Raw genomic sequence first — 103091 nt, forward strand, 5'->3', positions numbered from 1 at the left:
GCAAGGTTAAATAAATAGTTTTTGAGCTGGCGTCTAAGATCTGAGTCTGCATCCCTTATAGTTTTAGGTATTGAGTTCCACAGTTTAGGAGCGCAGTTCAGAAAGGCTGACTTTTGAGGGAGATTGTTTAAATTTAAGAGTCCGGCGGAAGAAGACCTGAGAACCCGAGCAGGATTGTGAAACGAAAACGATTCTGTGATGTACTCCGGTCCAAACCTTTGAGAGCTTGAAAATGAGTAAGAGAACTTTAAAATCAATTCTCAAAGATACATGAAGCGAATGCAGAGTAGTTAGGACGAGAGTTATGTTCTCCCTCATCCTGGTTTGAGTTAAAAAACACCCGCCAGTGGCGTTCTAAATGGTTTGAAGTTTTTCAATGGATTGCTTTGGAAGGCCAGTAGAAAGTGTACTCCAGTAATGTAGTCTATTCGATATAAAGGCGTGAAGCAGTTCACGCCTTTATAAAGGGTAGTCTAAGAGCATTTCGTTTTCTAGAAAGTGTCAGGTCGAATTTAATTTAAAACTCCTGAGAATAACCTTTTGTGGTGAACACAATTGCGAGGTTTCCTGCATTCCCAAACGCTGCGTAAAGACTGCGCCCATTCTCACAGGTACTGTATACTAAACTGCCGTGCGCCGCTTCGGGTTAGTGAGGTGAATGTAAAGAGATCGTGCGAGGATTAAGATTTAGGAGTAAGTGGTGTATAAAGTCTAAAGGCGACATTGGGAGGGTTCAGCGAGGTTAAAGTTACAAAGTGATAACATTTCATGGGAGTGCTGATGTCATATATAACGTATAGGCGCGGCGGTCGTCCCCCGTCTCAATTCTGCCTTTGGAAATATCAATCCCGTTAATCGAGTTTGCAGAACTTAAAAGTAGTTAAAATCGGCATCAAGTTTGCTTCTGTTCCCCCACGTCAGTCACCGTATTGCTTGTCGAGGTACAGTATAATGAAATACTGCGGGCTGCATTCTCCCAATTTGCAACTGGGTTCGCCCATTTCCCAACACGTCCTTTAAGTAAAGTAGATAATTCAAAACGGATCCTTGACAACACCTCAAGTCTAGTTTACAAAGGGGTTGAAGAGGATTGGGCAGTTCAGGCAGCATCCGCGGAAAGGGAAATAAAGTTAATGCTTCAAAGTCGTCAAAAGGGTTATTAGACCTTAAACGTTAACTTCCTACACTTGCTGCCTGGCTTACCAAATAGTTCCAATATTTTCTGGGGGTTTTTTTCATTTCAGATTCCAGTCAGTTTGAGTTTGTGTTTTATTTTTACTTAGAGGGGGGTGTCTGGAAACGACAGTCATACTGGAACGTTGTCCGCGTCTGCTCAGGTAGATAAAATATTCACGAACCAATATAATTATTATTTAATTGAAGCCTCCGATTTCAGAGAAAAGAATACAATAAATGTTTAAGGGAAATTGTGCTTACAGCAAGTACAACATGAAGATAATATTGAACGTAAAGAATATATTCCTGTTTGGCATCTATCCGTACACAAAACGTTGGATGCTGACAAATGCATTATTTTCTTAGAGCTGAAATGCTTTGATTGGGATTATACTAGGATCGGGTTTACTGTAAACTACAGTTATAATCTTCCAGTTCAAAGCTCGGCGGAGTAAATTTGTGCTATTATACATTCAGTGATTCAAACTGAAACCAAAAAAAAAGAGGCCAAATACCAAATGCAGAGCTTAGTTTACATAGAGGAATGCCAGTTGAAAAAAGCTAACTGCTCTTGATCAGACGGCGTCGGGGGTGCAGGGGGCAAGTTGTGGTTGTAGCCAGTGAGCGTGCGATTGGGGAACATTTATCTTTGGATATGTGTCTGCTGTTATGAGCTATGTCCGGATTAAATCCTATGGATCAAGAATTGACTGGAACTGGGTATTGCAGATTAGGGATACACATCTGGATCAGAAACAGCCCTGAGGAAGGGTCTCGGCCCGAAAACGTCGACTGTTTATTCATTTCCATCGATGCTGCCTGGCCTGCTGAGTTCCTCCATCATTGTGTGTGTGTGTGTGTGTGTGTGTGTGTGTGTGTGTGTGTTGTTCTGGATTTTTCAGCCTCTGTAGAATCTCTTTTTGTCTGTGATTGGATTTGCCTTTTCTCCCTTTTGGACCGGGCATGGAAAGCGGAGAATGACATATCCTCACAGAACCGGTACGAAGAGATTTTAGCCAACCTCTATAAAATAAATAAATGTGGTCATATTGTAAATGTCACTGCACTGTTTACACGTTATCTCACGTGCCTGTTACCGTAAGCGTCAGAGACGGACAAATCCCGCGAGTCAGATCCTTCAAACTGGGAACTAATCTACTGATATAATATACATTTTACACAAAATCTGTTAAGAATGCCACATAATCACCGCGACTCCAATAATTACAACTATATCTGTTATAACTACAAAAGAAAAGAATATTTGCGTGACCCTTATAAATCCCAGACTTCCTACTAAGCAATTAATTTAAAGACAGCGATATACACCCGCTGGATATACTCGATGTAAGGCAGCTTTTGCAGATCTGTATCTACGACCTTGCTCAGTTAACGTAATTGTTGTTAAGACTCGCTCTCAAATAAACGCTGTTTTACAGCCACTGGTCTCACTTTAAAAGTCTAGGAATTTCGGCAATTTTCCGACTCGTTCCTTTTTCTTCCCCCTCTCTGAAATGGTGATCATGCAAGGTGCCCAGTTCACGCGGAGAAATAAACGCTGCCAGGCGCCGCGAGCGCGCCTCAGACTTAATTTACTGCGGAAAGCACATTCCCAAAATAAAAGCAAGCGCGGGTTATACGTTCTTTAGAAATGTAATTATTGTAAGCTGGGAGGGCCCATATCACTGCCATCATTTAATATGACACTTATCGTCACCTTACAGGTCTTAGTTTGCGAATGTCTCCCGTGTAAAGAATTAGCCTTATGGTCCAATATCTGGGGTACCAGATATCGATCCTGCTTTAAGAAGCTCGATTGCCCCATTCCTAACTTATCACGCTGGAATGCCTTCTTCGTAGTGCCAACATATTTGTGTTAATGGAAGTCAACGTTCGTGTAGCTAGTTTCCAAATCAGTATCGTGATACAGCGCTTTGTGTTACCGGTCTTTAAGGCGACTGAAAGGTAGCGGTGGGGGTGGGGGTGGGGGTGGGGGGGGGACAACACTGTATCCATTGCAAACACATCACACAAGAAAGGACGCACGTGACTGGGCAGAGAGCGTGATCCTAACCTTTCCTCCCCCTGTCAAGCTCCCGAGCCGGCGCGCCGACTGGCCAGTCCATCGCGCCTTTGCCGAGTGCTTCGGTCTTGCGGCGCCCATGAACGAAAAACCCAGCCGGGTGCGCGTTTACTATTAACATTCAAAAAGGGAGGTGGCCAGTTACTTGATGAGGGAAAGTGTTCAGGGCCATGGGAAAGGGGCGAGCGAAGCGGCCCCTGAAAGGAAGCGTTTGGCCCTCTTTGCGTGCGCTGTGATTTCAAGTGGAAGAGGTTCTCAGTTGCCGTGCAGGGCAAGACTGAACCCGGATATTACAATGCCCCTCCACGCATCCGATTTTAAAATCAAGGTGAACCTAATTGTTTGAACTGTCAGTGCGGCTGCAGTGCGAAACAGCGGGCCTGTGGATTTTCCCGCAGGTGTAAATTGTAGAGAAGTGTGAGGTCCGAGCCTGTTTACGAATTTAAGACATTACTAAGCACTAACTCCACCGTTAATGAATGAGTGCCTCACAGTAGCACCTGGAAGCACCGGTGCTGAGGCATTGGTGAGTTCCGAGAAACAAAACCTTGCAACTGTGAACCATGAGTCGGCAAAAACTAATGTTCTCATAAAGGATTTTTGTTTTTGTCTTTTGGTTAATTTTCCACCTCCATTGCAAACGGCTGGAGGAACGAATAGGTCGTTTCTTAGTCCGAGATTCCAGATTGTTTCATGTCACTTCCAGTACACAAGTGTAAAGGAGAACGAGATGCTTGTTACGCTGGATCCGATGCAGCACCAAAATAACACAATAAGAAAAAAAAAGACAATAATAAAAAAGCACAATGAATATAAATACATAAGAGAGTTTATATACATAGATTGTTTATATGTCCATAAAGTGACGTTAAGCGCAGGAGTGTCTGTACATCAGGGGACTGACAGGGAGGTGGTGGGTGGGGTAGCGGTGTAGTTAGTGGGTTGGGGTTTCAAAGTTCAAAGTAAATGTATTATCAACGTACATATTTCTAAAGCAGAGGTTGACACATTCTTGATTACTCAAGACGTCAAAGATGACGGGGCAAGGCAAAAGAATGGGGCTGAGAGAGCTGATAAATCAGCCAGGATAGAACGCTGGAGCATACTCGATGGGCCGAATGGCTTAATCTTGCTCCAATGTCTTTTGGTCTTATATATGTCACCATATACTATCCCGAGATTCATTTTCCTGCGGTCAACTCAATAAATACAAAGAAACACGTTAGAATAACTACACACAAACAACAAACAACAAACATCCAATTTGCAAAAGACATCGAGTTGCGCAAATAATAGCAATTTATAACCAAGTAATAAACGATATTGAGAGCAGGAGCCGCAGAGTCCTTGGAAGTGAGCCAATGGTTTGTGGGATCAGATGGGTGTTGGCGTGAGTGAACCACGTCGGTTCAGGAGCGTGATGGTTGTCGGTAGTAACTGTGCCTGAATTTGGTGGTACGGGGCCTAAGGCTCCTGTTCTTCCTCCCTGGTGCCAGCAGCGAGAAGGGAGCATGGCTTGAATGGTTTTAAATCTGATACGTCATGTTGCAAAGGGAATTTCAGTATCCCTTTCAGGAGTGCAAATGTCCTTATCACTTACGTTCCCCCAAATATTTGGATTAAAGGCGAAGGGGGGTGGTAAGGGGAGGAGTAGAGGGGGTGGGGGAAGCAGGATATCGGAGGCTGGCGTTGTCTGAAATTCCAGGCGTTAATTACCAGGGCACGGGCGCCGTCTTCTGTCTCCGCTCCGAGACCGTAAATTCCTGTAAAATGTAAACAGTTTCTTTCCACGCACTGACACATCAGACGGCATTTCTGCGCGGGTGGATCTGCTGCTTTTAAATTGCACCTCCTCATAGTCAAAGGGCTTCATTAAAAATCTGTTAGTCAAAATGGAAACAGCCATGGATATGAGTGCGTCTGATTTGCAAAGATGATGTATTTTACAATAAATAAATTAATGTTGTCTATATTAAACATTCAAAATGTTGGGGGAAAATATTTGCAGGTTTCTGATATCAGATTTCTGAATGGATAATGAACATGACCTCACTTATTTTTCTTTTTACTCTTTTTTCCCCACTACATATTTGTATATATTACATATATTATAATATAATTATAATATATTATAATGTGTATATGTGTATATATATCTCGTACGGCCAGATTTGGGAACAGCTTCTTTCCAACTGTGATAAGACTGCTGAACGGATCCTGACCCAGATCTGGGCCGTACCCTCCAAATATCCGGACCTGCCTCTCGGTTTTTTTTCACTATCTTACTTTCCCCTATTTTCTAATTATGATTTATAATTTAATTTTTTAATATTTACTATCGATTTGTACTCCAGGGAGCACGAAGAGCAGAATCAAATATCGCTGTGATGATTGTACGCTCTAGGATCAATTGTTTGGCGACAATAAAGTATAAGGTATATATATACACATACACACACACAAACACATGTATAGTCTATTTCTTAATATAATTCATAGTTTTTTTGTTATTATGTATTGCAATGTACTGCTGCCGCAAAAAAATATACTTCACGACATATGCCAAGTGATGATTAAACTTGGTTCTGATTCAGTTCGATCACATACACCCCAAACACTCAGTACGTCTCAAAGGAATTACCCATGTAATGAAAAGCACGAACAATTATACAGGGACACGGGGAACATGATTGGAAAACATTCCAGGTAGTGTGTCAAGTTATAATGAGTCTTTTTTTTAACTTTACAATATCCCTGTTAAATATCGTTGACTTATGATCAATTTGTTGCCATTATCTACAGTACTCAGCCGTCAGAAAGCCTCGAAGGGCGACTCCGAATAATTCAAAATACACACAGAGGAGTTTCATCAAAATTTCCCGCCAAATGTGTGAACAGAGCCTGAGAATTTTTTTTTGCATTTGATAGGGAACTGAGTATACGGGATGACATATCCCCGATTTTATTTTTTGTTTAATAGTAACGTTTTTGAACTCATCAATGTCTAATTTTAAATGTCTAATACCAGGGTGCGTGCATTTAAGGTGAGAAGGGGCAATTTCAAAGGAGATGTGAGGGGCAAGTTTTTTTCCCCACACAGTGTGGTGAGTGTCTGAAATGTGCCGCTGGGGCTGGTGGTAGGGGCAGATACATTCAGGACGCTTAAGATATGCTTAGATCGGCACAAGAATGAGAAGGATATGGACATTATGTAGGTATAAAGGATTAGTTGAGTTGGCCTTTTGATTGCTAATTCAATTGGTTCAGCACAACATTGTGGGCCGTGGGGCCTGTTCCTGAGCTGTGCTTCTATGCTCTATCAAGAAACTGACGTAAAATACTGTGCGTGCACAGAAGTTCCATGTCGACTGTAAAGCTGATCTAAGTACGTTTAAATATCCCGCCATTGTCCACTCAAAGTGAGATAAGACATGCTTTAAAAAGAAAGTATACTATGTGTTTAAAGTTCCAGTAATAAATAGATGCCTCAAAGCGAAATGTGATGGTTCTTAAAGCAATATAGATGGTGTCCGTCGCAAATGAACCAAAGAAAAGGCAGAAAGGATAAGAATCGAACTTGACTGGGTTTTAGAAAATCAGCACAACTGTTTTCGAAGTTGTCCGCGAACTGAATAGAAGAGTAAAGACGCAGCGCGCACAACACCGCCACCTATCGGAGAGCGGTAGCATTTATTACCCAAGGCTCCAATAAAATACCACCGGCAGCGTAAGTGGGGTCAACTGCCTGGGATTCCGCGCGATATAAAGTTAAAAAGAAAATTAACTACGCGACTATGTTTATTAAGGGTCCATTCCCCTTATCACTGATTTAACTGGTCTCATTCCAGAACATGACGAATTGAGTGGCTGGCTGACGGAGTCATTGAACAGTATCGGTCTTCAATTCAGTTGCAAGCTTAAATTAATCTGTATGAGCCAAACAATGAGTGAATTTTCCGACGGGGTCTGCTAGAATTACGGTTCACTTTCAACACAATCTTTGGTTGTCAGAACCGGGAATGGTTGCAACATATAAAATGGAGATCTGGCGCAATGCTTACAGCATTAATCAAACTTCAGGTAGTTGAAACGCGTTTAACATTTCATCTTAAGGGAATGCCTTAATGTTGGATCATTAACCATGTTCCTTTTGTCCTGCCCTTAAATTTGTTACGTATTTCCCAATTATACTCTGCAACTCTATAAACTCCTGTCGCTATACGAGGTACTTAAAAGGTAAATAGATCAAAATAACTGGTAAACCTAATGAGCTGAATTCAATCGTCCATATGGGACGTTTATTCATAACTAAGTGTTTTATGCTTTCCGTTCCTTTAAGAATTCTGAATGAAATGTGCTACAAATATAACTGTTTTCAAAATGTTTAAGAACAATTGTATATAAGTTGTTATAGTAAATGCATATAAATATTTATCATTTTTTCAATTTCACTTTCCATTTGTGTAACTTCTCAGTTTGTAAAAAAATAGATTTTATGCAAAAACCGCTGAAGCCATTAATTATAAGAGAAATATGACTTCTCGCAGAGTCGAAAAAACTAAGTACTGTATAGAAACCACTAGGAATCTGTCAATAATATTTTATAATTGGTTTGATGCACCCGTTAGCTTCGACGCCTGATCTCTTAATATCTATCTTTTTTAAAAAGCGAGATGTATCGGATTCGCTCTGCAAAGTAAATTTGATTTCTATAAGCTGGACCAATTTTTATGCTCTCTCTCTAACACTCTCTCTCTCTCTCTCTCTCTCTCTCTCTTCCCCTCTGTCTGTCTGTCTCACACACGCACACACGCACTCTGTCTCCCCCTCTGTCTCTCTCTCTCCCCTGCTAAACGCCTCTTTTCAGCCGTCACAATTTTAGTGTACTAATGACCACTGAAAAAATCATTTTCCTCTGCGGTGATTCCGTATAATGAGTATGTATTAATTTAATTAAAGAACGATTAGGCAGTTCACTACAAGGTGACTTGGAATCATTGAACACGTTTTATTAGTGGAATTGTGAGTTTTAAACAACGAAACTTTTGCATCTTCCAAACGGGAAGGTAACATGCTTTATCCTTATTAGATAATAAGTTCTAATCGATATTAAAATCTCTAAATCTATATTATTTTATTTTCTTGATGCAAAATCGAATACACTAAGGTATATCTTGTCTGTACATCTCTCTAAATTATGACTCATCTGACAGTCCAAATACTAGAATATAAAGTAAAACTAATCATTTTCTGATTTCATCAGCGCTTTGTACCAAGTATATATTTCTATCCAATAGCCTATTTGGGGAGTTAAAGATTTTGGAATTAAAAAACATCTTGGCTTTATAAGAAGGAAAGTATTGAAATTAAAAACTAACTTACATTTCTCAAAACGACTTTTATCGTCCCGAACAACAGGAATTCTGCAGATGCTGGAAATTCAAGCAACACACATAAAAGTTGCTGGTGAACGCAGCAGGCCAGGCAGCATCTGTAGGAAGAGGTACAGTCAACGTTTCAGGCCGAGAACTTTCGTCAGGACTAACTGAAAGAAGTTAGTCCTGACGAAGGGTCTCGGCCTGAAACGTCGACTGCACCTCTTCCTAGAGATGCTGCCTGGCCTGCTGCGTTCACCAGCAACTTTTATGTGTGTTGCTTTTATCGTCCCGAAATGTCTGCAGCACTTCCAAAGTAAGAAATTTTGTTAGAAGTTTGTTGATTTGAATATCTTACCGATCCCTCTAACAAAAGATGTCATAAGATGCAATATTTGAGGAAAATTTGCACTGCAGTAATCCTCATTCACTTTACAATTTTAATATAATTATGCAGAAGCTGCAGTCGGTTTACTTCTTAAAATGCAAGGTCTGTGTTTCTTCGATTTTAGTGTTTTGTGATAGTAAGGATTATTGTCCGCAGAACGTCCTACTGATATTTCAGAAAAACATATTCCTTTAACAATTGAGATGCGACTCTTCTTTTTAACCAGCTTCGAATCGCCTCGTCATTGTAAAATATCCAACATATTCATAATTATGAAACTGCAAACACAGCGAAAACTAACAGGCGCAATCTGATCTGGTTAATTATATGGGAAGAATATTTAATTAGGAAAATCACGGCGCGTACAGGATCCTGCCTTCAAATTCAAACACCAAGGCAAAAGGTTCACGGGTCAAACACAGGCCATTTGGCCCGCTAGGATGACATCGGTGATAAATTTCTCCCACCCCCCCCCCCAATAAATCGTTATTCGCTCTATGATTGTCATGGACCACAGCCTCTCTCATATTTCCTGGCGAGTAAATTTGCATGGTTTACTCTCAAGCTACTGCTGTACCTTGACGGATGCCTAGAAAATGGTGACAAGGTGACAGTCTATTTTGAGCATCGACACAAATTGTCTGCACGGAACCCTGCTGGACTGGCGGGGACAGAGGCACTTCACTGTGTGTTCCGATGCACATGTGATAAATAAATCTGAATCTGTAGCTGGATTTGGAACTCGGTTACGATGCCTTCAAACTCCCTGGATCCGCAAGAAACGACCGCAAAGTGAATTTCTGCAATATTTCAATACAATATTTCGATATAAATTTCGCAGGATACATCCATCAACTTGATCTAGGATTTTCGCCGTCTATACTTAGCACTGATGTAAATTACTGTCGGATAAAGATTGAAAGGTTAACTTTAGTCATCATGTCTACATCGAAGCATGCAGTGAAACGCTTCCTTTGCGTTAGCAACCAGAATAATCCAAGGATTTGTGGGGGCAGCCCGCAAGCGTCATCACACTTCCGGCGCCAAAATAGCATGTCCACAACTTACTAACCCTAACCAGTATGTCTTTGGGATGTGGTGGGGGGGATACCCACATGGGAAGAAGATACAGGCAGAGGAGGAAACTGAACCCCAGTCACTGGCGCCACGCTACCGTGCCATCCCAAATTCCGCGTAATATACGTGTAAAGTTCCGCGCGGATTTTGAGTCCATAGAAGCTTAATTTCCCATCAGGGAATTAATTCTCTATAGCGGGGGGGGGGGAGGTTATAAGTCTGATTGGAATGTGAGAAATCAGTATGCAACTTGTAAACTGGGTGTACTGTGCAGGTGAGAGGTAGAGTCTGGGAGTAGTTCAAGGGAAAGTGGGGAGAAGAGAAAGTGTAAGATGAGTATAAATGATGAACAGCAGAAATTCGGTGGGTCGAGGGGTCTGGTTCTATATTGTACGACTCACTGATCCGATTAATGAGATGATTTGATTGATTTCAAGCATGTGAGCCTGCCTCTTTCCGGATCTCAACCTAACCCGGTTTCAGGGTTCACGTCTCATTCTGTCCAGTACACCGTACCTCCCATTAAACGCTTTTTGCTGCAATGTGTGCACATTAAAACAGACGAAAGTCTATATTAAGAGAACGCAATGCATTCGGAGAAGCGATTGTGGTTTTCGGCATTGGGTACTTCGCGAACGCAGTCCCACAAAAATAAAGCCCTCCCACTAACGGGAAAAGCAACGGAATATCTCCGACTTTTACGGCAACGTGGAGTTTTTTTTCAGCAACAGGAACAGATTTTTTTCAGAAAATCTTCACCATCAGAATTCTTTTTTTCCATATCAACCCTCTTTTCTGTGTAAATTTCTAAAAATATCCGCGTGAAATACCCCAATCAGGCCAAGGGACCAAATTAGGACTTGGAAACAGGAAAGAAAACCTGATTACAATATTGGGAATTGCTATAGAACAACAGGATCTTTGTTCACCTTTTAGCTTATTCTAAGATCAATCCTCCTGCGTAATCCTCCGTTTTTCTTCATCCACGTGCCTATCCAAGATTCTTATTTTTCCCTAATATATCATCCTCTTCCACCACCCCCGGCATTTACATCTGACAACCCCCCCCCCCCAATACTTTCCTCCAATCAACTTAAATACCTCTTGTATTAGACATTTCCACCCTGAGAAAACGTTTCTGGCTGTTCACACTTATCAATGCTTCTTATCATCTTCCTTCAGTCCACAGAGGAAAGCCCTAGCTCATTCGCTCAACCTTTTCTTGCAGGGTCTGCTCTCTAATTCAGGCAGCATCCTGGTAAATCTCCTCTGCAGTCTATCTAAAGCTACCACATCCAACCAGAAATGATCACCATATTCCACATGTGCTCTCAACAGAGTCTTATAGAGCTGCAACTTTACTTCATGGCTATTGAACCCAATCCCATGGCTAATGAAGACCAGCACATTGTATGCCTTCGTAACCACCCCATCAACCTTTGGAGCAACTTTGTGGGATCTATGAACATGGACCCCAAGATCCCTATGTTCCTCCACACTGCTAAGAATCCTCCCATTAAACTTGTAATCTGCCTTCAAGTTTGACCCTCCGAAGTGAATCACTTCACACTTTTCCTGATTGGATCCAAAGTTCTGGATTCTGTTATGTGCGGATTATGGTATGGTCAGTCCAACCAGTGTGAAGAATTGATCCTATACTTACGGACACTGTTGTACTTTGTTGGTTCTGTTTGGTTCCTGTGGCCAACTAATAGCAGAGTGGTTTATTGCCAGCAGCAGACAGAGAAAAGACAGCACAGGCAATTGCCGAACCCCTGCAGTTAGACTGAGTCCAGGTTGAGGAGCTGGATGAAGTGAAACAATTCTCCCAATCTGGCATGATTCACACAGATATAGTGAAAGCTAATATTTTCTGCAGTTTTTTTTTTCCTATCTGGTTCCCTTTTTTGCTTCTGTCTCCTCATTGTTTTTCCTGAAGGAACAAACTTCCTTCATAGACTCCAGTCCCTTGGATAATTGGACCCTCCTCCTTTCGTTTCCATGGAGACTAAGAGGTGATAGCTGGGGGAGGTAAAGAGATGAGGAGGACAGCGAACCATGGAGGACAGGGAAGGATGAGGGGCACCAGGGAGAGGTGATAAGCATGTGAACAGAAGGGAAGGGATGAGAGGTTAACCAGAATGGGGAATGAAAAAAGAGAGAAGGAGGAAGGGGGCAGAAATTACTAGAAGTTGGAGAAATTATTGTTCATGTCATCTGGTTGGCCTGTTTTATGTTTCTTGGCCCAATATATCAACCGTTTATTCCCCTCCATAGATGCTACCTGGCTTGTTCAGTATTCTGTGTGTGTTACCTTAGTCATTTCAATGGGTTCGCACACCCTCATAAAAGAAGGTAAATATAAACTGTTCCATGGTTTATTTTTTGATTTATATGTTAATAAATGTACTTAACATTGTTTATCTTTTTCACTGATTTAACCTGCAAATATCTCTGAAAGCCAGCTGGAAGGTGCTGTCTGGCTGGACAAGGTAGAGTAGGGGTGGGTTGCACTTCATGCTCTGACACCTATGTCCGGCTTGCTGTTTGGATCAAATTCAGTCATGTCTATTGTCATGTGTAAGTAAGGTGAGGTAAAGGTAGAGTGAAAACTTGTTTATGGCCGCATCATAGGTTCATAGGTACAGACAACACACAGGACACAAATAGTACATAAATTATACAAGACAGTGAATAAAACACCATGTAAAACACAACATTAGTGAAAAAGAAAACACAATGTGAAACAAGTCTGTAGTAGCATTTTAAGGTGATTGGAGGAAAGGAGGAGTATGTCAGATGTAAATTTTCAATACAGAGATTGGTAGGTGCATGGGACATGCTGCCCGGGTGGTGGTAGAGGCAGGCACATTAGGCAAATTTAAGACACTCTTAGACAGGCACATGATGAAACAAAAATGGAGGGCTATGACAGATTAACATTAAAAGGTTAGCACCACATTGTGGGCTGAAGAGCCTGTAGTGTTCTGTAGTTTATGTTTTATGTACGTCAACAGTATCTCCTTCCCAGAATGACAAGGGAAGCAGGCATCTGAGAATCTCTGTACTAGTGAGTTCCCCTCCAAGTCACACTGACTTGTAAATATTAGTTTCTACCCAAAGACATTGTGTAATGATCATCACCAGACACACTGTAGCGGAGGCAAAAGTGACTTAACACCAGCTTCCCAGCAAACAATCTAGTGACAGCCACATCCTGTATATAAATAAGAGTCCGCTGTGGATTCAGAATGAACAGGTTAAAATATGACTGCTTTTGGAACAGGGTATCACTATTATTCAAAGTCATCTTAATTTTTATTGCTCCCTTCCCTCCTGCTCAAATAGAGCGAATTAACTAACATACTCATGAAGGACCCCCCAAGAAAGATTCAACTTGTTTGTTTTTAAATGCAGTTTTTGAGAATGCATGGTTTGATTTGTAGTTAATTCTATTCAAATTGTTCTGAAAAACAATGGTTTACTTATTTTCAAGTTTTTTTAAAATTATTTTCAATTTCTTTTTATTTAATTTAGAGATACAGAGGGGAACAGGCCATTCCAGCCCAAAAAGCCACAACACTTAGCAACCCAACCATTTAACCCTAGCCCAATCACAGGACAATTTACAATGACCAATTAACCTACTAACCAGTACACCTTTGCATTGTGGGAGGAAAGCAAAGCACCGGAGGAAACCGGCTAGATATTTAAGTAAAGATATTTAAGACAGATATAGATATTTTTTGAAAGAATTGGGGAATTGGAGATCATTGGGATTTGGCACGGAAGAGGAGTTGTGGGGAACAGAAGCTGTCTTTGCGTATGTTTTAGTTGTAGGATGGGATGGCCAATAGACACCAGCTACTAATCAAGTGTGACAGCATGAAATCCAGTGGCAAGAGGGACCTCGCAATGGAAAATCAGGTTCTGCTGCATGTGATTAGTTGCATGCCATCTTGGACAATGTCTCCCATCCACTACATACTGTACTGGTTGGGCACAGGAGTACATTCAGCCAGAGACTCATTCCACCGAGATGCAACACAGAACGTCATAGGAAGTCATTCCTGCCTGTGGCCATCAAACTTTACAACTCCTCCCTTGGAGGGTCAGACACCCTGAGCCAATAGGCTGGTCCTGGACTTATTTCCTGGCATAATTTACATATTACTATTTAACTATTTATGGTTTTATTACTATTAATTATTTATGGTGCAACTGTAACAAAAACCAATTTCCCCCAGGATCAATAAAGTATGACTATGACTATGACTATACACAGTGGGTCATGAATACACACACACACACACACACACAGAGTACTGTGCAAAAGTCCTAGGCATTTATATATAGAGGGTGCCTTAGAGTTTTGCACAGTACTATATTTGTCAACATGGAGTGGAGAGTAAGTTTGTAAATCTGGCGAGAGCAAAGGAGGTTGGGAATGGTGAGGGTAGATACCACAACAGGCATGTGGGACAAGAGGCAGAGAAGGTACAGATACACCCAGGCCCTGAGACACCAGGTAGAGTCATTTCATTCCAAACAATTGGTTTATTAATCATTTCTGGGTGTATCTCTAGTACTTCCTGCTCCTTCCCCTCTCCCTTCCCCATTTCACAACCATGATTCTCCTCTCCCTGCCCCCTTCCCATTCTCGGCCCACAATAGGGACCCATATCAGAATCAGGTTTATCATCACTCACACGTGCCATGAAATTTGGATTTTTTGGGCAGCAGTACAGTGCAATACATAAAATCGTTTCAAAGGTCTACTGTGCAAAAGTCTAGACATGCTAGCTGTATATATCTGACTAATACTTTTGCACGGTACTGCACACACACACACACACACACACACGCACACAAACACAAACGCAATTGACACAAACACACACACACACACTTGAAGCACACAGCAAATACAGTCTGACTACATCCTGCCTCTCAATTCTCCTCTCAACACCCAACCCTTTCTTGACCCACTCGATGTCCCTTTCCCTCCCTCTGTTTCACCTCTCCCAAACCCCTTCCCCCTCAGTCCCCTCACGCCTCATTTCCTTCTCTTTGAGCTCTCAGTTCCCTCCCCTCTACTCCCTACTCCTTGCCTTCCATTCCTCCTTAATTGCCAATACACACTTTGTATTGCTCCTCCCTGCTCAAAGCCAAATTCCCCCTCCAGCATCTCTCCACTCCCCCCACTAAACCTGCCTACCTCTTCTGTTTCCCAATCGCAGCTTATCCCCACCCTAAGTGTTGACACCTCTCATTTCCTCACAGATCGGCTCCCCCAAACCTACCCTTCTCCATTCTCATCCAACCCAACCCTCCACCCATTTCCACATGTCCACAGCCTCCCTCTACTTTTTCCATCCAACCATCTCCCCACCACACCAGTTTAAACCCTCAACTGACCCACATAATCCGGATATGTAAGGAAAATATCGAAATATTGGACACAGGGCCATGGAGGCCAAGTCTTTACGAATATTTAAGACGGAGGCTGAAAGATTCCTGATTGGTCAGGGCGTGAAGGGATATGGGTAGAAGGCAGGAGATTGGGGCTGAGAGGGAAAATGGATCCACCATGATGAAATGGTGGAGCCTGCTCGATGGGCCAAATGGCCTTATTCTTCTTCTGTATCTTATGGGCTTAAACCGTCAATGAGACAATTTAAAATGGCTGATAGTTGCACACACGCGCGCTTTTTTGACAATCTCCCAAAATGGTTCCCTCTTCTACTTTATCTTATTCACTTCCTTAAGGATTTAGAAATCGATTATACCTGGTTCATATCACGCAATTCTCCGCTGAATGCTCCGTTATTTATTAAACCTCGTAGTGAATTATTTCAGGGAACAGATTCATTAAGAGGCTGTCAGTAAACTTTTAATGTGCCCCATTATGATTGCTCGGACTTTAGTGAAATCACTGTGCCCATTAATCAGAACTAGCAATATAATTAACACTTCTGGAGTGTACCTGGGATGGATGTAACCGCAAATTAAATTCATATTTACTCCGCGACTTACGACTAAGACGCAGGGGTGAAGACTTAAATTGTAAACACATGAATATGAATCGATTTTTTACTTATTCCGTGTGGTAATCTAAAACACATTCACTCCGGCCATTAGTCCCGCGGTCTACTTTCAACTGATATCCCCCTGCCATGGTCAAAAGTCGCTCCTGGGTGAGATTTTTAAAGTGTGTATCAAAGACGTTGCTTGTGGTTTTGGGATATTTAAGTCCAGCTCTGTAAATTACACACATAAAGAAAATACAGGGAGAAATTACAGCTAATCTCTTAAAATATCCCTCAAGAGTTGAATCATTTCCCGTAACGAGGCCATTCTTGAATAGGTCGGCTCCAGAGGTTGGGATTTAGACCCAAGAACGCATCGAAAGTTCAGCGTTCCAATGTTGTCACATACGAGTTCCCGGTGTAGCCACAAAACCAAGAATGGCCATTTTCAGGGAAGGGACAATTGCGTCCTTTACAACACACAGTGCCGGTATGAGGTCAGTGGAACAAGATAGGGTATTTGTCGATGGAATAAGATGATGTAAAAGGTTTCACTTTCAAGATTAAGTGAAGGCAAGTCAAGTCCTTAAACGCGTACATCTTGAAAAGCGACGCATAAGGATGCTATTGAACAGGCGAATGGAAGGAATTAAAAAGCAAAGCTATTGAGACAGATTGGCTTTCTATTTGCAACACGCAGGCTTGTGCGTTTGTAAAGAGAAAAAAAAAGAAAGAAAACAGTTCTAATCCGGACTCTTGCTGGGTTACGGTTCCGCGGGCGCTACAGAGTGTTCCGGCACCTTGTCCAATTGTTCATTCTCCCGTGTGCGCGAACGCAGTGAGTTTCCATGTCGTTCTGTTCTTAATTGAAGGCGTTCTTTGACGGCAGGGGTCACCGAGCAGTAATTGGAGGATGGCGAATTCAGTGGAGCAAATGAGTTGGAGGGCAAAATAAAAACAGCGTGGCTTCTCTTTATGGAAAGCCCGCGCCGCTCTTTGTCAACAGGAATGGGGGCCCCTCTCCCCAGCAAAGAGTTTGGACAACGCTGCCCGAGACGCCCGCTCCTTACCTCTGCCAAACCCTGTCTCTCCTTCGACACTTAGACACTCGTCCGCGCGGTATCCTTCGACACTTAGACACTCGTCCGCGCGGTATAGCAAAGCATCATCGACGAAATCAGAAATCGGTTTACATAATATCATTGGCATATGTCGTGAAATTTGTTGTTTTGCGGCAGCAACACATTTTTAAAATAATTTTTAAAACATTTAGATATCTGAAAGTGGGCAGAAAGAAGCTGTTCCCGAACTGTATGTGTATCTTCGGGCTCCTATATCTCCGCCTGCCCTGGGTGATGTGGGTCCTTAATGATGGATGCCGCCTTTTTGAGACATCATGTTTTGAAGGTGTCCTCGATGCAGTTCTCTGTGTGTGCAAATGAGTTGAGAGTGCGATGATTGTAAGCTTGTTATTTTGTCCCTTTGCTGGTAAAATTCTGAAAGACGAGGACAGACACTGTGATAAAGAAATGCAAGCTGTATTTTCTCGTCACAATGTAACCGGGGAAATTACAAGTTCACACGTTGCAACTTGTATTCCGACTCACTCACATTTATGGCTTAGAGTATGAACTCTTTAGAGTATGAACAAGTGGTTTTAACTCCAAGAGAAACACCAAGGGACTAAATCGTGCAAAATTAACTTCGTTGTAGCGGATCGCAAACAGGAGAAAATCTGCAGATGCTGGAAATTCAAGCAGAAAACAAAATGCTGGAGGAACTCAGCAGGCCAGACAGCATCTATGGAAAAAAGTGCAATCGACCTTTAGATCCTGCCGAAGGGTCTCGGCCTGTGACGGCGATTGTACTTTTTTTCCACAGATGCTGCCTGGCCTGCTGAGTTGCTCCAGTATTTTGTGTGTGTTGTAACAGATGGTCTAACTTTTTTTTAATCTTAAAATTAATTCACGATCTCCGTCTTAGGCTCGATAAGTCAGCACCGCTGCGAGACTTGTCAACATCCGCTGCAAAACACCCACCCAAAAATCATTAAAATTAGGCAGAGAAATTCATCGCAAATTTCCAGGAACTGGCGCTAGTTCCGTATAAGATGCGCATGCACACACATATTTATATATTATTTCATCTTGGAGTAGTAGAATAACACAACACGGAAACGTGCCTGACCAAATGTCTTACTATTTTTACTGCCTCAACTACTTTCTCTGGCAGCTCGTTCCGATCATACACACCACCCTCTGTGTAACGAAATTGACCCCAGGGTCCCTGTTAATCTTACCCCTCTCGCCCTTAAACTTATGCTGTCCAGCTTTTGATTCCCTTTCGCCAGGAGAAATTCTGAGTATTCGCCATATCTACGCCTTTCGTGATTTTATACTCCTCGATAAGATCATCCCTCACTCTACTGTGCTTCAAGTTACAAAGTCATCACCCACCCAACCTCTCCCTCTAACTCAGGCAATATTGTCGAAAATCATTGCACCGTTTCCAGCTTAATGAAGTCTTTCCTGTACCAAGGTAACCAAAACTGTACGCTCTTCTCCAAGTGTAGCATCACCAACGTCTTCCACAACTCAGAATCAGAATCAGGTTTAATATTGCTGGTATAAGTTGTGAAATTTGTTGTTTTGTGGAAGCAGTACAATGTAGTGCATAATACTAAAAACAAAATTACAATAAGGAGACCTTATTAGAATTATGCGTATATATTATCAGTAGTGCAAAACGAAAGGGATTAATGATGAAGATGAAGCCACACTCAGGTTGGAGGAACAACACCTTATATTCCGTCTGAGTAGCCTCCAACCTGATGGCATGAACATCGACTTCTCTAACTTCCGCTAATGCCCCACTTCCCCCTCATATCCCATCCGTTATTTATTTATATACACACATTCTTTCTCTCTCTCTCTCTCCTTTTTCTCCCTCTGTCCCTCTGACTATACCTCTTGCCCATCCTCTGGGTTCCCCCCCCTTGTCTTTCTCCCTGGGCCTCCTGTCCCATGATCCTCTCGTATCCCTTTTGCCAATCAACTGTCCAGCTCTTGGCTCCATCCCTCCCCCTCCTGTCTTGTCCTATCATTTTGGATCTCCCCCTCCCCCTCCCACTTTTAAATCTCTTACTAGCTCTTTCTTCAGTTAGTCCTGACGAAGGGTCTCAGCCCGAAACGTCGACTGTACCCCTTCCTAGAGATACTGCCGGGCCTGCTGAGTTCACCAGCAACTTTCATGTGTGTTGCTTGAATTTCCAGCATCTGCAGAATTCTTCAAGTTTACGGATTAATACTGAGGTAGTGTTCTGGGGTTCAATGTCCGTGCAGAAATCTGATGGTGGAGGGGAAGACACTGTTGAGTGTGTGCCTTCAGGCTCCTTTACCTCTTCCTTGATGGTAGCAATGTGAAGAAGATATTTCCTGGGTGGTGGGGGTTTCTTAATGATGGATGAGGCATCACTTTTGAAGATGTTCTCCATGCTGCGATATCTCATGCACAGGATGGAGCTGGCAGATTTTGCAACTTTCTGCAGCTTTTTCTGATCCTGTGCAGTGAACACCCCCGCCCCACCCCCACCACCCCCATACCAGATGGTGATACAACCAGTTAGAATGCTCGCTGCAGTACATCTGCAGAAATTTGATAGAGTCTATACTTAATACCCCAACTAATGAAGGCCAGAATTCCATCTTAGAAGACCAAAGACATAGGGGCAGAATTAGGCCATTCAGCCCATCAAGTCTTCTCTACCATTCCATCAAAGCTGATCATTATCCCTGTTGATCCCCTTCTCCCTTTCACACCTTTCACACCCTTGCTAATCAAGAACCTCCCCTTTAAATATACACAATGACGTAGCCTCCACAGCCAGCTGTGGCAATGGATTTCACAGATTGACCACTCTCTGACTAAAGAAACTGCTGCTCTTCGCTGTTCTAAAGGTTCAATAGGTACACTTAATGTCAGAGAAATGTATACAATATACATCCTGAAATTCTTTTTCTAGTTGCAAAAAGTTGGCTTGCAGGTACAACGGGTTATTAAGAAGGCAAACAGAATGTTGGCCTTCATTGCTAGAGGGATTGAATTCAAGAGCAGGGGGGTCATGCTGCAATTGTACAGGGTACTGGTGAGGCTGCACCTGGAGTACTGTGTGCAGTTCTGGTCTCCATACTTGAGGAAGGACATACTGGCTTTGGAGGGAATGCAGAAGAGGTTCACCAGGTTGATTCCAGGGATGAAGGAGAGATTAAGTTGCCTGGGACTATACTCTCTGGAATTCAGAAGAATGAGAGGGGATCTTATAGAAACATACAAAATTTTGAAAGGGATAGATAGGATAGAAGTAGGAAAGTTGTTTCCATTGATAGGTGAGACTAGAACTAGGGAACATTGCCTCAAGATTCAGGGGAGAAGATTTAGGACAGAGATGAGGAGAAACTGTTTTTCCCAGAGAGTGGTGAATCTGTGGAATTCTCTGCCCAGGGAAGCAGTTGAGGCTTCTTCACTAAGTATATTTAAGATATCGTTAGGTAGGTTTTTACATCATAAGGGAAATAAGGGTTATGGGGAAAAGGCAGGTAGATGGAGCTGAATTTAGGACAGATCAGCCATGATCTTATTGAATGGCGGGGCAGGCTTGATGAGCTGGATGGCCTACTCCTGCTCCTATTTCTTGTGTTCTTATGTTCTATTGTGAAGCTGTACTGTCTTGTCCTAGCTTTATATAAATTATATATTTATGTTAGACTGGTTGATTTCCTGACAGTAAGACCGTGTAACTCACAGCTTTTTTCAAGACCTTCAAAGACACCCAGCTTTACTGACAAAGGGTCTCGGCCCAAAACGTCGACTGTACCTCTTCCTATAGATGCTGCCTGGCCTGCTGCATTCACCAGCATTTTCTCTGTGTGTTGCTTGAATTTCCAGCATCTGCAGATTTCCTCGTGTTTGCGTTTTTATGTTTACTGGGTGTCTGTTATTTTCCATTAGTATGACTAGTATTTATATTATTATAATAAATTAGTATTTCTATGGTTCTGCTGTTATACTGTACAGATGAAGCATAAAAGTATAAATTTCACATCATATAAGACAGTGAAAATAATAAACTTAATTCTGATTGTAAATTTTTGGTGGCTATTAAGTTCAGGACCCACACAGAAAATTTAAGATGACTGTTAGGTGCTGCAATATCAGCATATTCCATCTTCTAATTGCGATCTCAAGCTAAATCTGACCACCCATGTTTGAAAAATCCCAGGTGAAAATGTCCCTTGAATAAACACAGGGGAATTCAACATGGTATCCTGGCCAGTATTTATCCCCAGACAACAACAGTGAACTGAATTATCTGCTCAAATTGTACAATACTGTGACCATAGATTGTAAGTACTTCATTGACTGTAAAGTGCTTTGTAACATTCTAAAGGCCAAATTGCCTAAAGGTCAATATCAGCCAAATCAACCGACCTGCCTTTATCAATTTTCTTAGTCTGGACAGGAATTCTGTAGCATAGATCAGGATCAGAATCAGGTTTATTATCACCGGCATGTGACATGAAATTTGTTAACTTAGCAGCAGCAGTTCAATGCAATACATAATGTGACAGAGAGAGAGAAAAAATAAATAAAATAAAACATAATAATAAATAAACAAGTAAATCATTTACATATATTGAATAGATTTTTTTGAATGTGCAAACACAGGAATATTATATATTTTAAGAAGTGAGGTAATGTCCAAAGCTTCAACGTCCATTTAGCAGTCGGATGGTAGAAGGGAAGAAGCTGTTCCTGAATTGCTGAGTGTGTGCCTTCAGGCTTCTGTACCTCCTACCTGATGGTAACGGTGAGAAAAGGGCAGGCCCTGGGTGCTGGAGGTTCTTAATAATGGACGCTGCCCTTCTGAGACACCGCTCCCTAAAGATATCCTGGGTAATTTGCAGGCTAGTACCCAAGATGGAGCTGACTAGATTTACAACCTTCTGCAGCTTCTTTCAGTCCTGTGCAGTAGCCCCTCCATACCAGACAGTGATGCAGCCTGTCAGAATGCTCTCCACGGTGCAACTATAGAAGTTTTTGAGTGTATTATGCTTCCTACATTATATCAGTGATTGCATTTTAGAAATGTTCATTGCTTGTAAAATACTGACTCTCTGAGGTTCTGAAAACTATTGTATAAGTGCAAGGATTTTTTGCATAACTATATTGTTTAATGGAATGTAGGTAAAACCCGAAAATGTCCAAAATCTGCAGCAGTAGTAAATAAAACTTGGGAAATTTCCAGTGTTTTTCCAATCAAAGCTCTTCCTTCATATTTAAAATGAATGAACAATATTTATCAGTAATGTGCTTTCACCATCTCATGTTATTACAGACAATTTTATAGCCAATAAAGTACTTTTACAAGTGCAGTAAATAATGTAGTGCAGACATTTGACAAAACATTCAGTAACATACAAGGTAGGCACAGGAATTTGCTCAGTCTGGGTATGGTCCAGGTGCAGGTGGATGGGGCTAGGCAGAATAAGCGTTTAGCATGGACTAGATGAGCCAAATGGCCTGTTTCTGTGCTGCAGTGCTTTATGACTTCATGACACCATTCACTAAATATAAGTTTGGTCATTAAGGACTCTCACCATCCAGGACATGCCCCCTTCTCATTGCTACCACCGGGGAGGAGGTGTAGGAGCCTGAAGACACACACTCAATGTTCCAGGAACAGCTGCTTCCCCCTTGTCATCAGATTTCTGAATGGTCCATGGACACCTTCTCACTATTCCTCTTTTCCACTGTTCGTTTATTTATTATTGCAGTATATAGTACTTTTATGTTCCACGCGCTGTACTGCTGCCGCAAAACAACATGTTCGGCAGCATATTTCAGTGATGACAGACCTGGTTCTGATTCATCTCCTCATTCTCATTTACCCACATGAACCTTTCACCTCCTTGCTTTACAGAAGTCGATCCACCTTCGAAACATCTCTTGCTTCCAGTGCCCTCTGAGGAAGAGAATTTGTATCATGGGCACCAGCCTGCCCACAGTTGAGGACACCTCAGAAAAGGCAGCATCCATCATTAAGGACCCTCATCGCTCAGGAAGTGCCTCTTATCATCAATACCATCAAGCCTGAAGACACACACTCAATGGTTCAGTTTCTTCCCCTCCGCCATCAGGTTTCTCAATGGACAGTAAACCCACGTACACTCCCGCACTACTTCTTCTCTCCTTTTGCACTATTTACTTAGTTTTTTTACTTATTTTGAGATACAACGTGGAACTGGCCCTTCCAGCCCAACACAGCCACGCAGCCCAGTAACCCACCTATTTAACCCTCACCTAATCACAAGACGATTTACAATGACCAATTAACCTACTAAATGATTCGTCTTTGGACTGTGGGAGGAAACCGTAGGGAACCCTCACACTCACAGGAAGGACGTACAAACTTCCTACAGACAGCGTTGGAATTCAACTCTGAACTCTGAACTCTGATGCCCCTAGCTTTACTTTATACTTTATTGTCGCCAAACAATTGGTACTAAAACGTACTATCATCACAGCGATATTTGATTCTGCGCTTCACATTCCCTAGATTACAAATATTAAATATTAAAGATATTAAAAATAGTTAAAATTAGTAAATATTAAAAATTTAAATTATAAATCATAAATAGAAAATAGAAAAATGGGAAGTAAGGTAGTGCAAAAAAACCGAGAGGCAGGTCCGGATATTTGGAGGGTACAGCCCAGATCCGGGTCAGGATCCGTTCAGCAATCTTATCACAGTTGGAAAGAAGCTGTTCCCAAATCTGGCTGTACGAGTCTTCAAGCTCCTGAACCTTCTCCCGGAGGGAAGAGGGACGAAAAGTGTGTTGGCTGGGTGGGTCGTGTCCTTGATTATCCTGGCAGCACTGCTCCGACAGCGTGCGGTGTAAAGTGAGTCCAAGGACAGAAGATTGGTTTGTGTGATGTGCTGCGCCGTGTTCACGATCTTCTACAGCTTCTTTCGGTCTTGGACAGGACAACTTCCATACCAGGTTGTGATGCACCCTAGAAGAATGCTTTCTACGGTGCATCTATAAAAATTAGTGAGGGTTTTAGGGGACAGGCCAAATTTCTTTAGTTTTCTCAGGAATTAAATGCACTGGTGGGCCTTCTTGGCAGTGAACTCTGCTTGGATGGACCATGTCAGGTCATTTGTTATATTGACCCCGAGGAACTTAAAGCTTTTGACCTGTTCCACCTGTTCCACTTAGCATCATGCTAACTGCTACATTACTATGGCACCCCACTACTTAATAAATTTATTGTTTATATATATTTCTTAATGTAATTTATAGTTTTAAAAATCATTATGTATTGTAATGTACTGCTGCTGCTAAACAACAAATTTCATGACATATGCCAATAATATTAACCCTGTTTCTGACTTTGCTTCTGAAAAACCCAATAACTCCCTGAAAAAGAATTAAAGGTCTTCTCAGTACTTCAAACAACGACCTTCTGATGATTCTGCTGATTATACACTCCCTGTATTGATTATCTTACCAACTTGCATTGCTTGTTCTGCATAATAAACTTTTTAATTGGGCAGGACATTATAAAATTAATAACTTCTGAGTATGACTGTGTACATTTTCAGATTGAGCAACATTGTATGTTCTGTTCACGTAGATCCAATCTGATGGCGTAAACATCAACTTCTCTAACTTCTCGTAATTGTTCACTTTCTCCCTTCCCTCTCCTTCCATTCCCCACTCGGGCCACCCTCTTACCTCTTCTTTTCTCCTCACCTACCTATCACCGCCCTCTGATGCTCGTCCTCCTTCCCTTTCTCCCTTGGTCTACTGTCCTTTCCTATCAGATTCCTTCTCCTTCAACCTTTCACCTTTTCCACCTATCACCTTACAGCTTCTTACTTTGTCTCCCCTCCCCCGCCCATTTGGCTTCACCTGTTACCTTCTAGCTTGTTCTTCTTCCCCTAGAATCTAGAAGGCTTTAGGTGAAGCCTGGTGAGGGGGAAGATAGGTGGGAGGAGGAGGGGGGGATTGAGATGAGAAGCTGGGAGGTGATAGGTGGAAAAGATAAAGGGCTAAGAAGATGGAATCTGATACACATGGCTTCGCCTATGACCTTTTGGCTTGTAATCTTTCCCTCCCCCACCTTCCTATTCCAGCTTCTTCCCCCTTCCTTTCCAGTCCTGATGAAGGGTCTCCACCTGAAAGATTGGCTGTTTATTCCTCCCCGTAAGTGCTGCCTGACCTGCTGAGTTCTTACAGCATTTTGTACAGTGGTCCTAGAAAGTTTGTGAACCCTGTAGAATTTTCTCTATTTCTGCATAAATATGACCTAAAATGTAATCAGATCGTCATGCAAGTCTTAAAACTAGATAAAGAGAACCCATTTAAATAAACTCACTTGTTTATTGAGAGAAATCATCCAATATTACATTGTATTTGTAGGAAAAAGTATGTGAACCTTTGCTTTCAATAACTGGTATGACCCCCTTGTACAGCAATAACTTCAATCGAATGTTTCCGGTAACTGTTGATCAGTCCTGCACATCGGCTTGGAGAAATTTTAGGCTATTCCGCCGTACAAAACTCCTTCAACTCTGGGATGTTTTTGGATTTCCTCACATGACCTGCTTGCTTCAGGTCCTTCCACAACATTTCTATAGGATTAAAGTCAGGATTTTGACTTGGCCATTCCAAAACATGAATTTTCTTCTTTTTAAACCATTCTGTTGTTGATTTACTCTTGTCTTTCGGATCGTTGTCTTGTTGCAATATCCAATTTCTATTAAGCTTCAGGTGACGGACTGCTACCCTGACATTCTCCTGTAAAATGTTTTGATACAATTTTCACTTCATTGTTCCCTTAACAATTGCAGCTATGCAGGCCCTGGGGCACCGAGGCAGCTCCAAACCAGGATGCTCCTTCCACCATGCTTCACAGCTGGGATGAGGTTTCAGTGTTGGTGTGCAGTGCCCTTTTCCCTCCAAACATAGCGATGTGCATTTCTGCCAAAAAGTTCAACTTTAGTCTCACCTGTCTACAGAACGTTGCCCTAGAAGCACCGTGGAACATCCAGGCGGTCTTTTGCAAACTTGAGACGTGGAACAATGTGGTTTTTTTTTGGAGAGCAGTTGTTTCCTCCATGGAGTCCTTCCATGAACACCATTCTTGTTCAGTGTTTTCTTATCGTTGACACATGAATAGAGACTTCACCAAGTTCTAGAGATTTCTGCAGGTCTTTTCCTGTTACCATTGGGTTCTTTTTCACCTTGTTCAGCATTGCATGTTGTGCTCTTGGTGTGATCTTTGCAGGATGCCCGCTCCTAGAGAGAGTAGCAATGGTACTGAGATTCCTCCATTTGTAGACAATCTGTCTTATTGTGGGCTGATGAGCACTCAGGTCTTTAGAAATGCTTTTGTCGTCTTTTCCAACTTCATGCAACTACGATTCTTCTATGGTCCTGTGAAAGGTGTTTTGATCGAGGCATGGTGCATGTAAACACATCTTTCTTGAGAAGAGCAGGTTCTGTCAGTAACCTGACTTTGTGTGTCTTTTTTATAGGGCAGGGGACCTCTATAACCCACACCTCCAATCTCATCTCTTTGATTGAAACCCGACTCCAAATAGCTTTTGTAGAAGGCATTACCCCCAGACTTTTCCCAACAAATATATGTAATATTGGAAACAACAGGAATTCTGCAGATGCTGGAAATTCAAGCAACACACATGAAAGTTGCTGATGAACGCAGCAGGCTAGGCAGCATCTCTAGGAAGAGGTGCAGTCGACGTTTCAGGCCGAGACCCTTCGTCAGGACTAACTGAAGGAAGAGTGAGTAAGAGATTTGAAAGTTGGAGGGGGAGGGGGAGATCCAAAATGATAGGAGAAGACAGGAGGGGGAAGGATGGAGCCAAGAGCTGGGCAGGTGATTGGCAAAAGGGATACGAGAGGATCATGGGACAGGGGGTCCGGGAAGAAAGACGGGGGGGGGGGAGAACCAGAGGATGGGCAAGGGGTATATTCAGAGGGACAGAGGGAGAAAAAGGAGAGTGAGAGAAAGAATGTGTGTATAAAAATAAGTAACAGATGGGGTACAAGGGGGAGGTGGGGCATTAGCGGAAGTTAGAGAAGTCGATGTTCATGCCATCAGGTTGGAGGCTACCCAGACGGAATATAAGGTGTTGTTCCTCCAAGCTGACTGTGGCTTCATCTTTACAGTAGAGGAGGCCGTGGATAGACATGTCAGAATGGGAATGGGATGTGGAATTAAAATGTGTGGCCACTGGGAGATCCTGCTTTCTCTGGCGGACAGAGCATAGGTGTTCAGCAAAGCGGTCTCCCAGTCTGCGTTGGGTCTCGCCAATATATAAAAGGCCACATCGGGAGCACCGGACGCAGTATATCACCCCAGCCGACTCACAGGTGAAGTGTCGCCTCACCTGGAAGGACTGTTTGGGGCCCTGAATGGTGGTAAGGGAGGAAGTATAAGGGCATGTGTAGCACTTGTTCCGCTTACACGGATAAGTGCCAGGAGGGAGATCAGTGGGGAGGGATAGGGGGGACGAATGGACAAGGGAGTCGTGTAGGGAACGATCCCTGCGGAAAGCAGAGGGGGGGGAGGGAAAGATGTGCTTAGTGGTGGGTTCCCGTTGGAGGTGGCGGAAGTTACGGAGAATAATATGTTGGACCCGGAGGTTGGTGGGGTGGTAGGTGAGGACCAGGGGAACCCTATTCCTAGTCGGGTGGCGGGAGGATGGAGGGAGAGCAGATGTACGTGAAATGGGGGAGATGCGTTTAAGAGCAGAGTTGATAGTGGAGGAAGGGAAGCCCCTTTCTTTAAAAAAGGAGAACATCTCCCTCGTCCTAGAATGAAAAGCCTCATCCTGAGAGCAGATGCGGCGGAGACGGAGGAATTGCGAGAAGGGGATGGCGTTTTTGCAAGAGACAGGGTGAGAAGAGGAATAGTCCAGACAGCTGTAAGAGTCAGTAGGCTTATAGTAGACATCAGTGGATAAGCTGTCTTCAGAGACAGAGACAGAAAGATCTAGAAAGGGGAGGGAGGTGTCGGAAATGGACCAGGTAAACTTGAGGGCAGGGTGAAAGTTGGAGGCAAAGTTAATAAAGTCAACGAGCTCTGTACGCGTGCAGGAAGCAGCGCCAAAGCAGTCGTCGACGTAGCGAAGGAAAAGTGAGGGACAGATACCAGAATAGGCATGGAACATAGATTGTTCCACAAAGCCAACAAAAAGGCAGGCATAGCTAGGACCCATATGGGTGCCCATAGCTACACCTTTAGTTTGGAGGAAGTGGGAGGAGCCAAAGGAAAAATTATTAAGAGTAAGGACTAATTCCGCTAGATGGAGCAGAGTGGTGGTAGAGGGGCTAGACGGAGCAGAGTGGTGGTGGTAGTGGTAATATTGGATCATTTTTCTCAATAAATAAATGAACAAGTATATAATTTTTGAGTTATTTATTTAATTGGGTTATCTTTATCTAGTTTTAGGACTTACATAAAGATCTGATCACATTTTAGGTCATAGTTATGCAGAAACGGAGAAAATTCTAAAGGGTTCATAAACTTTGTAGCACCACCATATGTGTTACTGTAGTACATTTTATTTTTCTTGGGATCCTCTGTGCAGATATTATTTTATATGTTGTGATAATATCTCACATCAGCCACATATATTTTTAAGACCATGCCCAGCTCTCGGTTCCTGTGTTAAATCTTTGTTGGCTTTTACTATTCTTTATACTGCAGTTTGATTGTGACAATCAGCAGCTGCCGCTCTTGGAAAAACTAATTTAATTGTCTGGTGAATTCCTTGGAAAATTCTTTTGTTGCCACAATTCCAACACTCCGCCAGCAACTCGTAAACACAAGAAGTTCTGCAGATGCTGGAAATCCAGAGTAACACACATAAAATGCTGGAGGAACTCAGCAGGTCAGGCAGCATCTGTGGAGGGGAATGAGCAGTCGATTTTACAGGCCGAGACCCTTCTTCAGAACTGGATAGGAGGGGAGAAGAAGGCGGGATAAGAGGTTGTGGGGAGGGGAAGGAGTACAAGCTGCACAGTGATGGGTGAAGCCAGATGAGGAGGAAGGTAGGTGGGTGGGGGAGAGGGGATGAAGTGAGAAGCTGGGGGGTGGGGGGGGATGGGTGGAAGAGGTAAAGGGCTGAAGAAGAAGGAATCTGACCTGCCGAATTAATATTTTGTACTTGTTATTCAGCTAACAACCTTTCATTTCTATGTAATCAGTACAAATAAATTCCTATCTACTAATTTTCAAAGTGACATGTTTTTTTTCACACAAGGTGGCAGAGTGCATCTTAGAAAGGAAAGTTATGCTTTACTGTAATTATGAAACAAAGTACTTTGAGGGTTAGGCAGCATCTGTGGAAGTAAACGGAGAGCTGATGTTTTCGATATGAGGCCCTTCATCTAGACGGCTGCCTGCAACTAAAGTCCTCCAATTGAGGCAAATTCCTGGAGAAACTCCTCTGAACTCTCTCAAGTGCAGCAGCACCCTTCCTAGATGTGATCACCAGAACTGTGCACAGCTTCCATATGCTGCATAAGCAGTGTTTTCGAAAGTTGCTCCATAATATCCCAGCTTTAATGTTCTGTGCCCTGACTTGTGAAGGCAGAAGTACATTACGTGCCTCCTGACGAAGGGTCTCGGCCTGAAACGTCGACTGCGCCTCTTCCTATAGATGCTGCTTGGCCTGCTGCGTTCACCAGCAACTTTGATGTATGTTGCTTGAATTTCCAGCATCTGCAGAATTCCTGTTGTTTACGTGCCTCCGTTGTGATTCTGAATAAGCCACTCAGAGGCTGGAGCTGCAGATGCAAGAAGTTCAAATTTCAAAACTTCGAAGTTAATAATATTTCCACAATATATTACCTTGAGATTCATTTTCTTGCAGGTTTTCACAGTAGAACAGAGAAGTACAACAGAATCAATAAAAAACAATGCATAAGGACTGACAAACATCTAATGTGCAAAAGAAGACAAACGGTGCAAAATAACTAAATAAATACAGTATCATGCAGAAGTCTAAGGCACATGCTGTATACAGTATATACTCGGGTGCCTAAGACTTTTGCACAGTACTGTAGTAATTTTATGTATTACACTGTACTGTTGTCATGAAAAAGAACAAATTTCATGACATATGTGAGTGGTGATGAACCTGATTCTGATATGGGTCTCTATGTGTGCTGAGAGTGGGAAGGGGGCAGGGAGAGGGGAATCCTGGTTGGCAATAGGGGAAGGGAGAGGGGAAACATGGTTGGGAACGGGGGAAGGGAGAGGGGAATCATGGTTGGCAATAGGGGAAGGGAGAGGGGAAACATGGTTGGGAATAGAGGAAGGGAGAGGGGAAACATGGTTGGGAATGGGGGAAGGGAAAGGGGAATCATGGTTGGGAATAGAGGCAGGGAGAGAGGAATCATGGTTGGGAATAGAGGCAGGGAGAGGGGAATCATGGTTGGGAATAGGGGAAGGGAGAGGGGAATCATGGTTGGGAATAGAGGCAGGAAAGGGGAATCATGGTTGGGAATAGGGGAAGGGAGAGGGGAATCATGTTTGAGAATAGGGGAAGGGAGAGGGGAATCATGGTTGGGAATAAAGGCAGGGAGAGGGGAATCGTGGTTGGGAATAGGGGAAGGGAGAGGGGAATCATGGTTGGGAATAGAGGCAGGTAGAGGGGAATCATGGTTGGGAACAGGGGCAGGGAGAGGGGAATCATGGTTGGGAATAGGGGAAGGGAGAGGGGAATGATGGTTGGGGATAGGGGAAGGGATAGGGGAATCCTGGTTGGGAATAGGGGAAGGGAGAGGGGAATCCTGGTTGGGAATTGGGGAAGGGAGAGAAGCGGGAGTGCAAAGCACCAGAAGGACATTCTGTAATGATCAATAAAGCAATTCTTTGGAGTCAAATGCCATTGCCTGTTGTCTCAGGTCTGGGTGTGCCTGCAGCCACACCACCCCCACCCTGACACTCCCTCTCTGTCATCTGACCCATACCCCTCCCTTGACGCTCTACCCTTGCCATTCCCAACATCCTTTGCTCCTGCCAGCTTTACAAACTCGCTCTCTGCTCCAAATTGACAAATACAGTACTGTGTAAAAGCCTCTCTCTATGTATATGGCCTAAGACTTTTGCACAGTATATAAATATAGATATATACAAACAATTAAATAAGTTATGCACAAAGAGAACAAAAATGAAGAAAAAAAGTAGTGAGGTAGTGTACAGGGTTTATTGTCAATTCAGAAAGTTTAGAAAGATAAGAGTTTAGAGGCATGTTTAGAGGGTCGATGGGAGTAGGCAGTAAAATGGTTCAGCACAGACTAGATGGGCTGAAGGGCCTGTTTTTGTGCTGTACTTTTCTATGACTCTTTGACTATGGATATGAGCTATGTACTGGGAAACGGGATTAGCCTGTACATACATTTTGGTCAGCATGGACATATATGGGCTGAAGGGCCTTCTTCCTGTACCACATTAATTAACAGTATTGCAATGTTTGTACCTAAATAAGCAGCAGGACTCATCTTTTACCCTTTAGAAAGTCCATAATTATTGTTTCTAATTCATTAATCAACAATGATCTCTGCTCAACATTACCAGGGCATGGCACGCGAGAGAATTGTTCAGAAGATTATCATCAATTTGGGCACATGCTCTCAGAAAGGATTGCCACCCCTGTCTCTACGAGGACCTCTTCATCCAGCGGGAGGACTGTTGAGAGAGGGGTGCTCACAATGACCTTCTCTGTGTCAGACAGCATGAAGATCCATTTGTAATCACCACTCACTTGTTGTTGAAGACAGTCTCTGAGATTCCCCTGATTCTTTCTTTCTCCCAGTTGAGTTAGGTGAGGCCATGAGTTCACCATCTGCTCCGACCCATAGGGAGTGCTGACCCGTAACTAACCACATGGAGCAGGGCATCCTGGCCAGCACTGAGTACCCGAGTCCCTATACCGGGAGCATTTGCAGGCTTAGGGCATCTGAAGGAGCACACAAATTCTCAAAAGAACAGAAAAGCCTCTGAAATTGGGTGATGCAGTCTACTCCATCACAGGCAAAGCCTCCCCGCCTACAAGGAGCACTGCCAGGAGAAAGCATCATTCATTATCAAGGGCACGCACCATCCAGGCCATCCTCTCTTTTCACTACTGCCATCAGGAAGGAGGTACGGGCGCCTTAGGTACCACCCAGCCAGGTCCAGGAACAGTTATTACCCTCCAACTATCTGACTCCTGAACCCCAACACTGACCTGATTCCGCAATCTATAGACTCACTTTCAAGAACTGTACAGCTCACGTTCTCAATATTATTTAGTTACCTATTTATTTGTCTATTTACTGTTGTTATTATTGTAATATTTAGATGGTTGTCTTTTTTGCACATTGGCTATTTATCAGTCTTTGTGCATAGTTTTTCATTGATCCTATTGTATTTCTTTCTTCCACTGCATGACAACCCACCTCAGAGCACTGAAATGTTACGTTTATCCAGTTATGTTATATGGCTCAGAATGTTGGACAATATCTGGTAACGTGAGGAAATGAATTGTAGCAGCAGAGATGTGGTTTTTGAGGAGGATGCAAAGAATATCATGGATGAAATGAATATCTAATGAGGATGCCACGAACAGAGCAAATACAAAAAGAGAAATAATGTATGAGATCATGAAAAGGCAACGTAACTTCATTGGACATGTGATTAGGAAAGAGGAGTTAGAATGCACGGTAATTATGGGAAAGATTGAAGGGAAGAAAGCAAGAGGAAGACAAAGACAAATGATGATGGAGACAGCAGCCAGAGAACTGGAAATGAATACCAATGAATGGATCCACTTGACCCGAAACAGGAGTGTGTGGGCCATGGCAGTCAAAGCTCACCTGATGATGATGATGATGACTGTAAATGCCCAGGAAAAAAAGGGATCACAGGCTAGTGTATGATGTATGTCCTTCAGTGATATGTATGCCCTGCGATGGTAAATTAACTTTGGATTTTGTGCTTTAAACTAGCATCAGCAACAGCTGGCCTGAGAATCCTGTATAGGGATCTTCAGCCATCTCAGAGCCCGAGGAATGGAGGAGGCAGAGGTTTTCTGTGCCCTTGTGGGGGCTGCCTAGGAAGAGCTATTATCCTGGAACATTGAACCAGAGTCAAGCTCAAATCCCATCACAGCAACTGGGGAATTTACATTTAACTAATTAAATAAATCTGGAATGCAAAAAAACATATTGTCAATCATGGTGACCATAAAACATCTGGACTGCCTTAAAAGCTCACTTAGTGTGTTATTGCCCTTCAGGGAAGGGAATCTGTTGTCCTTCCCTGGTACAGACAACATGAGACACAAGCAGGTTCAGATTCAGATTTATTTATCGTAAGTACTTTGAAACATACAGTGAAATGCATCTCTAAGAAGAGGTACAGTCGACGTTTCGGGCCAAGACACTTCGTCAGGCCTGCTGCGTTCACCAGCAACTTTTATGTGTGTTGCTTGACATTCCAGCATCTGCAGATTTCCTCGTGAAATGCATCGTTTGCATTTACAACCAACTCACCCAAGGACATGCTGGGGGCAGCCCACAAGTGTCGCCGCACATTTCGGCGCCAACGTAGCGTGCACACACTGCTCGGCAAAACAACGCAGAACACAGCAAACAACAAAACAACAACAGCAGAACAAGCCCCTGCCCTCCTCCTCCCCCACCACCCACACATGTGGACTGTCCTGAGTCCCAGGCCCCCAGTCTCCGGTCTCTAGGCTTTGGCCAATGGGCTGGAAATATGGTTAACCCTTAAATGATCAAGAAAACCATTTGGTTCAAGGGGAATTAGAAATGGATATTAAATGCTGGCCTTGAAGGCAACATTTGAGTCCAGTGAATGAGGTGATATGCCAACCAATTGTTACTCAGCAAGATTCCACAAACAGCATGCAAAAAATATAATCAAAGTGGAGTTTCTTGTCATTTGCAGAAGTACATGTATGCACAGGTGTAATGAAAGACTTGCCTGCAGCAGCATTACAGGCAGATGGCATCATATAAGCTGCAGTCCCAAGAAAAGCATAAATTGCACATGAAGTATATAAAAGTTTCACAAAAAGGAACATAATTTAAGGAAAAAAGTCCATTCTAGTCAACATGATCTAAGTGGCCATAGGGTTAGAGTTGTGCCAGTTGGCTCAAAAGCAAAATGGTTGACGGGAAGTAGCTGTTCTTGACTTTAGTGGTGTGGGACATTGGGATTCCGTACCTCCTGTTCAATGGTAGCTGCAGAATCATGGCATGACCCGGATGGTGGGAATACTTGATGACAGATATTGTTTTCTTGGGGCAAAGGCTCCTGTGGATATTAGCAATGGTAGGGAGGGATGTGCCCGTGATGTATTGGGCTGAGTCCACCAGTCCAGGGGTCCCCAACCTTTTTTGCACCACGGACCGGTGTAATATTGACAATATTCTTGCGGACTGGCCGACCGGGGGTTGGGGGGGGAGTGTTCAAGTAGGGTTAAACTCACCTCAACATGTCTTTTACAGTTAGGGTTGCCAACTTTCTCACTCCCAAATAAGGGACAAAAGTAGCAGTCAAATCCCGGGACACTTTACCCCAGGAAAGACTACGATGACCATGAAGCCTTGCGCGGGCACCTGTGTGCGCATGCGTGTACGTGCCGATTTTTTTCTCCACAAATCGGTTTTGCCTTCATCTTCCCGACTATACATACATTATTTCTACTTTATATAGCCTGTGTGTTTATCATATCATTCATGATTTTACTATATGTTAGTGTTATTTATTTTGGGTTTTATGTGTTACTTGGTATGATTTGCTAGGTTATTTTCTGGGTCTGGGAACGCTCAAAAATTTATCCCATATAAATTAATGGTAATTGCTTCTTCACTTCACGCCATTTCTGCACGAAAGGTTTCATAGGAACGCTCTACCTTAGCGGGGGAAATACGGGGCAAGGGCGGTCCCATATGGGACAAATCAATTTTGGCCCAATATGCGGGATGTCCTGGCAAATACGAGATAGTTGGCAACCCTATGTTCAAGTTCAACAGTGCGTGAGAGGGAATGAGGAAAGGTGCAGCTGACTCATATCATTTCCTCACGGCCCGGTAGCACACGTTTTGCGGCCCAGTGGTTGGGGACCGCTGTACTAGCCTCTTCAGCTTCCTACATTCCTGTACGTTCGAACTTCTGTACCAGACCTTGATGCAACCAGTTTGACAGAGGTTTAGCTAGAGTGTTTGATGCCTAGCTGAATCTCCTTAAACCCCTAAGAATGTAAAGACGTTGGCACAACTTTGTTGTGACTGCAATCATGTGCTGAGACCCAGACAGTTTATGCAATGCATAAAACACCCAGGAATTTAAAGCTGCTGACACTCTCCACTGCAGGTCACCCAATACAAGCAACCCTAACAATGGCCAGCACATGTTCCTCTCCTTCCTCTTCATGAATCCAACAATCAGCACTTTAGTTTTACTGGCTCTGTTGAAATCTTTTTGGAAATCTTTATTTTCTACAATTTCTAAAGCTTTGAAAGTTAACTTACAACCTAATACATTGACTGTTCTATTTGGAATAGTTCCATATCGTATCCAGGGTATTCCATTTTCAAACCAACATGTAATTGCATTCGTTACATTGTTGGCAAGAAGAGCTATTTTATTGAAGTGGAAAGATACCTCTGCTCCTACACTAACTCAATGGTTTTCCCAAGTAATGTTATGTCTTAGTTTGGAAAAAATTAGAAGTAGAACTTTTGATCCCCGATTTGATTTTGAGAGAAGGTGGGGCTCTTTTGCTAAATATTATCATTTAATTTGAATCAATTTACATGGTTTCCTTCCAATTTTATGTTATATAAACGTGATTTGATGGTTGTTGTTTTCTTTTTCTTTTTATATATAAATAATTGTAAGAAGTATCGCTCCGGGAGTTGGTTCCTAATGGGTTTTTTTCTCTTTTTTTGTTTTATAGTTAGTGGGGTTTTTTTGGTTAGCTGAGGTTCTCTTTTTTCCTTCTTTTTCTTCTATAAAAATTCTTTTTTTCATTAGCATATATATGTTTTTTTCAGCTTTATTAATTGTATATATACTAATTTGTTGAATCTCTGTATTTTATAGCTGTAGAAGATTATATTAATAAAAAGATTTAAAAATGAAGTGAGAGGTTGTTAGTTTATTATCGCCAAATAAACTATTTTATTGATGTTGGTTGCTGGATACTGGCAAAATAATGGAAGAACCCTTCTTCAAAATGGAAATAGTATCTGAATTTAACATCTCCCTTGAAAATTAACAACCACCAACAATCTATTGCACTGGAAATATCAGGTTTGATTTTGATATAGAACATAGAAGAGTACAGCACTGTACAGACCCTTCAGTCCATAATGGTGTGCTCATTTTTTAACCTACTCCAAGATAATCTAACCCTTCTATCCCACATAGCCCTCCATTTTTCTTTCATCCATGTGGCTTTATAAGCGTCTCTTCAATGTCCCTAATCTACCTGCCTCTACTGACACATTTGGCAGCACATTCCACACATCCACCACTCTCTGCGTAAAAAAAGTACCTCTGATATCCTCTCTACACATTTCTACAAGCATCTTAAATTTAGCCATTTCCTCCCTGGGGAAGAAAAGTCTTCGGTTCTCCATTTGATCTCAAAGGTTCAAAGATTCCAAGGTTCATTCTATTATCAAAGTATGCATGCAGAATACAACTCTGGGATTTGTCTTCTCCAGATAGCCATAAAATACAGGGAAAAAAAGTAGAAGTAATTGAAAGAAAGACATCACATCCGACCCCCTGCGCGAAAAGGAAATTTAACAAAAACTCACAAGCCCCAAACCCCCACAACCCTTCCCTCAACAAAAACTAACAGGTCACCCACATGGAGAAACAACAAGAATATCTAAACCCCAAACCCCCACCTGCCAATCAGCAACCAGAAAAATTGGGTGAGAACACGTCTGCCTCTGGGTTAGAAGGTTGTAGGTTCAAGTCCTGCACCAGAAACATCAGCACAAAAATCCAGTGTGGCACTGAAGGAGGGGTGTAACGTTTGATTGCGTGTGGTGTCTCAGATATAAAAGTAAGCCATCTTCATTGGTGGAAATAAATGATTTCAGGTTACAGCTTGAAAACTTGGGTCAGACCACACTTTAGAATACTGTGTTCAATTCTGGTCACTTCATTACAGAAATGATGTGGAAGCTTTAGAGAAGGTGCAGAAGAGAACCACCAGGATACTGCCTGGATTAGAGAGGAAAGGTTGAACAAGCTAGGGCCTTTCTCTTTGGTGTAAAGGAGGATGAGAGATGACTTGATAAAGGTGTATTTTTTTAATCAAATAAACTTTATTCATAAAAAATACAAGAATAAACTGCACAATGCCTTTTCATTCTGTACATTCTAGTCAATGCTTTCAGCACTGTTCAATAACATCCCTACACATTCCTTGTAAGATTGTAAGAGGTATAGATTGAGTGGACAGTAAGCACCATTTCCCCAGAGCCAGAAAATATCTTTTTAAGGTAAGTGGAGGAAGTTTAATGAATACGTTGGTGGGGGGTGGGGAATGGTGGGGAATAGAGGAAGAGGGAAGGGGAAGGTGGAAAAATTACCAGAAATTGGAGAAATCTATGTTCATGACATTAGATTTTGTTACTGTTTTCAGCTTGTGAGAACTTGTTTGAAATACAGTCAGTGCAACAGAGGTCCAAGATCATTGTACGTTCAATGAATTTGTAGGATTGTTGGTGTTTTATCTGTCATATCATGAACAATGTTTGTCAGGACGAGGCAGTGTAGGGGCTGCAAAGCAAGCTGGGGAAGTTTCCAACAGGAATTCTGCAGATGCTGGAAATTCAAGCAACACACATAGAAGTGCTGGAAATTCAAGCAACACACATAAAAGTTGCTGGAAATTCAAGCAACACACATAAAAGTTGCTGGAAATTCAAGCAACACACATAAAAGTATTAGTTAGTCCTGACGAAGGGTCTCGGCCTGAAACGTCGACTGCACCTCTTCCTAGAGATGCTGCCTGGCCTGCTGCGTTCACCAGCAACTTTGATGTGTGTTGGGGAAGTTTCCAATCTAAATGCAATTCAAGAGATTAGCCACCAGGTGGCAGCCAGGAGCAATTTTTTTTGAAAAAAGACATTACTGACTCCATGGAAATAGGCTCTTCGGCCTATCATGTCCATTCCAACCATCATCTATCCATTTATACTAGTCCTACATTAACCCTCTTTTTATTCTCTCGACATCCTTTGAACCAGGGGTCCCCAACCTTTCTTGCACCGCGGACCGGTTTAATATTGATAATATTCTTGTGGACTGGCCGACAGGGTGGGGGCGGGGGGGGTGTTAATCACGACCGGAATATAGGTGATGAGTCAACTATATGTCACTTATCAGTGGTTAATACACTCAATTTTGTTTCTGAAAGGATTTAGCTAATGAATTTAATATTAAACACACAGCACATATTTTCCTTGCATGGATATAGTGATAAGTCAATTATAATTCATAAGGGGGTTCCTTATGTCCAGTCTCTTCCGCAATTTAGTTTTCGTTGCATTCACTGCAGAAAACTCCGCTTCGCAGAGATATGATGTTGGAAGTGGAAGCAACGTTTTCAGTGCTTTCGTGGCTGTCTCAGGATATTCAGCCCTGACTTTGGTCCAGAATGCCGGCAGAGATGTTATGTCAAACGTACTTTTCAGCCCACCGTCATTTGCAAGCTCGAGGAGTTGATCTTCCTCCCGTGCTGACATGGATGATTCACCGGGACATTCACAAATGGGTCACAGACCCATTCCTTTGCACGTCTTAGGTCATTTGCAGTTGGGAAGTAACGCTCGAATTCTGTCGACAGCGAAGATAGGTGTCCGCGCACCGGCTGTGAGCCTCAGTCTCTCCCAAATTCCCAGCTAATGTTGGGAACATGTCAAATATGCCCCTGTCCACTCGCCATCCCCACAGTTCCAGTTTGGCTGTGAAAACAGACACTTTACCCGCCAACTTGAAGACAGTTGTCATTCTCCCCTGAAGTGACAAATTGAGTTCATTGAGCAGGTTGAAGATGTCACACAGATAAGCAAGTTTTGCTCTCCACTCCTCGTCACTGAAGTGTGCTGCCAGTGGTGACTTTTTTCCTGAAAGAAATCTCTGTTGCTGCTCTCTTAACTCAAAAACCCTGGCCAGGGCTCTCCCCCTTGATAGCCACCTGACTTCAGAGTGTAAGAGAAGGCGTTTGTGCTCTGCATCCATTTCCTCGCAAAGCTGCTCAAACAGACGTGAGTTAAGGGCTTTTGCTTTGATGTGATTGATAACTTCAACAACGTCACTCAATGCGCTGTTAAGATCAGGTGACATTTTTCGGCTAGCCAGCATTTCCCTGTGTGTGACACAGTGTGTAGACTGGCTTTCAGGAGCAACCTCTTTAATTCGGGTAGTGAAACCAGACTCGTTAAGCCGTTCCAACAACTGTGCTTCGATGTTATCCGCTATGTCATCGATTCTCCTTGAAACTGTGGTAGCTGAAAGAGAAACCTGTGCCATCTTGTTAGCACCACGTATCAAAGTTGCTGGTGAACGCAGCAGGCCAGGCAGCATCTCTAGGAAGAGGTACAGTCGATGTTTCAGGCCGAGAGTGTTGCTTGAATTTCCAGCATCTGCAGAATTCCTCGTGTTTGCCATCTTGTTAGCTGCAGCTTCTCCCAACAGTATACAGCACATGTCCTTGGCAGCAGGCAGAATCAATTCTTCACCAACAGCGAAAGGCTTCTTAAGGCTGATTTATACCTGTGTGTCAAATGGACGCCGTAACCTACGCAAGTGGCCTACGCACGTTGTGAGCATTTATACTTGTGTGTTGGTGTGTCTGCGTCGTTCTGCAATTCGCGCACATCATGCATGCGCACACACCTGCCCGTGCAAGGCTTCATGATCATGGTAGTCTTTCTCGAGGTAAACAAGTTTAAAGCGAGTGTCTTTTTTCGTAAAAGTGAAATGTGTCCTCCATAATTTCGGAGGTCTGTAAAGCTTTATGGAAAGCATTGCAGCCAGAGTTCCTTCCCTGCCCTTCAGTCGCACAATGGGAAGCTATTGCAGCGCAGGAGGAAATGCGATGCTACCAAGCGGACCAATCACAGTTGTTGCAATCTGCGTTGCCGCGACAGGTAGTTACATTTTGGGAGAGGTGCACGCCAGGCTACAGCGTAGGGATCCGCGTAGGCTCTGCGTGGGGTTCGAGGTGACACCATACCTACAGCGTCGATTTGACGCAGAAGTAAAAATCAGCTTTTAGCCTTAGCAATACGGCTAGCCGCTAAGTACGATGCTCTCAGAGCAGCAGCGTTTGTGCAGATGGTGGCTCTCACACTTGCTTCTATCCCACTTGCTCACATCTTTTCTGCTCAGAAAACTCAACGGGTTTGTCTTTAAGTACAGGGTGCTTGGACTCAAGATGCCGAAGCAGTTTTGAGGGCTTCGTTGCCTCATTAGACAGCTTGTCTCCACATATCACACACAGGGGGCTTGGAGCGTGAGAGTCACCCGGTCTCAATAAAGCCATATTTTATGTACGACTCGTCGTATTTTCTGTTGAAGGAAGCTTTCTTTTTTTTTTGCAGTCTCGGCCTCAGCTATGTCTGCGTTATCATCATCGTTAGGCCTTTTATGTCCCCTACCATCTCTTCCAGAGAAACTCTCAAGGGATGTTTGTTTTTTACTCATCGAGTAGTTGTAGGTTAATGACCGACTGATGTCCTCGCGTGGGTAATGACCTCGCATGCATTCAAGTTCAATAGTGGGCGAGACAGGGAATGAGGAAGGGTGCAATTGACTCATATCATTTCCTCGCGGCCCGGTAGCACATGCTTTGCAGCCCGGTGGTTGGGGACCATGGCTTTGAACTACCCCACCCCCACCAGATTCTACCACTCACCTACACATCAGGGGCAATTTTACAGCGGCCAACTAACCTACTGACCCACATGTCTTTGGACTGTGGGAGGAAACCAGAGCACCCAGAGGAAAGCAAGTAAGTTTATTTGTATAGCACTTTTCAAACACAAGTCTTTACATAGAAGAAGATATGAAAATCAAACACCAAATTTCAGACAATATATAAGAGAATAAAATCACACAAAAAAATAGACATGATAGTTACAGTGCAGGAGATTTTAATTAAAAGTTATAACGAAAAGGAAAGTTTTAAGCCTCAATTTGAAAGAGCTTGAAGTTGGGGCAGATTTCTGATCCTCAGAAAAGATGAACAGATATGTGGAGCATAGTAACTAAAAGCAGCTTCACTATGTTTAAGTCTACTATAAGCCTACGGACTCTCACAGCTACCTGGACTATTTCTCTTCTCACCGTCTCTTGCAAAAATGCCATCCCCTTCTCGCAATTCCTCCGTCTCCACCGCATCTGCTCTCAGGATGAGGCTTTTCATTTCAGGACGAAGGAGATGTTCTCCTTTTTTAAAGAAAGGGGCTTCCCTTCCTCCACCATCAACTCTGTTCTCAAACGCATCTCCCCCATTTCACGTACATCTGCTCTCACCCCATCCTCCCACCACCCCACTAGGAATAGGGTTCCCCTGGTCCTCACCTACCACCCCACCAGCCTCCGGGTCCAACATATGATTCTCCGTAACTTCTGCCACCTCCAACGGGATCCCAACCCTAAGCACATCTTTCCCTCCCTCCTCCCGGCTTTCCGCAGGGATCGCTCCCTACGTAACTCCCTTGTCCATTCATCCCATCCATTCGTCCCACCCATCCCTTCCCACCGATCTCCCTCCCGGCACTTATCCATCCCTCCCCCTCCTGTTTTCTCCTATCATTTCAGATCTTCCCTTCTCCCTCCCATTTTCAAATCTCTTACTATCTCTTCCTTCAGTTAGTCCCGACGAAGGGTCTCGGCCTGAAACGTCGACTGTACCTTTTCCTATAGATGCTGTCTGGCCTGCTGTGTTCACCAGCAACTTTGATGTGTGTTGCTTGAATTTCCAGCATCTGCAGAATTCCTGTTGTTTGCTTCACCATGTTTAGTTTTGATCCTGGGGATGGTAAGCAAACCCACCCCAGATGGACTGAGAGGTTGGGAAGATTCGTAATGCAGCAAGCGATCGAAGATATATTTTGGTCCTAGACCATTCAGTTCTTTATAAACCAGTAGTAATATTTTAAAGTTAATCCTCTGATGGACAGGAAGCCAGGGTAGTGATCTGAGAACTGGAGTGATACATTCTATTTCCTTGGTCTCAGTGGGTAATGTTCTGAATGAGCTGCAGCTGAATGAGGGATTTTTTTACAGCGACCTGTGAAAATGCCATTACAGTAGTCCAGGCAACTAAAAATAAACGCATGGATGAGTTTTCTAGATCTTGCTGAGACATAAGACGTTTAAGATGGTAATAGGGTAACTTTCCAATTGTCTTAATGTGGCAGATAAAATTTAGGTCAAAGTCCATCACAACACCAACGTTTCTGACTTGGTTTGTGGTCTACAACAACAGAGGTTCTAAATGAGCACTGACTTTTAATTGTTCTTTTTTGGCACCAAAGACAATTATTTCAGTTTTCTCTATGTTTAACTGGAGGAAATTTTGGCTTGTATGGGACTGTAGTCACTTGATGACACTGTTATATAAATCTGAATGTTATCTACATGATTAAGGTAAGATATTTTGTTGCTTACCATGATTTGAGCTTGAGGGAACATGTATATGTAGGAACCTCTGAGGCACTCCGCATGTCATTTTTGTTCGGTCAGATATGTAGCCACCAATCGACACAAAATAGACCCCGTCCTGTGAATATGATTTAAACCACTTTAGGACTGTGCCGCACAGTCCCACCCAGAAAAACACATGATCACGCCAGGTGAACATGCAAACTCCACATAGTCAGTACCCGAGGTTGGACTTGAACCTGGGGTCTTCAGTGGCTCTATCACTCGTGCCACTGTGACATCACTGGCAGGTCCAACATCTCCCGTCAGTTCCTAGCATGCCCCTGAACAGAGTGACTTGCAAACCCATTGCAGGGGACAATTAATAAGCAACCACCCCAGAATGTTGCAATTATGTTCACTCAACATTTTAGGAACAGCTTTTTCCCCTCTACCATCAGATTTCTGAAGAACCAATGAACACAAAGTTTAAAGCTCAAAGTATTACACGGAGAGTGGTGAGGGCGTGGAATGGGTTGCCGGCGACGGTGGTGGAGGTGGATATAATAAGGTTTTTTAAGAGCCTCCTGGATAGGTACATGGAGCCTAGAAAAATAGAGGGCTATGGGTAACCCAAGGTAATCTCTGAAGTAAGTACATGTTCGGCACAGCATTGTGGGTCAAAGAGCCTGTACTGTACTGTAGGTTTTCTATGTTTCTATGTATATTTATTATCAAAATACAGATATATATTCATATACAACTCTGAGATTCATTTTCTTGTGGTCATACTCAATAAATCTATAGAATAGTAACCATAACGGAATCAATGAAAGACTGCCCAACTTGGGAGTTCATCTGGGGTGCAGAAGACAACAATCTCTGCAAATACAAAAGAGAAAGAAATTATAAGTTATAATAATAAACAAATAAGCAATAAATATCCAGAACATGAGATGAAGAGTCCATGAAACTGAATCCATTGGTTTGGGGACATTTCAATGATGGGGCAAGTGAAGTTGAGTGAAGTTATCCCCTTTGGTTCAAAAGCTTGGTGGTTGAGGGGTAATGGGCTGGCGGGTGGGGTACTGGCATCAGCACTGGACCTCAATGTTAGATTAGGTTAGATTATCAGATTATGAGGACACGCAGTCCTCTTTTATTGTCATTCAATAATGCATGCATTGAGAAATGATACAATGTTTTTCCAGAATGATATCACAGAAACACATGACAAACCGACTGAAAAACTGACAAAAATCACATAATTAGAACATATAGTTACAACAGTGCAAAGCAATACCATAATTTGATAAGAACAGACCATGGCACGGTAAAAAGTCTCAAAAGTCTCTCGAAAGTTCCATCATCTCACGCAGACGGTGAACCTCCAGCGCCGCAAACTTGCCAATGCAGCATCCTGGAAGCATCCAACCACAGTCCAACTCCGAGTCCGTCCAAAAACTCCGAGCCTCCGACCAGCTCTCCAACACCGAGCACCGAGCACCATCTCTACCGAGCGCTTCGACCCTGACCCCGGCAACAGGCAATAGGCAAAGCCAAGGATTTGGGGCCTTCCCCTCCGGAGATTCTCGATCGCACAGTAGCAACGGCAGCGAAGCGGGCATTTCAGAAGTTTCTCCAGGTGTTCGTCTTTGTTTATGTATAGTTTTTCTCATACTGTTGTATTTTTCCTGCAAATGCCTGCAAGAGAATGTACCTCAAGATAGTATATGGTGACGTATACATACTTCAGTAATAAATTCACTTTGATTTTAACGTTTAACAGCAGGAGTACTGGATCATTGATCGCAGAATTGTAGAGTTGGATAGCATGGTAATAGACTCACCGGCCCATCACCTCTACCCTGACCATCATGCCTACCTGTAATAAAGCCACCTGCCTGACTTAATTCCATCTCCCTCTATGCTCAGCTCATTCAAGCACCTGTCCGGAGGCCTTGTAATTGTTGTTACTGTTTCTGCATCCTCCAACTCTTCTGGCTGCTTATTCCACACACCGGATACTGTTCATGGGAATAATTTGCTCTCAGATCCCCTTGTAAACCCCCCCCCCACCCTCTCACCTTAAACCTGATCCAGTAAACGCGAGTTTGAATCCCACCAATGCACCTGGAATTAAAAGCAACACATTCTTGGCAGCGGGAATGCGCACAAAATTCCGGAGAAGCTGCAGCCATTCAGGGCAGCATCTACAGAGGGGAATAAGCAGCCTACATTTCGGGGTTGAGACCCTTCGTCGGGACTGGAAAGGAAGTGGGCAGAATCCAGAATAAGAAAGTCTGGAGGAGGGGGAGAAATACAATCTGGTAAATAATAGGTAAGACCAGGTGAGTGGGTGGGAGAGGGAATTGGAGTAAGAAGCTGGAAGGTAATAGGTGGAAGAATTAAATGGCCGGAGAAGAAGGACCCCACCCATCCTAGACATGCTGTCATTTCTCCTTCCATTGTACACCACCAAGATTAAGAACAGTATGTACCCTGCTGTTATAAATCTACTGAACAGATATCTTGTACAATAAGGTGGATGTTTCACCTTACAGTTCACCTTGCCATGGCCTTGCACCTCCTTGTCTGTCTGTGCTGCACTTTCTCTGCGACGGTAACACTGGATTCTGCATTCTTTGATTGTTTTCCCTTGTTCAATCTCAATGCACTGCTGTAACGAAATGAGCTGTATGGAGGGCATGCGAAACAATGTTTGACAATAATGAACCAGTTTAGCAATTTAAAAACATTGGAAAGTAGCAGAGAAAGGCCACAGCACTGCAGACCCAGATTCGGTCTCCTGGTGCTATCGATGGGGAGTCTGCACGTTCGCCCTTGGGTGTTACCTCCCGCATCCCAAAGGCATGTGGGCGGGTAAGTTAATTGGGTACGGTAAATTATCCCGAGTTCTGAGAGAAGTTGGTGGGAATAGAGGGGGATAACATGGGATTAGTGTAGGATTACAATAATTGGATGATTGATGGCTGGGATGAACTACTCTAAAACACCTCAGCGTCAAAGTCAGAATTCATTGTCACATGCACAGGCTCCTTACAACAGAATCACGGGCACAGAGCATCAGGTAAGTGGCATTCACAAGAAAAACATCAATTGTACACAGAGCATAACAGACATACATCCTGTCCTATGTTTTAAACAGTAGATAAAAAGTTTTTTTTACAATTAAGAGCACAATAAGGACAAAAATATATAGAGAGCTTAGAGTATAGAACATAGTACAGCACAGGAACGGGCCCTTCTGGCCCAGAGTGATTCTTTATCTATCTATCCATCTTTTCTTTTATCTTCTATCTTCTACCTTCTACCTACTATCTTCTATCTTTCACCTTTTATCTTTCCATTTATTCATTTATATCTTAATTCTTTTTTTCAGTTAATTATTTGTTTGTTTGTTTGTCTGGAGATACATGTCGAGCAGGCGTGTGCAGCCCACTGAGCCTCATCACCCAACAACCCACCCATTTAACCCGAGCCTAATCGCACGACAATTTACAGTGACCAATGAGTCTTCTAACTGGCACGCCTTCGGACTGCGGAAAGAAACCAGAGCACCCGGTGGAAACCCTTCACACATGGGAAGGACATATAAACTTCCTTCCAGAGGATGCCAGAATTGAATTCTGAACTCTGATGTGAAGTGTTACGCTACCGTGGCATCCCTAAATCAGTAATTTAATGTCTTTTTGCCTACACAATGACCATACCCTTCCATTTCCTGTCTGTCTGAGAGCAGTTGAACACCTCTGTTAGAGATGCCTACACCGTCACCCCAGGCAGCACGTTCCACACATCCACCACTCTGTATAAAAAAAACTGCCCCTAACATCTCCTTGGAACATCCCCCTCCCATTTTAAACACATGCCATCTGAACAAAGTCCATTTTAGTGCAAAGTGGTCAGAGAGTTTCTAAACTGTAGGATTAGGGTTCCCCTGGTTTATTCAAGAAAAGAATGGTTGAAAGGAAGTAGCTATTATTGAACCTTCAGTCTCTGTACCTCCTGCCCAATGCTAGCTGTGAGAGATGACATCAAACCAACTTAATAAGTATGTCTGGCTGTGCATTTCCAATCCCTCTGCTTATTCATTCACAGGACATGGGCACCAATGGTAAATGCCCTTGATCTAGTTACCATTTTCAGTTTGATCTGGTGATATTGATCGAGATGTCCTTTGGAAGCAAAGAATGAGGCATAAAACTTGGTGGTTACAGCGTTTTTTTAAGTGTTAAAAGAACAAAGTTTGGAATATATTTATTATCAAGGTATGTATATGATAGACAACCATGGGATTTGTCTCCTTATAGCCAGTCACAAAATGTTTTCCAGAAAAAGTGTGATTAATAGAGTAATTAGTAGTTTGTCTGCTGCCAGAAAGTCATCACTGTGTTTCACCAGGACCATCTTAAACTGGCGAAAATTGGGACAAAGAACAAACAAAGGAAAGAAAAAGAAGTTGTGGTCGTCTCATACTCAGACTAGAGATAAAGCAAATCCCACTGGTAAGATGTGATCTATGAAATAGCCAGATTCAATTGGTACGAGACCCGCTACAGAAAAACTGAGAAACATCTGGATAGTATAGAATCAGTTGTACTACAATTACCAGTACATTTACTGAACAATAACGTATATACATATGTTGGTGATTATATAAAATTTTAAGCAAGCATTGGAAAGTTAAACTACAAAAAAAAATAACAATTCTACACCCTAATCCAATAGTTCATTGTTAGCAATTATCATGCTTGAAATAATGGCAGGAAAGAGCTTTATTGCTTGGCAAAGTTATGCATTTCTCCATTCAAACTTCTGCTATGTAAATGCACAAGGATAATGTTAGATGAGCCAGTTATTATTACTTTGGCTTCAAAGATGATGCCTCAAGAAGGCAGCATCCATCATTCAGGAATCTCAACGTCTGGGACATGCCCTATTGTCATTACTACCATCAGATACAGGAGCCTGAAGACACACACTCAATATTTTAGGAACAGCTTCCTCCCCTCTGCCAAAGGATTTCTGAATGATCATGAATCCATGATCACTACCTCATTGTTTTGCTGTTTTTTAGTACAACTTATTTATTTTTTTATTTGCTATTTCATATTGTAACTTAGTTATTTTTATCTATTGCACTGTACTTCTGACACAAGACAACAAATATCATGACACATATCAATGGTCATAAGCCTAATTCTGAGAATGACTTTAGGAAGTTTTTTTTGAAAATAGGAAGTTGATGACAAAAGCAAACACACGGTGGCGCCAACTCTTAACTTCTCAATGAACAGAGAGCTGCAAGAACTGAAATCGGTAGAGCAGCATCCATGGGCTGTTACAAATTTCGACGTCAATATCACTGCCCTCAGTGAGACATGGCAGGCTGTAAGTGGGCAGCTCAGGAAACAAAGTTGTGGATACACTTTCTTCAATAAGTGAACAGTGGAGAGTATCGTGACTGGTTGAATCATGGCCTCAAACGGAAACACCAATGCCCAAGAACAGAAAAGTCTTCAAAACTTTGACAAACTTCTATAGATGCACAATAGAGAGTACCCTAGCTGGTATAGAAACACCAATGCCCAGTAACGAGGAAGATTGCCAGGAGTGGTGGATACAGCACAGTTCATCATGGGAAAAGCCCTCCACACCATTGAGCACGACTACAAAGAGCGCTGTCACAAGGTCTGTCATCAGGGACCTCCACCATCCACCTCCTTGCTGCTACGAGGCCGTTCAGCTCCCAAACCACCGGGTTTAAGAACCGTTACTACCCTTTGAACGGGGGTGGAGCAGTGATGACGGCGCTAAACGGCAACTCCTTCGCTTGCATCTTCAGAAACAGCTCTATTTCTATCTTTGATATCTCTTTTTTCCCTTTTAAAGGTTCTTTTGAAGACCCTGACCTGGAGTTACACTCTGACTTTGGCTCTTTGCGGGAATGGGACCCGCTCTCAGGGTCTCACAACCAGCCGTTTTTTAATATCCCAAGGACATGGCCTGGAAGACCAGCGCATATTCAGGGTGCCAGATTTTTGTGGCTCGGGAGTCGGGCTGATGCCCCCAACTGAGGTGTCGCGGGAGAACACAGAACATCAGGAGCAGCGGGTTAGCTGCCTTGGGTTGTGTGTCCAGAGAGCTGAGCCTTGGGGCCCACTCTCTGGGCACAGAGCTTGGAAAAAGTGACGCAACAGACTTTTAACATCATAAATCAGTGAATTGCTTGTTATGTCTCACCTCTCACTGTTATTAGGGAGAGAGAAAGAGAGCCTGTGGTATGTCGAATTACTAAGTGAACGAGTAGTCTTTGGGCTACTGCACGTCTGTGTCTTTATTGATGCTTTGCTGCACGGTTGAGTGTCCAATGGGGCACCAATGCTTTTTTGCTGGGGTGAGGGGAGAGGAGGGGGTTTGTTGCTTTGCTGCAGCTTGTGCGTGGGAGGGGGGAGCTGGTGGGGGGGCTTTGGGGTTCTAACATGTAACTGTCATTCATTCTTTGGGGCACTCCTCTGTTTTTGTGGATGTTTGTGAAGAAAAAGAAATTCAGGATGTATATTGTATACATTTTTCTGACATTAAATGTACCTTTGAAACCACCATCAGTCCCCTGAACCACTCTGGTTATATCCACTCACTTCAACAATGACTGATCACTGAACACAAACTATGGACTCACTTTCTAGGATCTACAACTTGTGTTCTAAATATTATTTTTATATTTGTTTGTTTATTTATTTATTACTTTCTTTTTGTTTTTTGCACAGTTTGACTTCACTTGCACATTGGTTGCTTATGAGTCATTGTATGTGTATAAATTTCCATTGATTCTATTGTATTTCATTGCTCTGCTATGAATGCCTGCAAGAAATTAATCTCAGGGGAGTACTTGCTGACGTAGGTGTACCTAGATAATAAATTTACTTTGAACCACCTTCTGGAAGGACACACACTATTCCTGAACCGAAACATTGTGAACTCCTAACAGTCGGTTAAACAGTTACAGTCCATAGGGAGGGAGGGAATGTCGACTCAGACCATGAGAGGCCTGCATCGGGCATTTTCATGCCTTACAAGGCGCAGATTGGAAGTCTGTGTGGGGCGCCACTCCTTGCACAGACTAGAGCAATGTGTGATTAAGTGCCTTGCTCAAGGGCACAAACACGTTGCCACAGCTGAGGCTCGAACTAGCGACCTTCAAATCACTAGACGAACGCCTTAACCACTTGGCCACGTGCCTAACACTTGAGATTCCATAAACCTCAACAGTCCATAAGATTCACATAATTTACCACAATTCATTGCTTCAATATTTTCTGCACTGATCACACGCTGTATGGATGTTCATTACTCTGATCACATTGATACCCACCTTCCGAATTCTCCTGTTCACTCAACTGCCTACCTCAATCCCACCACCAACTGAATCAAAGGATCCCTTAGGAAAAGAGGTTTGAAAAAATGAGTTATTTTTTCTGGGTGCTGGAAGTTGAGGGGAGATTTCACAGGAGGCTACAAAATTATGAGAGGCATAGGTAGAGTAGATAGAAAAAGTTTTCTTTTTCAAAGTTCAAAGTTCAAATTAATGATCGAAGTATGCATTCCATTACAAGCTTGAGATTCATCTTCTTGCTGGCAGCCACAAGAAGGTGAATCTCAAGGTGGTATATGGTATATATAATGGTGTGTGGCCTGCGATCATCGCAAGCAATTGTTTGTTGGTGGTTTGAAAAGAGCTTGGGTCCTTTCTGAACTTTTCCGCGGGCCGCAGTCATAACGATCTCCTACGGGCTTGACAGGAGTCAATAAAATGAAGTCAGGTGTAAGTGGAGCTGCCTTTGTTGGAGTGGCCAGACTTTGGCTTAACAGGCTTGGGTGAGAACAGGGGCAGGGTAGAACTTACACCTGAGAAGCTAGAGGTATATTAAGCGCAGGCATCAAGGTAGTTCAGGCAGTGGGATGCTCCTTCTATAAGATACGGGATTTCAGAGTAGCTGACAGTCTCCCTGATGACTACATCTGCAGAAAGTGCATCCAACTGCAGCTCCTGACTGACAAGGCACAAGCTCAAGGAATTGGAGCTGGAGCTGGATGTACTCAGGACCATCCAGTGGCTGAAAAACTCATAGGTGAGATGTTTACTGAGGTGGTCACACCCAGAGTGCAGGCATCAGATAGTAGATAAGGGTGACCACCCAGAGACATAAAGGGAGTAAGCAGTCAGTGCAGGGTTGCCCTGTGGGCATTCCCCTCAGCAACAAGTACACAGCTGGGGTGGATGACCTCTGAGGACACAGCAGCAGCAGCAGCCAGTCCAATGGCACGATGGCCAGCTCCGAGGCTCAACGGGAAAGGGTAAAGTCAGGCCGACCAATAGTGGGGGGGGACTCAATAGTTAAGGGTAAGACAAGAGATTCCGTGGTTGCAAAAAAGATGCCAGATGCCAGTCCTGATGAAGGGTCTCGGCCTGAAACGTCGACTGTACCTCTTCCTAGAGATGCTGCCTGGCCTGCTGCGTTCACCAGCAACTTTGATGTGTGTTGCTTGAATTTCCAGCATCTGCAGAATTCCTCGTGTTTGCCTGGATGGTGTGTTGTCTCCCAGGCGCTAGGATCCAGGATGTCTCAGAGCAGCTGCAGAAGATTCTCAAGAGGGAAGGTGGACAGTCAAAGGTCATGATGAACATTGGCACCAATGACATAGGTGGAAAGGGGAAGGAGGTCCTGTGCTAGGGAAGCAGCTGAAGAACAGGAGCTCCAAGGTAATCATCTCTGAATTGTTCCCAGTGCCATGTGCTAGTCAGGGCCAGAATAGGGTGAGAGGAATGAGTGGCTGAGGAAGTGGTGCATGGGGCAGGGTTTCAGATTTCTGGATCATTGGGATCTCTTCTGGGGAAGGTACGACCAGTACAAAAATAATGGGTGACACCTGAACCTGAGGGAGCCAATATGCTTGCAGACAGCTTTGTTAGAGTTGTTGGGGAGGGTTTAAACTAACTTGCAAGAGGAATGGTAACACGTCAAAGCTGCACCCTCTCTAAAATGCTGGTAGAGAGAGTTTTATTTCGGTGTTCTTTAGCGCTGGAAATGGTTACATCCCGACACGCGGGACAGAAGCAAGGTCGCATTGTGTATTCCACGGACCAGCAAATACCGGCCGGTTTAGCGAGCAGAGCGGCGGACACCCCTGCTGAAATCCGGAGGAAAACACACAGAGGATGCAGAGGGGGATCACAAAGCCAAGGAAGGAGGACCGGGTCGAGACAACAGAGACTTATGGAGAAGAGGAGTTCGGTGGGTAATACCGTTCCGCCTGACCGGAAGTGCACTGGGAGCGGTAAGCATAAAGGAGTTGGGTGCTTACTGATCTGGTTAACAACGGATAGTGCAATCTGGGGCATATTACGATCGAGGAACGTGTTTGCAGACTGGATGTTGAACTTTTTGCTGTTGGACTTCGGCCACATTCCACCGTGATACAACACTGGGCGGCACGGGAGGTCGTTTCTGCCTGTGGGCATCGAACTTGCAGCTCCTCCCATGGAGGGTCAGACACCCTGAGCCAATAGACTAGTCCTGGACTTATTTTCCATCTGGCATAGTTTGTATTTTGTTGTTTGATTGTTGGGTTTTTTTGTATTGCTATATTTACGCTCTATTCTTGGTTGGTGCGGCTGTAACGAAACCAAATTTCCCTCGGGATTAATAAAGTATATCTATCTATCTATCTATTTATCTATTGCTAGGACTGAGGATGGGGCAGTTGATATACAAGTTGATGCAGTGTGTAGTGAGACTGTGAGGAAGGACAGGCAGATGACAGGGCAACATTACAGTCAGTGGGATGAGTTGAAGTGATGAATTGAAAAGGATGATGAATACAGGATTGAAGGTGTTATATTTGAATGCACACAGTATACAGAATAAGGTAGGTGATCTTGTAGCATGATGTTGTGGACTTCAATGAGTCATGGCTGAAAGAGATCGTAGTTGGGAGTTTAACATCCAAAGATACACTTTGTATTGAAAGGACAGGCAGGTAGGCACAGGGGTGGAGTGGATCTGTTGGTAAAAATTTTAATCAAATCTTTAGAAAGAGGTGATATATGATCGGAAGATATAGAATCCTCATGGGTAGAGTTAAGAAATTGCAAGGGTAAAAAGACCCTGATGGGAGTTATGTACAGGGCTCCAAACAGTAGCCAAGATGTGGGACATAAATTACAATGGGAGATAGAAAAGGCGTGTAAAAAGGGGGGTTTCAAAAAGCAGGTAGATGCGAGAAAACAGGTTGGTACTGGATCCCAGGAGAGGAAATTTGTAGAATGCCTACGAGATGACTTTTTGGAGCAGCTTGTGGTTGTAACCCACTAGGGGAAAGGCAATTCTGGATTAGGTGTTGTGCAATGAACCAGATTTGATTCGGAAGCTTAAAGTAAAGGAACTCTTAGAAGGCAGTGATCATAATATGATAGAATTCACCCTGCAGTTTGAGAGGGAGAAGTTAAAATTGGATGTATCAGTATTACAGTGAAGGAAAGAGAATTACAGAGGCATGAGACAGGAGCTGACCCAAACTGATTGGAAAGGGACATTATCAGAGATTACGGCAGTACAGCAATGATTGGCGTTTCTCGGAGCAATCCGGAAGGTGCAGAATAGATACATCCCGAAGATGAAGAATTATTCTAAAGGAAGGATGAGGCAACCGTGGCTGACAAAGGAAGTCAAGAACAGTATAAAAGCAAAAGAGAGGGCATATAATAGAGCAAAACTTAATGGGAAGTTAGAGAATTGGAAAGCTTTTAAAACAACTAAAAAGGACATAAGGAAGGAAAAGATGGAATAGGAAGGTAAGATAGCCAATAATATAAAAGAGGATACCAAAAGTTTTTTCAGATACATAAAGAGTAACGGAGGGGTGTATATTGGACTACTAGAGAGGTAGTAATGGGATACAAGGAAATGGCAGGTGAACCTAATAAGTACTTTGCATCAGTATTCACTGTGGGAGCCACTGACAGTATAGATTCTAAGAAGCCCTTTGACAAGTTCCACGCGTGAGGCTGCTTAATAAGACAAGAGCACATAGAATTACAGGAAAGATACTAGCATGGATACAGCATAGGATGACTGTCAGGAGGCCAAGAGTGGGAATAAAGAGACCCTTTTCTGGTTGGTTGCCAGAGACTAGGGGTGTTCTGCAGGTGTTGGAATTGGGACCGCTTCTTTTCACATTGTATGCCAATGATTTGGATGACAGAATTGATGGCTTTGTGGCCAAGTTTGCAGGTGATACAAAGAGAGGTGGAGGGGCAGGTAGTTTTGAGGAAGCTGGGCATCTGGAGAAGAACTTAGGTAGATTAAGAGAATGGGTAAACAATTGGCAGATGAGATATAGCATAGGGAAGTGTATGTTCATGCACATTGGTAGACGGAATAAAGGCATAGACTATTTTCTAAATGGGGAGAAAATTGAAAAATCAGAGGTGCAAAGGGACATGGGAGTCCTTATGCAGGACTCCCTTGAGGTTAACTTGCAAGTTGAGTCCATAGTAAAGAAGGTAAATACAATGTTAGCATTCATTTTGAGAGGACTAGAATGGAAAAGCAAGGACGTAATTGTAATTTATAAGACACTGGTCAGACTGCACTTGGTGTATTGTGAGCAGTTTTGGGCCTCCTATATAAAAAAAGGATGCACTGGCATTGGAGAGGGTCCAGAGGAGGTTTGCGAGAATGATTCTGGGAATAAAAGAGTTATTTGTCGTGTTCCCTTTCCTGTTACCTCTTGTTTATTCTGTTCCCTTTCCGGGTTCGTGGGTCGAACCTATTGTCAATCCTCCTTTATTTGAGAGTTGACTTTAGGGATTATGGAGTCTACTATTGGCCAGATCATCTGGTACTCTGCTGCTTTGAGGAAAAGATTGAAGGAGGAGGAGCTAGTTCTTCGGGACAAGATTAAGGAAATTGATAAGAAATATGCTACAGCTCCCTCTGAGAAGTTGTATAAACAAAGAACTGAACTTCAAATGGAACACAGTTTATTACTTTCGTCCTCTATTGCAAATCAATTAATGAAAACAAGAAGCGAATTTTATATACATAGTGACAAAGTTGGTAAACTGTTGGCTAATCAGTTGAAGACTAACTCTACTAAATTTCAAATTAATCAGATTTATAATCAAAAAGATCAACTGACATTTGATCAAGCTGAGATTAATCAATCCTTTTTTGACTTTTATTCCTCCTTATATCAATCAGAGTCTCCATGAGATTCTAAACATATGTATGACTTTTTAGATAACCTAGATTTCCCTAAGATTTCACACGATATATCTAACATATCTTCTATGTTAGACACTTCCTTTACCACTGATGAGATTAAGAATGTTATTTTTTTCTATGAACCCGGGGAAAGCTCCTGGTCCTGATGGGTTTACCGTGGAATTTTATAAATTTTTTGCATCCTCATTAATCCCTTGGCTATTCAGGGTTCTGGTGGCCTCATTAAAACTTGGTAAACTACCCGAATCCTTTTATAGAGCATCAATCTCTTTAATATTAAAGAAGGATAAAGACCCTGCTCAATGTGCATCTTATAGACCAATATCCTTGTTAGATGTTGACTCTAAAATTTTTTCTAAATTATTAGCAAACAGACTAGAAAAAGCACTTCCTTATATTATCTCGGAAGACCAAATGGGTTTTATTAAAAATCGTTATTCTTTTTATAATATTCGTACACTTTTAAACATTGTCTATACCCCGTCACAAAATGATCCTGAATGCGTCATTTCCCTTGACGCTGAAAAAGCCTTTGACGGGGTCGAATGGCCTTTCTTATTTAAGGTGCTTGAAATGTTTAACTTCAGCCCGAAATTTATATCCTGGATCAAATTGTTATATCATTCTCCTATGGCCTCAGTTCGTTCTAACTCTTTAAATTCACCCTTTTTTCCTCTTTTTTGAGGTACCAGACAAGGTTGTCCTCTTAGTCCTTTATTATTTGATATTGCACTAGAACCTCTTGCAATTGCTATTCGAGAATCTCCTAATATTATTGATATAACTCATGGTTTAAAGTCTCATAAAGTATCACTTTATGCTGATCACTTACTTTTATATATTTCTAATCCTCAAAAATCTATTCCTGCAGCTTTAGATTTATTAGCACAATTTAGTCTTTTTTCAGGATGTAAGTTAAATCTCAATAAGAGTGAACTTTTCCCAATTAATAAGCAAGTTCCCTTATATCAGAACTTCCCATTTAAATTGGTTAATAATCATTTTTCATATCTTGGGATTAAAATTACCTGTAAACATAAGGTTTTATTTAAGACTAATTTCCTACCCTTAATTGACCACATTACACAACTTTCACTTAAATGGTCTCCACTTTATTTAACTTTGATTGGTCGTATTAATGCTGCTAAGATGCTTATTCTGCCAGAATTTTTATATGTATTTCAGGCATTACCGATTTTTGTTGCAAAATCCTTTTTTGACAAAGTTGACTCTAAAATTTCTTCATTTATTTGGCAAAATAAAAACCTGAGACTGGGTAGAATACATCTACAGAAAGCTAAGAGAGATGGAGGTTTGGCATTACCCAATTGTAGATTCTATTATTGGGCAATTAATATTCGACACATGAAATTTTGGTTACTTGACCAAGATGCACTATCCATTCCTAAATGGGTAGTATTGGAATTACAATCTGCTCAAGGTTATGCACTTGGTTCCATTTTAGGTTCTTCCCTTCCTTTCGATTTGAAACGCTATAAACAGGTTTGTAACCCGATAGTTAAACATACCTTATGCATTTGGTTTCAATTCCGAAAAATTTTCGATCTTACATCAATTTGGGCTAGCGATTCCTATTTTAGGCAACATATTCTTTCCCCCCTCTTCTACGGACCGTGCCTTTCAAATTTGGAAGACTAATGGTATATCACAGTTTTTGGATTTATTTTTAGATGGCTCCCTTATGTCTTTTGAACAATTATCTAACAAATGTAGCTTACCAAGAATACATTTTTTTAGATATCTCCAAGTTAGAAATTTCCTAAGTACCATACTTTCTTCCTTTCCGACGTCACCCCCTACATATATTTTAGATACTATAATTAACCTTAACCCATGTCAGAAAGGTGTAACGGCTATTATTTATAATACTATCATGAAACTTGGGATAGCTCCATTCGATAAGATTAGGTCAGATTGGGAAAAGGAATTGGGCTTCACTATTTTGGCGGATGACTGGGCACATATTTTACAACTAGTCAATACTTCCTCTATCTGTTCCAAACATTCCCTAATTCAATTTAAAGTTGTTCATAGAGCACATATGTCTAAAGATAAATTAGCTCGTTTTTATTCTCATATTAACCCTCTTTGTGACAGATGTCATGGGGAGATAGCTTCCTTAACTCATATGTTTTGGTCCTGTCCTACTTTGGAAACTTTTTGGAAAGACATTTTCAATATTATCTCAAAGGTATTGAATACAGATATTTCTCCCCATCCTATTACTGCTTTCTTTGGATTACCTAAAACTTCCAGTAATCTTTCCCCTTCAGCCCATAGAATGATTGCATTTCTTACTTTAATGGCGAAAAGATGTATTTTACAACATTGGAAGGAGATTAATGCCCCAACTACCTTTTTTTGGTTTTCTCAGACAATATTATGGTTAAATTTGAAAAAAAATCAGAAGTAATCTTTATGATACTTCAGTTAAATTTGAACAGACCTGGAGATCTTTTATGCAACATTTTCATTTAATGTAACTTTTTTTTTCTCTTTGACCATATTTACATTCCCTTCTTGGTTTTTAACTGTTTTTAATGGAGGTCGGGTTTGAGGACGTGATTGTTTTAAGTTGTTTAAGTCTACTTGATACCTAGTTAGCCCATTGCTTTGCTTTGCTTTTTAGGTTAGCTGCACGGTGGGTTTTTTTGGGGGGTCTTTTTTTTGGGTTTTTTCTTCTCTTTATTGATATATATGGAAAATTATATACTATTATATTACCTCGTTATTTTATAACTAAACTGCACTGTTTGTACTACTTTTTTTGTGTATTAATATCTCTTGTAAATTTATATCGCAACAGTGTATTAGTTTCTACATGTTTTACCTCTTGTGTACTAATTCAATAAAAAGATTTAAAAAGAAAGAAAGAAAAGAGTTAATGTATAAGGACTGTTTAATTGCTCTAGGCCTGTACTCGCTGGAGTTTAGAAGAATGAGGAGGAATCTCCCTGCTGAATATTGAAAGAGCAAGAGAGTGTGAATTTGGAGAGGATGTTTCCTATAGTGAGTGAATCTAGTACCAGAGGGCACATCTTCAGAATAGAGGGATGTCCATTTAGAACAGAGATGCGGAGGAATTTCTGTAGCCAAAGGGTGGTAAATCTGTGGAATTCATTGCCATGGACAGTCATGGAGGCCAAGTCATTGGGTATACTTAGACCATAACATATAGAAGCAGAATTAGGCCATTCAACCCATTGAGCCTGCTGCACCATTTCATCCTGGCTGATCCACTTCCTTCTCAAGCCCATTTTCCTGCCTTCTCTCCATAATCTTTCACTCCCTGACCAATCAACCTTATCAACCTCTGCCTGCAATGCACCCAGTGACCTGGCCTGCACTGCCACGTGTGGCAACAAATTCCACAGATTCACCACCCTCTGGCTAAAGGTATTCTTTCTCGTCTCCATTTTAGATGGATGTCCCTCTGTTCTGAGGCTGCATCATCTGGTCTTAGACTTCTCCACCATCGGAAAAAGCTGACGTTGATAGGTTCTTGATTTGTTATGCCGTCAAAGGTTAAGGGGAGAAGGCAGGAGGATAGGGTTGAGTGGGATAATAAATCAGCCATGATGAAATAGTGGAGCAGACTCGATGGGCTGAATGGCCTAATTCTGCTTCTATGTCTGATGGTCTAAAGCAAAGAAACACAATAGAATCCACATAAATCACACGCAATGAAGACCAACAAACGTTCAATGTGCAAAAGGGAATAAATCATTTTTAAAAAATTTTTTAAGTAAACAAATAATACAAACCGGTGGGTGGTAAGTCACATCTAATAAATCTTATAGAACTTTTTTAGGACGTTGATGACGGCAAGGCAGTGGACATTGTCTACATGGACCTTAGCAAGGCCCTTGACAAAGTCTCACATGGTAGATTGGTCAGGAAGGTTCAGTTAAGATGAGGTAGTAAACTGGATTAAACACTGCCTTTGTGGAAGAAACCAGAGAGCGGTAGTAACTGGTTGTCTCTCTGACTGGAGGCCTGTGACTAGTGAAGTGCCACAGGGATCAATGCGGAGTCCATTGTTGTTTATATTCTATGTCAACGATCTGAATGATAATGTGGTCAACTGGATCAGCAAATCTGCAGATGATACCAGGATCAGGGGTGTTGCGAAGAATGGGAGAACCCAAACGCAGGACACTGGCACGGAGGTAGAGTTGGGATGCAGACGAGGGCAATGCTTCACTTGACACGGAGCGTGGCTGGACTGAACGGCCAACAGGAGGATGAACCGAAAGGCAGGCGGCAGGCAGTGCTTCTCTTGACACGGAGAGACAGAGTTGACTCGGGCAAACAACAGCGCTGAAACAAAACTTAGAATACACAATTCTAGGCGGCCAGGAACGTGAACTACCACACTGGCTGAAACAACGATCTGGCGATGAGTGGAAGCAAAGCCGGGGTATTTATGCTGCTGGATAGATAGGAATCAGGTGCTCCGCAATCAGAAAGCCCGGGAGCACACAGGGAAAAGGGAATTAGGAGAACGTGAGGAATAAACAGCCGGGACTGTGACGGGGGGTATAGTGGACAGTGAGGAAGTCTATCATGGCTTGCAGAGAGATCTGGACCAGCTGGAAAAAATGGGCTTAAAATGGCAGATGGAATTTAATACAGACAAGTGTGAGGTGTTACACTTTGGGAGGACCAACCAGGGTAGGTCACTGAAAAATGGAAGAGAACAGAGGGATCTGGGAATACAGATGCATAACTCCTTGGAAGAGGAATCACAGGTAGATAAGGTCATAGAGAAATCTTTTGGTACACTGGCCTTCATAAATCAACGTACTGAGTACACGAGTTGGGATGTTATGTTGAAATTGTGTAAGTCATGGTAAGGCCTAATTTAGAGTATTGTGTGCAGTTTTGGTCACTTACCTACATGAAAGATATCAATAAGATTGAAAGAATGCAGAGAAAATTTACAAGGATGTTGCTGGGATTTGATAACCTAAATTTTAAGGTAAGATTAAATAGGTTCGGAATTTATTCCCTAGAATGTACAAGATTAAGGGGAGATTTGCTAGAGGTATTCAAAATTATGAGGGGTATAGATAGGGTAAATGCAAGCAGGCTTTTTCCACTGAGGTTGGGTGAGACTACAACTAGAGATCATAGGTTAATAGTCATAGTCATAGTCATACTTTATTAATCCTGGGGGAAATTGGTTTTCGTTACAGTTGCTGCATAAATAATAACTAGTAATAGAGCCATAAATAGTTAAATAGTAATATGTAAATTATGCCAGTAAATTATGAAATAAGTCCAGGACCAGCCTATTGGCTCAGGGTGTCTGACTCTCCAAGGGAGGAGTTGTAAAGTTTGATGGCCACAGGCAGGAATGACTTCCTATGACGCTCTGTGCTGCATCTCGGTGGAATGAGTCTCTGACTGAATGTACTCCTGTGCCCACCCAGTACATTATGTAGTGGATGGGAGACATTGACCAAGATGGCATGCAACTTGGACAGCATCCTCTTTTCAGACAGGTGAAAGGTGAAATGTTTAAGGAGAAAATGAGGGAAAACTTCTTCAATTGGAGGGTGGGGAGAGTGTGGAATGAGCTGCCAGTGCAGATAGTGGATTTCTATATTTAAGAGAAACTTGGATAGGTACATGGATGAGAGAGGTATGCAAGGCCATGGAGGTCTGTGGTCCAGGTGCATGTCGATGGGTGTAGGCAGGTTAATAGTGTGGCACAGACTAGATGGGCAGAAGGGCCTGTTTCTGTGCTGCAGTGTTCTATGACTTTATGACTCTACATGAGCTGCAGGGTCCCGAAAGTGAGTCCACATCTGCAGAGCCCGTTCTGCACTAAGGCGAGTGAAGCCGGTCCAGGAGCCCAATGGCTGCAGGGCAGCAGCTGTTCCCAAAGCTGCCGGGTGGGACCCAAGCCTCCTGCATCACATGCCCGATGGTAGTAGTGAGAAAAGAGGGAGCGGGTCAACCACAGGCAGAGGGCATGGAAGACTGTACCGTTTTCCACTCTGGTTCCTTGACGCCTTAATCGGTGTGGAGTAAGAGAGCTGGGCATGGGCTAGTTTTCCACACTCGAGCCTCAGTGGAGTATCCTCCTCTTGCAATGACTGCCCCAGCGATGGTCATACCTGCATTCTCGAGAGCCAAGTTCACCAAATCCTTCAGGAGATCATAAAATCACTAATTTGTTTAGACAGTCCAAAAGTGCATTTTGAAAGGGAAATTAGAGGCTACGGATTGCAGTGAGCATAGTTCAGAAGAAATAGATCTAGTAGTTTTGTGACCTGCCTGCAAACTGTCACCTTATATCACAATTTGCCAATGTGGAAGTGTCAAATAATCGAACGTACAGATTTAAGGAAAGTAGGGACAATTTTAAAGGAGATTTACAAAACAATTTTGCTTACATCGAGAAGGGTTAGAACTGGTGGAAGCAGATTTCACCACAATAATTAAGAGGCATGTAGTTAGGCACATGAACAGATAGGGAATGGAGAGATATTAATCATTTACTGGCAGAAGGGTTATATAAGTAGTGACGGTCAGCACAGATATTGTGGGCTGAAGGGCCTGTTCCTGTGTTGCACTGTTCTATGTTCCATGTTTGCCTTCATCTCCAATTAATCAAGCCCAGTCTAGTCAACCCTCCCACATGATTATTATTTTTTTTAAAAGAAAGATTAGCTTTATTTGTCACATATACTTCAAAACATACAGTGAGATGCGTCATTTGCATCAAATCAAATTAGTCAGGAGTACGCTAAGCAACCCGCAATTATCGCCACACTTCTGGCGCCAATGTAGCACGCCCACAACCTACTAACCCTAACCGTAGGTCTTTGGACTGTGGGAGGAAACCAGAGCACCCAGAGAAAACCCATGTGGACACGGGGAGATGTACAAACTCTTTACAGACGGCAGCAGGACTCGAACCGCAATCGGTGATTGCTGTAAAACAATTGCACTAACCGCTACGCTGTCGTGCTGCCCTCTATTTTATGTAGAGATAGAGCACAGAACAGGCCCTTCTGGCCCAATGAGCCACACCACACCACAACCCTCCTACTTCATCCCAGCCTAATAACAGGACAATTGACAATGACCAATTAACCTACCAACCGGAAAGTCTTCAGACTATGGGAGGAAACCAGAGCACTCACACCGTCATGGGGAGAACATAAACTCTTCACAGACGGTGTTGGAATTGAACTCTGAACTCTGGAACATTCCGAGCGGTAATAGCATCACGACAACTGCTACTCTACTGTGGCACCCTTCACTTTCTTCCCGTAAGATCTTTGCATCATTCGCAAACTTCTTAACAAAGTCCTTAATAAATAGCAGGTAAAGTAGCAGCACAGTACTAGTGACTAGTGACAAGTTGAGTTCCTGTCACTGACTGTAAGGTGTTTGTACTTTCTCTCTGTGACCGCGTGGGTTTCCTCCGGGTGCTCCAGTTTCCTCCCACAGTCCAAAGACGGTTGGTAGGTTAACTGGTCATTGTAAATTGTCCCGTGGTTAGGTTAGGATTAAATCGGGCGATTGCTGGGCAACACGGCTCAAAGGGTCAGCAGGTCTATTCCCTGCTGTTTCTCAATAAATAAAATTTTAAAAACTAAAGGAATGAGAATCAATAACTGTGGAACCTCATTGTAACCTTCTTTCCAGCCATTAAAGCTCCTGCCAACAATTACTCTTTGCTCCTTAACACAGACTTTGTCAAACACCTTGCTAAGTAGTTTATGTAGGTCACATCAAAAATGGTAATTTCATCAATACTCATAGTTCTTACCTCAGTGATTCAATCATAATAACCATAAATGAACATGTTAAATCTCCACACTCATCGACCGCGATTGTGCTTTTCTAAAAGATGATTAATATCGTCTGTCAGTATTCTTTACCAGAAGGTTTCCCACCAGAGGCTGTGATCATTCTGCAACCTTATACAAGAGCATCGCATTACCAGACTTCCTGACTTCTGGTATCATTTGCCGAAGGCCATTGGCAAATGATACTCTGAGCCTCGTCTATTCCTTCTCTTGATTCCCTTAATAAGCTGGGATGGATTTCATTCCAGCTTGGTGATTCATCTACTTCCAGAGATGCTAATACTATTTTCACTCCCTTTTAAGTTACTTTGTATACAGACTAGACAACTGTTCCTTCAGCAAGACATCCCATATAAGACCGTAAGGCATCAGAGACAAATTGATTGAATGGCAGTCCATGAGCCAGACCTCATCAGGGGGTCAGAGCTGGAGAGAGTCAGCAACTTTAAATTTCTTTCTCAACCCCGTTCTCCTGCCTTCTCCACATAACCTTTGACACCTGTACTAAAGTATAAAGTTCAAGGTAAATTTATTATCAAAGTACGTATACTGTATGTCACCATATACAATCCTGAGAATCATTTTCTTGTGGACATATGGAGTAAATCTAAGAAACACATTAGAATCAATGAAAGGCTGCACCTGACAGGATGGACAGATAACCAATGTCTAAAAGACAACAACCTGAGCAAATACAAAAGAAAAAGTAAAAATATATATTAGTATTAAATAAATAAACAATAAATATCGAGAACGTGAGATGAACAGTCCTTGAAAGTGATTCCATAGGTGGTAGGAACATTGCAGTGATGGGGCAAGTGAAGTTGCATGAAATTATCTCCTTTGGTTCAGGAGCCTGATGGTTGAGGGGTAATAACTATTCCTGGAACTTGATGCTGTGAGCCCTGAGGCTCCTGTATTTTCTTGCTGATGGCAGCAGCGAGAAGAGAGCATGACCTGGATAGTGGGAGTCCTTAATGATGGATGCTGCTTTCCTGCGACAACACTCCATGTAGATATGCTCAATGTTGGGGAGGGCTTTAGCCGTGATGGTCTGGGCCGTGTCCACTACTTTTTGGAGGATTTTTGTTCAAGGGCATTGGTGTTTCCACAGCAGGCCATGATGCAGCAAGTCAATATAATGTCCACCACACACATACAGAAGTTTGTCAAAGTTTTAGATATCATGCCGAATCTTCGTAAACTCTTAAGGAAGTAGAGGCACTTCCACGCTTTCTTTGCAATTGCACCTATGTGCAGGGCACTGGACAGGTCTTCTGAAATGATAAGACCAAAGAATTTAGAGTTGCTGACCCTCACCACCTCTGATTCCCCCAATGAGGACTGGCTCATGGGCCTCCAGTTTCCTCCTCCTGAAATCAATAATCAATTCCTTGATCTTGCTGACATTGATTGTTGTTGTAGCACCACTCAGACAGATTTTCAATCTCCCTCCTATATACATTTATATGTTGAGCCAGGATAGATGCTCTCAGGTCAACCTCAGAGTCTGAAATCACGGGGCCATCGGTGCCTGTGGGAGTCTGTGAAGTTTCCTTAAGGTTTTGACAGTCAAACTGAGTGCAGATGGCTTTGAGCTCTTCTGGGAGTGAAACCTTGTTGTCACCCATATCGCAAACAGGAGCAATTCTGCAGATGCTGGAAATTCAAGCAACACACATCAAAGTTGCTGGTGAACGCAGCAGGCCAGGCAGCATCTCTAGGAAGAAGTACAGTCGACGTTTCAGGCTGAGACCCTTTGTCAGGACTAACTGAAAGAAGAGCTAGTAAGAGATTTGAAAGTGGGAGGGGGAGGGGAGATCCAAAATGATAGGAGAAGACAGGAGGGGGAGGGATGGAGCCAAGAGCTGGACAGATGATTGGCTGTCTTCTCCTATCATTTTGGATATCCCCCTCCCCCTCCCACTTTCAAATCTCTTACTAGCTCTTCCTTAAGTTAGTCCTAACTAAGGGTCTCGGCCCGAAACGTCGACTGTGCCTCTTCCTAGAGATGCTGCCTGGCCTGCTGCGTTCACCAGCAACTTTGATGTGTGTCACCCATATCGCTTGGTTTCACTCTGTAAGAGGTCATAGCATTCAGGCCCACAGCTGTCGAGCATCTTTCAAAGATGCAAGATTGGTCCAGTTTGGCCACTTCGCATGTGAGATGGCTTTCTGGAGATCATAAAAGGCAAGATGTTTGAAATGCTTTGCATACAGCACACAAAGCTACTAGATACCCTAGTAGATGTACTTCTTCTGAACTGCAGTTACAGTATCAGAATCAGAATGTGAATCAGGTTTATTATCACTGGCATGTGTCATGAAATTTGTTAACTTAGCAGCAGCAGTTCAATGCAATGCATAATATAGAAGAAAAATCAAACTAAAATAATAAATAAATAAATAGATAGATAGATAAGTAAGTAAGTACCATCAAACATTCCTCATATGTTAAGCTTATCACTCCTGGGTTCATTCTTGTGAATCTCCTCTTGTCTCTCTCCAGGGCCACCACATATTTCCTTAGTTACAGAGTCCAAGATCCTCACAATATTCCAAGTGCAGTCTAACCACTGCCCTATGAATGATCCTATTCTCTCCTGTCAGGATATAATAGCATCACAAAGGAGATTCACCAGAGTAAGTCCAGGGAGGTCCTATCAAAAAAGGTAGACAGTTTGGCTCTGTATTCCTTAGACTTTAGAGAAAGCTTACTTAAACATACATAATCTTAAGAAGGCTTAACTGGATAGATGTTCAGTTGTTTTCAATAGTTGGAAAGACATGAACAAGGGGATTTGGCTACAACATCAAAATCGGACTGTGGATCAGTATTATTATCAATGACATAAATTGTGAAATATGTTGTTTTGTGGCAGCAGTACAGTGCAGGCATAACAAATTACAATAAAATTAAATAAATAGTGCCAGAATAGTGAGGTAGTGTTCATAGATTCAGGGAGCATTCAGAAATCTGATGGCAGGGGATAAGAAGCTATTCCTTAAACTAGAGCTGCAGGGGGATGGGAATCAGAGTGCCAGTACAATTAGTGGAGAGGTTAAAGTTAGGAATCAAAAGGTTGAACATGGTGTGGGTACTGTCTTGAGTTGCATATATTTCAATGCAACTTGTATCGTAGAAAAGGCAGATACTAGTGCTGAAAATGAGGCAGCTGGTTTACAAACAGAGGCAATGAGAGGATTTGATAGGGCGAAATTTCAGACAACAGGATGAGTTGCAATGTAAAAGACGGAAAAAATTGAAAAGGGTGAATATAGGAATGGAGGTGATGTATATGAATGTTCGCAGTATACAGAATAAGGTAGATGAATTTACAGCACAGTTGCAAATTGACATGTATTACATTGTAGGCATCAGTGAATCATGGCTCAAAGATTATAGCTGGGAGCTTAATATCCAAGCATACATTATATATCGAAAGGACAAGCAGGAAAGCAGAGGGGTTGGCATTGCTCTGTTGGTAAAAAATGAAATCAAATCATTAGGAAGAAGTGACACAGGGTCAGAAGGTCTTGAATCATTGTGGACAGAGCTAAGGAACTGCAGGGATAAAAAGATCCTAATGGGAGTTGTATACAGATGTCCCCCAAAACAGTCGTATGTGGCCTACAAATTACAATGGGAGATAGAGAATGCATGCCAAATGTGAAACACTACGATAGTCATGGGGAATTTCAATATGCAGATAGATTGGGGAAATCAGATTGGTACAGGTATATATATGTGTGTGTGTGTGTGTGTGTGTGTGTGTGTGTATGCATACATCCTAAAGAAAAAGAAATATTCTAAAGGAAAAATGACACAACCATGGCTAACAAGAGAAGTCAAAGCCAACATAAAAGCCAAAGAGAGGACATACAGTATAATAGGGGGTCAGTGTGGACATGGTGGAGGATTACAAATACCTGGGGATACGAATTGACAATAAACTGGACTGGTCAAAGAACACTGAGGCTGTCTACAAGAAGGGTCAAAGCTGTCTCTATTTCCTGAGGAGACTGAGGTCCTTTAACATCTGCCGGACGATGCTGAGGATGTTCTACGAGTCTGTGGTGGCCAGTGCGATCATGTTTGCTGTTGTGTGCTGGGGCAGCAGGCTGAGGGTAGCAGACACCAACAGAATCAACAAACTCATCCGTAAGGCCAGTGATATTGTGGGGATGGAACTGGACTCTCTCACGGTGGTGTCTGAAAAGAGGATGCTGTCTAAGTTGCATGCCGTCTTGGACAATGTCTCCCATCCACTACATAATGTACTGGATGGGCACAGGAGTACATTCAGCCAGAGACTCATTCCACCGAGATGCAACACAGAGCATCATAGGAAGTCATTCCTGCCTGTGGCCATCAACCTTTACAACTCCTCCCTTGGAGGGTCAGACACACTGAGCCAATAGGCTGGTCCTGGACTTATTTCATAATTTACTGGCATAATTTACATATTACTATTTAACTATTTATGGTTTTATTACTATTACTGTAACGAAAACCAATTTCCCCCGGGATCAATAAAGTATGACTATGACTATACTATGACTAGACCAAAAATTAGTGGGAAGTTAGAGGATTGGGAAGCTTTTAAAAACCAACAGAAGGCAATGAAAAAAGTAATTAAAAAGGTAAAGATGGAATACAAAGCCAATAATATTAAAGAGGATACCAAAAATTTCTTCAGATACACAAATTGTGAAAGAGAGGTGAAAGTGAATATCGAACTGCTGGAAAATGATGTTAGAGAGGTAGTAATGGGAGATAACGAAATGGCAGATGAACTGAATAAGTATTTTAAGTCAGCCTTCACTGTGGAAGACATTAACAGTATTGTGGGATTTCCAGGGGTCAGAGGTCATGAGGTGTGTGAAGTTACCATAGCCAGAAAGAAGATTCTTGGGAAACTGAAAGGTCTGAAGGTAGATAAGTTACCTGGAGCAGGTGGTGTACACCCCAGAGTTCCAAATGAGGTGGCTGAAGAGATTGTGGAGGCATTAGTAATGGTCTGTCAAGCACCACTAGATTCTGGAATGGTTCCAGAAGACTGGAAAATTGCAAATGTCACTCTACTTTTCAATAAGGGAGAGAGGCAGAAGGAAGGCAACTGTAGGCCAGTTAGTTGGGAAGATGATGGAGTTGATTATTAAGGATGAGGTCTCAGCGTACTTGGAGGCACAGGATAAAATGGGCCATAGTCAGCATCATTTCCTCAAGGGAAAATCTTGCCTGACCAATCTGTTGGAATTCTTTGAAGAAATAACAAGCAGGATAGACAAAGGAGAATTGGTTGATGTTGTGTTCTTGGATTTTCAGAAGGCCTTTGACAAGGTGCCAGACATGAGGCTGATTAACAAGCTATGAGCCCATGGTATTACAAGCAAGATTCTAGCATGGATAAAGTAGTGGCTGATTTGCAGGAGGCAAAGAATAGAAATAAAGGAAGCCTTTTCTGGTTGGCTGCCAGTGACTAATTGTGTTCCACAGGGGTATGTGATGGGGCTAATTCTTATTTCCGTAATATGTCAAGGATTTTGATATTGGAATTGATGGTTTTGTTGCAAAGTTTGCAGATGATATGTGGAGGAGCAGGTAGTTTTGTGGAAGTAAAAAGACTACAGAAGGACTTAGAAAGATTAGGAGAATGTGCAAAGAAATGCAGATGGAATACAGTGTTAGGAAGTGTGCGGTCATGCACTTTGGTAGCAGACTATTTTCTAAGTGGAGAGTAAATACAAAGAACTGAAGTGCAAAGGGACTTGGGAGTCCTTGTGCCGGATTCCCTAAAAGTTAATTTGCAGGTTGAGTCTGTGGTGAGGAAGGCAACTGCAATGCTAGCATTCATTTCAAGAGGACTAGAATATAAAATAAGATATAGGAGCAGAATTAGGCCATTTGGCCCTTCGAGACTGCTCTGCTGATCCAATTTTCCTCTCAGCCCAAATCTTCTTCCTTCTCCCTGTATCTCTTCATGCCCTGACCAATCAAGAATCTATCAACCTCTGTCTTAAATATACACAACCCTGAACAAAATAAAAGAGAGATGAGAGTGGATATAGGACCACTAGAAAATGAGGCCGGAGAAATAATCACAGGGGACAAGGAGATGACAGAAGAACTAAATGAGTATTTTTCATTATTTTTCACTGTGGAAAACACTAGCAGTGTGCCAGGTGTTGAAGGGTGTGAGGGAAGAGAAGCAAGGATAGTTACTATTACAAGGGAGAAGGTGCTCAAAAAGCTGAAAAACCTAAGGGTACATAAGTCACTTGGACCAGATGAACTGCACCCTAGTGTTCTGAAAGAGGTAGAGGTAGAGATTAAGGAGGCATTATTAATGATCTTTCAAAAATCATTGGACTCTGGCATGGTGCCAGAGGACTGGAAAATTGCAAGTGTCACTCCAGTCTTTAAGAAAGGTGGAAGGCAGCAGAAAGGAAATTATTGACCAGTTAGCCTGACCTCAGTGGTTGGGAAGATGTTGGAGCCAATTGTTAAGGATGAGGTGATGGAGTACTTGGTGACATAGGACAAAGTCAGCATGGTTTCCTTAAAGGAAACTCTTGTCTGATGAAATCATTGCACTTCTTTGAGGAGATTACCAGTAGAATAGATAAAGGGGATGCAGTGGATGCTGCATATACTTGGACTTTCAGAAGACCTTTGACAAGGTGCCGTACATGGGGCTGCTGAACAAGTTAAGAGCCCATGGTATTACAGGAGAGTCACTGCATGGTTAGAGCATTGGCTGATTGGTAAGAGGCAGCAAGTGGGAATGAAAGGATCCTTTTCTGGTTGGCTGCCGGTGACTAGTGGTGTTCCGCGGGGGCCAGTGTTGGGCCTGCTTCTTTTTCTGCTGTATATCAATGATTTAGATGATGAAATAGATGGCTTTGTTGCCAAGTTTGCAGATGATACGAAGATTGGTGGAGGCACAGGCAGTTTTGAGGAAACAGGTAGGCCACAGAAGGACATAAACAGCATTGGTAGTGGGCAATGTGGCAAATGAAATACAATATTGGAAAATGCATGGTCATGCACTTTGGTTGAAGAAATAACTGTGCAGACTGTTTTCTAAATGGGGAGAAAATCCAAAAATCTGAGATGCAGAGGGACTTAGGAGTCCTTGTGCAGAACACCCTAAAGATTAACTTGCAGGTTGTCAATGGTGAGGAAGGCAAATGCAATGTTTGCATTCATTTCAAGAGGTCTAAAATACAAGAGCAGGAATGTGATGCTGAGGCTTTATAACACGCTGGTGATGCCTCACTTGACTATTGTAAACAATTCTGGGCTCCTCATATAAGAAAAGAAGTCCAAAATCTATCCAACCTTGTCATATATAGGGAGATAGCCTCTACTGTTTCACTGGGCGGAGAATTCCACAGATTCACCACTCTCTGGGAAAAGCAGTTCCTCCTTATCTCCATCCTAAATCTACTCCCCAAATCTTGAGGCCATGTCCCCTAGTTCTAGTCTCAGTGGAGACAACTTTCCTGCCTCTATCTATTCTTTTCATAATTTTATATGTTTCTATAAGATCTCTCATACTTCTGAATTCCAGCGAGTACAGTCCGAGACGACTCAATCTCTCCTCATAGTCTAACCCCTCTCATCTCTGGAATCAACCTGGTGAACCTCCTCTGCACCACCTCCAAAGCCAGTATATCCTTCTTCAAGTAAGGAGACCAGAACTGCACGCAGTACTCCAGGTGCAGCCTCACCAGTATCCTGTACAGTTGCAGCATAACCTCCCTGCTCTTAAATTCAATCCCTCTAGCAATGACGGCCAACGTTCCATTTGCCTTTTTGATAGCCTGCTGCACCTGCAAACCTGGTGCACTTGTGCAGTTCTGGTTACCACACTATAGGAGGAAGTATAGAGATATCCCATGAGGGAAATATACAGTTCAACAATTTGTGGACCACATCATTCACCTGGTTTGAAAGAGGGGTCATAGCCGGTATAAAGAGTGAGGGGGTAGAGATGGAGCAAAAACTAACAAGCGATTGGTGGATCCAGGTAAGCAGTTTACTTGAAATTAAAAGTTCAAGGAGTAAATTTATTATCAAAGTATATATATGTCGCCATATAGAACCCTGAGATTCATTTCCCTGTTGACATTCTCAGTAAATCCAAGAAACATAACAGAATCAATGAAAGACTGCACCCAACAGGGCCGACAAACAACCAAGGTGCAAACGACAATAAACTGTGCAAATACAAAGGAGAAAATAAATAAATAAATAAACAGACAAACAAACAAATAAATAAGCAATCAATATTATTGAGAACATGAGATGAAGAGTCCTTGAAAGTGAGTCCATAGTTTGTGGGAACAGTTCAGTGATGGGCCAAGTGAAGTTGAGTGAAATAATCCCCTCTAGTTCAAGAGCCTGATGGATGAGGGGTAATAACTGTTCCAGAGATGAGAAAACCTGTGGATGCTGGAAATCCAAAGCAACACACACAAAATGCTGAAGGAACTCAATGCTGGAAAAACTCAGCAGGCCTGGCAGCATCTATGGAAAAGAGTCGATGTTTTGGGCTGAGACCCTTCATCAGCACAGGATCCTAATGAAGGGTCTTGGTCCAAAACTTCAACATTATAACTCTTCCTGAACCTGGTGGTGTGTGTCCTGAGGCTTCTGCACCTTCTTACTGATGGCAGCAGTGAGAAGAGAGCATGACCTGGGTTCTGGTGGTGGGTCCCTGATGATGGATGCTACTTCCCTGCGACAGCATTTCATATAGATGTGCTCAATGGTGTGGAGGGCTTTACCTCTGATGGACTAGGCCATATGCACTACTTTTTGTAGGATTTTCCATTCAAGGGCATTGATGTTTCCATAAGGGCCTGTCATGCAGCCAGTTAATGTATGCTCCACAACACATCTATAGAAGTTTGTCAAAGTTTTAGGTGACATGCCGAATCTTTGCAAACTCCAAAGGAAGTGAAGGCACTGCCAGCTTCCTTTGTAATTGTACTTACGTGCTGAGCCAAGACAGGTCTTCTTACTTCAGTGGTTGGTAAGCTGATGGAGAAGATTCTGAGAGGCAGGATTTATGAACATTTGTAGAGACATAATATGATTAGGAATAGTCAGCATGGCTTTGTCAAAGGCAGGTCATGCTTTACGAGCCTGATTGAATTTTTTGAGGATGTAACTGATTGATGAAGGTAGAGCCATAGATGTAGTGTATATGGATTTCAGTAAGGCATTTGATAAGGTACCCCATGAAAGGCTTATTGAGAAAGTAAGGAGGCATGGGATCCAAACGGACCCTGCTTTGTGAATCCAGAACTGGCTTGCCCACGGAAGGCAAAGAGTGGTTGTAACACACATCAAAGTTGCTGGTGAACGCAGCAGGCCAGGCAGCATCTCTAGGAAGAGATACAGTCGACGTTTCAGGCCGAGACCCTTCGTCAGGACACTAAAAGAAGACACTTCGTCAGGACACTAAAAGAGTGGTTGTAGATGGGTCATATTCTGCATGGAGGTTGGTGACCAGTTGTGTGTCTCAGGGATCTGTTCTGGGATCCCTTCTCTTTGTGATTTTTATAAATGACCTGGATGAGGAAGTGGAGGGATGGGTTAGTAAATTTGCTGATGACACAAAGGTTAGGGGTGTTGTGGATAGTGTGGAGGGCTGTCAGAGGTTACAGCAGGACATTGACAGGATGCAATACTGGGCTGAGAAGTGGCAGATGGAGTTCTACGCAGATAAGTGTGAGGTGGTTCATTTTTGTAGGTCAAATATGATGGCAGAATATAGCATTAATGGTAAGAGTCCTCGCAGTGTGGAGGAATAGAGGGATCGTGGGGTCTGAGTCCATAGGACACTCAAAGTTGCTGCACAGTTTGACTGTGTGGTTAAGAAGGCATACAATATATTGGCCTTCATCAGCCATGGGATTAAGTTCAAGAGCCAAGAAGTAATGTTACAGCTATATAGGACCCTGGTGAGACCCCACTTAGAGTACTGTGTTCAGTTCTGTTCACCTCACTACAGGAAGGATGTGGAAACTATAGAAAGGGTGCAGAGGAGATCTACAAGGATGTTGCCTGGATTGGGGAGCATGCCTTATAAGAATAGGTTGAGTGAACTTGGCCATTTCTCCTTGGAGCAATGGAGGATGAGAGGTGACCTGATAGGGGTGTATAAGATGATGAGACGCATTGATCGTGTGGATAGTCAGAGGCTTTTTCCCAGGGCTGAAATGGCTGACATGAGAGGGCACAGGTTTAAGGTGCTTAGAAGTAGGTACAGAGGGGATGTCAGGGGTCAGATTTCAAGCAGTGAGTGGTGAGTGCGTGGAATGAGCTGCCGGTGACGGTGGTGGAGGCAGATACGATAGGGTCTTTTAAGAAACTCCTGGACAGGTACATGGAGCTCAGAAAAATAGAGGGCTATGGGTAACCCTAGATAATTTCTAAAGTAAGTTCATGTTCGGCACAGCATTGTGGGCCGAAAGGCCTGTATTGTGCTGTAGGTTTTCTCTGTTTCTATGAAATAATAACACCAAGGAATTTAAAGTTGCTGATCCTATCCACCTGTGATTCTCTGATGAAAACTGGCTTATGGACCTCTGGTTTCCTACTCCTGCAGTCATTAATCAGCTCTTTGGTCTTGCTGACATTAAGTGAGTGGTTGTTGTTATGGCACCACTCAACCAGATTTTCAATCTCCCTCCTATATGTTAATTTGCCACTTCCTTTGATTTGGCCTATGACATTGGTGTCATCAGCAAACTCGAATATGGTGTTGGAGCTGAGCTTAGCCACGCAGTCATAAGCGTAAAGCGAGTAGAGCTGGGGGCTAAGCACACAGCCTCGTCAATCAATCCGTCACTGATTCAAGTTTAGTCCGGAATTGCCACTTCACCTGTGAGGTGGCTTTCCAGTGATGATACCTGGACCTCTTGTATCGAACTTGGCCTCTAATCTGGCCTGTAGCAGATTGTGGATCTCCTGGTTCATCCACGGCTTCTGGCTGGGGAAGACGCTGAATGATTTTGTACGGGCACACTCATCTACAACTGCTTTTATAAAGCCCTTGACAACCACGGTGTATTCATTCAGATCCACTGATGAATCCTTGAACACGGCCCGATCCACCGACTGAAAGCAATCCCATAGTTGGTCCTCGGGCTCCTGTGACCACGTCTGCATCATCCTTATCACTGGAGTTTTGCTCTTTAAACTCTGCCTGTATGAAAGACAGCCAAGTGATCAGATTTCCCGAAACAGTCTGCGCATGGAACAGCAGGCATTCCTCATCTTGGTATGGCAGTAGCCTAGTGTGTTGGGACCTCTGATGCTACAGTTTAAATGCTGATGGTAAAAGGGCCAGCGATTCCTTCAAACAAGCCTAATTGAAGTGCCCCGACTGTTATTTGAAATGTGTCGGGGTGGCCAGTTTCTTGTTTCATTAGGTCGATAAATAGATAGATAATGCTGAGAACATGAGTTGTAGAGTCCTTGAAAGTAAGCCCTCATGGTTGTGGAATGGGTTCAAAGTTGAGATGAGTTAAGTTATCCACCCTGGTTCGGGAGAATTGGAGAATTCAGTGTTGTGTTTTCTATCTCTCAGTGACCAGCCTTCAAATTTACACCACTGAGTTTCCAAATCTGAAAATAAATGTAATTTTAAAGAGTTTGCTTAACAACACCGGACAGCGCCAAGTGCCGCTTGGGTGAGGCTTTGTTCGCTTATTCTACATCCTGTTCGGCCAGCAGGTGGCGCAAATCTCCAACTCGCCTCCCACCCCCACCCCCACTAACTAAAGTACAACTCAGCTTTTCCGATGTCTTGTTACATTTTTCTTCAGCCCTTCGGAAGATATGAAATGCTGTATGCCAAACTTTTTTTTTTAAATCCCTTACCGTCTACGTGTAGTTAGTTTGCGCACAGTCAGCGCTACTGAACGAATGCAGTGTAAACCCGAAACATATGGTGTAAAAATGTCCGCACAAAGCCGGCATTCCAGTTACTAATTGAACCCACTAAGTACTGGTTTCTACTTGGGCTCCATTGTGTCGCTTTCTCAGCCGCGAATGGTACCAATATCCAGCCACGGCTAGAACCCTTTTTTTTATTAACCGCGTGCCACTGAAGCCTTGTAAATCGCTTCTCCAATTTTTCTTTGGGGATACAATTCGAAACCGTCTCGGCGCAGTCACACAGACTGAAGTTGGGAGAAACTTGCAGAGGGAATTGTTCGGGGGAAAAAAGACTTAAATAGGAACACGTGCTCAGTAGAAAATTTATCCTTTTAGTTAAAAATTTGCACCTTTGTTCCCCCCGCCCCATTGCAATACAACAATTTTCAATCATAATGCAGGGAGGACAATCGGCCCACTGGTTTGGGTTCGTACTACCCCTCTACTTCCTCCCGAAAACCATCGCCTTTGGCTTGCAAAGGTTTTTTATGTGCAGGTTTCTTCAGATAAAAGTTATCAGTGGAGGAACGAAGCCCGGCTTTGATTTTAATCCTGATTTAAAAATTTAAATCAACCATGCATTAAGCATGCTCTTGGCAGGGAAGTTGGAGTTTCTCATTATTCCATCTGGCTTTGCTTCCAAAAGTGAAATAATTCTGTCTCTGCACACGTATTGCCCCCTCTGAATCCAGGCTGCTGAATTGAGCTGGTTCTTCTAATCCCTCGATAGCTTGGAAGGTGGGGGTTGGAGTGAAAGAGTGGCTATGAGGCTTGGCTACAGACCGATTAGCACAAAGCACCGATTGTGGCTGTGTCTTCGTAAACCCAGCCACAGAGATTGGTTATAATAGCGAGTTCACAACTAGACGGCTCAAGACACTAACTCGCATCCCTTCAAAAAGGTAAGAGACCTCGAAACCATATATTTACTAATAAATAAATTTTCAACGTACTGAATTCTGTTGTTGGGGTGGTGATGGTGGGAGAAAAAAACCATTGGTAACAATACATACTGGCAGCTGAATTCAGATTTATATTGTTCCTGCCAATGTTTAAAATATAATTTGTGATTTTCTAAATGTTAAAAACAATGATATTAATTACTTCAATTTGGATGATGGCAATTACTCATAGGAATTTATAGTGTTTCCTTGAACGAAAATCTAATATAAAAGAAAATTAGTTTTTCCTTTTCAATTTCACATAACTTAACCAAAATAATTTAGATACATAATATTTTAATTTTCTATAAATGTAGATTTCTAGGTGAATCAATTACTAAGCTGCAACCAATTGGGTTGATTTAGATTGCCTGATCCACAGATGCACTTGGGTTTCAAGACTATTCACCTTTGAAGAATCTGCTTTGGGTTAATAATGTATAATTCAAAGACATTTTAATACACGGATAGATAAATCATCAGTGGAAGTTTCACTCAGGGTCTTGGACTAACATTATTTTGTGACTGTATTGGCCCCGGAGGAATGCTGCTTCATTTAGCTGTATACATGTGTATGGTTGAAGGGCAATTAAACTTGAACTTTAATTCATTAATAATGTTAACATTAAAAAAAACAATTTTGTAACAAAAACAAAAGAGCAAAAAGGTCATAATTTTATCCTGAGACTGCAAAATCGATAGCTCACTGCTTTTCTTTGTGTCTACGGGTGTACATTTCGATGAAGGAGTGTGTCTCGCTCTGCAGGCTGTGTGTGAAGAATGAAGAGATTCATTGTCCTAATGCTTCTGGGCTTCTTGTTTGCTACCCAAGCTGTGCCCTCTCATCGTATGTCATGCTACAAGAAGATGCTGAGAGGACGAAACTGCCATGATATCCCCCCAGGGACTGATCACTTGCGACCCATAGACCAGGGTCTGGTGGATCACTTCTGGGACGGAGACAGCTGTGAGGTCGTCTGCTACTGCAGCTTTCGAGAGTTGCTCTGTTGTCCCAAGTAAGTCACTTGTGCCGGGGGTTCCCAACCTGTGATCCACAGACCCCTCGGTAAATGGGGTTCGTGGCATAAAAATGGTTGGGAACCACTGCTCTCTGCCTTACCTTATGGAATGGTGCACAGAACTGTGTGTTTAAACACCTTCAGGAACCTCTAACACCAAGCACTTGTTCCACTAGAGTTTGTCAATGATAAATACTAGAAAAGAAAGATTAATAAAGCCAATGAATATTTATCCAATCATGATATAAACAATGACTCCTCCAGAGCCCTGTGCCCAGGAATGGTTGATGGGACTAGGCTGAATAATAGATGGGCCAAAGAGCCTGTTTCTGTGCTATATGCTTTAATAGTCTCGTGTGCAATGAATTATCTTTGTAAAAAGATAAGACTTGCATTTCAAGTCAAATTTATTGTCATGTGCACAAGTACGTTGAGGTACAAGGTAGTGAAAATCTTGCTCACAGCAGCATCACAGGAACTTGGGTACAGACAATACACAGAATATAAATCGTATAGTATTGTACAAAAGTCTTAGGCACACATATTTCACTAGTGTGCCTAAGACAGTCAAAGTAGAACGGGGAGCGAGTTTACAAATCTGGTGGGAGCGAAGGATGTTGGGAATGGTGAGGGGTGGAGCGTCATGGTGGGGGTGTGGGACAGGTGGCAGAGAAGGAGTGCCGGGGTGGCGCGGGGAGGGGGTGGCGCAGATGCAGACACACCCAGCCCTGAGACACTAGGCAAGGTCATTTTGACTGCAAACGATAGGTTTATTGATCAGTACAGAATGTCTCTCTGGTGCTTCCCGCTCCCTCCCCCTCCCTTCCCCTTTTTCCAACCGTGATTCCCCTTTTCCTGTCCCTTTCTGACTCCCAGAGCACAATAAAGATCCATATCAGAATCAGGTTTATCATCACTCATATAGCTCATGGAAATTTTTTGCGGCAACAGTACAGTGCAGTAAGTAAAATTATTACAGTCAGGACTCACAAAGGGTCTGGGCCCGAAACGTCGATTGTACCTCTTCCTATAGATGCTGCCTGGCCTGCTGCGTTCCACCAGCATTTTGTGTGTGTTGCCTGAGTCTATGTTTGTGGCTTTCTACTGCTGTAGCCCGTAGGGTTCGGCATATTGTGTGTTCAGAGATGCTTTTCTGTACACCACTGTTGAATCACGTGGTTATTTGGGGTGCCTTCCTGTCAGCTTGAACTAGCCTGGCCATTCTTCTTTGACCTCTCATTAACAAGGTGTTTTCACGCACAGAACTTGCGCTCACTGGATGATTTTTCTTTGTTTTCCTCAACGTTCTCTCTAAGCTCTAGAGACTAATGTGCGTGAAAGTCCCAGGAGATCAGCAGATTATGAGATGCTCAAACCACCCCATCTGGCACCAACAATCATTCCATGGTCAAAGTCATTTAGATCGAACTTCTTTCCCACTTTGAAGTTTGGTCTGAACAACAACTGAACCTCTTGAGCCTGTCTGCATGATTTTATGCATTGAGTTGCTGCTACATGATTGGCTGATTAGATATTAACATTAATGAGCAGGTGTACCTAATAAAGTGGCCACTGATTGTACTTTTGAAGCCTAGTCACATTTTCAGCTTAGCTTCACATTTAGGTCAATGACAAAATAATTGATTTATTATGGTGTCAGAATTAGAATCGGATTTAATATACCATAACTGGGTTCAATTCCCGCCGCTGCCGGTAAGGAGTTTGGGCATTTCCTCGCTACCGTGTAGATTTCCTCCAGGTGCTCCAATTTCCTCCCACAGTCCAAAGACGTACCAGTTGGTAGGTTAATTGGTCATTGTAAATTGTCCCATGATTAGGCTAGGGTTAAATTTGGGGATCGCTGGGCGGTGCAACTTGAATGGCCTATTCCGCACTGTATCTCAGTAAATAAATCACTGACGTATGGCATGAAATTTGTTGCTAAGAAGCAGCAGTAATTATACATATCTACTTACAGTGGCAGTCGAAAGAAATCTAGATGTGGGGTTGGGAGATGTGCAAAGTTCCGCAATAGTAGGGCTAGTCAATTTAATGAAAGTGTCAAGGAAAGATGCTGAAAGTAATTAATAATTAGGAATTGGTTGTCACATGTACTGAAATGCAGTGAAAATCGTTTATCTGAATATCATCGAGACTGATCGTTCCATTCACAGAGTCAAACAGCATGCAAACAGGCCCTTCAGCGCCTTTGTCTGTGTTGCCCAGTGAGTTGGTCCCATCTGCCCAGGTTTGGCCGCTAGCCCTCTAAACCTCTCCTACTCATGTTCTTGTTAGGATGGCTTTTAAATGTTGCTAATGTCCTCGCCTCGACCATTTATTTTGGCAGCTCATTTCAAATGCACGCCACACTTTGCGTGACAAAGCTGCCCTGATGTTACCTACAAATCGTTCGCCTCTGATTTTAAACCTACGCCCTCTTGATTTTAGCAGCTTTCTCCTGGGAAAAGGATTGTGCTTTCCCTCTGTCTATGCCCTTCATGGCCTTCTGTACCTCTATCAGTTCACCCCTCAAACGCCCAAGTTCCAGTGAATAAAGCCCTAGTCAATGCAAGATAAAATGTCTAGTGTAGCGGTCAGCATAGCATTATTACATTGCCAGCGACCCGGGATCAATTCCCACCACAGTCGCTAAGGTGTTTATACGTTCTCCCCATGACCACATGGGTTTCTTCTGGGTGCTCTGGTTTCCTCCCACGTTCCAAAGACGTAAGGGTTCGTAGGTTAATTGGTCACTTGGGTATCATTGACTGCACAGGCTCATGGGCCGGGAGGGCCTCTTACCGTGATGTATCTAGTCATAGAGTCATAGAAAAGTACAGCACAGAAACAGGCCCTTTGGCCCATCTAGACTATGCTGAATTGCTTACTCCGATCAACCTGTACCGGGACCGTAGCCCTCCATACCCTTGACCATCCATGTACCTAGCCACATTTCTCTTAAATGTTGAAACCGAGCTTGCATGCACCACTTGCACTGGCAGCTCGTTCTACACTCTCACCACCCTCTGAGTGAAGAAGTCTCCCCTTAAACATTTCACCTTTCAGCCTTGACCCATGACCTCTGGATCTCCAAATAAAACGATGCTTTTCGCTGTATAAATTTGATAATTATCCTATATCAAGGTGGGACAAAATGCATAAAGACCAATGAAGAATATAATATAACAGCTAAAAGGAAAGTGAACTGCAGGAGATGGAGGATTAATGCATCACAGCTCTTTACGTTTGAAGGGCTGGAGTAGAAGCTGTGATATGTCTATATTAATTCTTGGTTGCCCACATCCAGAGAGAAAGGCGAGTAGTTTTGAACACCACGTTAGGAATGACCTTGGAGGGAGTGAAATGTAGATATACTGGAATAACACCAGAATGTCAAGGGTTAAATTTTGAGGAACGATTACAGAAGCCTCAAAGTATTTCCTGTAGTTTGGGTTAAAGGTGGAATTGATTGAAGTTTCCCAGATATTAATGTAAAGTGATACTTTCCATTGGTTTGATCATAAAACGACTCGGTATTGAAGTTAGGAGACGTGTCTGTTGAAACGTCACACGCCATTCCATAACAGATGAATTGATGTCAATTGTTCGTCTTAACTTTGAGGCTGATAGATTTTTGTTCAGGGAAATTCTGTCGAGCCGGCACAGTAGCTTAGCAGATAGTGCAACATTTTACAGCGCAGACTGTAAGATGGGGGTTCGATTCCTACTATAACCATCTGTGTTTCCTCTGAGTGCTCCCATTTCCTCTCATGTTCCAATGACATATGGGTTTGGGTTAATACTATGCCCAGCACAAAGTCTCCCTAATTTGATTTGACACAAACAATGCATTTCAATGTATGAGGGGTGAATGATAAGTTTGTGACCTAAGGTAGAAGGAGTCAATTTTTGAAAACCTAGCACATTTATTTTTCAACATAGTCCCCTCCTACTTAGTCCAGTGGTCAGGGAGCATTCGGATCTTGGACCTCCAGAATGTGTCCAAAGCAGGGGTGATTGATAAGTTTGTGGCCTAAGGTAGAAGGAGATGAGTTACACACACAAAATGCTGGTGAACGCAGCAGGCCAGGCAGCATCTATAGGAAGAGATACCGTCGACGTTTCGGGCTGAGACCCTTCGTCAGGACTAACTGAAAGAAGAGGTAGTAAGAGATTTGAAAGTGGGAGGGGGAGAGGGAGATCCGAAATGATAGGAGAAGACAGGAGGGGGAGGGATGGAGCCAAGAGCTGGACAGGTGATTGGCAAATGGGATATAAGGCTGGAGAAAGGAGAGGATCATGGGACGGGAGGCCTAGGGAGAAAGAAAGGAGGAGGGGAGCACCAGAGGAAGATATAGGGAGAGGGGCAGAGGGAGAAAAAAGAGAGAGAAAGGGGAAAAATAAAAAATAATAAATAAGGGGTGGGGTAAGAAGGGGAGGAGGAGATGAGTTATACAGCTCTCATTACATGCACATGCAGTTCAACTCTGAGTGATTATGCAGAAAGCTTGAAGTTAATAACTCATCGGGGTGATTGATAAGTTTGTGGCTTAGGTAGAAGGAGATGAGTTATTAACTTCAAACTTTCTGCATAATCACTCAAAGAGTTGAACTGCATGTGCATGTAATGAGAGCTGTATAACTCATCTCCTTCTACGAAGTCCACGAACTTTCAATCACCCATGCTGTGGACACTTTCTGGGGGTCCAAGATCCGTATGCTCCACGACCGCTGGACTTAGTGTGTAAATGTAGGAGCAGCAGCTCTGTTTCAGACCCAGTCAGTATTACTGCTGGGGATGAGTGTTTTACCGAGGGCGCTATGTGCTGTCCGTAGTTAGTGACGGGCCTTCATCACAGGAGCTATGTTGAAATAAAAATGTGCTAGGCTTTCTAAAATTGACTCCTTCTACCCTAGGCCATGAACTTATCTATCACCCCTCGTATGTTTCAATGGACATGTGACAAATAAAGCTACTTTTTAAAGTTCATTAATCTTTATTAATGGATACTGAGGAAAGGTGGGTACATGGTGTTGGCTTTCAGCCATAAGCTCATTGAATAGTATAACAGGATGAAAGGGTAAATGGTTTCCTGCTGTTCCTATCTTAAAAATTCGCTGTATACCAAAGCTACTCTGCTTTATCCAGGCTTGGATTCCACAGTAAATGGAATAGAAGCAGCCATTGTCTTTCATTACACTTGCATTTGGCTGCAGACTTTTTGTTGGCTTTTGAGTGGCAATCTATGGTTCCTAGGCAATGTTTACAGTGCAGAACCATTCATAGTGATCTGTGTGGTTTCTCACCAATTGGAATGAAGAATCCTTCCTGAAACACTTAGTCTTAGCCAAGAATTATTGCAAAGAATATTTAATCCATTATTTGTAAAGAAAGCAAGGGGAAATGGGTTTAAAGAAAGATAGAAAAAAAGAGACAGAGGAAGTAAATTTTAGAATTTTAAATGAGTTACAGACAGTGCTGTTAAAAATCACTTATGTTTTCATGAAGTCAGAGTGACTGCAGCACAGGGAGAGACTATTTAACCCATCGTCTGGATGGGTTCTTTGTGTCCCATTCAACTGCTTCCAAACCCTGTCCTTTCATCAAAGCTCTTCCAATTATCCTCTCAAGTGTCTGTCCGATTCACTTTCAACACATGGATTGATTCTACTTTCTGTACCCCAAAAGACAGCAAGTTCCAGATCACAGCTATTCTCCCCGCATTCCATCAGACCATAAGCCGTAGGAGCAGAATTTGGCCATTTGGCCTGTTGTATCTGCCCCACCATTCAATTATGACTGATTTACTATTCCTCTCAGTTCCATCCTCCTGCCTTCTCCAATAACCGTAGATGCTATTACTAATCAAGAGCCTATCAAACTTTACTTTAAACATCCTCAATAACTTGACCTCCACAGCCATCCGTGGCAGTGAATTCCACAGATTCATCATCCTCTGGCTAAAGAAATTCCTCCTCATCTTTGTTATAAAAGGATGTCCTTCTATTCTGAGGCTGTGCTCTGTGATCCTAGACACTCCTACTATTGGAACCATCCTCTCCACATCTATTCTGTCTAGGTTTCAATGAGCTACCCCTCAATCACTAAATTCCAGTGAGTACAGGCCCAGAGCCGTCAAGTGCTCCTCATTGTTACCTTTTCATTCCCAGCATTCTTTGCATAAACTTCCTTGGGGCCTTCTTTGATGCCAGCACATAATTTTTTAGATATGAGGCCCAAAACTTAGTCAGGGCACTGAGTAGATGAAGCTGGTATGTTATGTTACAACTGTACAGTTAGTTGGTAAGACCACACGAACATTGTGAGCTTCTCCAGGATCATCACCTTGTCGTGGTGGAGAGTTTTGTGAGTTCCTGTGATCCCTAGAACAATGTCTTCTGCAGTTTAGCAATCTGACGCTTGGTTCTGGTAGTGTCAGCAATTGTTGTTCGTCCATCGTTGATGTCAGTGAGGACCTCGACACCAGATGGTGTCGAGACTAGCGCGTGATTTGGATTTAAGTGAGGGAGAGTTGCGCAGTGTCAGCCTCATTCTCTCTTCCCAATTCCCATCCGGATCCAGTGGCAAGACAGAGTCTAGACGGCTGGAGATGGGACTAGGCTCGATGGATGACCAGGACGTCTTCTGTGTCTCGTCATGCTCTACACGTTCCACAACGCTTGCAGAAACTGCCTTCTTGTCCATTGGACCTTCCATTGGTCTTGTCCTCTCAATCCGCCGGAGTCTGTCTTCACATGCTAGGATAGACAGCTCCCTATCTCACCGAGGGTTTGAGACCCGTCAGCTACCCTCACCTGGTTTAGCCGGCTTGTCAAAGCCGTTGCCTGGGGTGTGGCCGGTGTCACATGCAAACAGCTACAGGGAGCCACAGGTGAGAGCTGAGTGCCAGGTGGGGACCAAAGGTGGACTAACCGCCTTGTAAAGGACGTGACATGTTCCCCCACCAGAGGTGCTACCCCTCCCTGACACCCCATACACCCCAGTGTCAGCCATGGTGGTAAGGTCAAAGGGGAGGTTCCAGACAGAGCGATCCAACCAAACCTCATTGGTGGAACTGGCGGTAGATGGTGCCCATCACAACGTCAGTGAAGGCAGAGGAAGGTTGGAGCAGAGAAGGGTCCCCAGTCGACTCGTTCTCCTTGCCAATGGACTCTCGTCCCTTATGGTGGTTGCCCGTGCATCAGACTCCCCATGTTAAACAAAGTCATGCACATGCATTCTCCATTAATGGAATGCACACTAACACCACAGTTTTGTGGCTACTGGATCAGCCTCTACAGTCACCGAGGGACCCCCCCCCCCAATAGACAACCATTTTGGAGAGCATCGTACTGGACTCGAGTGATCGCACTACTAGTGTGTGCAATATTCGTTACCCAGCTACAAGAAGAAAGTTATTCAGCTAGAAAAGGTACAGAGAGGATTCAAAGTAAATTTATTATCAAGGTATATGTGTCACTGTATACAACCCTGCAGGCATACTCAGTAAATCAGTAGCAGAGTCAATGAAAGACCACCCAACTAGGGCCTTCAAACAGAGTGCAGAAGACAAGTACAGAAAGAAATAATGATAAATAAATAAGCAATAAATATCAAGAACATAAGATGAAGAGTCCTTGAAAGTGAGTGCAGTTACCAGGACCTAACTGAAGGGCTTGAGTTAGGAGGAGAGGCTGGATAGGCTGGGGATTTTCTCCCCTGGAGTGTAGGAGGTTGACGACTGACATTGCAGAGGTATGTTAAATCATGAGGGACCTTAATAAAGTGGACAGTCACAGTCTTTGTCCCAGGATAAGGGGAGTCTAAAACTAGAAGGTATAGGTTTAACATGAGAGGAGAAAGATATAAAGAGGACCTGAGGGGCAATATTTTCCACACAGAGGGTGGTAGATATGTGGAAGGTGCATCCAGAGGAAGTTGTCAAGGTGGGTACAATTACAATGTTTGAGATGTTTGGACAGGTACATAGATAGGAAGGGTTTAGAGGGATTGAGGTCGAATACAGGCAAATGGGACTAGTTCAGGTAGACAATATGGTCATCATGGTTGAGTTGGTCTGAAAGGCTTGTTTCTGTTCTGTATTACTCTGACAGTGTGGATCTGAATGACTTTGTGGAGAAATCATTGCTGGTAAAATAGGTGGAGGGGTAGATGATAGGTAAAGCCAGGTGCGTGGGAAAGGTAAAGGGCTGGAGAGGAAGGAATCTGATAGAGGAGAGTGGACCATAGGAGGAGAGGACCCAAAGGGAGGTGATAGGCAGGTGAGAAGAGGTAACTTGCCAGGAGGGGGGAGGGAATTTTTTTTCACCTTTAGGAGAAATCAATATTCATGGCATCAAGTTAGAGGCTTCCCAGACAGAATATATGGCGTTTCTCCTCCAGCACCATAGGGTGGCCTCATCATGGCACAACAGGAAGCCATGGACCAATATGTCAGAATGGGAATCAGAATTAAAATGTTTGGCTAGAACCCACGCAGAGATTTATAATTTCCCTTGTAAATATGACCGTATGTGCTTCATTGCCAAACATTGTTTGATAGACACTCAAATGAAAACCTGGAGGAATTTTAAAAGAGGAGAAATGCTATGTAAATGGAAATTTCTGACATATAGTCCACATGAGATTCAATGAGGTGGCCCTCCTTTTGGAAGATAGAGATACACTCATTGGCCACGTTATTAAGTACATCCATACATTTGCTCATAAATGCAAATATCTAATCAGGCAATCGTGTAACAGCAACTCAATGCATAAAAGCATTTAAACATAGTTAAGAGGTTCAGTTATTGTTCAGATCAAATATCAGAGTGTGGAAGGAATGTGATCTAAGTGACATTGACCATGGAACAATTGTTGGTGTCAGATGGGGTGGTTTGAGTATCTCTGAACCTGCTGATCTCCTGGAACTTTCTAGAATTTACAGAAAATGATACGAAAAGCATAAAGTATCTAGTGAGCAGCAGGTTAGCAGACAAAAATGTGTTGTTAACAAGAGAGGTCAGAGGAGAATGTCCAGACTGCTTGTTGCAACAGTGCTGTGCAGAAGCGTATCTCTGAACGCACAACACGTTGAACCTTAAAGTGGATGGGCTACAGTAGCAGAAAACAACAAACATGCACTCAGTAGTCACTTTATTAGATACCTAATTAAGTGGCCTGCGTTGCTGTGCAAGCTCGGATGAGGTACATGTTCACATCCAGCACACTGTGTTTAGCTATCGCATTGAAAGCTTTTGTGTTTTCCTGTGAATAAATGTTTTGTCTGTAGTGTTTTGCATGGATTATCTTCCAGAAAGCCAATAAGAAATATAATTATAAAAAACATAATTTAAATAAAAGCAAAATATGGATTTGTTAGCCAACAAAATTGAGATAAATAAGTTCTATATGATGGCAAATATACAGAAAGTAATGTTGTCATCTACGGTTTTGCCTTTTTTAAAGGGCTGTCTGGTTGAAATTAATTCCAGACTGCATTATTAATTGGTCTAATTTAGTTCATGTCACAGAAATTTGGTTGATAGTTCTCCCTGGCACACCCATTTCTGACAAGAATTGCCTTTAGCGTTGTCTTTGCATGGGCTGTATAGGAATGACATGGAATACATGTGGTTTTTCATTGATTCTATGTTTTTTTTTTACTGTGAATGTGGGTAGTATGTGGTTCTATATATGTACTCTGATAATAATTTTACTTTGATCGTGCACCACAGAAACAGGCCAACATTTGAAGTTCCCTTGAGCCTTCTCCCATCTTTCTTCATCTATTTCTATCCATGTGAATGTTGTTCCAAACCCCCTCTTAAATGTTTGCATCAGTTATAGTACTGTGCAAAAGTCATAGGTACATATATGTAGCTAGGGTGCCTGCGACTTTTACACCAAACTGTATTTGTCAACGTGGAGTGGAGAGCGAGTCTGTAAATCCGGCGGGAGCAAAGCATGTTGGGAATGGTGAGGGTAGAGTCCTGCATGAGGGCTGTGGGACAGGTGGTGGAGAAGGAGTGCCTGGGGTAGGAGTGGTGGCACTTGTGCAGACACACTCAGCCCTGAGACACCAGGCAAGGTCATTTGATTCCAAACAATTGGTTTATTGATCATTACAAAATATTTATCTTGTGTTTCCCGCTCCCTTCCCCTTTTCCCAACCATGATTCTTCTCTCCCTGCCCCCTTTCCACTTTCCGTCCACAATAGAGACCCATATCAGAATCAGGTTTATCGTCACTCACGTACTGTACTTCAACCACTTCCTGTGGTAGCGAGTTCCACATTCACCCCACTGTTTTCATTTACACTTAAATTGAAATTAGATTTTTGACAGAAAAAATAAAAATGGATTTTATCTATACATGAGGTATTACAGAACTCTGAAACAGAGGGATTTTCATGGATTATGTTTTCATTTTTCAATGCCATCTTGATTCCTTCCTCATCCACCTACATTGGAGGGAAATTACAGTGATGATTTTTCCTGCCAGTAAGCAGGTCGTTGGGGTGTGGAGAAAATTGGATCTCCTGGGGGGAAACCCACTCAGTCACAGGGAGAAGGTGCAAACTCGACACAGGTAGGAAGCAACACAGGTTAGTATTCAAATCTCTGGAACTATGAGATACCATTCATCCAAGTGTTCACAAAAGGCTAGTATGTAAATATTGCAGGTAATTAAGAAAGCTGACAATATTGTATATTGTGAGATGAATGAATAGAAAAGGAGGGCGCTAGTACTTCATTTCTACCAGGCATTGGTGAGGCCACATCTGAAGTACTATGTACAGTACTGGGTTCCTTATTTAAAGAAGGATGTTACTATGATACTCTCCAATGTAGTCAGCATGTCTTTTGAGGATAGGTTGATTAGGTTAGGGCTTTTCTCTTTGGAGCGAAGGAGGATGAGAAGTGAAGTGATAGGTGTTTATAAGGCTATAAGATATTGGAGCAGACTTAGGCCAATTGGCCCATCGAGTCAGCTCCGCTATTTCTTGGTTGATCCAATTTTCCTCTCAGCCCCCAACTCCTGCCTTCATGCCTTGACCCATCAAAAATCTATAACTCTGCCTTAAATATACATAAATACTTGGTCTCCTCAGCTGCCTGTGGCAAAGAATTCCACAGATTCAACACTCTCTGGCTAAAGAAATTCCTCCTCATCTCCATTCGAAAAGGACGCCCCTCCATCCTGAGGCTGTTATGCTGCACAAAGTACTGGTGAGGCCGCACCTGGAGTACTGCGTGCAGTTCTGGTCTCCTTACTTGAGGAAGGATATACTGGCTTTGGAAGCAGTGCCAAGGAGGTTCACCAGGTTGATTCCGGAGAGGAGGGGGTTACACAATGGGGAGATATTGAGTCGTCTGGGACTCTGCTCGCTGTATTTCTGAAGAAGGAGAGGAGATCTTATAGAAACATATGAAATGGATAGATAGAGGCAGGAAAGTTGTTTCCACTGGTAGGTGAGACTAGAACTAGGGGACGTAGCCTCAAGATTCAGGGGAGTGGATTTAGACGGGAGCTGAGGAGGAACTGTTTTCCCAAAGAGTGGTGAATCTGTGGAATTCTCTGCCCAATGAAACAGTAGAAGCTACCTCAGAAAAGGACATGGTTGGACAGATTTTTGCATAGTAGGGGGAATTAAGGGTTATGGGGAAAAGGCAGGTAGGTGGAGATGTGTCCATGGCCCGATCAGCCATGTTATTGAATGGCAGAGCAGGCTCGACGGGCCAGATGGCCTACTTCTGCTCCTATTTTTTTATGTTCTTATACCATCTGGTCCAGGTGACTTATCCATCTTCTGACCTTTCAGTTTCCCAAGAAGCTCTCTCTAGTATTGGTAACCACACATCTCATGACCCCTGACACCTGGAGCTTCCACCATATTGCTAGTGTCTTCCACAGTGAAGACTGATGCAAAATACTTATTCAGTTCATCCACTATTTCATTGTCTTCCATTACTATCTCTGCAGGATCATTTTCCAGCGGTCCAATATCCACTCTCGCCTCTCTTTTACAGTGTATATATCTGAAGAAACGTTTGGTATCCTCTTTAATATTAGCTTACTTTCGTATTCCATCTTTACCTTCTTTATGACTTTTTTAGTTGCCTTCTGTTGGTTTTTTAAAAGCTTCCCAATCATCTAACTTCCCACTAGTTTGTCTTTTATGCTGGCTTTCATTTCCCTTGTTAGCCACAGTTGTGTCATCTTGCTTTTAGATTCTTCCCTTGTTAGCCACAGTTGTGTCATCTTGCTTTTAGATTCTTCTTACTCTTTGGGTTGTTTATATCCTGTACCTTCCAATTTACTTCCAGAAATTCCAGCCATTGCTGCTCTGTCATCATCCCTGCCAGTGTTGTTTTCGAATCAATTCTGGACAACTTTTTTCTCATGCCTCTGCAATTCCTTTCACTCCACTGTAATACTGATACCTGTGACTGTAGCTTCTCCTTGTCAGATTTCAGGGTGAATTCGATCATATCATGATCACTTTCCCCAAAGGTTCTTTTATCTTAAGCTGTCTAAACAATTCTGGTTCATTGCACAACACCCAAACCAGAATTGCTGATCCTTTAGTAGGCTCAACCCTGCCATGGTGATGATAGAGGTGGATACATTAGGGACATTTAAGAATCTCTTAGATCGGCACATGGATGATAGCTAAATGGAGGACACTGTGGGTGCGAAGGGTTAGCCAATCTTAGAGTAGGTTAAAATGTCGGCACAACATTGTGGGCTTAAGGGCCTGTACTATGCTGTAATGTTCTATGTTGATATACAAGAAGCAGTTCACAAGCTTACTAAAATGATACATGGAATGAGTAGGGTATTGGAGTGGCATGGTAGCATAGTGGTTAGCACAACAGTTTACAGTACCGGCAGCCTCAGGGTCAATTCCCACTGCTGCCTGTAAGGAATTTATTTGGACGTTCTCCCCGTGATCATGTGGGTTTCCTCCAGGTGCCCCAGTTTCCTTGCACGGTCCAAAGACTTACCAGTTGTAAATTGTGCCCCGATTAGGCTCGGGTTAAATCGGGGGATTGTTGGGTGGTGTGACTCGAAGGGCCGGAAAGGCCTACTGTCTGCTGTAGCTCAGTAAGTAGGTAGATAAATAAACCTCGAGAAGAATGGTTGGACAGCTAGTTTTGTATCTGCTGGAGTGCAGGAGAGAGAGAAAGAAAGAGAGAGAGATAACTTAAATATATGCTTAGTGTTGTCTGTACTTGTGGTGCTTCTGTAATTAAAGCTTTTCATTGCACCTTTACCTCACCATACTTGTGTACTTGACAGTAAGCTCAACTTTACTGAAATGTATAAGGTCCTGAAGGCTCTTGACAGGGTTGTGACAGAAAAATCATATTTTGTAGGTGGGAGAATTTAGGTCCCAATATTTCAGGTTTTAAGAATAAGGGGTTGCCCATTTGAGACAGAAATTAAGCTAAAATTATTAACCTGTGATATTCCTTCCTAAAGAACAGTGGAAGCAGAATCTTCAAATATGGCCAAGATACAGATAGAATGAGCAAAGGGATGAAAAATTACTGCTCATGAAAATATATCTTTACTGCTCCTCACCCGGGTAGTTGGGAATGCAGAGTATGATCTTACCATTTTCCTGTATAGAAACACACAAAATGCTGGAAGAACTCAGCAGGTCAGGCAGCATCTGTGAAGGGGAATAAACAGTGCACATTTCAGGCCAAGACCCTGTATCAGGACTGAAAAGGAAGTGAGAAGAAGACTATAAAACCATAAGACATAGGAGCAGAATTGGACTACTTGGCCCAGCGAGTATGCTCTGCCATTCAATCATTGCAGATCCTTTTTTCCCCCTCCTCAGCCCCACTCCCCAGACTTCTCCCTGTAGCCTGTAAGACCTTACAACATTACAGCAGAATTAGGCCATTTGGCCCATCGTTAGTCCACCAGAATGACTATAGAATTTCCAATACAGAAAGTTACTTGTTGATCTGTTTGGCACAGCTTTGTAGGCCAAAGAGCCTGTATTGTGCTATAGGTTTTCTATGTTTTTCTATGTTCTATGTTTCAATCTTGTAAATATGTACCAATGAGTTATAGGTTTACTAATAAATGCTTGGATGCATCTCCCTTCTAAATTGTACTTCACCATTTTTATTACTCTCTAATAATAAACAATTTCATTTCAATACTTAAGTTAGATCATGCACCTGTACAGATTGAGAAGAAGCTACTACAGTAAACTGGCCTTGATACAGAATTAATACAGACTGCACAATTGGTTTGACTTATGGCTGAGTGCATCAGAATAAGATGGGTTCCCTCGACAGTGACCCCTTCCCTCCCCCTCCCCTGTCCCCATTTACGGAGCCACATGTTTACAATATATATTAATGACTTGGATGAGGGAATTAAATGCGGCATCTCCAAGTTTGCGGATGACACGAAGCTGGGTGGCAGTGTTAGCAGTGAGGAGGATGCTAAGAGGATGCAGGGTGACTTGGATAGGTTGGGTGAGTGGGCAAACTCATGGCAGATGCAATTTAATGTGGATAAATGTGAAGTTATCCACTTTGGTGGCAAAAATAGGAAAACAGATTATTATCTGAATGGTGGCCGATTAGGAAAAGGGGAGGTGCAACGAGACCTGGGTGTCATTATACACCAGTCATTGAAAGTGGGCATGCAGGTACAGCAGGCGGTGAAAAAGGCGAACGGTATGCTGGCATTTATAGCGAGAGGATTCGAGTACAGGAGCAGGGAGGTACTACTGCAGTTGTACAAGGCCTTGGTGAGACCACACCTGGAGTATTGTGTGCAGTTTTGGTCCCCTAATCTGAGGAAAGACATCTTTGCCATAGAGGGAGTACAAAGAAGGTTCACCAGATTGATTCCTGGGATGGCAGGTCTTTCATATGAAGAAAGACTGGATGAACTGGGCTTGTACTTGTTGGAATTTAGAAGATTGAGGGGGGATCTGATTGAAACGTATAAGATCCTAAAGGGATTGGACAGGCTAGATGCAGGAAGATTGTTCCCGATGTTGGGGAGGTCTAGAACGAGGGGTCACAGTTTGAGGATAGAGGGGAAGCCTTTTAGGACCGAGGTTAGGAAAAACTTCTTCACACAGAGAGTGGTGAATCTGTGGAATTCTCTGCCACAGCAAACTGTTGAGGCCAGTTCATTAGCTATGTTTAAAAGGAAGTTAGATATGGCCCTTGTGGCTACAGGGGTCAGGGGGTATGGAGGGAAGGCTGGGTTCTGAGTTGGATGATCAGCCATGATCATAATAAATGGCGGTGCAGGCTCGAAGGGCCGAATGGCCTACTCCTGCACCTATTTTCTATGTTTCTATGTTTCTATGTTAATGCCTTCAGGCAGATCACAGGGCTAAAACCTTGCCTTGGAACCTGCCAGTGTTTACTGCCTCCCCTCACTGAGCAGGATCTCAGATTGATCAACAGAGATTAGCACCATTCCTCAGTGCCACCACTCAACTATCTACTGCTAGTCACGTCCAACAAAAGTGTCAGCGTGATCGCGGAAGAAACTGCCAATGTTTAATGGCTTTTCAAGTGAGTGTGCCTACCTTGTTGTGTTTCAGGGACATTTTCTTTGGACCAAAGATTTCTTTTGTGATCCCTTGCAACTCCCAATAAAAAAAGGAAATTTAACAGCAGAGGGAAAACAGTTCACTGCGTGGAATCAGATGGACGATTGGGTGATTTCTTGTATACATAATATTTTTTAAACATGTAACCAATGCCACACAATAAGGTGTCCAATAACCTTGTTGATTCACGAAGTTATATAATGTAAATAAAACTTGCATGTTCTTTCATCCAGTTAACCTTCCCAATCCCTTTCTACTGTTAAGACAACTTACTTTACATTTATTAATAAAGAAATACAATTTTTTCATGAAAAACCAAAATGTTCTTGTGACTGCGTATCCAAATGAATTACACAGAACCATAGGAATTTACAATGGGGAAGATGGTCACATTGCCATTAATGTCTACATGGGCAACAGAAGGTAGGTAGGCTATTCCCATCTCTTGGACCATATGGCAGAGTTTTGCTGGTGCTCAACCAGATATTGATCTTAAAAAATAATAATTGGCCTTTCCAAACTTTGCAAGCAGTAAGTTTCATCTGCTGAAAATTCTGAAGGTAAAAACTTTTCTTCCCCCAATGTCCTGCAAATCATTCTGCCCACTGCTGCAAATCTACATTCCCAAACTAATGAAAATATATCTTTCACAAACAAGAGCAAATCTGCAGATGCTGGAAATCCAAGCAACACACACACACACAAAATGCTGGAGGAACTCAGCAGGGCAGGCAGCATCTACGGAAAAGACTACAGTTGACGTTTTGGGCTGAGACCCTTCGGCAGGACTGGAGAAAAAAATTGAAGGGTCTAGGCCTGAAACGTCGACTGTACTCTTTTCCATAGATGCTGCCTGGCCTGCTGAGTTCCTCCAGCATTTTGTGTGTGTTGCTTGAAAATAAATCTTTACTGCACCCCATCCTGGCTTCAGATATATCTATTCATCAGTATTATTCTGCTTTAATGTTGCCCACCCTACCATCAGCATCAACTAATCCACTTATTTCAATGTAAATGTTCGTAACCTGTACAAGTTCTGTTATTGAAATGTTACAAATGAAACCTTCAAGCATAACATAGAAAGCATTTACCATCGAGGGTTTTCATTCTTTGTAATTTTTTTGTGTTGTAGCTGTTTTATGATTTAATAAAATTTACTTCATGAATTATAATTTCTCTGTTTAATTTATTACACAAGCATCAACTTCAGTTAGTCTCCTATACAGTTCCATATTAAGGGCATGATGCAGCTCCTAGGGCCCTGGAGTCAATCAGAATCAGATTTAATATCACCGGCGTAAGTGGTGAAATTTGTTAACTTTGTGGTAGTACACACAAGTATAAATCAGCCTTAAGCTTTCTGATAAAGTATTAGCCCATGATTTTAACTGTTTCCCTCTCTGCGGGTGCTGACTGACCTGTTAGGGATTTCCAGCACGTTTTGCTCAGGAAAATCTTTCGATGCATTTTGTCCCCTGTCTTCACATTGAACGTAGCTCCTCAAAGTGGCAGTGTCCGTCATTAATGACCCCCCACCACACAGGGCATGCCCTTTTCTCAGTGCTACCGTCAGGAAGGAGATACAGAAGCCTGAAGGTACACACTCAGTGATTCAGGAGCAGCTCAAAGTGGTGAGGGCAGTGTGACAGGGCAAAGGATAGGAGAGATCCAATTACATTAGTGGTACTGGAGTTGGTTCAGACTGTTTTGAAAGCTCTTGAATAACAAAAGTAAACTGTGGGGGAGGTGTAAATTAGAAAGAAGTATTCAACCTGAACTCAGCAGGGAAGGGAGTACTGCAAACACAAGATGTAAACTGATTATTTGGAGTGATTACTATAGGAATAAAGTCTTCAGTGTTTGGGAGAAACAAATCGAAAAGAGAGAAATAAACTCCCAGAGAAACAAAGCCTGCTTAAAGTTATTATAGAACAAAGTCAGAAATATACCTGATTTTCGCTCTTATTTACGATACTTTGTTCAGCTTTATTCTTTGTAGCACTACACAGGCCAAAGTTTGAGGGTTCAAGTATTGCTCCATCAAGTCACGCCGTATGGGAACATTCAACTGGTCTGTGCTAAGATGCCCATCTAAACTAGTCCCATTTGTCTGCATTTGGCCCATATCCTCTCAACCTGCCCAAGTGTCCTTTAAGCAACACAGCCAGGCAGCATCTCTAGGAAGAGGTACAGTCCACGTTTTGGGCCGAGACCCTCCGTCAGGACTAACTGAAAGAAGAGCTAGTAAGAGATTTGGAAGGGGGAGGGGGAGATCCAAAATGATAGGAGAAGACAGGAGGGGGAGGGATGGAGCCAAGAGCTGGACAGGTGATTGGCAAAAGGGATATCATGGGACAGGAGGCCTAGGGAGAAAGAAAGGGGGAGGGGGGAAGCCCAGAGGATGGGCAAGGAGTATAGTGAGAGGGACAGAGAGAGAAAAAGAATATATATATAATGGATGGGGTACGAGGGGGAGGTGGGGCATTAACGGAAGTTAGAGAAGTCAATGTTCATGCCATCAGGTTGGAGGCCACCCAGACGGAATATAAGGTGTTCCTCCAACCTGAGTGTGACCTTTAAATGTTGTTAATGTACCTACCTCAACCACTTACTCTGGCAACTTATTCCATTTCTTGACCACACTCTGGGTGGAAAAGTATTCCCTCGAGTTCCTGATAAATCCCCCTTCCCATTCTAAACCCATGCGCTTTAGTTCTTGATTTCCTAACCCTGGGAAAAAGACTGAGTGCATTCACTCCATTCATATCTTTAATGATTATATACACCCCTATAAGATCACCCCTCATCTAAGCTCCAAGTCCCAACCTGCTCAATTTCTGTTACTCAGTCCCTCGATTCTTGGCTACATCCTTATAAATATCTATACTCTTCCAGCATAATGGATCCATTAGCAAGGTGACCAAAATTGAACAAAATATTCCAAATGTGGCCTCACCAACATCTTGTACAACTGCAAAATAATACCCTAATTTCTATACTGAATGCTTTGACTAATGAAGGCCAGCATGTGAGGGAACCATGTACTTTTTGGTCCCTCTGTTCTACAACACTTCCCAGGGCTCTTCCATTGACTGTACAAGTTCTACACTCAGTTCCATTCCCAAAATACAATGCAGATTGAGCACCCCTTATCCAAAAACCTTGGAAATCTGAAGTTTGTTTTAACGCTGACATGATGTCACAAATGGAAAATTCCACAAGGCATTGGGAAGGTTCCCAGGCAATGTGTAGGTCTCCATACGTCACATATTTCTGAGAAGTGACCTCACATATGTGATGAACAGAAGTTAATGAAAAATAGAAAAACACAGCATAAGGTAAAATATGAAGACCTTGAATATGTATTGAAAGAATGGATTTATCAGCTTTGGAGTGAACATATGCTGCTTAATGGTATGCTGATCATGAAACAAGAAAAAATCTATCACAATGAACTGAAAATTGAAGGTAATTGTGAATATCCAGCGGGCTGGTTGCATAAATTTAAAAAAAGACACCGCATTAAATTTTAAGGATTTAAAAGATTTTAAAGATAAGGCGTCTGCTGATCATGAAGCAGCAGTGAAATTAATCGCTGAGTTTGCGAAGGTCGTCGCTGATGAAATTCTGACACCAGAACAAGTCTACGATGCTGATTGTTTTTGTACCTTATATAAAATCGAAAACAGAAACACATACACTTGTACTGTAACCATTTAATCAAAACACGGCATTGTAGATGGAGACTGAAAGCCTGCCATTGTCTGTTGTTGTTCAACAGCTGATTCAGGTATTCTCCCGATGCTGCTGTACTGTTTTTGTTTCCCTGCACACATATTTTCATTATATTAATGGTATGTAATAATGTTTACTGTTAAGTACATATGAACAAGTGTATGGCAAAGACTGCTTACCAGTAGCACATAAATTCAGAGTGGGAAATTATAGCAAACCCAAGCTATTCATTATATGTTCCAAAATCACAAAAAAAAAACAAAATCTGAAACACTTCAGGCCCCAGGCATTCTGCATAAGGGTACTCAAGCTGTACTCGCATTTATCCGAATTAAACGCCATTTGCCATTCCTTGGCCCACTTTGCTAGCTGATCAGGATAGCTCTAATTCCTGATAACCATCTTCACTGTTTACAACACGTATTTTTAGTGTCATTTGAAAGCTTGCCAACCATGCCTTGTATGTTCTCATCCAAATCATTGAAGTAGGTGACAAATAGCCATGGGAAACATCACTAGTCATGAGCCTAGAGTCCAGAAATCAACCTTCCACCATCATCCTAGCTTCCTATCTTTGCTAATGCTGTATCCAGTTAGCTAGCTATCCCTGCATCCCAACCTTCCATAGCAGTCTACGTGTGCAACCTTATCTGAAGATAATGTGAACCTTTCTGAAAACCACATGGATTAAAAGAAAAGGAAGATTAAAATATTATCTTTATTTCTCACATGTACATTGAAACGTACAGTGAGACGTGTTATTTCTGTCGACAACCAACACAGTTCAAATATGGGGACGGCAACCCACAAGTGTCTCCAGTGCCAACATAGCATGCCCACAGCTTACTAACCCTAATCCATATGACTTTGGAATGTGGGAGAAAACTGGAGCATCCAGAGAATATCTTAATTCAACTTCTCCTGCCCCTTATTGAAATGTTCCCAATGGACTCACTTTCAAGAGCTCTTCATCCTATGCTCTTGATATTTATTGTTTATTTAGTTATTATTCTTTCTTTCTTTTTGTATTTGCACAGTTTGTTGTCTTCTATACTCTAGTTGAACGCCCATGTTGGGCAGTCTTTCACTGATGATGTTATAATTGTTATTCTCTGGATTTCTTGAGTATGCCCACAAGAAAATAAATCTCAGGGTTGTATACGGTGACGTATATGTACTTTGATAACAAATTTATTTTGAACTTTTTGAACTTGAAATCCACGCTGTCATGTGAAAATTTACAGATTCCTTACAGACAGCTACCAGCTACAATATTGTGCTGTTCTACATATAGACTACATCTACTACCCTGTCCTTATCTACCTTCTTGGTCACTTTGACAAAATAAACTCAGTCAAATTTGTGAGATGTGAAGCTGTGCTGACTATCCCTAATCAATTTCCATCTTTCCAAAGACATGTATATCTTATCCCCTCCAATAACTTACTTCCATAGATGTTAGGTTTACTGCTCTACAATGCCCAGCTTTTAATTTGCAACCTCTCTTAATTCAAGGCACAACATTAACCACCCTCCAGACTTCCATCACATCACCCACCAGTTGTGTATTTATTAAGATGCAGACCGGAATCGACCCTGCCAGCCCTTCAAGCCATGCTGCCCAGCAATCCGCTGAATTAATCCTAGTCTAATCACGAGACAATATACATGACTAATAAACCTACAAACCGGTATGTCTTTGGACTGTGGGAGGAAACCCACGCAATCACAGGGAGAACGTACAAACTCCTTACAGGCAGCATAAGGAGTTGAACCTGCGTTGCTGGTACAGTAAAGCATTGTGTTAATCCCTACGCTACCGTGCGTAAGTCTTGGCCAGGTCTCCCCCAGTTTCTTCACAGTAGTTTTGGATATAGCAGATCAAGCCCTTGAATGGAAAAGCATGGAATGGCTTTTTTTTAATTGTGAATAAAGTTTATTTTGATAATTAAAAAAGATCAGGCTCCTGATGGCATGTAGTTAGGGACATCTATGCTGCCAGTGATGCCATTCCTCGGGCTGAATGTTAATCCCTGGGGCTTCTCCAGTCAATCAGATGGAAGTGAAAGACCCCTGGCACTATTTCGAAATATGCCGGGATAGTTTGGAGTGCTGAAAAGCAAAAAAAAAAGCTGGAAATGTGAAACTGAAATTGATCCTGGGGGTTCTGAGCATATCAGGAGGCATCAGTGAAGAGAGAAACAAAAGTTCTAGAATCATTAGAGCTCTGACAATAGCCTCCTAGTCCTGCACCTTTGTCCAGAGAGTGATTCCTGGTGTCCTGGCCAAAAATATCTTCCACCAGGACTCAAGTTATTTGGTCATGATCACATCATAGATTTTTTGGAAGCTTCCTGCCTTACAACAGTGACCACACTTTAAAACACTGACTTTATAAACCTTTGCTGCTTCCCAAGACCTTGAAAGATGCCAGAGTAACCAAAACTAGCAAGTGACATCATGGAAACAACAGGAATTCTGCAGATGCTGGAAATTCAAGCAACACACATCAAAGTTGCTGGTGAACGCAGCAGGCCAGGCAGCATCTCTAGGAAGAGGCGCAGTCGACGTTTCAGGCCGAGACCCTTCGTCAGGACTAACTGAAGGAAGAGTGAGTAAGGGATTTGAAAGCTGGAGGGGGAGGGGGAGATGCAAAATGATAGGAGAAGACAGGAGGGGGAGGGATAGAGCCGAGAGCTGGACAGGTGATAGGCAAAAGGGGATACGAGAGGATCATGGGACAGGAGGCCTAGGGAGAAAGACGGGGGGGGGTGACCCAGAGGATGGGCAAGAGGTATATTCAGAGGGACAGAGGGAGAAAAAGGAGAGTGAGAGAAAGAATGTGTGCATAAAAATGAGTAACAGCTGGGGTACGAGGGGGAGGTGGGGCCTAGCGGAAGTTAGAGAAGTCAATGTTCATGCCATCAGGTTGGAGGCTACCCAGACGGAATATAAGGTGTTGTTCCTCCAACCTGAGGGTGGCTTCATCTTTACAGTAGAGGAGGCCGTGGATAGACATGTCAGAATGGGAATGGGATGTGGAATTAAAATGTGTGGCCACTGGGAGATCCTGCTTTCTCTGGTGGTGGGAGGATGGAGTGAGAGCAGATGTACGTGAAATGGAGGAGATGCGTTTAAGAGCAGAGTTGATAGTGGAGGAAGGGAAGCAGAACTCGTTGACTTTATTAACTTTGCCTCCAACTTTCACCCTGCCCTCAAGTTTACCTGGTCTATTTCCGACACCTCCCTCCCCTTTCTAGATCTTTCTGTCTCTGTCTCTGGAGACAGCTTATCCACTGATATCTACTATAAGCCTACTGACTCTCACAGCTATCTGGACTATTCCTCTTCTCACCCTGTCTCTTGCAAAAACGCCATACCCTTCTCGCAATTCCTCCGTCTCCGCCGCATCTGCTCTCAGGATGAGGCTTTTCATTCTAGGACGAGGGAGATGTCTTCATTTTTTAAAGAAAGGGGCTTCCCTTCCTCCACTATCAACTCTGCTCTTAAACGCATCTCCTCCATTTCACGTATATCTGCTCTCACTCCATCCTCCCACCACCCCACTAGGAATAGGGTTCCCCTGGTCCTCACCTACCACCCCACCAGCCTCCGGGTCCAACATATTATTCTCTGTAACTTCCGCCACCTCCAACGGGATCCCACCACTAAGCACATCTTTCCCTCCCCCCCCTCTGCATTCCGCAGGGATCGCTCCCTACACAACTCCCTTGTCCATTCGTCCCCCCCATCCCTCCCCACTGATCTCCCTCCTGGCACTTATCCGTGTAAGCGGAACAAGTGCTACACATGCCCTTACACTTCCTCCCTTACCATCATTCAGGGCCCCAAACAGTCCTTCCAGGTGAGGCATCACTTCACCTGTGAGTCGACTGGGGTGATATACTGCGTCCGGTGCTCCCGATGTGGCCTTTTATATATTGGTGAGACCCGACGCAGACTGGGAGACCGCTTTGCTGAACATCTACGCTCTGTCCGCCAGAGAAAGCAGGATCTCCCAGTGGCCACACATTTTAATTCCACATCCCATTCCCATTCTGACATGTCTATCCACGGCCTCCTCTACTGTAAAGATGAAGCCACCCTCAGGTTGGAGGAACAACACCTTATATTCCGTCTGGGTAGCCTCCAACCTGATGGCATGAACATTGACTTCTCTAACTTCCGCTAGGCCCCACCTCCCCCTCGTACCCCAGCTGTTACTCATTTTTATGCACACATTCTTTCTCTCACTCTCCTTTTTCTCCCTCTGTCCCTCTGAATATACCTCTTGCCCATCCTCTGGGTCACCCCCCCCGTCTTTCTCCCTAGGCCTCCTGTCCCATGATCCTCTCGTATCCCCTTTTGCCTATCACCTGTCCAGCTCTCGGCTCTATCCCTCCCCCTCCTGTCTTCTCCTATCATTTTGCATCTCCCCCTCCCCCTCCAGCTTTCAAATCCCTTACTCACTCTTCCTTCAGTTAGTCCTGACGAAGGGTCTCGGCCTGAAACGTCGACTGCGCCTCTTCCTAGAGATGCTGCCTGGCCTGCTGCGTTCACCAGCAACTTTGAAGTGACATCATGGGACTCTCTCAGAAAAAACGATTGTACAAGACAGTGAGGTTGCACCTGGGATATTGTGGAAAATTTTGGTCACCCTGATGCAGAAAAGGCATCAATAAAGATTAAGAAGATTGTTGACAGGAGCTGAGTTACAAGGAGAGATTGGACAGGTCTATTCCTACCAGCATAGAAGATTGAAGACTTACCTTAGAGAGGTATGAAATCACGATGGTACAGTAGGATAAATAGAAAGTCGATTTTCTGGGGAAAAGGAATTAAAAACTAGGGGGCCCAGGCTTAAAGTGAGAGAAGAAAGATTTAAAAGCAACCTGAGGAGAAACTTCTTCATGGAGAAGGCGGTGCATACATAGAATGATCTGCCAGAGGCAGGTACCATAACAACAATTGGATACAGGTACGTGAGTATGAAATGTTTAGTAGGATGTAGGCTAAACATGGGCAAATGGAACTAGTTTACAGTAGACGGGCATTGTGGTTGACGGTGGATAAGTTGGGCTGAAGGGCCTGTTTTTTCCCCCACTTTGCCCTTGGATCACTCTACGTTCTAATCATTGGGCCAAGACATGCAGGATGCAATCTGTTGCCCACACTCAGCTAGTTTAGGTGCAGAGGGCTTGACCACCTGAGCATCCACCCAGCCAAAAGCACCTGGGAGGGTTCTGGTAAGGTGCAACATGCCCTCTGACCATGAATCACTGTGGACCCACCCTGAGAATGCAGAGCGCCCATAACAGGAGGTAAGTCTAGAGGAGAAACGTGAGTCTTGTCTCACCTTCATAAATGTTATAACGTTACTGATCTTCATTTTAAAATGGCACAAATTACTATATAAAAATAAAATACTATAAACAAGAATACAATTAAAACATTAAAATACTAGTAAACAAAAACTTTAAAATGTAAAAAAAAAGACTGTACTTATCATTCTCTTCCTACTCCAAGTTAAGATTCAGAATGAATGTGGACTCCATTTCAATATCAGGTCATGGAATATCAGAGCAGATTTCCTGGTGGAATTGGTGGTAGAGGAGAGGGTATGGCAGGGATCCCACTGCATTTTGCCTGCTGCCCAGCATCTTTCTCTTGGCTTTTCCTGGACTTGTGGCAAGTCTATCTGAAACATTGGAAGCTACTGAAAAACTCAGTCTATTGGTATAAAGTGTAGACAACTGACCCCCTGAGCATGATCATTGGAACACCTCGCAGTTACAAACATTCCTATTTTTTGTCCCTTTGTCCATCTCAAAAGTTCTAATATTGAGCAATTACTTAGGCAACCAAACGTACTACATCTACATCTCCTTAATTACAAACTTGGTAGATGTGGAAATACAGCGTGATACCTGGCCAACGAGCCCGCGCTGTCCAATTACATAGATGTGATCAATTAACCTACTGACCATCTTTGAAATATGGGAGGAAACCAGAGCATTCAGAGGAAGCTCATGTGGTCGTGGGGCTGAGGAGAGGGGAAGAAAATATCAGCCATGTTTGAATGGCGGAGTGGACTCAATGTGCAAATGGCTTAATTCTGCTCCTATGTCTTATGGTCTGATATAAAAGTACTTATGCATTTGTCAAGCATACAAATTCTTTCCCTAAGAGCAGAATCATCCGACCTGCTTTTAACTGACGGTTCAAGGTCAGATAGCAGTGAGATATTGGATTTTGAACATCTTTATTGCATAAATTACGGTGCACCATCATTTGAATGAGGAAGGTATGGCTTTGGAAAAAGAGCTACAGCTGACGGGCCAATGCATACCAACAGTCAGTCATATTCCTCTGTCGACTTTATTCAGCTAACCTAAATTTAACAGGAAAGAAAACAGGCATTTAATTTCCACAGAACTCATTTTTAGGAATTAGCAAAGATCCCTGATGGCCACTTCTCTCCAATTATTCAAATTCAAAATTTTAAAAAATGTATTTTTGAAGCAGAATTTAAATTTTTCAGGACAACCTCAAATTCATCACAAAGAAACCTCTTTGCAGAGAAAATGCTGTAAACACTCAGCAGCTGTGAATGGAGAAACGTAACAATTCAGCGCTAGGACCCTTCATCAGAAGAGACGAAACAAATTTGTCTTCTATAGTAGAGGTGGTGGGAGGAGGGTAACTCAAAGGTGACAGGGAAAGACCAAATGACTTAAAGAGGTAGA

At 42.8% G+C, this 103091-nt stretch overlaps 1 protein-coding gene across 2 annotated transcripts; it reads left to right on the forward strand.

The window, feature by feature from the left end:
• The first annotated feature begins 7298 nt into the window (after positions 1-7298).
• LOC134346366 (scrapie-responsive protein 1-like) lies at positions 7299-93760 on the forward strand. 2 transcript variants are annotated; one of them, XM_063047719.1, is made up of 4 exons: positions 7299-7339; positions 75734-75943; positions 76729-76998; positions 92602-93760. In XM_063047719.1, the coding sequence occupies exons 3-4, from the start codon at positions 76763-76765 to the stop codon at positions 92654-92656; spliced, it is 291 nt and encodes a 96-aa protein (XP_062903789.1). In that variant the 5' UTR covers positions 7299-7339; positions 75734-75943; positions 76729-76762; the 3' UTR covers positions 92657-93760. The 2 variants fall into 2 exon arrangements, with proteins under 2 accessions (XP_062903789.1, XP_062903788.1); XM_063047718.1 differs by having other exon boundaries at positions 7321-7339; positions 76749-76998.
• Positions 93761-103091: the final 9331 nt, after the last annotated feature.

This window comes from Mobula hypostoma, chromosome 5, assembly GCF_963921235.1.
Source record: "Mobula hypostoma chromosome 5, sMobHyp1.1, whole genome shotgun sequence".
In the NCBI taxonomy this organism is placed as follows: Eukaryota; Metazoa; Chordata; class Chondrichthyes; order Myliobatiformes; family Myliobatidae; genus Mobula; species Mobula hypostoma.

Bases quoted from the DNA above. Each gene is read 5' to 3' on its own strand.
- LOC134346366 (XM_063047719.1), top strand. From the start codon at position 76,763: ATGAAGAGATTCATTGTCCTAATGCTTCTGGGCTTCTTGTTTGCTACC. The intron at 76,999-92,601 runs GTAAGTCACTTG...GTTGTGTTTCAG, and splicing joins GAGTTGCTCTGTTGTCCCAA to GGACATTTTCTTTGGACCAA.